Source organism: Eutrema salsugineum, unplaced genomic scaffold (assembly GCF_000478725.1).
Source record: "Eutrema salsugineum unplaced genomic scaffold, Eutsalg1_0 scaffold_3, whole genome shotgun sequence".
NCBI classification, from domain to species: domain Eukaryota; kingdom Viridiplantae; phylum Streptophyta; class Magnoliopsida; order Brassicales; family Brassicaceae; genus Eutrema; species Eutrema salsugineum.
In genome coordinates, this window is record NW_006256756.1 from 1 (window position 1) to 123643 (window position 123643).

Sequence of the window (123643 nt, forward strand, 5' to 3'; positions counted from 1 at the left end):
AACTCCTAAACCCTAAACCCTAAACCCTAAACCCTAAACCCTAAACCCTAAACCCTAGACCCTAAACCCTAAACCCTAAACCCTAAACCCTAAACCCTAAACCCTAAACCCTAAACCCTAGACCCTAAGCCTTAGAACCAGGTATGTAAAATATTAAAAAGTAACCCGAAATTAGAGATTTAAAACGTTAAACCATATTAAAATTTTTAAAACCCTTAGACCATAAAGAAAATGATTCTCGTCGCTCTATTTTTAAAGTACCTCATTACATTCTACCTCTAGATTAATAAAAACTAACCACATTCCTAAACCCTGAACCCTAAACCCTAAACCCTAAACCCTAAACCCTAAACCCTAAACCCTAAACCCTAAACCCTAAACCCTAAACCCTAAACCCTAAACCCTAAACCCTAAACCCTAAACCCTAAACCCTAAACCCTAAACCCTAAACCCTAAACCCTAAACCCTAAACCCTAAACCCTAAACCCTAAACCCTAAACCCTAAACCCTAAACCCTAAACCCTAAACCCTAAACCCTAAGCCCTAAACCCTAAACCGCCAATACTAACTAATTTAAATATATTCTATACCTTAAACCTTAAATCTTTTCCCTAAACACTAAACTTTGTATAACTAAACTTATTTTGAATGTTATTAGGTTTGTTAATACTTTTTAACCAATAATTTTAAAGAACTGTATATTCATCATTAATTACTTGGATAACTTTGATGAGATCTCAATTTTTTGAATAATTGAGGAAAAGAAGAAACTTAAACCTTTGCATTCTGGTTTCTTTATCCATATAGGATGTATTTATGTAATAAATCATGATAACTAAATTTTTCAAAAATACCTCAAAATCAGTGAACTAACCCCTATAAAAATTCAATTTTATAACTAAATAAAAACTAATTCTCCTCATTTTATTTCTAAAAGACCTAACATCATTCTAACACTAGTTTTATATTAACTAAACTAGTTTCAAATGTTATTTTTTAAAGCAATTATTTTTTATCAATTATTTTCTTTTTTAAACTCTAGAATCATCATGATTAATCCTGATTTACATGGATTATCAAAGACAAATAGGAATCCAAACCTCTGCCTACAAGTTCCCAAATTTATGTAGAATGTATTATGTATTAGGACAAGCTAACTAACATATTTAAAAATATCTCGAACTTAATGAATTAATCCTTATAAAAAATTAATAATTTTAATAAATACAATAAATTAAGAAAACAATCCTCATCTCTCTATACAGTACCTCATTACATTCTATCTCCAAATTAGTATAAACTAACGTAACCACAATCAATACCTTAAGCCCTACGCCCTAACTCTAAACCCTAAGCCTTAACCTTAAACCCTAAATCCTTAAATTTATATATTTTATGAATGATATTTGGCATCTTAATCCTAAACTCTTAACCATAATCTAGCTTTAAATTAATATAAACTAACTTAACCATATTCCATACCTTAAGTTTTTAGCCTTAACCCTAAGCTATAAGTCTTAACCCTACGCTCTAACCCTAACACTAGATTAATATTAATTAAACAAGTTTTGAAAGTTATTTGCAACTTTATTCTTTTTTATCAATTAATTTTAAAAAACTTTATACACATCATGGGTAACTCTGATTTGCATAGATAATCAAAGACAAATAGAAATCCGAACCTGTGTAGTCTAGTTTTCAAATTTATGTAGAATATATTTATTCTTGTTTTTCTTCTATGCATCTTAATATGTTTTTGTTGTTTTCTAAATAAATGAAGTTTCTTAAGAATTGATCTGGACCAAAAAAATTGAAGAGAATCTAAAATCTGAAGGTGATTAAGAAAAATATTTGGATATTATTGTATCTATGCATCTTAATATGTTTTTGATAGCACGGCAACAGGTTTGTTTGATTGCTTACCGGTTATCATCGCATGGGCTGTATATCAAATTTTAGTTAAGTTTTTGAGATATGTTGCCTTTTCATGCAGATTTTGTTTTTCCAGCTTATCATGAAATTACTTTTATGTTGCGTATTTGACCAGATCAGAAGGTGATTAAGAAAAATATTTGGATATTGTTGTATCTATGCATCTTAATATTGTTTGTTTGATTGCTTACTGATTATCATCGTCTGGGCTGTATATCAAGTTTTAGTTAAGTTTTTTTAGATATGTTGTCTTTTCATGCAGAATTTGTTTTTCCAGCTTATCATGAAATTACTTTTGAAATATGTTCCGTATTTGACCCCGTTAAAGGCTGTTAGTTAATGTCTGTTAGTTAATGTCTGAGGGTGGCCATGATCTAAGCAGCTTATCTCTGTGGCAAGGGGCATCATGCGTCATTGATGGTGTGATGTACACACTTGAGTTGTACTATGGGGCGACAATTGTCGTGTATGATCGAAAGAAAGCAACTTGGAAATTTGTGAAAGGCCTTGATGGTTTGTCTGATCGCATCTATCACAAGCCTGTAATGGCCATTCTTGTTGGGAATATGGTGATTCTATCCGGTCCAATCTTGATGGTGAGAGGTATGTCTCTTGCATCACGATCGGTTTAAAATCACATGAGGACGGTGCAATCTTGGGGCAGATCATGACAGTGGAACTTGTTCCGGCAACCAGCAACATGACTTCTATTGACCTCTGTTGAAACCTAAAATTCTGATTCCAGATGGTTATAGGTATGTGAGATACAAGACAAAATTATACGTAAACACAGAGATTAGGCTTTTTGGAGTTTTGACCCATTTTGCTTTTCATGAACTTGCGGGTTAAAGCCGCTTGTGTGAAGATCTGAAGTCATTCTTAAAACTGTAAAAATAACTCCCTCTAGCTTTGCTTTTAGTTCCTATTCTTATGAACTTTACGAGTAGTTTTAAACTAGAGTAGGCTATTTTTTGTAGACAGCACAATATAAATGTGTTGAGTTTCATAATAGAAGATGCTGATCCAAAATGTGAGTAATTCAATTCTGGTCCATTTTTTTGAGTCGTTCCACTGCAGTTTATTGGTCTAGAAGTTTTTTTGGTGACTTCATTTCTTTCTTTGAAATACTACAACATACATTCGGATCGAGGTCATACAATTCAGTATCCAACCCTCCTCTTCTTGTTGTGCATTTCCTGGATGTAAAATTGATAAGTTCCTTAGGTATGGCTGCTCCACAACTTTTTAAAGCTGCAACCAAATCAGGGAATAGATTTCTGCTGTCCTCATTCACAAACAAAATGGCACTGCCCTGCTCCCCCATCCTAGAGGCCCTGCCAATTACATGTATGTACTCCTTGATGGTATTAGGCATGTCAAACACTATTACCTGCCTTACCACCAACAGGCCAACTCTCGGCCTAGAGAGCAATGATGACATCTGCAGCCTCCAGTGTAAGCAAATTGTCTTGATACAAGAAGTCCCAGAAAACTACATTATACCAGCTCTTCTTACACTATTTTATACTCCCACAATATACAACATACAATAGATTTCCAAAACTTCACTAACTCGTAATTGGTTGATGATCTAATAGTGATAAATGGCCAGATAGAGTCATGCTTCCTGCTGCATGGAATATATCCCAAAGATGGACAGTTTTGATCATCTCTGGTAGAAAACCTCGTCAAACGATTTTGAGTGTGAGTAGCTGCTCGCCATTTGCATCATATTCATCTCTTTTATACAAACCCACCGACCAATACATGGTTTTGGATTGCTTCTCTCTCCCCCCCCCACCCCACCCCCCGAAAGAATACACTTTCTGAGCTGATAATTGTCAACTTGACGGCTGCTTCTTCCTTGGCTCATGTAGTAGAATTGGCTCACACGACAGCAATCGGAAAGTTGTCTGTGTTTTTAGATTGTTTCTGGGCAGCTTTGACGGCCACCACTCTTGCAGCATTGGCTGCCCTATTGGCGGCTGTAACCGCTCTGTTAACTCTCTCATCAACCTTGTCTACATCATAAGCCTTCTCGGCTGCTCTCCGTGCCTCCTGTGAATACAAATGGTTTTTTTTTGTTCAATACAAATGTATTTGCAAGAAGCAAAAGACTTGGTCTTTTTATTATAATATCCAGAGACAAACCTGGACTGCATTTAGCACTTTGGAATGGTTGACTGCAACAGGAGATACAGGACAGGTTGTATTTTGTGTGCTTGGAATGTCGAGGATCCCATTTTGCCAATGGCCCGACTGTGTCTCTCCATTTCTGAATGTATACATTCCCAGCCCTTGCCGCCTACCTTCATGCCAAGCTCCCTCATAACGGTGACCATTTGCAAAACCATAGACCCCGAATCCATGCATCTTGTCAGCAAAGTATTCTCCTGCGTATACGTCCCCGTTCCTAGTTAAACAAGCAACATGGAATCAGATATATACTCTAATATCTAATTCATTTTCATGATTATAACTTGCAACAAAGTTATAATGAATGACATTGTAAACAAAAGGGAAACCACCACCAGGACACACAATCAATAAGTACAACCTGATAATAATCAGGGGGATACAACTCAATAACCTAGATAGCAGTGACTCGAAGATAAGATCAAAGTCCGAGCAAGTTTGACGACAAAAGAATGGCTTCTTAGATAGAGCTAGGGCAAACAATTTGATGATGTCCTTGAAACAAAGCATAAATTGTTTCTCTATTCCGAGGAGGAAGAAGTTACCTGAAATGGTAATGACCAAGACCATGCTTGACGCCCCACTTGAATTCCCCAACATAGCGACTTCCGTCCTCGCATGTGTGAACTCCGCAACCGTGACTCTGACCGCTGGACCACTCGCCGGAGAACATGTCTCCGGTGTAGAATCTGTAAACCCCATAACCGTGGCGAAGACCCTGCCTGTACTGGCCCCTGAAACGGCTGCCTCTGGCCCAGGTCTCAACACCAAAACCATCGTACTTGCCGTCAACCCAGTCACCTTCATACCTGCCGCTCATGTAATAGTAATAGACGCCGCTACCAGAGCACTTGCCCTTGTGAAACTCTCCCTCGTAGACGTCTCCGTTGCTGAAGACCTGGACCCAACACCCGGAGCTTCCCCTCTTGTCAGATTTAGCACGAGAGCCGATGGACCAGAAAACGGGCAAAGGGGTCCTAGACGGGGAGGTGAAGGAGCGCGTGAGGAACAGGCGGATGGAAGGGAGGCGAGGGAGGGCGAGATTCAGGGAGAAGAGAAGGGCGGCGGAGAAAACAAAGGCGGAGAGGAAATCGACGAGGACGGATCGAGTTGGGTGGGAGAGGAGGAAGTAAGATAGAGGGAGGAGAAAGCAAAAGAGAGGGAAGCGGCGGAGAGAGCGGGAGAGAGAGGATTTGAGCAAGAGAAAATGAGAAGAGGATGGCGAAGAGGAAGAAGGGGAGAGAGTAGGAGAGAACCGGTGAGTAAGGAGAGGGCGCTTGTAAGGGGCGACCGAGGAAGAGAGATCGCGGTGGTGGTGATGATGATGATGGTGAGAGACGATCTGAGGGAAGAAAAGAAGAGGGGGAGAAGGGTTGAAATCGGAAGAGACGCCGCTGCTTTCTTTTCCGATCTGAGCTTCCGATTTCTTCTGATGCATTACATAAATGGAGATCCCGCTGCTGATCGATTTCAGGGCTGGCTCGTCGAGGAAGATGATAGATAAGTGGGATCGAAGAGAAAATTTCTTCTTTTTTTTTGTTTTTAATTATGAAAAGAGAACCACAATAAAAGTCCCCCTCCCTCCTTCGCCCCCAAGTTTAGTTTTTCTTTTCTTTTTATTTACTATTTTAATAGTATCAAAATTAGTCCCATTTTTTCTAAATTTGATTGATACTCTTTTGCTCTTCGATCCTAATTCCTAACTATAGACTATTGCTATTCAGATTGAAATATTGGATGATGTCAAACCCCAAAGCTGTTCAGATTATATGAAACCCTTGTTTCCTTTTGCGGTAAAGCTTATTTATGACACTCGATCCTCTGCAATTAATAAGTGACAAACATGCCAAAAAAACTTAGATAAAAAAATTTATAACAAATCAAAATGACGACGTCTAATTAGGGATTTCAAACTTAATTTATCAAAACATCGTTGTTCTGATCCACTCTGCATCATCTTAGTCAACAACAACTGACTTTGAAACTAATGTTATCTGTGAATTTTATAGAATCGACCATATTTCTTTGATTCATGTAGTAATTTCAAATTTTTCTTAAGTTCACGTAGTTTTTATATTGCCTCATAGGTTGTGTATAAATAATCAGCAAACCTTAACCAAAATAAATGATTAAAAAAATTGAACATTTTTTTTTTCCATTATCCATCTAGTACAATCACATTTGGCCCGTCGTATTAGTGATCCATGGACCACCATCGGCAAGCTCGTTATGATCGAATTGGGAAAAGATAACGCCTCTTGCTCGAGCTCCTTTCGCAAGACTATCCGCCTGGACATTTAGATCCCTTGGAATATGAGATAAAGTGCTGATAGAAGACCGTCCTAGGATTGTCACACACTTGGTTCGGTGGAGGTTGATAGATCCTTGGATCCAGTCCGATTCGGTGAAAGAGATGCTAAGGCGTGAGTTGTGGCTCGAAAATCCTTAGGCCCAAATTCAAAGAAGAGGTTGGAAACGAGGGGATGGACAAAACGATCAAGGGGGTTGCGATATCGGATGTTAGGGTGTGAGACAAGTCCCGAAATTCCCTAAGCCCCTAATACGACTACAACTCTCTCTCACACTTTGGATTCGAAGGCTGCGTCAAGCAGGGTGAAACTACTTGATAAACCGAAGATCGATCAATGGCTAACCACCAAAATATCGACAAAGTTCATAAAGAACAAAAGAGAAAACTCAAAGAGAAATTTTATTAAAAAGATAAGTGATCATAGATCCAAGTACATTGTCGCCTTTATATAGAGGCTAAAAGGAAGACCATAGATCTTAACGGAAATTAAAAGACATTAATGAAAACTAAACGAGACTAGATGCGTTGAATATCGATTGGATTTCCGGATGACCCTTCGCGTCCTCTCGCTAGACCTTTAAGCTTCCTTGACCGTTATACTTGGCCGCGAATCGAACCATGGTCGTGAAATGGGCGTGCATTAACCTCGTTAAAACCCCATTCGGAAAACCCAGTGGGACAAAACCGAATGTAAGGAAAAAGAGTATTAACACAACACCCCAACCAGGTTAGTTCGGACCAGAGTACCTGAGAACGGTCATGACTTTGTTCACGGGTGTTGGGTCGTCAGCTCGGCCTTGGTTCCTTAGCTCAGTAAAGACTTGTTGGATGGCCCCCATAAGCTTCTTTGTACGCGACCTGGTCATGGGTCCAACTGGTATGGCCAGGACATCGGGCTGGTCGGTATCTTGGTCTTGTACCCTTCCCTGAACCTCGACTTCGCTCAGCTCGGTCACCTCGGCCATTTGATCTTGCGTTCCGGGCTGAACCTCGATTTGTTCCTCGTACTTAGCTCCCATCTCGGCCATGATTCTATCAAGTGCACTCTAAGAAGCTATCTTGAAGGAAACGAAAGGTATCTAGCTCTGCATTAAAGGACGACCAGTCAGCTGGAACCTCAGTCATACGCACCAGATCCAAACAATCGGATTGAAAGTGGACCGAAAAGATCCGTCTCTCTCTCAAGCAAGACATAGCCCAGAGGAGGCAATCCATCTCGGCATGGAGGGCCGAGAGGCTTATACGGCATCCCTAAAGTCCAAAAAGTTCAAATCCTCCGCCATCCACAAAGCTCCAACCGAGGCCGCTAACCTGTCCGTGATTGATCCACGAGGCGTCAATCCGGCATATTGGGATTTGCGGTACCTCGGGTATCGCAATGGTGTCCGGTGGAAGGCCTACTTCCTCAACTTGAGCGTCGTCTCTGTCCTCAGGTTGGTTTGCAACTCTCCAACTTTCTGCTTCCAGTTTTGCATGTATCCATGTATCCTCCGGGAAAATTTTTTTCCCTTTGAAGATCTTCTCGTTCCTTGCTTTCCAAATAAACCATAGGATCCAAGGATAAATATCCATTATAGGATCCGTCATGCCTAGCTCTTTTGTTTTTCAAAAGAGGAAGCTCATATTTTGATAAATAGAAGTACTCGGGAAAACACCCGGAAGGGACGAAAAGTCTGATAACGCCCAGACTTGTAATGTCGGGAGACATAAGAACAGTAGATGGTTTATGGTTTCCTCGGGATCCCCACAGCGGGGACAGCGTCTGTCGGAACCCAAATGTCGGTGTGTGAGGTTCTGGCATGTCGCCACGCACCCAGATAAAGATTGCCACATAAAGTGTTTCATCTTCCCAGGTGAACGAACTCTCCAAACATGTCGTTGTAAGGCTGTGATGCTTGGTTCCCTAAACGCTCCAGCTTCTCGTTCAATCTTCGTTCTCCTAATTAGATCATATCCCGACTTGACTGAGTACAGTCCCAATTTGGAATGATTCCAGGCATTTTCATCCAAGGTCCGTGTTTGGCTAGGTCTCAGCCCGAGGATAAGGGGAATATCCTCAGGATGGAAAAATTCTCTAAGCAAGGGAACATCCCACTGTTTGGTGTCTCGGCGGATGAAAGAGTATACCAGGATTCCCGGCTCTTGGAATCCGATATGCGGGGCCGGTCTAGGCGGCCGAGCTCTAAGGTCAGGAATCCACGGTTCGCTCCACACTCTCGTATTTAGGCCCGATCCAATTGTCTTCCTCAGTCCCATCCTCAAAAACAGTTTTGCGGCCATTATACTCCTCCACCCATAGGATGGTGAGTAAACGTTCCGGTCTTCCAGGGATCGGACCGGTTAAAATATCTGCCTCTTAAGACCCGTGCCAAGAGTGATGAGAGGTATTGGATAAGGCGCCATAGCTGTTTTGCTAGAAGGGCTAGGTTAAAGTCTTGTAAGTCTCGGAATCCGAGGCCTCCCATATCCTGAGGGGCACATATCTTATCCCAAGCAATCCAGTGTATTCCGCTACTATTCTGTTTTGAGCTCCACCAGAAATTGGCAATGGCACTCCGCAATTTGTCTGTCACTCCTTGGGGCAATAGAAAACATGACATGACGTACGTAGGGACGGCTTGTGCAACGGATTCGATTTGAATTTCTTTTCCACCTTTAGAAAGAAGTCTTGCAGACCAATTATTGACCTGATTGCTCAGACGGTCATGAACATAGGAGAAGACTTTATTCTTTGATCCACAGATCTGCTTTGGGAGGCCGAGGTACATCCCCATGCCGCCCTCTGATGATATTCCTATAGCATTTTTGATGCCTTGCTTTAAAAGCGGATCCACTCTATTTCCGAACATAATGGAGGATTTTCCCAAATTAAGTTGTTGTCCCGAGGCCCCTCCATATGTATCAATAATCCTGAAAATCTCGGCTCCCTGCTGAATTTCCGCTCTACAGAAGAAGAGGCTATCATCAACAAAGAGAATATGTGAAACCGGTGGACTTGCTTGTGCTACTTTCAGCCCATAAATGTGATTTTCCTCCTATGCACCTTTTAGTAGCGAGATGAGAGCCTCAGTACAAAGGATAAATAGGAAAGGAGATAGGGGATCTCCTTGGCGTAATCCTCTGGATGGGATGATCTTTCCTTTCGATTCTCCATTTATAAGGATTTGATATGAGACCGAGGAGATACAGAACTTTAGGAGTCTGACCCATCTCTCTGAAAATCCTAGCTTGATCATAAGGGCTTCAAGGAAACTCCATTCTACCCGGTCATAAGCTTTGCTCATGTCTGTCTTGATGGCCATGAAGTTTTCTCGACAAACGGAGTTGGTACGGAGAGCGTGAAAGTTTTCTTGTGCCAGCAGAATGTTGTCTGTAATAAGACGTCTACCCATGAAGGCCGATTGAGTTCTGAAATTAAATTTGGCAAAGTCTTCTTTAGTCTCTTACATAAAAGCTTAGATATAATTTTATAGCTTACGTTGCACAGGCTAATCGGACGAAATTCGTCATCGCGCTGGGCTTTTCTTTTTTAGGGATAAGACATATGTTAGTTTGATTAAGTCTAGGATCGAAGGATCCCGAAGCGAAGAAATCTCTGACCAGTTTAACTATATCGTGGCGAAAGTCAAGCCAGAATTTTTGGTAAAATTTGCTTGTCATCCCATCGGGTCCGGGAGCTTTGTCTGAGTTGATATCGAATAGGGCTTCCTTAATCTCTGATTCTGAAGGATCCATAAGCAGAAGCTGATTAAAGGTATTTGTGACTTTCTCGGTAATATACCGGAGTGCATTTTCTGGATCTATAGGCTGTGACAAAGTGAAAAGGTCTTGGAAGTATTTGGACGCCGCCCGTTCAATACCTTTCGCATTCTCCACCAAATTTCTATTATTATCTTTTAAGGAGATAATGCGGTTCCGACTTCTCCTTTGTTTGGTTAGAGCATGGAAAAATTTGGTATTCTTATCCCCATCCTTGTGCCACCGCTCCCGACTCTTTTGTTGCCAATAGATTTCTTCCTCTCGAAGTGCTGCACAGAGTTTTCTCCTGATCTCTTCTATTTCTTCTGTAGTGGTGTTCTCATTGTCTTGCGCTACATCTAGTTGATTCTTTAATTCCTCAATCATCTTCTCGGAATTAGTTGGAAGAGATTTTTTCCAAATGGAGATGCTTTTACGACAGTTTGCTACTTTTTGGTGGAAATCTCGAAGTGAGAACCATCAAAAGGGCCCCATCCAGAAATGATTGCATCTTTGAAGCCCGGCTTTCCAACCCATCTTTTATCAAACCTAAACGATTTTTTCCTTCGTTGGTTATCCACTCGTATCATAACTAGAAGCGGACGGTGGTCTGAACCCCATAATTTCAGATACTCCACAGAGGTGTGGGGAAATCTTGATTGACATTCTTCATTACCCAGATCTCTATCAAGCCGACACTTAACTTTACCGGAACGCCTTTTTCTAACCCATGAGAATGAGTTTCCTTTATACGGAAACTCTAGCATGCCACAATTGTCCAACATGGTTCGAAATGGGATAAAAGAATACTCAGATCTTCTTCGCCCTCCCCGTTTTTCGTGGTTACCCGTAATGTCATTAAAATCTCCTATCATAAACTATGCATCTTTTCTAGTAAGGTTCATCCGGGTGAGACGTTCCCATACAATCTCTCGGTTTTTTACAACCGGATCTCCGTAGACGAACGTCATAAAGATTTTGTGTCCGTCTAGAGTGGTTTTTACATCTATCAAATGCTTATCCGAATATAGAATAGAAACCAAAGGTTCATCCATATAAAAAAGTGTTAATCCTCCACTTTGGCCTCTCGGCTCAACCGTAAGAACATGGTCATATCCAAAGTAAACTTGCATGTTTTGCAGAAAGTAACGATTATTTTTTGTCTCCGACAAAAATAGAAACTTTGGTTGGAAACATTTGTGAAGTTCTTCTAAATGATCTTTTATCAGATCAGAACCGGCTCCGTGACAATTCCATCCAATCACATTCATATTTTGTTGGTTCCCGAATGATAGATCTTTGAATCTCTAAATCGGCAATAAATTTAGCACTAGGCTAGAAATCTTCTGAAAAAACTTGTGTTATATGAAGATGTCTTAGAGAAACTCGCTTTAAGCGGAAGGAGGTTTAGTTTTTCAAAGTTCGCGGCTTAGTCCTGAGATGAGCACACAGTGAGAAGCATGAGAGGGAGGCCAGATCTGAGAGGAGAAGCGAAGAGACAACAAAATCTGAAGAAACATGGGTTTCGCAGATCGGATCTATCAGAAATCGGATCCAGATCTTGAAAGTAAGGAGGTGCAACACAGATATCACTGGGTTGTCTGTTCAAGACTGTCATGGAGCCAAGAATCGAAAATGAGGAGGAGGAAAAAACGGATCCGACAAGATCGAAAACCGATACGACGGAGAAATAACAGAGAGCGCTGCCGATGAGCGCCGCCGTAGAACTCTAGGCGTCCAAAGGAGCCGTCGGAAATCCTGCATCTGGGATTGTTGTTGCAATCTTTAAGCTTCATAAAAGTGCTTCCCAAAAGGGAGAGGTCTTCAATCTTGTTTGGTGAGGATCTTCAGTCTTGGCGGAGAACTTTCGGTATAGATTTTTCACTTCGATATAGTTTCATATAATGATAATTCCATCTTGGTCTCTCTTGTTATTACTGTTTTGGGTGTTACTTTTTCATTCAGTTTTTGGTTTTCGTGTCTGAGAGAAAAGGAGCTTGGGAACTGTCACAGAGAAAGCTGGAAAGAAGGAACTAGGAGCTTAGCACAATGCTAGAAGTGAAGGTGGAAACAGCAACGTCTTGCTTCCCTAAAAAGGGAGAGGTCTTCGGTCTTGGACAAAGGAAAGGGTCGACATGGTCAAAGGTGAAATGCAGAAGCTTGGGAGGGCCATTTCTTTAAGATGTAAGATTTTTGGTGTGGGAACAGACCAGAGCATAGCTTAGAGCTAGAATTTTGGTGAGATCTTTGAGGAGCAATGGAATTATGGTTACAGGGACATCAGCGAGCTTCAAAGGAGCTGAGAAGAGGAGTTTCCGGCGAGATTAGAGGCAGGAGCCATGGCGGAATCCGGTCAGGGGAGGAGAAGAGAAGGAGGCGGTAGTTATTTCTGGTAAAAATGAAGGGTTTTGGTTTGCAAAAAGTAGATCTGAGGCATTTTTAGTAATTTTTGGTTTTCGTGTCTATTCAAAAAATTGAACATATTTAAACTGATTCATTATTTTTATTTTCTTAATTAAAATCAAGTTCAAATAGAATAAAAAGTGATTTCAAAATCTATATTTAATTAAATTATGAATATATATATATATAATATTATCGAAATCAATCGTATTAGTATTTGTAATTTACATTAGATACTATTATTTATAGATTAAACATCATAAACCATATATATGTGTATGAAATTCCAAATTGAATTACGTTAATAACATTCAACCATATATAATAGATTTAAATATTTAATGTATTGCATACACTATAATTCTAATCAATAAATATATTTTTTTAAATATATATATATATATATATATGATCACCAAGTATATATCATATATGTAACACGCTAAGAAAATGAATCTACATAATATAAGCAGTTGAATTTCATTAGGTTATGAGAGAGTTTGTAACAATTACAAAACAGATTAACAGATTGTTGTTCCTTACCCCACCAAAAAAAAAAAAAAAAAAAAGAGAAAACCTATATAACACAGAAAACTCCTCAATTCATCTTGTATTTTTTATGAATGCGCTAGCTGGTGAATGAGTATCATTAGAGTACTAGAGAAACAAATGTGGATTCTATATTTTTCTAACACCCCCCAACACAAAAGAAAACAAAAAAAATACTAGGTTCACATCAATTTGCGATAACTCAAGTTTGGTGAATAATTCATTCCTTATATAAACTGATGTAGGTTAAATTGTTGTGTGTACGAATTAGAGAGAGAGAGAGAGAGAAAGGGCACATAAGATAGCGTGAGTCTCCTACTCCTAACAATTCGATAACTGAAAACATGCCTCTCTGCAATATCTCCTCCGGCAATCTCGCCTTGGCCGTTGCTCTGCTTTTTGCCGGCGCCCTATATATCTGCTTCTCCTCGCGTTTGATTATCGATCCTATCTCCGATCTCCAACACAATGTGGTAACGTTGATTCGTAATATACATACATATATATTAGAATATAGAGTAGAAAATATATAATATACAGGAGATGATATTAATAGTGAAGTGGTGATAGAGAACGATAACGTTTCCGGTGGACGAGCTAGAGGCGGCGCTGAACAGGGCGGCAGCGGGAAACAACAAGACGGTGATAATAGCGATGGTGAACAAAGCGTACGTGGAGGAGGTTGGAGGAAGGACGATGCTGGATCTGTTCCTGGAGAGTTTCTGGGAAGGAGAGGATACTCTGCCGCTGCTGGACCATCTGATGGTGGTGGCAGCAGATCAGACGGCCTATGATCGCTGCAAATTCAGGAGGCTCCATTGCTACAAGATGGAGACGGAGGGGATTGACTTGGAGGGAGAGAAAGTGTACATGTCGGACGATTTCATTGAGATATGTGGCGGAGGACTCGATTGCTCCTAGACGTGCTCCGCCGTGGCTACCATCTCCTTTTCACGGTTTACTTAGTTGTTGTCGATTTTGGAACATAAAATATATAACACAGTTAATTTAGTATATATATGCATACATAATTTAGTACGTGGTATTAAATTTTGTCAGGACACGGACGTGATGTGGCTAAGGAGCCCTTTCTCCCGGCTAAGCAACAATGGGAGCTTGGATATGCAGATAAGCGTGGACAGTGCCGGCGTGGGAGGACACTTGATCAACACGGGCTTCTACCACGTCCGTTCTAACAACAAGACCATCTCCCTCTTCCAGAAATGGTACGACATGAGGCTCAACTCGACAGGCCTCAAGGAACAAGACGTCCTCAAGAAGCTCCTCGACTCAGGCCACTTGCACAAGCTCGGCATAACCGTTGGCTTCCTCAACACCACCCATTTCAGCGGTTTCTGCCAAGACAGTCCTGACATGGGCGCTGTCACCACCGTCCACGCCAACTGCTGCCGCCACATCGCTGCCAAGGTCTTTGATCTCACCCTTGTTCTTCGTGACTGGAAACGCTACAAAGCCTCACATGTCAAAACCAAGTGGAGCCCTCATGTTAAGTGTTGGGGTTCATGGAATGACACCCACTATACCCCCAAGCTCTGACCTCTTCTCGTTAAAATATACACACACAGCCGCATTAATGGTTTTTTGTAAATTTCTTATCAAAGATTAATCCTAGCTAGCTAGAGGAGCGTTGCAATTCTCTTGTGACATGACAACTAATTACAAGCCAGTGGTCCCGACTGTTTTGAGATGCAGATATGTTCCTACCAATAAACAATTTCTAGTGTAATTTTCGGAATTCAAGAAAATTAATACAACTGTTGAAGAAACTCATTAGGCTTTATCCTGATCGAAGAAATCGAGATTTTAGTACGTTGTGCGAGCCGGCAAGGAAAAGAAATAGAAAATCCATTACACACGAAACTGGAAATGGAGGAGCGTATGTTTTGATTCAGAAACATGAAAACAGAAAGGTCTCGATCGATATATCTAAGAAAGAAAGCGGAAGCAACAAAGCCATGAACAACAACAATGGAGAGACATGTTCTGATTCATATCAAAGGCAAAAAAACAAACACACACGATAGAAATAGAATCATTCGTAAATCCAAGGATGAAGGCTGCTCTGCCAGTTCACAGGTCCATCTGGGAACCATAGCGCAGATTCCTTGTTGGCACTCTCCACAGAGTCACTCCCATGGATCACGTTCCTGCAGCAATAATCACATTTTTCATTCTACTAGTTTAACTGCCCAACTCAATACAATTTGACAATTATATATATTTTAAAAAAAAAAACAAAAGGATGGCTCTTACCTGCCAATGTCAATTGCAAAATCCCCACGGATGGTTCCCGGTTCAGAAGCTGCAGGGTTAGTTGCTCCAATGATCTTCCTCCCAGTCAAAACAACATTTTTCCCCTCCCAGATCATGGCAACGACTGGGCCAGAGATTATGTAATCAACAAGACCACTGAAGAAGGGCTTGGCAGACAAGTCTTGGTAGTGTTTCTCAGCAAAAGGACGGTCCACAGTGATCAGCTTAAGACCTGCACATGCCAGCAACCAAGCCAATTATCATCAACTACTCAGCCACTCTCAAGTCCGTAATGTAACTTAGACAGAAGAGAATATTACGAAATATGATCCTTTCGATGACTAAACAGATCTAGAGAAAGTTAGATCAGCTACTCAAAGTTACATCAGCTACTCTAAGTTACATCAGCAACTCTGAGTTACGATGATTATGCAGCTATTAACATGAAGTATAAAACATAAATCTAACTAAAATTATTAGATTTACCTTTCAAAGTGAAACCCTTCTTTTCGAACCTGCAGATGATTTCACCGACCTGAAATACCAAAAATATGGAATCATAGTCAAGTCCACAATCCTCGAGATGGAGCATAGAGGGAAGACATAATCACGAAACTGTGATGAAAAACTTAACACCTCTCATTCTAATTACTTTTTCATATTGAAAAAACATGAAAAATGAAAAGGTTGTCTTATTCAAAAGACTCCCTCGATACGAGAAAAAACCAGAAACAGGAAGGATAATAGAAACGTACAAGACCCCTCTGGACGCCATCGGGCTTGATCATTATGAAAGTTTGTTCCATTGTCGATCCTTTTGTCGTCGGCGATATCGAAGCTCTATCGAAGAGAGGACGGGTTTATATAGCAACCCTAAATGCCCGACAATAAGCGCTCATTTTTTAGACGATGGGCCGATGGGCCTTTTCTCTCTACAACTTCATTAATCATTTTTTTTTTGTCGGCCTTCATTAATCATATATTCAATGGCTTCTATTATCCTTTTCACAAAATGGAACTAGTCTCAGTTGAAACTAGAAGATGGTATGCAGAGAATTATCGAACAAAATACCAAATAGTTAGGCAAGTTCTGCAAATTTTTGCGTTCATTTTGAAAATGGCCAGGTAAACAAGTCAAGATGATGCATAGTGATAACATGTATTATTTATACAGCTCATGTTTCAACAAAAGATCAATTAGTTGATATTCTAACTAAAACACTCGAGTTTCAACAGTTTGATAGTTTAGTGTCCAAATTGGACATTTTAAATGTTTATTCTCCAACTTAAAGGGATGTAATGAGCTATAGTTTGGCCTAGTTTTATTTCGTATATATATTGTATGCTTGGTTGGCACGATGCTTATAGAACAAAGAATAAAGTCACTTAATCTTCAATGGTGCTTATAGAAACAATTAATCCCTCTTAGAGACACGATGCAATAAGGCTGGTCATTTAGAAGTCTATCTTCCTGAAAAAGTTTATATCAGCATGAGACACAATACAAATCAGGGAATTGATGTTTCAAATCTCAGGATATTGTGGTTGTTAACTAATAAACATAGTTTAATCTTAATGTAGAATTAATGGAAATATAGAATTATATATTGTACATAACATACATCACTTGATATTTCTTAATTTCTAACGTTTTATGTTATTTATGGATGAGTACTTTCACTGCATCTTCTGATCATTCAAGTTACTCTAGGCAATGCTAGCTGTACTTGTCAGTTGGTTCCTGATCAAGTTCATAAGCTAAGTGACTATGTTACATCCTCCAGAACCCGCTAGTGATCTGCTAATTAACTAGGATCCTTAAAAATTCCCGGATACGATTTCAGCCTTGATTAGGTAGGAATCAATTACCTTAAAAGGCCTAAATCCATGGGTGGGCATCATCTTCAAAGTAGAGTGATTTGAAATTATAACATATAGAACGATGGTTATAACACTAAAACGCCATTGCAATAGGAGTTTGCATTTAAGATGATTCTTATATATGTAATGGAAGTTGTTTTAAGATGATTCTTATGTAATGTATTGTCGCTGGAAAAAAAAAAAGGTGACCGAAGCTTTAAGATGAATCTTATGTAATGGAAGTTGTTTCACAGATGATTCTTTAGAAGACGTAGAATGATGACGGAGAATCGGGAGGGATGTTTTACTGTGAAATGGTAAAAGAGATAATATATGGTTTGAATTTAGTATTTTTGGACAATATTGGAAAAAGAAAAAAAAAAAAAAATTTCAGAGTCTCATAGATAGTCATTGTAGGTGTTTTTGAAATACAGAGAGCATTAATCCGAGGGAAGGAAGTCTAGTGGTAAGGTTAATTATGTTGGTGTTGTTTCGCCTTTTAGGTGGCGGAGATGTGGGCTCAGGTGAACGCTGGCGTTTGTTACCACAAGTGGTCTCCTCAGTGGTGATGAGGTGAGGAAAGTTAAGCTTAGCCTTGGAGCCACGCAACTTGAAAGCTGCGCGGTCATAAGCGAGAGCAGCCTCCTCAGGGGTCTGGAAGGTGCCCAACCACATTCTGGCTCCGTTCTTGTTTGGATCTCTGATCTCAGCCGCGTATTTTCCCCATGGTCTTCTCCTTACTCCTTTGTAATTCGACCCTCTCCTTGTCCTTGTCCTTGTCCTTGGTGGCGGCGGCACAGACGAATACGATGATGAATCTCCTTTATCTCCGGCAGCTGTCAGATCGAGGAGGTCATCCTCCTCCAGCAATTGCCGACGAATCCAATCCAGAACTGCCGAGTCGTTCTCCTCCTCCCATCTCAGCGCTCCCTCCATTATTTTCCTCACTCACTCTGCTTCGATCGATGTCTTGTTGTTCTGGATCTATCTCAGCTTTACACGGACAATATTATATATAAAGGGGATACACCCTCCTTAATTTATAGGGATCATATATTATAATAATGTACACTATCTGCTGTTGCTTGGAAATGCCCGAATTCATCACGTTTTACTCAATGTTCAGTCTTCCATATTTTTTAAATTCGCTTATGTATGATGATTAGTTTTCTCCCTATAAACTAGTGTATCCGAAAGAAAGCTGACAAATTTTAGCCTGAGTTGTTTAAACTTTTGAGTGTATAATAATAATAATAAAAGGTTATTGTTATTCTATCGCTTTCTCGGTAGCTGCTTTCTTTATCTTTTCTTTCAGTTTCAGCCATAGATCATCGATTGCTTGACTTAGATGATTCCTGGGCTCACTGATTTCTATTGGGCCCTTTGTTTGGCCCAATACCTATCTTTAACTGGATTCTCTTATTACCCCGGGTTGGATAGATCCGACTGATCGTTGATTTCATTTCATCGTCTCGAGTCGATCTCAACAATTCCAATATTCCATCTTCCATGGGAGGCCACGAAGGTTTCTCCTCTGCCACATGGTTCTCTCATTTGTGTGCTTCAGCTCGCCGGTTTAAATCCTTGGCTCCTCCGTCCTCGCAGACTGCCGTTCGCTCCACGTCCGGCGATTCTCTGGTTCGTCGTCTCGGCCTCTTCGATCTCTTACTGTTGGGCGTCGGCGCTTCCATCGGCGCCGGTGTTTTCGTCGTTACCGGAACCGTAGCTCGCGATGCTGGACCCGGTCAGTTCCTTTTTCATAATTTCCTTTTCCATCGATTCGTTCAGAATTAATTGCTGCAATTACTGACTTACCCTGTGTGTATGTGTGTGTGTGTGTGTGTGTAGGAGTGACGATCAGCTTCTTGCTAGCTGGAGCATCGTGTGTGTTGAACGCTCTATGTTACGCAGAGCTTGCATCTCGTTTCCCTGCTGTTGTTGGGGGAGCTTACATGTACTCGTATTCAGCATTCAACGAGATGACGGCTTTTCTCGTTTTCGTTCAACTCATGCTTGATTATCATATTGGGGCGGCGAGTATCTCACGTAGCTTGGCAAGCTATGCCGTAGCTCTCCTTGAGCTTTTTCCAGCTCTCAAGGGCAGTATTCCTCTCTGGATGGGAAGCGGCAAAGACTTGTTAGGAGGGATTCTCTCTTTAAATATTCTGGCTCCCATTCTACTTGCGCTCTTGACCCTTGTTCTTTGCCAGGGTGTGCGGGAATCTTCCGCTGTCAACTCCGTTATGACTGCTACCAAGGTCATGATCGTTCTCGTTGTGATCTGCGCCGGAGCTTTTGATATTGATGTAGCAAATTGGTCTCCTTTCGCTCCTAATGGTTTTAAGGCAGTACTGACTGGAGCTACTGTTGTCTTCTTTTCATATGTTGGATTTGACGCAGTTGCTAATTCTGCTGAAGAATCCAAGAACCCTCAGGTCTCTGCACATGTATATATATATATATATATATATATAGTATACATTATCATGTATTTACTTTTCTTACACAGTGTCTTATACCTGTTTACTTCCATCCCATTGTGTAATGTTCAGCGCGATCTGCCAATCGGAATTATGGGGAGCCTTCTGGTATGTATCTCGCTGTATATTGGCGTATGTTTAGTGCTCACTGGGATGGTCCCTTTTAGTCTCCTCAGCGAAGATGCTCCTTTAGCTGAAGCCTTTTCATCAAAGGGTATGAAGTTCGTCTCAATCTTAATCAGTATTGGTGCTGTTGCTGGACTCACAACTACTCTGCTTGTTGGTCTTTATGTTCAGGTGATCCCTTTTGTAATATCTTTGATTCCCAGTCACCTGTTCTCATGCAAACCAATGTAGAGTATCTCTGAATGCTCAGATGATATTTTTTTCACTAACAGTCCAGGTTGTATCTGGGACTTGGAAGGGATGGTCTATTGCCTTCGATCTTTTCCAGAATACACCCAACTCTTCATACACCTCTTCATTCTCAAATCTGGTGTGGCATTGTTGCTGGCGTTTTAGCTGGCTTATTTAATGTACATAGTCTTTCCCATATTCTGTCAGTTGGTACATTGGTACGTCAAGGTCTTCCATTTTTTTTTTTTTTTTTGTAATATCCTTTTGGTTTTCTGATGGATGCTTATCCCATCCAGTTTTAACATTATTTTTGGTGTCCCGTTTTTTCAGACTGGGTATTCAGTTGTTGCGGCTTGTCTTGTGGCTCTGAGATTGAACGATAAGAAAGAAAGAGAGTCGTCAAATGGATGGACATCAAATTGGCAGGAAGGCGTCATTTGCCTTGTTATAATCGCGTGCAGTGGTTTTGGTGCTGGCGTATTTTACCGTTTCAGTGCTTCAATTATGTTTCTTCTCCTCTCAGTTGGTGTAGCAGTTATCGCTTCAGGAGTTCTCCATTATCGCCAAGTAAGTGGCCTTAAGCATAAGCATATAAATCCTCTTCTTAAGTACAGAGCGCCAAAATAATTGAATGCTGGAGATTAAGTAATTTTGAAAAGTTAAATACCAACAAGTCTTTCAGTGGTACAGCACAAAGAGAGACCACAAGTTGCATGTTCTGGCACTTGGGAACTCCACTGGTGATACTTTGAAAGTATATGACAATTGATTCAACTTTGGCATTCTTGGTTTAGAGAAGTTTGCTAACAGCAATTAGAAATGACACGACGATGCAGTTGAAATATACCCTCATGGTTTTTAGCAATTCTCCATGTTAACCCCCTCAGCTTTTCGCTTCCAGGCTTATGCTCAGTCTCTGGGATCTGGGTTTTGCTGTCCTGGTGTACCCATCGTGCCATGCGTTTGCATTTTCTTCAACATCTTCTTATTTGCTCAGGTACACGCTAAGAGCTAACATTGTATTAATCCCATATACCATATATATACATTTTTACTCTGAGATTGTACTACTTTGCAGTTGCATTATGAAGCATGGATAAGATTTGTTGTTGTGAGTGTGCTTGCAACTGCCTTTTATGCCTTGTATGGACAGTACCATGCAGATACAAGCACGTTGGTTTATCAGAGGGCACCTGAAACTGAAAGCGACTCTTGGTAAACACTGACAATGTTTGAGTAAATAGTGAGTTACGGCGTTGTTGTGGGAGACATCAACATCCGGTGTAAGGATTCAGATATTGTAAATGAAATTTCTAATAGAAAAGGATGCTCGGGAATGTTAAACTATACTTGAAGGAAGGAATGAATGAAGATGACTTTTGTGCTTTCTATCCTTTATGTATCTTCTTCACTAAAGACTAAAATTGTCATTGTCAGGTTTTAACATTGATAAGTTTTTCTTTTTTCATCTTTACTCCTAAGCTTGGCCGCTCTCAGTTTTTCCCTGAAAATGGCAAGGTAATAAATTGCTCAATGAAGATCAATGTGTCAAATGTCTGTTGTTTATTTGAACGATGACAAGGAATAGGCATTGTTTTTTATCCAGGCTCCACCTTCTGAAGTTCAGGACAACATCTCTTTCGTAATGAATAATGTCTCAGCAGCAAACATTGAATCTAAAGGGAAAGAATTCGCTGAAATTTTGTCTAATCGATACAATCCTTGGTTTGCACAGTTTATGGTCATGTAAAAGTATTTTAGTCGTGCTTTATGTATGCAAGTGATAGAATATTCATTGAGCTCATCAAGAATCCAAGATATGAGTTTTGAGAACAAGGGTTCATAAGGTGTGCACCAGAAATTTAGAAACTGTTTAAATCGGTGGCCAGTTCTTGTGGTGGTCTGAAGCCAGTGGACATGGATATTTTGGGCTCCACTTAGCTATGTATATATGTGTAAATGTCTGCATTTGGCAATAAGATGATGTTCAATATGAAGATCACAAAGATAGAATGTGTAAATCATGTTTGTTTAATTTATCTTTGCTTTTCAGCTACTGGATGTCCATTTCAACCAAAATTTATCCTCAATTCGAATACATAATGTTAATGCAATAAAAAAAAACAAAAATTGTTCTCACAATGCAAATGCGTCGATGCAAAATGATACAAAATGAAATGCCTAAATGCTCCTCCCGGAGATCACAAAATGAAATGTTTCCTATAAGCTTTGAAGTTAGAAAACGGAGAAACAAAAGAAAAGAAAAAAAACATGAATAAAGACAAAGTTGACCAGCCTTATTGGTAAAACAAATTAGAGCTTACCCCATCAGTTGTATGGAGAACACGGAGGCAGGGCTATGAATCCACTGGCTAGAACTGGCCACACAGCCCCTATGCTTACTCAGATTTCCTATTCTCGCGTCAACAAGCCAGTACATTCATTAGTCATTACCATCGATGCTAACCAACTAATTCATATGCATCATTGGATGATCAACAGATTCAAAAGTCTAAACGTAAGAATGAAAACTCACTCATGGCCTAGCCGCTCTCTTGTCTGAGCTTCAACCTGCACAGTCACAAGAAACCAGAAAGACCAAACACCACCAAAGGCAAAATGACATGCTGCTATTGCAGGATGTTCCCGGAAGAAGAGAGTCCCTTACAGACCAAAAAAGGAACTAAAAATCCCAAACAGGGATATGTTTTATTCTATTCATGTGCATTTTCAGTGTCTTTAAGTTTCCATCAACTATAGTATAAGACTGCACTAAGAGAAGTTAACCCGTATGCCTTCCAAATTCAAGGCGTACCAGAGTTACCGCATTTACAACAAGGAAGGTGAAGACAAACAAAGACATGCATTGTTCAGTAACAATACTGTTCCTGTGCCAACTTCTTCCTGCCTCTCCGCTCACTAATTTATGTTTCACATTGAAACCTTTGAACTGGCGAAAAATTTACCGCCTTTTCTCCACATTCCGATGCCCTCGAGATCTGCTGACAGCAAAGATCTCGTATCCGGTCTCCACTTGAGCTCTTTCAGCATAGAGAAGAGGGAAGCAAGTTCTGGAGTTACTTCGTTGTCTTTTATCTTACTACACGAAACAACGATTAGTCTTTGAAGATCCTTCCACGAAAGAAGTACTGATTCTAGACCTCCTGTCGTCAGCAATGAGCAATGTTCAAGAGAAAGTAGCTTCACACTCCTGACAAAGACACACATTATCATCAGAAATAACTTTATAACAGACCAGTTATTGAACTACCCAAAAAAAAAAAGAAGAAGAAGAAGGGAGGGGGGTTGTTTCCCTACCTACAGATTGAGGCAAAGGCAAACAAATCATCCTGGAAACCCCAGCAGTTACGCAGCACGATATGCCGAACATCCCCACAGACCAGAAACAAAGACTTGGTGCTCTTCTTATCCCTGAGCTGACACCGTTCTAAGTGCAACTCCTCGAGCATAGGACAAACTCCCAGGTGCTCATCGAGTCCAGGATTAGAATCGATAGCCTTGCAAGACTGAAGCCTCAAAGTCTTCAAATTCGCACAGAAAGAGAGAGCAGCCAACCAGCCACCATCCATCCTATGGTCTTGAAAAGTCAAATCCTCGAGCATTTGGCAGCACTGCCCAATAGCTTTGATCCCATCATAACTTCCTTCACAAGCACATAGCTCGAGTTTCACCAGCCTCTTGCAACCTTGTGCTAGAATGGTTAACCCAATGTCCGATACCACGCAAGTAGAAAAACCATCTCTCCTTGCACACAGTTTCATTACCTGCAAGTTTACACATCCTGGAACGCCCTTCAAGGACAGATCTCCGCAACAATGGAGCTCCAGCTCCTGCAATGTCTGACACGTGTCAGCTAGGCTGGCCAGCCCATATTCGCTCGCACCAAGCACCGCAATTCTCCTCAAATTGGGATACTTGTGGGCGATTAACTCATAAATCCCATCAGGCGGCAACAAATCACCGACAGTTTTGCCAGAAGACCACCAGTCATGGGTACTAGTACTGATAGGAAGAGAGGAGAAGGGACTGAAGGTGTTGAAGAAGACACCCGAGTATGGCGGCGTGAGGCGGAGACAGGAACGGACGATGTCGATTTCGGTGAGATGAGGGAAGCGTGCGAAAAGCCGACCAGACTCGAGAAAGTGCCAGTCCAGGAGATTAAGAGAACGAACCAGGCGGCCGTGAAGATACAACCAGCGCTTGCAGACGAGTGAAGTGGAGGTGTGTTGAGAAATGGGAAGTTTGGAGAAGACGCAGAGGAGAAGCTGATCAGAGAGGAGGGAGCTTAAATCGGAATCGGAGTCGGAGTCGGAATCGGGACGGTGGTGGTTGTGCATGTTGAGAAGAACATCGAGAGAGAGATTAGGGGAATTATGACATTTCTAGGGTTTCTTCTCACCTTTTTTTTTTATTGACATCCAAAATTTAACCACTTTTTACCATTTACTCTTAACAGATTTTGGCTTTTGCCGTTGCCCTCATCTTCTCCTAAAAAGACATTACACCAACAGAAAAACTTCGGTATTATCAAGCCAAGGATGACTGTGTTTCGATTTTTTTTTTCAGTTGTTTGTGTATTTTTCTTTCTTTTTTGGTCATTTCTGCATTTAGTTTTTTTTTTTTTTTTTTTGTCAATTCTGCATTTAATTAAGAACATTCACTTTCGACGTTCTAGTAAATACTTCCCTTTTTTTAACCAAAAAAAAAAATACTTGCCTTTTTAAGACAATTGTTTATACTACTTGTCTTGATAGCTTCAATGTGAACAAAGGTATCATATTTCTTTTTTAGGATGTTATTGTTAGATTGAGGTGCACCCACCAAAAAATGAACTGTTAGCCTTAGAAAGAGAGAGTAATGAGAATAAAAAATGGCTTCAAACTATTTTTTTGTGTGTAAAATTGGCTTCAAACTTTTTTTTTGTGTGAAACAATTGGCTTCAAACGCAGCTCTTAGCCTTTGAGCTTCCTTCTTCTCACGGTTGCGCAAATTGAACCATTGGCTAATTTTATCTCTGCAACAAAGAGGCATTCAAATTACCATAAGTTAGGTATCTCAAGTATTAATTCGGTAGAAATCTTAACATTTAAAAAAAAAAAAAAGAATCTTAAAAGTATTTTCACCACGGTAAACAAGAACTAGAGACTGGGAGTGAATAAGTCAAACAAACAGGCCAACTAACTTATGGTAATTAGTCTCCAGGCCTGGGCTCAGTAAGCCTGTTTGATTGATTGACTTATTTACTAACAGCATCTCCAGTAAAACGGATTATCTCATGAGCCCAGGCCCAAGACCAGATCACGCACGTGCGTTGCTTTCCTGTCACGTGTCTACGGTAAAACCCCAGAAGCGGCTTCGCCTTGCTCCGCAACCTCGATGATCTTCTTCATCTTCTACAAATCAATTTGTAAAGCTTCTGATTAAGGTTTCAAGGCTTCATTCTTTACTTCTGATCTCCCCTAGTTTTTCCCTAAGTTTTCATACATCACTTTGCTGGATACAAGACATCAGACATGATGAACCTCGTAAGGAGATCCCTCGGAAGCATATCTAAATCGAAACTGGCTTCGACCCTCCCGTTTTCCTCCGCTTCACAACCTTCTGGAATCCGAAAATCGGTTTGTCTCTTTCTCTCTAGTAGGATTTCATTCCTTTTCCCACTCGGGGATTTCAATTTTTTCTTCAGCACCGTAACGAGAATCGCTAATCGATTCTTATACATAGTCATGATATCTTGTTCACAAACCCAAAAAAACAAAAAACAAAAAAGGAATTTGACTTGCATAATTTATCCTCTAATCCTGCTCGAGTTAGCACAAGTTTCCAGTATCTGTATATGAAACGCACTTTGGTCTGAGGTTGCTTTTTTCTCAATTCTATTTATCGGATGAATGATTTTCTACTCCTGCTTGAGCTCTCTCTAGTGAAAAATAAATACCTTCTTCTCGGGAACAGTCACACAATTGCTTTTGTTCATTTCTTTGCAATACCCCTATTCACACTCTGTGGTTTCTCATGACGAGAAAAGAGAATATAGTTCTTGTTTCTCTTACAAGGCTTTAGTTGTTAAGCATCCTGTTTTCTCCCTTCCGATGCAGTTGATAACCGTTTTACAAAGAGGAGCATCAAGGCAAGCCATTACTGATTCGGGTCTCATGAGTGTGGTAAGATGTTAGCTTCATTGCTGCTTACGCCCTTTTGGGCTTAGCTCTTAGTTTAATATATCTCTCATTGTTTTTGCTTTGCAGGACTCAAATGGTGCTAAGGGTCAGCGAAAATAATGTGTTATGAAACTTCAAATCCTAGGGTTGTCTAGTGGTTGTTCTGACAGTGGATCTGTTTGCAGGACTATTGTTTGGCTTCCGAAATCAACAAGGAAGAATGTGTATGGAATCTCGTCCAAAGAACATCAAGTCGTCTTCCATTTCTAGATCTTTTGCATCAACAAGTTCTAAAGAACCTGGTGTACAGCGGAATAAGGTGTTAATAAAAATATGCTTCTGACCTCCAACTTTTATTTTTTGCTGTTGTTGTTCCATCTCTGTACCTTTCTTTGTTCGCCGTTTATCACAATGAGAGGCATCAAAAGCGATATACATCATCTAATTCCAGTATAATTAGTAGTAAATCGATATGTTTTGCTTATGACACTGATGCTGCTTTGTGGATTCTCTTAAAAATGTCATACAGGCTAAGAAAGAGGTGACTACTGTGGAAGACCCTTTTGATTCTCCTACGTACCATATCCCGGAGAAGCCGGTGACCTTTACAGAAGGTGCTTCCTACAGTCTTGTTATTCTGGCTGGGCTTGGGGTCGCTGGAGCTGCTGGGTACGGAGTGTTTAAAGAGCTCATATTTCAACCAAAAGAGTGAGGGTTCAGAACTCTTTATGTATAGATGATTTGTCTGATATGACACTTGGAGTGGAATAATCTAAAGATACTACTGTTTTGTATTGTAGGTACAAGGTCTTTGACAAAGCCTTGAAGAGAATTCAAGATGACAGTCAGGTAATAAGAAACTTAACTCCATAGATTGGATCATAGGTGGTGTTAAGTCAAAAGAAATCTGTGAGTAATTTGACATGTAAACTAGGTGAGGGTTAGGATTGGATCCCCCATCACAGGATACGGACAAGAAACCAGGAACCGAGCTGCTCGTCAACGTATACCCAACAGAGTATTTACAGATGAAGACGGAGTAGAGCATGTTGAGGTAACTCATTGATTGTTAGCAAAAAAATCAATTCTAAAATAAAATTACTCAAAAAAAAAAGATATTGAAAATGCTTTCAGGTAAACTTCTTCATCCGTGGGCCTCAAGGAGCCGGGAAAGTGTACACGGAGATGTTTAGAGACAAGACAGACAAGGAATGGAAATACACGTACCTGATCGTTGAGATTTTAACTCCTTCCCCAGCCAAACTGATGCTGGAGTCTTATTTGCCCGCCTAGACTCGTATCTTTTTCTTCTTCTTTTTTCGGTTCACCTTGATTCCGGAGCGGCTGGATTGTTTTTAGTTGTGTTGTTAGACGAAACAAAGAGAGTGTGTATTGGAAATATTTTCCTCCATGAACAAGTCGCTGGTTCACTTTCAGTAGCCATTTTCGAATACGTTCAGTGGGCTTCAAACATCTCCCTTTTTCCTAAGCCCAAGCCCATTAAAAACGCAAATACAACTGTACATGTCTTCTTCTTGTATGATATTCAGCCCACCCCACCGCAGCAGCAACAACACATGGCGCTCTCGCTGCTCTCAGCATCTCCTCCACTCAGGCTCCGTCGCAGTATTCGACGGACAAGCTGTTCGCTCTTCGCCGCACAGCGAGCCAAGCGGAACCTGCTAGAGCTGATCTCCGACCAGGATCGAGGCCTGAGAACCCAGAAAGACGCCGCTAGGCGAGATGCAATCGTGAATGCCATCGAATCCATGGCGGTTATCGGGCGCAGCTCCGTCACCACAGGCGACTCGCTCTCTGCCACGTGGCGACTGCTGTGGACGACGGAGAAGGAACAGCTCTTCATCATTGAGAAGGCGGGGTTGTTCGGCACGCGCGCTGGAGACGTTCTGCAGGTGATCGATGTGAAGAGACGGATGCTCAGCAACGTCATCACTTTCCCGCCCGACGGGGTTTTCTTCGTTCGCTCTGACATCGACATTGCTTCTCCGCAGAGAGTCAATTTCAGGTTAGATTCCTCCCTCTCCTCTCGTCTCTCGAACAAGCAGAGAAGCTTATCATCACCATCAGGGTGTTTTGATGGATATCAGATTCAGTAGTGCGGTGTTGAGAGGAAGCAATTGGGAGATCCCGCTGCCACCATTTGGTCAGGGCTGGTGAGTTCTTCTGGTTCAAACAAGCTATTCGTAGCTTCTTCTTCTTCGAGAGAGTTGAGTTTGGTTTGAATCTGATTGCGCAGGTTTGAAACTGTGTATATGGATGGCGAGATCAGAGTGGCCAAGGACATCAGAGGAGACTACTTAGTCGTTGATCGTGCTCCTTTTAACTGGAGAGAATGATTCCCTCTTTGTATAATTAAAAACCGACCTTTGTTTGTTGTATTATAAACACCATTTTTCCATCTCTCCCCTTCTCTCTCTCCCCTAAATAGAAATCCTAAGAAAGGAGTGATCGCAGGAAAAAAGAGGAATCTGAAGGGATCATTCAAAGTGTGATCCTTGAGTTTATTTAGGGTTTTTGTCTGGTGTTTGTTACAAACACACCACCCACATTTCCTTTTTCGTTCAGAATTTTTATGATTAAAAGGCCACTAATCAATCGATCCTTTGTGTGTTCTGAAACTGTGACAAAATTGACAAACATGTCGTTGGCCACCGGAAGGGCAGAGAAACAAAAGGAGATAGCCCCAAGTACAAGGCGTGTTGCGAATCAGGGAAAGGCGACAGTTCTTGCTCTCGGTAAGGCCTTCCCCAGCAATGTTGTCTCTCAAGAGAATCTCGTGGAGGAGTATCTCCGCGAAATCAAATGCGATGACCTCTCTATCAAACACAAGCTGCAACACTTGTGTATATTCATCATCTTTCTTTTCACAAACTTTCTCTCTCACCGCCTATCTATCTATATATATATATATGTATAAGCATACATATCTATGTGGTGTTAGGTAAAACTACAACTGTCAAGACACGCTACACGGTCATGTCCAGGGAGACGCTGCACAAATACCCTGAGCTAGCAACCGAGGGTTCCCCAACCATCAAACAGAGGCTCGAGATTGCAAACGAGGCGGTTGTGCAAATGGCATATGAAGCCAGCCTGGCTTGCATCAAGGAATGGGGAAGGCCAGTGGAAGATATCACTCATCTTATCTATGTTTCCTCCAGTGAGTTCCGTTTGCCCGGAGGTGACCTTTACCTCTCGGCACAGCTGGGCCTTCGCCACGAGGTGCAGAGAGTGATGCTGTATTTTCTGGGATGCTACGGAGGCGTGACTGGCCTGCGCCTGGCCAAGGACATTGCTGAGAACAACCGAGGTAGCCGGGTGCTGCTCACCACCTCTGAGACTATGGTTCTGGGGTTCCGTCCGCCCAACAAAGCTCGCCCTTACGACTTAGTCGGGGCTGCTCTCTTTGGAGACGGAGCAGCTGCCCTCATCATCGGAGCAGACCCTACAGAGTCAGAATCTCCCTTCATTGAGCTTCACTGTGCTATGCAGAAGTTCCTGCCTGGAACACAGGGGGTGATCGACGGGCGGCTGTCAGAGGAGGGCATAAGCTTCAAGCTAGCAAGAGACCTCCCTCAGAGGATCGAAGACAACGTAGAGGACTTCTGCAAGAAGCTGGTGGCAGAGGCTGGCTCTGGCTCTGGTTCATTGGAGTTGAATGACCTGTTCTGGGCAGTTCATCCCGGTGGACCAGCCATCCTGAACGGGCTGGAGACGAAACTGAAGCTGAAGCCGGGGAAGCTGGAGTGCAGCAGACAGGCGTTGATGGATTATGGGAACGCTAGCAGCAACACCATTTTCTACATAATGGACAAAGTAAGGGATGAGCTTGGTAAGAAAGGCAGAGGAGGAGAAGAGTGGGGTCTGGGCTTAGCTTTCGGACCGGGAATCACCTTCGAGGGCTTCCTCATGAGGAGCCTCTAAGTGTCTATGAACCGCGACCACAAAATAAGTAAACTTTGGCGTTCCACTAGAAACAAATAAGATAACATCATCTCTCATGCATAATTCTAGGGTAAGAATCGGCACATTAACTATACGGCCAGTTCATGAACACATGTATCATGTATAGTTGCGTTAGTTTGTTCTTTAATGGTACTCATAAACATACATCACTGTCCAATGATACTGTGACACCGAGACATTCTCTCATAACTCCTTTCTCTCCTTCTGCGGAGAATACAAAATTCAATTAAAATCGATATGCTTAAATGTTTTAATTTATGCTTGAATGTTCAAGTTATGTTTTAACTAAATAAAACAAGTTGGTATGTAATTAAACTCATCGGTCATGTACATTGGCCATATGAAAAAAATATGAGACTTTTTATATAAACTCATCGGCCATGTACATTGGTCATTATGGCCGATGAAGAAAACCAGACACTTCCCAAAAAGCTCTTTACTGCTTTCTAGAGAAGTTATTATTTTTTTTTTTAAGCTTTCTTCTCAGTATGCTTACATTTGCTGACTGCGGTTTAGTTCCTAATTAGCTAAAAAAGATATGATTCATTGACCTTAATTAGATATAGTCTGATGGTAAAAGTTCTTGATTGAGTTTTGTAAAAGTTCTTGTTTTCTCTTGTTTCTCTTGTTTGAGTCAGTTCATGTTTTATATGTGTTGGTGTTTCAAATGCTTGAATGTTTGCTTATGATCATAAGAAAAAGTTTAGCATATGGTTCTTATCCGATCTTTGATATTGGTATTGAATATTTTTGGGTTTTGTTTTTTTGTATCTCAGAGATAAGACTGGCTGAGCTGAGTTAATTGTCTATGATTCTCTCTAAGTAAATAAATGAACTCCACATGTCTGTAATCCACGATACTCAATGAGCTTGGTGTTGTTGACCTCTTAAATTCATGGCTGTTAATTACTCAGTCTATGAGAATATGGATGAAGATGTGGCTTCTGGTTCTTGGCTTCCGGTTCTTTGTTGTTATGCGTGCTTTCAGTGGGATATATCTTTCCTTCCTAGCAGTTATTCTAACTCTGATATACAACTCTCTATGTTTTGCAGCTCTTGACAAAGTTTCCCAAAGATTTGCAGTCTTCGAAGAGAGTAGAGATTGTTCAAACTGAATGTCGTTTCAAGGAAGCATAGAGTTTATGGAATAATGCTCAGTGTCATGGAAAAATGTATTTCTCAGAGATCTTTTATATATATAGTCTCACTTTTTGTTTTAATTTTTGGTCGAGATTGATGTTTTGGCCGAGTTTTTAATTTTTGGCCGAAGAATGCCAGTGTATGGTTGATGTTTTAATTTTTGGCCGAACATGTATGCTCAGTGTATATTCGATGTTCATCAACTATGGTGTTTAAATGGTTCGTTATGTTGACCAAATCCATCAGCCATATATGGCCAGTGCTATTCTCCATAAATTTCAAAAACGAATTTTTTTAAAAAACCCCACTTGGATTCTAATCATTGGAAAAGCACAAAATTAAAAACACTAAATAAAGCTCTTATAACAAACTTTATCAAAATTTATGCTTAAAAAATAAAAACACTAAATAAAGTTCTTAAAACAAACTTTATCAAAATTTATGCTTAAAAATTTAGTTAGAACCCATGAGTAGTTCTAACCATTGGAGATGGTTAGTTCTCTACATTATTATTATTTTTTTCATCTCGAACTTTTTACTTAAGCTTGCCTTCAAGGCTTTGATCTTTTCCATATTCTTTGCTGCCACAAGCATGTCATCGACATATAGTAAGAGATAAACCATATCATCAATACATGATCCCTTAGTGTAAACACATGGATCCCTAGCGCTCCTTTGAAACTCCATTGACTTCATGAATTCATCAAACTTCTGATTCCATTGTCTAGGTGACTGTTTCAAACCATATAGAGATTTCTTAAGAAGACAGACCTTGTCTTCGTTTCCCTTCTCTATAAAACCCTCTGGCTGACTCATGTAAATGACTTCATCAAGTGTACCATGTAAGAAAGCAGTCTTCACGTCTAGTTGCTCCAATTCCAGATCAAAATTAACCACAACTGACAACATGATTCTAATAGAAACATGCTTAACCACCGGAGCAAATATTTCGTTGTAATCCACTCCTTCAACCTGTGTAAATCCCTTAGCTACAAGTCTTGCTTTGTATCTAGGTTCTTCAACACCTGGAATGCCCTCCTTGTACTTGAAGATCCACTTACACCCAACTAATTTTTGCTTTCTCGGCTTAGAGACAATCTCAAAAGTTTCATTTTTATCCAGAGATTGTTTTTCTTCTTCCATAGCCTGCTTCCACTTCTTCCAGTCTTTACTTTGTCTAGCTTCTGCGACTGACTTTGGTTCATTTAACTCTATGCTTTCAGCGCTAGTTAAAGCATAAGCTAAATAATCAGCATCCTCAAACCTCGATGGTGGTTTGATAGTTCTTCGCTCTCTGTCTCTTGCCAGCAAATAATCATCAAGAGACTCTTCTTCATCCTGATTTTCTTGTTCTTCCTCAGATTCCTGCTCCTCTTCTGATTCTGAATGTTCCGAAGTAGCTCCACCTTGACCAGCAGAATCTGTATTTCCTGAAACCTCTCCACCTTGACCAGTGGACTCTTGAACCGAACCATTTGGAGTAGGTCCTTGGATCAATCCAGCTTTGAAAGTAACTTTCTTCTTCTTTGTAGATTTTGTTACTTCATTCTGATCTCGGTCCTTATACAAATTTTCCTCATCAAAGACTACATTCCTGCTGTTAGTACATTTTCCATCCTCCGGAATCCAAACCCTGTAACCTTTAGTACCCTGTGGATATCCTAAGAAAATCCCTTTAACAGCTCTTGGACTCATCTTGTCTTGTATTACATGAACATATGCAACACAACCAAATCGTCTGAGATGACTGTAATCAACCTTTGATCCTGACCAAACCTCTTCAGGAATCTTGAACTTCAGTGATGCATTTGGTGATCTGTTTATGAGATAAACTGCAGTAGAAGCTGCCTCAGCCCAAAATTTCTTTTCCATTCCTGTTTCTGCTAACATACACCTGATCTTCTCAGCTATTGTCCGATTCATCCTCTCAGATACTCCATTTTGCTGTGGAGTATAAGTGCAAGTTCGATGTCTTTTAATCCCTGAATCCTGACATAGCTTATCCATCTGATTGTTGCAGAACTCTAATCCATTATCAGTTCGCAGACGCTTTATCTTCTTACTCTTCTGATTTTCCACTAGTGCTTTCCACTCTGAAAAATTTTCAAACACTTCGTCCTTACTCCTTAGGAATCTGATCCAAACCTTCCTTGAGTAATCATCAATGAAAGTAAGAAAGTATCTACACCCTGTCATGCTTGGCTTGTTTGACACTGAGCCCCAAAGATCACTGTGAATGTATTCCAAAATACATGTAGTAGTGTGTTGGCCAACTGGAAAACTCTGCTTGTGAGACTTACCAAAACACACACTTTTCACAGAAATCTAAAGTGTGGACTTCCTTTGAGTCTAGATAACCTCCTTTGACCAGAAGATTCATGTTCTTAAGACTCATATGTCCTAGCCTTGAATGCCATCTGTTCGTTAGATTTACCTCCGTCCTGACCACAGATGCTTCTCCTCTCACAACTGTTCCCTGCAAATAGTACAGCCCGTTCTCATATTTTCCTGAAATCACTTTCTGGCCCTTCTTGTAGAAAGTAACTATGAAGTCCTTCCCTTCATACTTGCACCCGTTCTTCTCTAGCTGGCCATAAGAGATGAGATTTTTGCTCATGGTTGGCATGTATCTCACATCAGTTAATATCACGGTAGCTCCTTCTGAGTTTATGATCTTGATTTTCCCAATGCCTTTGACTTCGCTGTGAGTGTTGTTACCCATCATCACCTTTCCGCCATCAACTTCTTTGAAGTCATACAAGACATCTCTATCAGGTGTAATGTGGAAAGTACACCCAGAATCCATGACCCATTCATCCATAGTGTCTTGGACGCTTGCTGTTAAGATCATAGGTTCCTCTCTTTCATGTACTACATTTGCAGAGTCTTGTTTCCCATACTTTCTTTCAGGGCACTCTTTCTTGTAGTGTCCTTCTTTCCCACATATCCAACATTCTCTAGCTTTTGGTTGATTCTTTGGTCTAGACTTCGACCTTGAATCTCTGCTCTTGGATCTACCTTTACTCTGACCTGTAGTCCTCTTTTCAGACCTCCCTCTACTTGCAACCAAAGCATCTGCACTTGACTTTGGTTTTCCTAGAAGTCCACTCTCTTTTAGCTCGATTTCCTTGGCATATGCTGAAGCGGTAACTTCATTCATAGTAAGTGTCTCTTTCCCGTTGCCGTATTTGAGAGTATGAACTAGTGAATCAAACTGCTTAGGTAAGCTAGACAACACCTGAATTGCCTGATCTTCATCACTTATAGTTATACTCAAGCTCTCCAAATCGTCCACCAGTCTAAGAAACACGTCAAGATTCTCCTCTATGCTTTTGTGCTCTTCCATCTTAAAACTGGCAAATCTCTGCTTCAGATAAATGCGATTTGGTAAGGTCTTTGTCTGGTAATCCTTTTCTAGAGCTTTCCACACACCTAGAGCTGTTGTTTGCTTCATAACCTTCCGCAAGACCAGATTACTAAGGCTGGAACATATCAAGTTCTTTGCCTTTTTGTCTGTCTCCTTCTTCTTTGGATCAACCGGAGATGGAGTTGCCTTAGCATCTGTCTCATCTTCTTTTCCTTTTCCTTTGTCAGATGCTGCGCTAGTTTCTTCCTCACTAATTGCAGAATCTAACCCTAGATTTTCAAGAGCCATAAGCATCTTGAATTTCCACATACCAAAATCTCCTTTACCATCAAACTTCTCCACCTTAATTTTACCAAAAGATGGTTCCATGATTCAGACTTTGTAGATGTTATCACTTGATTGAATAACTTGGACTTTCCCGAAACAACACCAATCGCAGATCAGAAACTGAAACCGTATCCTCCGCTTAAACCTGGTGCTCTGATACCACTTGTGAGGTTTTAATATTGATTTCAACCTCTAGTCTTAGCTCTTAACCTGAACTACTTAGATCAATTAACCTTGATACTTAGTTTGTTTGTTGTTTTCAAGCAAGACACAAGAAAATTTGGTAACCCAGTTCCCTTTCGGTACGTCTGGGGAGAGACGGTACTCTCAACGGTCCACTATAATCGATCAAGTGTTTACAATAATGAGTTTGTTACTTCACCGTTAAACTCACGTATCTCTCTTCTTTCCTTTGTTTCAGGTACCACAAAGAAGAAAGACCAGAAACTAATTCACCTCAGTTTCAACCACAGATGCCTTAACCCAGAAGATGAAGACGAAAGCCTGAAAAAACCCTTAACCGTGTATCTCTGTTTCTCTTCTCCTTCTCTCGTTAATTATCTCTGCTCTCTCTCAAAGTCTGCAACTCCAAAAAAGTTTTATATATAGCTTTGAGTAATCATGTGGGCCTTATACCCTAGCCCAACATCAGTTTCTCTTGCACACTCTTGTAAACACACGTATGGGCTTGAGTCCAAAAGAATAGAAGCTTTGCCCAGATAATGTGTAGTTGACCATTATCTTCTCCTTTGGTTTTATCGACAAACTCCACAAACATACATAACATATTGGCACTAGAGGCTTTTTTTAGGGAATCCTACTAATACCATCCACAATAGTGAACCTCATAAAGGGGTTCATAACTATTATTTTAATAAAAAGAATTAATTATATTAAAATTCGAAACCCATGAGATTTTTCACCTATAATGGTGAATTTATGAAGGGTTTTAAAAATAAGAAGCAAAGAAAAGTACAGGAGGAGAGAGAGCATCGAAGTTTTTTTTCTTTTCTAGATGCAGCGAATTAGAAATTGACACATCAGTTATGAACCCCTTCTAAAAGTGAGTCTAAAAACTCTTAAATAACAACCGATTTTAAGTATACTGGACTTTTTTCATTTTTTTAAATAAAAAAACATATGAACTTCACCTTAAAACCCCTCGTGAACCCCCCAATACAGATGCTCTAATTATGAAAAGTTATGTTAAAAATTGTCACATTTAAATAGGCTGTCAACAAAACATTGAACAGCTAGCTATTAAGCAGTGCATTGAAAGAAGGGACCTAGGCTACATGTGTATATATATATATGTATATGGTTAACTAGTCAAGTATGACGTCCCCACCTCTCCATTGCTACAAATAAAAAAGTACACAAAAAAAAATCATTTTAAGAAAGAGAAGAACATCTCAACAACGCAATATCTTAAAATTTTGATAATTAAAGCAATATTATACACAACACAGCTTTGGGATGAGCCAGCGCGTTCCAAGCTGGCACATCGATGGTACTCCGCCGGTCACCGTCCGCTCCACAAAAGCGGCAAATATCCCCATGTATGTACCATTTTTACTTACTATATATATAATATGTTTGGTCTATATATATGACTCTATATATATCTTGTGCAGGCTAGACTACGAGGTAGCCGAGCTGACGTGGGAGAATGGGCAATTGGGGTTGCACGGCTTAGGTCCACCACGAGTGCCGGCTCATTCAAAGTACTCTACTGGAGCCGGTGGAACGTTGGAGTCCATAGTGGACCAAGCTACTCGCTTCCCTAACCCTAAGCCCACCGATGATCTCGTGCCATGGTTCCACCACCGCTCTTCCAGGGCGGCCATGGACGCGCTTGTGCCAGAGCAGCAGAGCCAGCACGTGGGCTCGTGTAGCGATGGTCATCACATGGCTGGTAAGAAACGAGCCAGAGTGGCTCCCGAGTGGAGCGCGAGCGGGAGCCAGCGCCTGACCATGGACACTTACGGTTTCACCTCAACATCGCTGGATGATAACTCCAGCTCCGGAGGGAAGCCTTGCACCAAAACCACCACCATCGACGATCATGACTCCGTCTGCCACAGCCGTCCACAGGCAATATTTCCTTATTTTTACACGGCTCAACTCCATCTAGTTAATTTTCTATCATATCACTTACTTTTGTGTTATTTTTCATATGAAACCCTTTTCTATTTATTATTATAACCGCGCGTAGATGGAGGAAGAAGAAGGAGAGAAGCAAGGGGGAGGAAAATCATCGGTTTCAACCAAGAGAAGCAGAGCCGCTGCTATTCATAACCAATCCGAACGTGTAATTCATATTCACCCTTTTTTACTCTCTCTCTCTCTCTCTCTCTCTCTCTCTCTCTCTCTCTCTCTCTCTCTCTCTCTCTCTCTCTCTCTCTCTCTCTCTCTCTCTCTCTCTCTCTCTCTCTCTCTCTCTCTCTCTCTCTCTCTCTCTCTCTTTTTTTTTAAAAAAAGAGTTTTATGGTACTATTCGTCTACTTTAATTTTCATGATATTCATTAGACATGCGCTATCTCTTGATATTAAAACTACCCTACGATTGATTTAACTGCAGAAGAGGAGAGATAAGATCAATCAAAGGATGAAGACTTTGCAGAAATTGGTTCCTAATTCAAGCAAGGTACCTCGTTTTTTACATGCATCGTAAAATGTCGCTAAAATTTTTACTATCATTTTCTCGGTCAACCACTAAATTTATAGTATTACGAACAAAACAAAAATAGAAGTTATATAGTTGATTAATTAGTAGTATGAAAATAGCTCATAAAAGAAAAGGGTGGTGGACCAAAGGGAAGTGAATGAACCTAAAGAAATGGACCTCATACGATGGTCTTACTCCACACAATTGTGCTCAATCTCTTATTTGGTTGTCCCCTAAAAACTTATTTTACATCTCTTTATTACTTGGTCCGGTTGGTCCATTAATACACCCTTAATTATTATATGCCGTCTGGCTGTCGACTCAACAAATTCAACCATGACAATCAATATTTACATGTGTATAATGTATTGTGCACGTATACACATGCTTGGCTATATATGTTCATCGATCATCCTTTGAGTTGAGTTGCTTGGTTTAAATTAGACGGATAAAGCGTCGATGTTGGATGAAGTGATAGAGTACTTGAAGCAACTCCAAGCACAAGTGAGCATGATGAGCAGAATGAACATGCCTTCCATGATGCTTCCTATGGCCATGCAGCAACATCAGCAACAACAATTTCAGTTGTCTCTCATGTCCAATCCCATGGGTTTAGGGATTGGCATGGGGATGCCCGGTCTCGGTCTCCTCGACCTTAATTCCATGAACCGAGTTGCTGCTGCTGCTGCAACGCCTCCTAATATCCATGCCAACATGATGCCAAACCCATTTGTGCCCATTACTTCTCCATCGTGGGATGCCTCCTCTTCCAACGACACTCGATTTCAGTCTCCTCTCATCCCCGATCCTATGGCAGCCTTTCTTGCATGTTCCTCGCAGGTTATACAACTCTTATATGTATTTTTTACTTTTATGCTTCATTTTATCAAAATCTAATTAAGCATTACCATATTTATTTATTCGAATTACAGCCTACGACGATGGAATCATATAGCAGGATGGCTGCATTATATCAGCAAATGCAGCAACAGCTTCCTCCTCCTTCGAATCAAAAATGATTATTTCAACACATCCATATTACGTCTAAATATGTGTTACTCACCATACATTTTACATCTTATTTTATATGTACAGGCTACACAGGAATCATGATATATATATATATATGTAGTTTTTTTCTTTTCTTGTGATAACACCTTATCTTCTACATGTATACCACATCATTTAATATTTAATTTTGATAATTATTAGATTAAAATTTTGATTTATATATTAACTAACATTAATTTAGTATTAACATATCAAATTATGTAAGGGATTTGAAAACTCATTTCTCATATTCTACTATATCCTATATCATAAAACTAAAAATTTTATGAATAGAAATTAGGTGAATAGATGTTATATAACCAAAAAGAATAATAGACAAAATATGTATTATTAATCATATAAAAGAAAATTGATTTTCTTTTTAAATACAAAACATATATGTTTCTTTATATTAGATAACAAGATTTATCTGGTATTCAGATATAGTTCGAAATGAAAGATTCAAATAAATATTGTTATATCTAAATAGTAATTAACCATCGATCTTGAAGTGATTAACTATAGCTTCACATTATTTAATCAATTTGAGATAAGATACTAGACTCTATATCTAAAACTAATTATTTGTTTTACCCAACACGAATAATGAATTATTGGACGAATCAAAGTTTTTTGTGAATAAAATTATTATTAGAAAAATAAGAATTAGATGTAATTAGATGTCGTCCACGAAGAATTAATGATCATGTTTGAGTGAATTTGTAACCTCACACTAACTCCATTTTTCTATGTGTGGTTTCAATAACGTACAGTAGATAATCTTTCGTTTTCAAGAATTTAATTATGTCACTAAAGAATCACTGAAAATCCAAAATGGAGGAGACACAACGACATATGCTTTGTCTGCAAAATTCAACAATATTTGAAGATAATGTTAGTATGCTATTTCAAGGAACCAAAAAAAAAGGAAAGCGAATATTTTATTTGTAAAAAGGTGTTGTAAATGATTGGGTTTCAGCAAGTCAACTTGGCCCTGACTATCACCACACGTTTGTAAACAAAATCTACTAATTATTAATAACCAAAAGTGACTCAAAAATCAAGAGAAAAATACCAAGTTAAGTAGTAATCAATCGTCATGACCACAAACCCTAGATTCCATTTGTCCTTTTTACTGTAAGCAGACGTACAATAATTATTCACTAATTTCTTTTATGTTAATTTAAAATGCTGTGGGAACACGACATCATGCAAAAGAAAGAAAAAAATGCTATGGGACCAAATTTTTTGAATATAGATCAAAATGCTCTATGTTCCGTTATTTTTAAACACATATTTTCTTTTTAAAACATTTATCTTATTTCTTATATAATCGAAAATTAATAAAAAGTACAAAGATAATAAAATACAAGTTTTGAAAAATAATTAGAAAACCTAAAATGAGCGAGAGCTCTGAAAAGCACCAGAAAAAATCCTGAAAATAATCGTTAGCCACCACCAATTATCATAGAATAATAGAATTTCACATGAAATCTATGATAATTGTTCATGACGTCGGGTTTTCGATTCCAACGTGGAAACTGACAGTGGGTGATTAGTTTTAATGAAAGTGAACACATCTCTACCAAAATACATGATAATCACCACCCATGTGAATGTGATGAGGAAATCACGATTTAAAAACAGTTTAGGAATCGCTTTATCCATTACAAGGAAGAGAACATAAGCCTTGATGTAACACCTGACCTTGGAGAAAGCACCACTCTCATTGCCAGAGAACTTAAAAACACATATATTTAAAAAATCATGAAAACTAACTTTTCTTCTTTTCTGAATAAAAAATAGTACTAATACTTAATTAAAATCAATTTCACTAATACAAATAGAATCATACCAGTATTAAATAAGTACTCATTATTCGTAGAAATAGAACTTATAAAGTCATAAAATGAAACAAATAAAATATTTTAAAACATCTATTAAAAACGGAGAGAATATTACTTTGGTCATCTCTAAAATTGTAGAAAGGACAAAATCAAATCAAATCGAATCAGATTACTCCATAGACCGACACCAGTTGGTTTGATAGTTAAGTATGCTATACTCCCAGTCCCACCAAATATGAAAAGCCCCAACTAAACGGTGGTTACGACTAGCGATATAACAAAAGTTAAGAATTTATATGTATGGTATTTTAATCCATTTACACAAACATAATATGAAATGTTTCAATTTGAATTTTTTAATATCTATGAGATCAATCATTTACAAATATTTTGAATCGTTCAGATTATTATCTGATATTAAAATCTAAACGACTGTACCGTTATTTTATAAGTGTACTGTATATGCAACATATATGACGCAAACAATTGCCATGTCCATATTTTTAGATGATTGGATATGTATTTTATTTATCAAAATGAATTCTAGTAATTTCGTAGATTAATTTGATTGTGGATAATGACACTGATAATGACTTAGGGCGTGTGAAATGCTAGAAATCCATTTGAGTTTCTTATCTATTTTTATAATATTATATAAATTGGGTTAAAAAACCTATATAAAAGATTTTCATTTTTTAAAGGTTTAATGGTAGAAACCCATAAGATTTTTGTAAAAAAGAATTTAATTTTTCTAATAGAGAGAGAAGAAAAACAACGATCCTGTAAATTGTTGACACTTGTAAGAAACTCATATAAAAAACGTTTCTTAAGTTTTTTAATTAAGAGACGTTTTTTAATTAGGAGACGTTTTTTAGTTCAATCTATTTTTTTAATGTTTTATTACAAAAAATATTTAAGAAACTGGATTAAAGACCCCTTTGCACATTATTTTAGGAACTGAAAGAGAGAAAAAGTCAAATCTCTAATAACACTCACGAGTGGTGGCCATTTGTAACAGAATTATCAAAGGAGGGATCATCTCGCTGAGCCAACGGGCTGACCGAGAGAATAGGCTCAGTTAAAGCCCATTCTCAGTTTCAAAATAGCCCCCCCACCGGATTAGATTTCAACCTAGTCTACATCGAGATCGAGACAATAATTCAGTAGAAACGCATATTAATTTATCAAGTCATGTTGACTACAGACAAAATCAACTTATTAAATATAGTAAAATCTCTATAAATTAATAATGTTAGTTTATGATATTTTATTAATTTATCGTGATATTAATTTATAGAGAAAAATTGCTTTCTACATATAATTTTCTAAAAATTTATTTAAAATAATATTATATTTTAAAATTTTAACAAATCTCATAATATAAATTATGATTAAAAATCATAATTATCACAATAAAATATTTTTTCACTATATTGGATTATCCATATAAAAATATTTTTTTCACTATATTGGATTTTTTTCACTATATTTTTTTCACTATCACAATGGCTACTATCAGTCTTATTGATGATAAAATTGAAGATAACACTACAATACATTTACAAATATTGACATGTAAGAAAATCAATTATCACATTAAAAAATCATCATAAATTTTAAATGTATATAATAAAACAACAATAAGAGCTACTGATGTAATAATTAGAGAGATGAGAACCAATGATATTTCAACTTTAACTAAAAACAAATACATTAGTTATATTTTAGAATATTAAATTTACATATATTTGTATAAAATTATATAATTATTAATTTATGTTTTTGTTGGAACCATGAATTTACGTAAGAGTTTCAAACAAAATTATTATTTTATTATCTTATCGATGGATTTTTATATTGGCCCGACTTGGACCAACAAAATTTATTAATTTATAGTGATTATTAATTTATCGAATATTAGTTTATAGATGTTTTACTGTACTATATATATATATATATATTCTAAGCTGCATGGAATTGTACGATTGTTTAGCTTCAAATAAATAGACTGAATTCCATGATACAAATTCGATTCGAGTATACTATAACGTGTTAGCTAATGTGGTTTTAAAAGCAGAAAACGTGGAAAAATGAGAAGCACAAAGTTAGTAAAATAGAAGGAACAAAAGGGAGGTGGCACATTCGCCGATCATACATTTACATAAGGGCTTAACTTTAATTCCTCATTTCATCCAAACAGTGGGAATCAAATGAAGAAGAAGAAGGTCTCGTCACACTCATAATACTTTATCTTCCTCTCCCAAAGTATTCCTGATTAAGAGCTAGTGATATTAACAATTTCATGTCAAGATAAATTAAGTTTTCTGGATCCACCTTAAACTTCACAACAGATATATTGTACATACCTCGATAATGTGTCATCAAGCATTAGTTTACTTGTGCAAAATCTCCACATCATCTCTCCAGTAAGCATTTGATTCAATAACTCTCCCAAAGCTTCCTGATAATCTGCTCTCTAATGTCCCAGTATTGACATTTTTATATGGCTCTGCTTTTTTCTCTTCAACCAGTGCATTTTCTTACTTGGGTTGGGTGTAGACCAAGCATATGCTTTAGACGACCAACCAAACTCGTTGAGTCATCAAACTACGTACAAAACAAATTAACCGTTTCAGAGCTGAACTGCATATACCATAAGATGCCATTGAATGCCAACTAGAATTACTTACCCTGTAGTTTTTTTACATCAACAACACCATGCAAATCTGGTATAAGTTGCCGAAGCCTATCTTCACAATAACAATTTGAGTCATGGAGGTAAGCTTCCCAGCCTCGAATCACAATATAACAAATTAGGGTTATCATCAGCAGCTTGCAATTTCCAGAGTTTGTGCGCCACCTTCATTTTCAGCAGAAAATAAGGTCAATGGTTAAAAAGAAAAAAAAAGGAAGCTTTTCTCCATCTCAATCAGAGTTGCAAACTATCTATCCAAGACTTCATGTCAGTCTACATACTAAATATGCAACAAGATAGTTCTGTAAAGCAACACGTACATAAAACACATCTCCATCCTAAGATGAAATGATACTTGGGATGATTTTTGGAAGCAAGTTGTGCAGCTGTTTTCCACACGGATCACTAGAACTAGTAATGCATGTGAGCTCATTCTCCAGAACAGAGTAAGCTTCAGAAAATGCCTGCAAAATAAATCATCTTGACTTTCATAAAATTTCTTCATAATCGTATGTTGTAAATAAAAGCATTCATAGATGCAAATAGGATCCAACTTGCCTTAATACATTGATGTATACGGAAGCAGTTTCTCCCGACATTATTTGTTGGAAAAAGAGGGTCATCGATGTGTATCGGATCAATACTATAAGCAGGCAACCAAAAACTTGAGAATAACATAACGTGTAATAGTTAATATATCACTTGTACTTTGACAGAGCTACGATAATTACCTATAACCCCTCTCCCGATTCCTATAGACACCACTTCCTTGCACTGAAACACGCATCTGGCGAGGATCAAACACATTACTGCAAAACAAGTAAAAAGAGAAGTCCACTAAACCAACAATCGTCATCAATATTCCCTCTTGCGCTAGATATATATCACTGATTAACAAATTTATAAAGAGAAGCAGTAATCATCTTCACCGACCCAAAAAAGTAAAGAAAATCCATTAGAAGCCGCCCAAGGTTCTGCAGAATACTCTTTTTTAATTAGTAAGAACTGCATGACTGTAACAAGGAACCCCACACAAAGATAGCTACTATGTTACAAAATAGGCAAACAAATAAACTAAGTACTTGGTTGATAGAGCGCCCCAGATGATGCTCATGCTGAAGAAAGCGTGTAATCAGTAATACCTGCAATAATCATAGTTGAAGATTTACAAACAGATATTTGAACATGTTTTAGGGGATTAAATTAAAAAATGTGGCTGAATATTTCTGTTCAAGAACATTGCATCGGTACAAATCAAATTAGACAAACACCATTTACTATTTACCAGGATCCGCATTACATATACAGAAGTGACCACCTGAATCCTAAAGAAATGAGCATTTTACTTAAGTAAACGAATACCGCTCACCAGGCAATAAGAGCTTAATCCACCAGAGTATGATTGATCCAGGGTACGATCAGCCAAAAACTGCTTTAACACTAAAGCAAGTGGCGTGGCAGCTGGAAATTGCTCTGTCAGATCTTTGACCTGCGGAAAAGAACTTCTTACAATGAGCAAAAAAGAAGGAAAAAAACTTACAGAGATACACACACATGAAGAGAGTATAATGTAAGGAAAAAAAAAATATCGTTCTGTGAAAAAGAGAATAAAATATATACCAGTTGTGTGGTTTGAAGACCCGTATGGGATGGAGTTTTGAAACTGATGTCAAGACGGACAGATTTTGCATTTGCCAAGTTTCCAGTGAATGTCGGCAAAGAGTTTGCTGCTACAGAGTCTTCAAATCCAACCATTTCCGTGTTACTATTGCTGTCCTGGTCAACGGTGATACAGTCTGGGCCCTCTTTTGGTGACTGTATACTGCATATAAGATCACAAGGGACTTCCACAACAAGCATGATTATTGGTATCTGCGCAAGCATAAACAAATCATATTAAAGAAAGCATGATGAGTAACTAACGACTGTGAACAAAGAACAACACTATAAACGAGGCATTACAGCTGTATTTTCAACTGTCTTCAGGGAGTCCGTTTTTACCCACTCTTGATTGGCGAGATATCTGGCTGCATGCTGAATAACAAAACACGAGAGCTTATATGATTCAATAATGTAACCAGTGAACTGTCAGATATAGGAACTGTTACTTAACAAACAGAACAACAGTTTCAAAAAAGGAATTAAAGGAAGAAGAAATAGAGTAGAGTGCAGGCTCAACCATGATTCAGAAATTTAGTATTTTACAAGGTTTCCACAATACCAAAGAAATCCCAGTTCCTCATATGTAACACGATGTGAGCAACCAGCATATTAAGAAAGATATGTCCATATATGAAAAGATTAGACTAGCGCCTAATAGAAAAACATAAAAGCGTAAATATGATTAATAAAGTAAAGCAATTGTAAAAGTTAAGAACATAATCATGATTGTTAACAACCACACACCTCAAGAGTAGGGAAACATTAATTTCAAGAACAAGATTCTACAAACTCAAGGACATTCAACATTTGCAACATGACTTCCGCACTAAGCATACCTGAAGGCAAGTCTCCTTTATACCATTGCGACCCTCCAAAATTCCTGCCTCTTTGATAGGTTCCTGAGACAGATATTATGTATCAGATCTTCCCGTTCAAAAGTAATGCATAAGAGGAATGTTTTAGGGTTTACTCACCAAATTTCTCACTGGAGGAAGACAAACCACAAGGTCCACATCACTAGAAGGGAGGGACAAACCAGTTGCAGATGAACCAAATATATTCGTCCTAGACCTGGGCCACAGAACTTGGAGAGATCTAGTAACCCGCTTGATTGCCCAGTTGATATAAGGTTTACGGGCCATATTCTCTGCAGCAACCTTTAGGAGTAGTATATGACTTAAAGGATTCGAATAGATGCCATCCCAGGAAATATAAATAGAAAAATTCAAGACGTTCATATAGACCTTTGCAAACTAAAGGCAGTTACTGAAGCATATGGGAGAAAAAAAGTATTATGATTACCTGCTTGCAGAAAGAATCTATATCGTCATTAAGAAGACCGTGGATCAATGATAGAGATTGCCCTTGGGTAGGACAGTTCAACAACTCCGGTGGTTGCAAAGGGAAGGCCACATCAGGCTGTAAAAGAGCATTACAGACAATGAACACAACTTAGACAGAGTATAGTTGTACATAGACGTCAAAAGTGTTGCTTACATGCTCCTGATCTCGGCCTAGTTGCGACATTGCAATAAGGTGATCTTGCAGGAGGGCCCCAGGTAGAGGTTGAATGATCGGCCTGACTGCAAGGGTTTTGTTTCTCCAGGGCAAAACAACCTCCGCTCCGCAAGGTTCTTCCCAGTTTACACCATCATGAAACCAGCCTCTCATACCCCAATGTCTTGGGCTTGAACTTCCAGACCTCACAGTTGGAAAACCTCGTCGTGCTCTGGAGTTGCTCACAGGAGAAGGTGGTGGTGGACGAGGAGCACGTGGAACACATAGTACTACAGGTGATGGTGGCCGCTTTATACGAGGATGCTCGCGCCTTGTAGGTGGAACATTTGGGCTTTTAGTATCATAACTACGCTTGTATTCAGATTTTGACATATTTGGGATGATGATAGGGCGCAAAATGGGATAAGGAAGTGAATCTCCTGAGTTTCCTTCAACATCCCCTGATAAAGTAGCCAAAGTTCCAGAGACTTCCTCTTCACCTGCAGCTTCACTTGTTGTTGGGGGAGCTTGCAGTACTTTAGTAGCTATTTCATTACTTGGCAAAACATAACCAAGAGGCTGATTTGCCGGGCCTAATGGATCAAAAGGGGAACAGAACGAAGCTGAAGTTGGAGAAGCTAGTCCATTTGTGCTGTAAGAAGACGAAAACGCAACCATGTCATCAACAGACCTCTTCATTTCAGCTTCATGCCAAGCCCATGAGCTATCATCAGAGCTAAGGGACGGAGGCCGAGAAAATCCAGTCCCTAGATGATCGGAAGGATTCCAATACATAACTCCACCACCGAAATATTGATTATAGTCTACTCCAGAAACAGTGTGCATCTCAAAATCTTCCTCCAACATCCAGTTAGTCTCGCATTCATTCCCTAGCTCGGGCTTATTTTTCTGTTCAGGAATGTCCACGAGAATTCCAGAATCATAATTGCAAGCGAATGCTGTTGTCAAGCCGCAATTGCTATGAACCATGGGAGGCCAATCTAGACTCATGGGCATGGGTCGAGAAAGAACTTGTTTGTGTGTACCTTCAATGGAAGGATTTCTAGCATGATGCACAGTTGACACAAAAGGTTGGCGTACATATGCATGCAAATTCTGACCAACATCAAGATGAAGTCTGTCAGTGGCAGTCGGAAGGTGAGAATTAACATGTGGAAAGTACATAGGAGCTACGGCAGGCCACTCATAAGAAACAAACTCTGAACTGCTAGAGGCAATACCATAACCTGCTGCTTCTCTTCTTTGATGGTGAATCCGCTGGGATTCCCCTTCCTCCAAAGTTCTGGGTCGTCCATTTGACATTGTCAATATGTCTTTACGTTCACCAGGACAGCAAGATTTTTGAGAGCTCACGTCCTCACAGCTTGAAATACCTACAGGATCCGCAGAAGTCAAAACGGATGAAATCGCATACATTTCAGCTTTTTCGTGCAATTCTTCCTCTCCAGGATTCTCACATACAAGGGCACCATTCACAGATGCACCTGTACCAGAGCCATTCCTATCACAGCTAACTGAACCACACTCTCCAATACTCCGAGCATCTATAGTTTCCTGAGGAAGCTGATTGGCAGAAGTACAACTTGAATCACTTTCGGGATCGATGGATAAACTATTCACTACGGATTTATTCACTTCCCCGGTGTTTTCCAAAGTTGTACACTTCTTATTCTTTTCTCTCCGTTTCTTTTTAGTTCTTCCTTTCCTGGCAACCAACCCTGGGACAACTTCCTGATAAAATATATTCAGTTCAAAACAATCTGATTACCATTTAGCCAAAATATGAGGAAGGAAAATATTCACCATATTTGATGCAAAGGCCTCAGAACAATTGACCATTGTTGATGATGTAGGAACTTGCTTGCATTCTACCGCATCTTTGTTTTTATTAAAGTCCAACTTGGCCTGATCTTTCTGGAGATAAGTTCAGAGATCAAAATTCAAGTTCCCACAAAAATGTTAATGAAAATAAAATAACCTGCGGATGGAGAGAAAATATATACCTTTATGCTTTTCCCGGACAAATTTACGGTTTTATCAGACTTTGCATCTGGGGTTGGCTTTTTCATGTTCCTTATTTTTCCTTTGTGTTTACGGCTGGTCGAAGCAAGCCTCTGCTTGGAAGATGAACTTGAGGAACACTTCTGAGTATCTTCTTCAAGAAGCTCAAGTTTAACAGAATCAACAGAGATTAGCATAAGAAAACCCCGTAATTTTCTTAATATGCAATCGACTAAGGTTGTGAGAGAACCCAATGAGCTGAAGAATACACTTTGCACTGAAACTAAGCCATTTTGACATAAGATGAGGAATGAAGCATATTCTTGAAGCAAGTATAAGCCACTTAAATTACTGACTATTCTATTAGGTCTCCTTGATAAAGAGGTCTGTTCCAATATCATGTCACAGAATGAAACTGCGGAAGTTTCTATACGCCCTTCCCTTGCAGTACCCCCACTAAAATTGAAGAGCCACATATCTCCTTGCGGTGCTTCATTTGCTTCTCTAAGAATCTCGTATATCTGAGTTTGTAGTGACAACAGAAATTTAGATTAAAAACAAAAAAAAGACAAAAACAGCAGATACACACTTATATAACATGTAGTGGAACATAGTGGCAGAGGTCACACCAGAATGACAGGAGACGTCCTGGATGCAATTTCACAATAAAACAAAAGCAACCTGAACCTAGAAGGAATTTAATATTGACAAGTACTAAGCATTCACGATTTCAAAGAAGAAGCCGTAATTAGTCTATATACTTCAAGGCATAGAATTATGTGGTTGGCTCGAAATGCTACTCAATGGTAATGCATATAGGAAGCTAGAGGTTTTTTTGGCATACCACAGATTTGGCCGACTTCCCCAACAAGCAAGTCCAGATTTTCTTGTGTGTTTGGGGATCAAGATGCACCCACCAATCAGCGCAGGCCTTGGTCCTCCAGTATGCATTTGCAGCCGCAGCAGCAGCGTTCAATTTCTCTTTCAATTTCATTCCTCTTTTCTTCCCGCTAATGGTGTTCAGCCAAGCTAATCTCAGGCTTACCTCTAACCTATTTGCGATGAAGGCTTCCATGGTGTAATAGCCTTTGGCTTTGAGCCACTCCAATTCTACCCAAGCGGAGCCCAAATCAGTCTCTTCCCCTCTCAGAAACGCCCCATTCGATAAAGCATCCATAGTCTCCACGAAGCGATCCACATTCGTGAGAAATTCCTCTGCCATGACGACCGAGTCGAGGGCATCGACGGAGCGAGAGCAATCTCGAGTCGTTTCCCATTGCCTAGAACAAAAGAGGCGAGTGGAGTCGAAAATCCGAAGCTCTGAGACGTTGGACTCGGCAACCCTGGAGATAAGGCCACGGGATTTTTTAAAGCAGAGACTGGGGAGATCGAGGGAAGGGAGGTCTGGGAGGATGATGAAAGAGCCACGGCCTTTAGTGCGGATATAGCCGAGCATCTGGAGCAGAATTTGGACGAACTTAGGATCAACGAAGGTGAGGTGAGAGAGACGCTGGTGAAGGCTGAGAGAAGAGAACCAACGGAGGATCGCGGACCTCGGATTAGGTATGGAGGAGGAGGAAGAAGAAGAAGAATGGGAGTGGTAAAGAGAGATGTGAGATGTGAGGGAATCGATAAGCTGATTCTGAGCCATGGACGAGCCAGAGTTCGAAAGTTTGGAAGGGGGATGATGGCGTTTTTCCATCTTCTCTATATTATTATTATTTGCCAAAGGAAGAAGACGACTGTGTCTGATTTCAAAGCGACTTCCTCGCTCGCCGGAGCTACGAACCGGTTAATGGAACCGGTCTTACTTGTTTGTTAGTTGTTGTTAAAGTGACGGTTTCATTTAAAATGGGCCTTCTAGTGTCGAGAAGACTTTGGTAGAGTTTTTTCATTACAGCCACAAAATAAAGAGCAAAATGGAAATATGTAATGGGCCGGAATGATTAATAAGAAGAAGCCCATCTGGGTTCAACGTTCTTCTTCTTTTATGTAGCTTGAAAAGCAGAGCAAGATTTGAAGATAAGCGCTATGGAACATGGAGCTGTCAAATCAATTTGAAACCCTTGATTCAAATTGCTCTGCCTGCTTATGCCACATGTCTTACAAACCTTAGGGTTTTAAGTACAAATGTGTATACATAGAATTATTATGCGACCGATTGTAAACCTTAATTGAATTATATATATATGAATGTAAAAGAGAAATGTTCAAACAACATCTTCATCTCTTGTACCAAAGTTATATTTTTGCTTTCAGTTCTTAGACAAGTTGGATTATTCATTCGTCAATGTGTTTTCTGTGACAAAGATTTAATGATGTGTGTTTATATAACTAATTGTGATTAAATGAGTTGGACGATTTTTAGAAGAATCATCCTGCAAGTTGCAATGAAATATTGATAACTAGTAGTATATAATAAAAGTGCATGCATATTGTCTCCGAGAATCGAGAAGACACGCATCGAGTTTAAATGTGTGGTCGGATCTCGGATGGAATATAAGTTTGTGCAGCTTATTAGTATTTGCTTAGAGAGTTAAACAAGGATCTTGTTGGCCACGAGAGCTTCATCTCCCTTTTCTTCTTCTCCGCGCGCTGCCTACCTGCCGCACCCTTTGGGTCAACACTTATAAATAACCTGCACTTCACGTGTAACTCTCTCCAATACGCGTCGTGCGTGTATTATAGATAGTATAGATATTGTGTTTCATAACGTAGATCCTCTGTTCCATAAATGAATAAATAAGAACTAGAATGGTTGATTTAAGATTATAAATTGTTGGAAAACTCGAATCCGGTCAACTGCCTAGCTTGAACAAAAATATAATAATCATGTTAAGAAATATTAATTCTATACAGTTTTTATTATATATATATATATATATATATAGAGTAGCTGCTTGCTTACCGGCCTTCTTATAACCTTCCTTCGAAGTATAGCTAGCACAACTGATCTTAAATCCAGCTCATCCATAGATATATATCTATTCACGTGCCATGCAGATATTATGCATATATATATATATATATATATATATATACCAAGACACACAGGGACATGTAATTATTATACCAATTATCCCTACAAGCTAAGCTCACATATAGAACAGATCCCTGAGTTCCCATGGCAGCTAACAACAAACTGATACTCGTGTTACTCTCCCTGCTTCCTCACATCATCATCTTCTTGGCAACCGCCACAACAGCAAAACACTACGACACCAAGGCCCACGTGGAGTCGTTGTGCCGGACTACCTTGTACCCGAACCTGTGTGTTCGGTCGCTATCACGTTACGTGCGCTCACGAGCGATGCAAAATCCACGGGACCTGGCCCGATTCGCGCTCAAAGCGAGCCTGTACAGAGCCAAGTACACAAAGGCGTTCTTGTTGAAAGAGGTGAAGAACCTGGAGACGCTGAGGCCCCAATACTACGCGTTGGTTCACGAATGCTTGACTCAGATCAGAGACAGCGTGAACCAGCTGAGCCTAGCCATAGCGGAGCTGGACAGGGTGAACAGGAGAGGCGGAAAGAGCCAAGGAGATTTGGACTGGCACATAAACAACCTGCAGACTTGGACAAGCACAGCTCTCACAGACGCCGAGACTTGCGTGAGTCAATTCCCCGGGCGGAGGATGAGCAAATTGAAGGCTACCATTAAAGGGAAGGTGAAGAATGTTGAGGAAACCACAAGCAATGCTCTCGCCTTCATCGACCACTACGCCGCTGCTAGGTACAGAGCCAGACGCCCCTGACCACATGTACACTCCCATTTATTGCAACCTTGTGTTTTGATCACATATACATCTTGCTTTAATCTGTTGTTTTTACTTCTTGATCTCGAAATTACTTAATTAATTATACGGATGTTCTCGATCTGTTTAGTTAACAAATAATATATCTATGTATGTGTTGACCAGTTGTGTAAATTTTAAAGTTCATACCTCTATATGTTTAATAATTAAAAGGACAGCAATGAAAGTTGGTGTATGTAAAAGGGACAGAATTTTAGTTTATTTAAAATTTATTATCTATCCACAATGGTAACATAGCCCGTCTAGCTCAGTTGGTAGAGCGCAAAGCTCTTAACCTTGTGGTCGTGGGTTCGAGCCCCACGGTGGGCGATAATATTTTTAATTTAGAAATATTTTAAATGGGCTTTATAATGATGGATCTAAGAAGACCCATATACAAATTTATGTTTTAATTAACCCGACCCGGTTACTAGTATGTGGATCATTCCATAGCTCTACAAACAAACACCGCCATTAACGGCTCCGTTGCTTCATCTTCTCACCGTCGCTACCGTCGATCACTCGATCCTCTCCACCGGTTTAGTTTTCGAATTCGGAAGATGGATTCAGTCCTTCCAGTGGCCATCGCATCTGTTATTCTCGGTGCGTTGATTGCCGTCATCTTCTTCGGTACCTACTTCCGGAAGCGGACATCGGAGGTGCAGTCCATGGCCAAAGCGGAGCCTCAGGATCCGATCCGAAATCCCAAATCGAATCCCAAGAAGAATCATCCCAAATCTCACGCCTCCGACAAGGTACCTTTTACTGACATTTGCGAACGAACCCGAGTTTAGGGATTTGGATGAGTTGACTTCCACGCCGCATTTCTTCGGCTTTTCTCGTGTTTTTTTTTTTTAATTCCCCGGCCGGTGGAATGCAGAATCAGAACAAGCGGCATCATCCTCTAGACTTGAACACGTTGAAAGGCCACGGTGATTCTGTTACTGGACTCTGTTTCTCATCTGATGGAAGAAGCTTGGCTACAGGTTATTTCCTTTTTGGTTTTTGGGGATTCTATCTCTGCACCTCTTATTAGGCAGCTAAACCTGTTTGAATGCAGAAATAACACCACTGTGAAATAGGGTCTTCCTTTTTTTTGTTTTTTGAATTTTCACTTTGATGATATTTCTTCTTGTTTCTGTGGATAGCTTGCGGTGATGGAGTGATCAGGGTGTTCAAGCTAGATGATGCCTCAAGCAAAAGCTTCAAGTATATATTTTGAGTACACGATGTTAGCGGGTGAAAGTTTATTGTTCAAGACCATTCTCATTGCCTAACTCTTTTTTTTTTTTCCTTCATCTGTCTCCAGATTTTTAAGGATAAATCTTCCTGCTGGAGGGCATCCAACTGCTGTGGCATTTGGTGATGATGCCTCCTCTATTGTTGTGGCTTGTCATAACATGTCGGGTTCATCTTTGTACATGTACGGTGAAGAAAAGCAAAAGGAACCTCAGGCGAAGCTTCCTCTTCCCGGGATCAAATGGGAGCGCCATAATATTCATGATAAGCGAGCAGTCCTTACCATTTCTGGAGCAACTGCAACGTACGGTACTGCTGATGGAAGTGCTGTCATTGCCTCTTGTTCCGAAGGTATTAAGCATTCGATTGATTTTTTTGTTTTCCTCATTTGAGCAGCCTTTTTTTAAATTCATCTTCGACTGGAAGGGCATAGATATTGTTCTACTATGTGTCACACTCGGAGCTATGCTTAACTGGCTGCAGAATCTCTAGTTTTGAATTTTTAATTATAAACTGCTAGAGGTTGTGGCCTTGGACTGCTATGACTATTCAAATGTACAAATATATCTTCCTGTATTGCGGTGCAAGTGTGCTGCTTTGGGTGGAATTTCCTCCTCTATTCGTTAAACCGTGTTCTTCCCCAGGGACTGATATCATACTTTGGCATGGGAAAACTGGGAGGAATTTGGGACATGTTGATACAAACCAGTTGAAGAATCACATGGCAGCTGTATCACCAAATGGACGGTTTTTGGCAGCTGCAGCATTTACTGCAGATGTGAAGGTGGTTTTTTTTCTTTTTATATATATAAGCTAAACCATTATTTCATCAATGATTGTATGTGTGACTTAGTAAGTGCTTTGCAGGTGTGGGAAATTGTGTATCTGAAAGATGGTTCTGTCAAGGAGGTTTCAAGAGTTATGCAACTCAAAGGCCACAAGGTATCCGTTCACTACCTATAGCATGCTTCATTTCATCTCCCCTGCGTACTGTAGACTCTCTCTTTTTCTCATTTTTCTTGCATAATTTTCATATTTAAACCTATTGCTATGCTATCCAGAGTGCAGTGACTTGGTTATGCTTTTCTCCAAACTCGGAGAGAATCATTACCGCTTCAAAAGATGGTTCAATACGACTCTGGAACATCAATGGTTAGTATCTGCATAATTTAGGTGCCACATGTAAACAGATTCCTCATAGCATTAGGGTTTTGCAAGAACCTTGGCTTGGCGTTTATGATTAGATGGAATGATTCTCATTTATCAAACAAAAAATCTGAAAGCGTTGTGTGATTGCTTTGAAGTCCGGTATCATCTTGATGAGGATCCAAAGACATTGAAGGTGTTCCCGATTCCACTATGCGACTCAGGGGGCAATCCGTTGCACTATGATCGGCTCAGTTTGTGCCCGGAAGGAAAGATATTGGCAGCAAGCCATGGTTCTACATTGCAGTGGATATGTGCAGAAACTGGAAATGTATTGGACACAGCTGAGAAAGCCCACGAAGGTGATTTCACCCTAGAAAAATAGGCTGTTCAAAAATATCGAGGTACATGGTCATCGCTGTAATAAAAAATCTAACACTCTTGAATGAATGCAACTATGTGTAGGGGATATCACATGCATTTCGTGGGCACCCAAGGCTATCACAGTGGGTATGTGTCTGAACGAAGTCGCAGTTGTTTGTGATATTTGTCATCTGAATTGTTGGAGTTTGTGTTGTTTTGGTTCAGGGGAGAGACAGGCCATGGTTTTAGCGACAGCAGGCGTTGACAAAAGAGTGAAGCTGTGGGAAGCTCCAAAGTCGCAATCGATGTAGACTTTTTGTATACAAAAAGAGAGTCCTCCTTCATCACATGAGGGATATTTAACGGCACAACTACAAGAGATACACAGAGAGAATCCTAGTCTTTATGTTTTTTTTTTTTGATGAGTCCTTCGTAAAACAAATGAGGAATTCTAGTGAAAAACTAGCGGAAAGAATGATATGTGAGGTTCAAGTTTCTTCTTGTCTGTCACCGCAACTGTTTTGAAATTTTGAATTTTCCTTATAATTCTGTCTTCACACTTGACCTCTTCCAGATTTCTTTCTATTTATAACAATAACTTAAGGTTTTTATGGGCATATAAACAAAAATGGGCCATTAACATGTAAAGCCCACGTAAGTCCAAGATATAAATAACCCTGACGCCTAAAAAAGCCCCGTTAGCAGAATTTAGGGTTCCTCTTTGTCATCTTCGGCAGTCAGCATCCAAAGGAAAAAAATTCAGGGAGCTTCAAGAATCTAGCACCATGGGTCGTATGCACAGTCGAGGGTTTGTTCTTCTTCCCCTTCCTCTTACTTTTCCTCTTCCTCTTCCTCTTCCTCTTCCTCTTCCTCTTCCTCTTCCTCGTCGTTACGTGGATTGCGTATTCTAACGTTTGTTCATATCGTTTTTTTTTTGTGTGTGTAGAAAGGGTATTTCAGCTTCTGCGTTGCCGTACAAGAGAACGCCTCCGAGCTGGGTCAAGATTACCTCTCAGGATGTAAGATCCTTTACTTATTTTTTTGTAATCACTTTCGGAACTGACTATTCCAGTTCTAGTGTGGCCAATTTGTTCCATTTTCATTAGTTTAATTTGCCATGAGAACCGTACAAGTCCGATGTAGCTTTTTGGTTGAATGATCACAGGTTGCTGAATCAATCTGCAAATTTGCCAAAAAGGGATTGACCCCTTCACAGATTGGTGTTATTCTCCGTGACTCTCACGGAATTCCTCAGGTCAAGAGTGTTACAGGAAACAAGATCTTGAGGGTACTCAAAGCCCATGGTGTGTGTGTTTACAATTTGCGACCTTGTCTATCTTTTTCTACTATGTCATTTGTCTTATTTTGGTGTCACATTACTTGCAAGGCCTTGCTCCGGAGATCCCTGAGGATCTTTACCACCTTATTAAGAAGGCTGTGGCCATCCGTAAGCATCTAGAGAGGAACAGGAAGGACAAGGATTCCAAGTTTAGGCTCATCTTGGTCGAGAGCAGGATTCACCGCCTCGCTCGCTATTACAAGAAGACAAAGAAGCTCCCTCCCGTCTGGAAGTAGTGAGTACCTGTCTCCTATCCTCATTCATTACATCTTGCTTTCAGTATCCTATCATCAACTGGACTGTGCAAACAAGTTGTGTCTGTATATACGGCTAGTTTTGTTTGGAACGTCTTATAAACTATCCTTTCCTAATGCACTTCTCCAATACTGTCGTCTCGATTCTGTTGACCCTTTTGCATGAAAGTAATTGTATTTGTCTTAACCTGTTCCCAACACTGATTTGCTGTATTTACACTCTTGGTGTGCAGCGAATCCACAACCGCGAGCACCCTTGTGGCTTAAGCCGGAGTAGGATCAGCTTTTGGGAGGAGGAAGACTCTACAAGTCTGTTGCTTCCCTTTTGTTTTGATGATTATCTGAACTTTACTCTCTTTTGTGTCAAGATTTGACATTTGCTGGCCTCCTCCTTTTGAATCTTTTAATGCTCCTTAATTTTAAGAGTATTATGAAATCACCCCACTGAATCCTTGTGCATGGTATGCCCCTTGCTTTTAAGAGAATCATATGATCATGATATTGCCATTGGAACCATGTGCATTTTGAACCATTTTCTAGTATCTACTAATATAATGAGTTGAGCGATAAGAAGTATATGGGAGTGTGACAAAGAATGTAATCTCGAATTTATGGTTCTTATGGGAGTATAAATCGTTGCGTAAAAAACATATACGGAGAAGACAAAGAGTATGAGCCGGCCAAAGAACCAACAAAAGGAGCAAGTAAGTAAGTGTTAAAAACGTGAAACGATCACAAGAATCTCGAATCAAAAAAAAAAAAAAAAAAGAGAGGGCTTACACAAGCTACAACATTGAGATGAAGGGGGATGGTCAATCAGCTTGTAGCTTTCTTTCCGCCATTGTAGTAACCCAAATACCATCTGGCAAACTTCTTAAGACCGGACTGGAGATCGGTGGTGGGTTTGTAACCGAGCTCTCTCTGCGCGGAACTGATGTTAGCATGAGTGAACTGGACATCGCCGTTCCTGGGCAGCTTCATGATGTTCCTCTTGGCCTTGACCTTGAGGAGCCTCTCGAGAATGGTGACGAGATCAGTGACGGGGACAGGGGAGGTGTTGCCGAGATTGAAAACCCTCAACTGAGCGGGGCGGCGCTTCTTACCGCCACTCCCGGTGCTCTTTTCGGCTGTGTCGAGAGCCCCCAAGCAGCCCTTGACAATGTCATCAATGTAGGTGAAGTCCCTAGCGACGGTTCCGTGGTTGGCGCCCTCGAAGATGGAGATGGGTTTCCCCTTGAGAATGTCTCTGGTGAAGAAGAAGTAGGCCATGTCGGGTCTTCCCCAAGGACCGTAGACGGTGAAAAAGCGCAATCCGGTGAGAGAGAGGCCATAGATGTGGTTGTAAGTGTGAGCAATCTCTTCACCGGCCTTCTTGGTAGCAGCGTAGAGACTAGCCGGTTGGTCAGTGGCGTCTTTCTCGGAGAAAGGGACTTTGGTGTTCAACCCGTAGACGGAGCTAGAGGAAGCCCAGACGATGGCCGGTTGGGGATTGGCGGATTTACAGACCTCGAGGAGGTTGACGAAGCCAGCGATGTTGCTGTGGACGTAGGAGCTGGGGTTTTCCATGGCGTACCTGACGCCGGCCTGAGCGGCCAAATGCATAACGTGGGTGAAAGGGACGACCTCGAAGAGCTTCTTGAGGAGAGCCGCGTCGTTGATGTCTCCTTGAACGACGAAGACGCCGCTCCTCTCCAAAAGGGCTTGCCTTGCTCTCTTGAGCGACGGATCGTAGTAATCGTTGAAGTTGTCGAGACCCAGAACGCCGTCTCCGCGTCTTTTGAGGGCGGCCGAGACGTGGGTGCCGACGAAACCGGCGGCGCCGGTGACGAGAACGGAGATACCGTGGCGGGTACGGACACGGGCGGAGGATCTGACCCGTTTCTCCCAGGCGGGTCCACCCCAGGTGTAGGCGTAGGTGCGGAGCGAGCGGCGAGAGGGATCGGAGGAGACGGGGTTGGAGGAGGGAGATCGGTAGAAGAAGATGAAGATCAATCCGACGAAGACGAGCGACCAGAAGGCGAGCTTGGCCACGGAGGATTGCCACCGCGTACGGTGGAAGTAGGGCGATTTATCCATCTTGAACTTGCCCGGCGTCGAAGGAATGTCATCGAGATGCGACATTTGCTTCATCTCTCTGCAGCCTATATTTTTTATATATTTATAAGAGATTCGATTGATTCGGGTTGTTTACCTCTCTCTCTCTCTAGATCTCTGCCTATCTAATCCCCAAATGAATTGAATTGAATTTGAATTGAATCGAATTTGAATTGAATGATCTCGATCTCTCTCTCTCTCTCTCTCTCTCTCTCTCTCTCTCAAAGGGAAGGGAAGTGTGGAAGGGGCGATAATGGCGTCCCGAGAATCTTCAGGTTTCTTGGAGGCGATGATGATTGGGTTTGTTTGGTGCGAGTTTATAGGCCCTCCGATTTCGATGCCAAGATCAAGAATTTCAAGATTTTGTTTTTCTATTTTTGGGCTTTTTTTTCCCTTCTTCTTTTAATCTCTTGAGAAACACATTTATGTATATGTCGTTGTTTTTCACACACGCAGAAGATAGATGAGATGGTGGTCAAAGAGGAAGAGATAAATAGTCAAAGCAACTCTCTCAAGTCTCATCTAATCCTAACTATACATGAATTACTTCACTCTCTCCTTTACATTTATTGAAGTTTCTAGAGCGATTAACTTTACTTAGTTATCTTCTTAATTTAGATTGCTTTTCGAATCAATGATGCTTTGATCACTCTCCAGGAAAATTTAATATGTGAAAGATGTCTTTTTTTTTCCTCTTCTCGAAATGGTTACAGCTAGCATTACTGTTATTCCTAATAATATCTATCTGACCGTAAAAGATAACAAATTTTCGAATCATTAATCAATATAATTGGTTCATCAAATTCGATGCACTTTATAGTATCCATATATGTTTGCCCGCATCTATAAAATACAAAATTACGCACACAAATACATGTTGGTGCAACCCAAGATCGTCACGTGGAACTCTAACGATAGATAATTTTTTTACTATATTTCTAAAAAGGTATGAATAATTTAAAACTTAATAATACACAAGAACAAAAGAGTAATTAATCTTTAAGCTCAGTTAGGCTCAGTTTCATTCAAATATTCAGTTTAATTTTCCATTTTTATTGTTTTATTTATAGACTAGTGAGTGAGTTACGTGTGAAAAAAGACACTTAATAAACACAAAGGTCGAAAATGGTCTTGGCAAATACGTAATAGCTTAGCAAAGGTCCTTGACGGCTGCAACAACTGCTTCGACGGTGAGTCCAAATTTCTTGTAGAGCACATCGGGCAGTGCACTTACTCCAAAACTGTCCACACCGTATCGGTGGCCTGTCCTGTTTTAATGCTCACTCTCGCTGAAATCTCTGATGGCAACACACTTTCTTTGTACTCGACTTTGTTATTCAACTAGATACATTCATTTCATAATCCATTCCATATAAATTCTTTCCCGATCAAATGAATGAGCATATTGATGCACTATATAGATTTAAGATAATTAAATAGCTTTTTGTTCTTATTCTGATTGCTACATTTATAATATACTACATATATGAAATTTCTATTCTAGATAAAATTGATTAGAGTTTAATTAGAGTCCTTTATGGTGTTGTGATCTTCTGATAAATAAACCTTTTAAATTAGAAATTCATTTAGTGGTTAATTAATTTGTAATAAGGACGATTTTATTCTTCTCTCTTTATCGTTTCCGTAGCTACAATTGTATCAGGAATCGGAGAAACACTTGGTCCTTTGGAAATTCTTATACCAAACGAAAAACATTGCAGTATATATATATATATAGTATGTAGAAACTGCACTCAATTCATACAATTTATAAATTTACACTCAGACAGGTATTTTCTGTATATATTGTATTTTTTTTTGGCTAAGCATTTGAATTTCATTCAAAATGAGAAAGTTTGTGAAAATTACAAAAGGATTGAGCAAATAGAAGAAGCCTTGGCAAAAAAGAATAAAAAACAAGGTCAATCCTTGATAAGACTATACATAACTTCATAAACCAGTTTACTCATAAGCGAGGCATGATTGCATTAGGTCTCTAAAAGCTTTACTTTTCCTCTTGCCGTGGATCGCATCTCGGACAAGTCGGTCGATTCTTTTGAAGATAGCATTTGGCGTTGATGAGACATTCTATATATATATATATATATATTGTTGGTCGGAAAACTTGCAAACTATCAAAGCCCTAACCCGTATTACCTCCATATAAAGGAATGCATCAAAACCATTATTCAACAACAAATATATATATATATATATCATATGATATAACAATATAAAGCCACACCTCATGAATTAATTAATTGTCTTATACAATAGCCATACAATCGTCGATCGAAATCCTTATTGAACCATATTGCGTCTATATGTATATATAATATATAAGCATGAGCAGCATGAAAACAGAGTTAGGTTTGGGAGTTGTGGCAATAAAAAAGGCAAGAGGGATCAGACATAGGAGCTCCAAGCTGAGCGTGAGGCTGAAGAAGCTTCACCTGCCGTTTCAAGAACTTGGTATAACGGATGGCTTCGTCGAGCATAGAGGCTGTGTCCATCTTTGCACCGCCTGGCACCATCCTCTTCAATATTCGGATCTTCTCGCTTATTCTTTCTCGACGCCGACGAGCCACCACCGTCTGAGGGTCGTCGCTTACCCTTACGTTACGGCGGTTCGGCTTAGGGACGGTGGCTGGATCAATGTCCACTGGCTGCATGGCAGCGATCGTGTACTGCATCTCCTTCATCGCATCTATCTCTTCCTCCTCCTCTTCTTCTTCATCTTCTTCCTTTTCTTCTACTCCTCCTCCGTGACCGGAGAAAAGTGTCGGCGGGGACTGGATGTGACTTAGGGTTTCAGGAGGTGGGTCTATGATGAAATGATGAGGATCGTTGAGAAAGGAGTATTCTTGTGTGAATAGATCGTTAGGTTTGTTCCAATTCATGAGGAGATGATGAGCCTGAGGTTGAGGCTCCATCATGACTATTGGGGCTATGGCTGGATCTGCTTTTGAGCCAGACATTTTAAGTTTTTGGACAAGAGACGCGTAGACCTTTCTTTATATACATAACAATTTCTTCTATTTTCATCTCTTCTTATTTCATAATTTAAATATATTTGCGAAAATTAGCCTCTCTGTATTTACTGTCTTCCTTGCCTCGATCAATTAATTAACTTCATCTTTCAAGCACCATGTCAATGTACGATATATTGTGTATCCGTCGCACTATTATATGAATGAAGTACAATGGGTGAAGTATACATTATCCAGGTAAAATGTGCTTGGACTAATCAAAAGAACATTTGTAAAAAGCTTTTTTTTTTTTTATCACAACCAAAAGATTAGTGTTTTTACATCATATATAAAACTATTGTGTTTCAGTTTCCACAATGCGTATTCAACTTTTTGTAGGGTCGTGTATGCAAGAATTTCAAACTTGCTTCATATTGAGATGTCTGGTGTCTACTAAAGTTCAAACTTGCTTCATCTTGGGTTTAATTGTGTTCTATATATTGAGCTCTAAGTGGTTTGTGTCCTGTGGTCTGTATATTGCGAACTAAAAGCATATAGTTATTTTGTGTGTTCTAGACAATAAAAAAAAATTAGTAAGTATTTCCAACTTCCGAGTAGTTGTTCAAGTATTTTGATTCACCAATATCCTAACATCACCCTAATCTAAGACTACTACCGGCTAAAAATCTTTATCTCGTAGAAGTTAACAAATAACTTTATACACTTTGAGATATATCAAGTGAACGGATTATTATCAAAACCTTGTACATGGAAAAAATAAATATTATCAAATCGAGTGTTTCAAAAAATTAAGACAAAATAATTAGTGTAACTAGCATTGAGATAATACAAAAGTTGTCAGATCTAGCAAAATAACTTTTTACATATATCTATCATGAGTAGTTTATCCTAATTTTACTATAAAAAACTAATATGTTAACCAACAAATTAATTCTAAGTTTTGTTCAATACTATTAATTAGACAAATTTTTATATTAAATTATGATTTGAGAGTATTTCCTATAACTTAGTTGAAGTGTTGTCTCAAATTATGAGTTCGACAAAAACTTGCCCAAAAATCCGTACGTGTTGGCAAAGGAAATTAAGGAAAATATAATCAGATCATTAAAGTGAAGTGTTGCTGCAAATTTATATATTTCCGTTTAAAGACTCAATATATTTCTACCTTATGTGCAAACTTATTCCATGGACTAATTTGTGCTTGTTTATATAAACCTTGTTGTAACCATTTAAATTTGTATACGTACGTACGGAGCAATACATGAAACCACATATAAAGCAAAATCCTATAGACCACAAAAGATAGAAGAAATAGTGTGTGGTCAAAATCATGGTTACTCAAAAAACAAGATCAAGAACAAGGGATTTAATTTAGGGTTTTTCCTAAGGACGAAGAAGGAGAGAGACTTTACGAAATTAGGGCAAAAAGGAGCATTGCACTTTAGTAAGGATATCATTGCCATATGGAAGCATAAGTCGCTCTTGTAATAGTTACTCAACACATGTCACCATTTTTAGTGCTCATTATTTTGACCTAATTTTCTCCTCCCTCTCTCTCTCTCCCCTCTTTTGACAAGTCCTATACACCAAAATAGGCAACTTAACATCATTGTTCTTTTCTTTCTTGTCTTTCTTCTAAAGCCCACGGTTTCTTCAGCATTTTCTTATAACCCCTTTCAACGGTCTTGATTTGATCTTAGGAAATATGAGCTGTATACGATAAATGACTTGTCCAACGTTTTTTTTTTAATGATATATGATGTCGATTTCTAGTTCGGAGTTTTTTTTTTTTTTTGACAATTTACGCGATCTCTCCTCCATAACTCATTAAACGGAGTGGGGACGACTTCTTCGACATTAAGGTAATTGTCGATGATTTAATTCTTATTGGATAGTAAACATATAATCATCACTAAAATATATCACTAATTGGTCTTGAGATGCCGTGTACATGTCGTTTTCCACACGAAATTTCTATATTTACATTCATGTGATAGGTATGAAATCGATTAATTGATCTGGTAAGATAAGAATATAAATGGAGATACCTCACCTCATTGCCGGCTTAATGCGTTGAAGAAAAATTAGACCCGTTTCATGCAATGTTCATACTTGCCAAAAATTCATCATCAACTATATACACTATATATGCAACATCAATTACAATCTCTTTACTTTCGTCCTTTTAATTAGCTATATAACACTTACAATTGGAGTAATTCTTACAATGAGAGACAACAAAATGGTGACATTTTGGTCTATGGTGTCAACAGAAGTTAGAAAAATAAAAACAGATGGAATAGTAGCCAAAAAAAAAAAAAAAAAAATTATTCAACATCTAACATTTTTTTAGGAGGGTAGTTAAGAACTCACATAAACAATTATACTGACATCAGATATATGGAGGCTTCACCCTAAAAGTACCTTCAAATGTAATGTTGATGTGTGCCGTGGTCCTCTGAGTCATTACAGAGTGGTATAGCTAGCTAGGATCATAAAGGATAAAATGGGAAATGTGAGGTGGTTTAGAGCCAAATTTTACCATGTTCTACACTCGGCTATATATGGTTTGTGTCAACAAGTTGGGTTCTGAAAATGTATCCTTTGAAAGTGGCTCCAACGTTCTGATACATGCGATTAAAGAACTAGCATCCTGACCGAGACTAAAGACCTTCACAAGTTAGATATTGGGCAAAGGTTGTGAAGCTAACTTTTTGGATTTCTAGGGAGAGCGGAAATCAATGTGATGATCTTATACCAAAAAAGTATCTTATATATGCTCTATTTACTCTGATGTAATAGACTGATGTACTCTTCCTTAGTGTGTAAAGAGAGAAACAATTACGTCTTCTGAATATTTAAGTTAAATGACTTGAAATACTGCATGTTTGGGGGGGGGGGGGAATTCATGTCAAAAATTAAAGTAAAAATTAATTTAATAGTGACTTTTCATAGTCATAAATAGATGTAACAAGTGATTATCTATCCTACTTGACTCTTATATATCCGTAAATCATAATAATATATTTATAAAATATTGATGTAGACACGAGGAAGCACAAATGCAAACACACTCAATGAGACACATTCAATGGTTTTGATGCGGAAGAGGTGAAAGTGTGAATGATGGACACTTCACAAAATTGAAATGAATATGAGATATGTACTCGATTATCTAATCCAATGGACAAGGACGCAAGGAAGTTGAGACTCAAAATAGCTTCTGACCATTAAGGGGAAACCACACTAAACAAGAGAAGATCAGAGATAAAATTTGATTTCACAACACAAGCTAGTTTTTGCAAAGCAAATGAAAAGTGTTTGTATTAAGATACTTGGTGAATAGCGAAGAAAACAAAATGAGCTTTAAATAGCTAGAGCTTATGGACAAGGCCTCCAACGGCCTAACACAATAAAACCTAGAGAAAATCAAGTGAAATTCCACAGAAAATCAAATGACGTGATAGGTGGAGAATATATCATGATACAAATTGTGGTGTTGATGACGATGGCCTTTTTTTGTGTGTGTTGAATGCGGAGCCTTTAGACATGAAGCAGAGCCAAGACTCATATTTTCATCAACCAACCCACCATGGACAACAATCTCATCGAGCCACATTCACTTTGCCTCAGTTCTTTTCGGATGTTTCTCTTTTGCTTCCTCCAGTCCAATACGTATGTTGTGCGGGAAAGTTTATAAATTCCACTTTCTACTTGCAGTACACAATTTTAAATCGATAGAGAACACAAACATCATTTATGTTTTAAAACCTTGACGTGAACACAATCGCCGCAGATTCTCTTCGGAGATCATTCACTAACCTTATGGGATTTTTTTTTTTTTTTTTTGGCTTCAAAGGAATTATTTTGCTCTGTTCTGCCTATAAATCTTTCGGGTTTGATGTAAATTTGGAGTACTCCTTTTAGTTTTTTATTATAAAATTAACATCAAAAAAAAAAGAAACATAATTTATGTTGACTTGTCAAAAGAAGGAACAAAATGATGTTTTCATACATGTAGAATGTTCCAAAATCACATCCTAAAATACAATCAAGATTCTTTCAACATGCGACATCGCGTAACAATCTTCCTGAACTCATCCAAGCTTAGCTGAAACCCAAAATACATAAAAAAAAAAATTTGATAATATGTTTAGCATCAATTAAATTAAGTTTCTTCTAATTACAAAATAAACGTTTTTTTAAAAAAAAAAGGGTTCAACAAAGTACCCACCTTTCCGTCTTTATCCATGTCAAAGCAACGAATCATGTCTTGTAATTCCTCGTCAGTCCATGTGAAATCATGCACCGTGGCCATTTTCGTCACATCTCTCAGAGTAATGAAACCTTTTCCTGCTTCTGCATTAATTTACAAAAATCGATCCAGTATATATATATATAGATAGCATAAAGGCAATACATACATATATAAATATCTGACAGATATTACCATCAAAATGATAGAAGTAAATGACGAATTCATCTTCTGTCATCTGCATCTTGCTCATCATCAACTCCTACATATCATCACAACAACAACACCAATGCATCTTGCTTAGTGAAAACAAGCACCCTCCTCCCTCCACCAGTAATATTTGATTTCATAAAAACAAAACAAACCGGTTTGTTCTTATTCCAGCTTGTTGCCTCTTGATGGCTTCTCCTTTTCTTGGCAGGGGAATTACGAGAGCCTCCTGCTGCTGCTGCTTCAGAGTCCTGTAGAGAAAGCGCTATTGCCTGCAGCAGTCAAAAAAATTGGAACAAAATACAAAAATGTTCATTTTTCTCAATAGCTTTCAAGTTACAGACTAATGTCAGTTCCAATACCTTCTTTAGGTCATCATCCTCTCTAATGCGGCCTGATCTATTCAAAGATAGGACTCTCTTCTTGCTCTTCAACTCAAAGTAACAACAACAGTGTTAAGAAAGAACAATCCAAAATTTCATAGATGAGAATGCAGGGCCTTAATCTATTTAAGAGAAACAAGCAAAAAGATTTTTACCTTTGTTTTACGGGAAACAGAGCTTGAATTCCCCTCGTCTTCTTCATCATATTCACTATCTTCGAATTCTTCTTCCTCGTCACCAGCAGCCTCGCCCGGTCTATAATCATCGTCTTCTTCATCGGAATTTGGTTTTCCTCTGCGTTTTCTCGAACCCATAATTGCCCTGGCGGCTTTAGAGATGCCCAGAGCTTCCAATCTCGCTTTGTTCTCCGCGATCCTTGAGAACCTCTGCTTCTCATATTCCGACACCTTTCCCTTCGGTTCGTATTTAACTCTCTCCTCCGACTCCGACTCCGACTCCGACTCCGATCCCTCGCCGCCGGACATCGATTTTATCCCTTGAAAATCGAATTTCTTTTCTAGGGATTTGCAGACTTGATGGTTGATTTTGCCGCCTCGAGTCTCCTCTACTACTTGGACGATCGTTTAAGTTAGGCTTTTAACTTGGCCCATAATAAGATTTCGTTTCAAAAAGCCCAATTAAGTCTTCACATTATTTTGTTAAGCCCTTAGACCATCCATACAGATGAAGAAAGTTTCCACCTTTCAGTTGTTATTATTACGAAAAAAAGAGAGCGAAAGAGAAAGAGCGCAATGCAAATGGTGTGAAACGTGTCATTGGCTATATTATACGGCCCTACACCAACTTTCTCCTTTTTCTTTGTTTTTTTTTTTGTTAAGAAAATTTCTTATTTTCTCGTCAATGTTTGTTTCTCTCATATCAACCAAAGGAAAATAAAAATAAAAATATACACTAGTGGGGATGGAAATACCGCGTTGTTTCTAAGCTGACTTGACTTTTAAATGGATAAAGCAAGACAAAAAGAGAAACACAGAAGATAAAAGATAAGAATCAAAACATGTAACTGATTTTCAAGGATATATGTGGAATTAGATTAAAAAAAGTTGCAGTGAATTAAGCATATACGTCTTAACTATTTCAGCTATATATAAAGACAAACTTAGAAATTGAGATAAACATATTTGATCTAAAACTTGATAAATGATTCCATTATGACGGTCATACGTTGAATCTTGAATTTGAGTATATCTTGTTTACTGAAATTAATAGAACAATCACTTGTGTAAAGTACTAAAGTGAGAGGTTGAGGAGAAGATATGGTGGGCAAGTTTGGCATCTACAAAAGGTAAGATAGAGATTGAAAGATGGTGAAAATTGAATCAAAAGCTTGTCTCATTACTTAGATTAAGTTATTGATAAATAAACAAAGTAAAAAAAGAATTTTGCAATAATAAAAAAAAAACATATTCATATTTAGCTTTTGTTATGCACACAAAAACACATCCATCAATTTCAGTGACCCTTGCTCCTACCTTATTAGTATATATAACTATTACTTTTGTGTTAGTGAACCACACACTTTTCACATTATCGATTATTCTCTAGATACTCTTTGTGTCAAATTAAATGTTTCCAAATTTTACATATCTTCAAAAGTACGTTTTGTATTAGTAAAATTATCATTGTAGACTTTGTTATGGTTTTTAATCTGAGTATGTTTTTACGTGACGTTAATTATTTTAAATAATTAAACAATTGCTGGGATCATATACATATTGACAATTGCCAACGTTTAGAAATTAATTGTTGGGATCATATACATATAAACACATCTCATAACTTAGCGATATTTGTAGCAAACATGACTTTGCACTTATAAATAAATAATTGACAACTTTAAATAAATTATGAACAAAAAGGTGGGAAGATGGAAGTTATACAAATGTTAGTTAAAGTCTGATCATAGCAAAATCAAAATCTTCCTAACTCATCGGAGAGTCTTCTTCGAGACAAAAGTACTTGCTGTGTCTAAAAGATAAAAAAACATATAATTAATTAAAGGACAACAAAACATAAAAGTTGCGTATTTTATCATCATTTTACTTTTTATAGGCAAAAAAAAAAAAAAAAAAACTTTTATAAGCAATGAACCGCCAAATATCATATATTTCCTGATTCCATTTCACACATATTGTTCTTAAGTTAAAAGATTAAACACAAGGAAAGAACATAAAAAAAAAAGGAGAGAAAGGTTGATAGCTTTATAATTTTTTTAGCCCTCCGTATTAAAAAAAGATGTTCCACATCTCTTCAAGGACAGCCAATAAATTTGAAACAATACAGAAAATAATTAATATTCATTTACGCAAATGCAAAAAATCGATAAACTGACTAAATTTTAAATCTTCCTTAAAATAGAATATATGTGTAGTATATGTGCCATCTAAAAATGCACAAAATAAATTCTTTTTAAAAAAGGTTATATGTGATTGAAAAAATACACACACACACGTAAACACAAGTAAATTTTGTTGTAAAACAGAGGAAAAAAAGGTTTTTTTTTATTGATCTCTAGAACTCATATTTATATAACTTTGAGTCAAAGTTGCAGTCATAAAACAACAGTCTATGGAGACGAGACATGTAGGAGGACAAACAAATAGGATTGAGAAGTTTGAGCTTGTTACTTCGCCAGTTATGCGAAGGAAAACACAAAGTATTAATTTCTTAATTTTATTTTTCTATTTGAGAATGGTTTTGACCGTAAACTCAAAAAAGAAAATGCAAACTATTATATCAGATTTACAAATTGTCGTATCGTATATCTATCTATACAGGAAGTGAGTGTAATCCACGTGGAGGCTGAAACTTCCTAATGCCATATAAATGATATAATAATGATTTCCTAATAACGAACTATATAATATTGAATGTTTTATATACGAAGTGTTAAGTAGTTATTATGAGATTCGATCTTAGTGAGTGATATACATCAATGATCAAAACCTCGTAGTTCCTTAAGTAATAGATTTGCGAGACCTCGTCTGGACCAGCCAACATTTACTCACTGGCCAATTTTTAATCAACGGTTAGCATTTTAACCTACGAAATGTGATGATAACCACCAAAACCTACCTAGTCTTTAAACTTAGTGGAGCCGAGCGCGCGTGACGATGGCTTCGTTGTGTTCTTCCACGCTGGCACTGATGCAGGTTTTGGTCTTACGCGATGCTTTGATCGTCCATTTTATTGATCATCTCGCACAGAGAAACGACACATGTGTGCCGTACACGTGTAGATTGACCACCGATCACGACCCTTCTTCTACTTGAAAACACGGCTTATCTGTCAACTATTCAATTAACTGTCTCCAACCAACGTTTATTGCACAAGAGACAATACCTTAACCTTAGGGCTTCTTGTCGTTTCTCACTACTGCAATTTTCTTATAATTCTCGTATTTCTCCGTTTAATCATCTCTTCTCATTTCTAGAACAGTGGAACGGTATTTACTTTGATTATTTAGCCAAAGAGTTATAGAAACATGTACATTTCGTTTGTTTTTATAGAAGATGTTCTGGTGTTGTGTTGAAGTGGAAACAATAAATAATGTTTATACAAATATTTTTTGTTATTGCAAGTTTGGGTTATCTCGGTTTTCTTTTCCCAATGATACTGTTTTCCAGGACCTTCATTTATAAGAATTTTGATTTATTTGTTTGATTAAGAATTGAGGATAGACATACTGTTGTTTTTTCATGAATATTGTGATTTTTTTTTTTCAAGACCAGAAGCGTTTTGGTTTCAATGTTAAAATTCACAATGTCTAAAGATACTTGAAAAAAGGTTATCCGAAAATCAGACAAACAAAGTTTAGCAAATATATGGTTGAAGCTTTTGATGAAGCCAAAGATTTAGACCGCTTTGAGAATGTATCCTAGTGTTGCTTTCTGCCAAGTTTATGGATCTTGGCAAAAGGAATGAACTATTTGTGATTTTGGATGGGTTCTTTACGATGGTAATGGTATTCGATCGGTTTCTTAGGTTTAGAAGCTCTATAAGATGTTTTTGTGTCATGTTTATATTCATGCTATGCTCGGTGGTACTCGAATTTGATTGTTTAAAATTGTTGAAGATGTTAGAAAATCAAGAGGATTGACCAATGTTTTCATCCTTGTTGGATGAGTTTTCTTATCTCAGAAGTCATTTTTTTTCGTTGATTCCTCTATGTTTCTTACAAACAAATTACACAAAAATACGAGATCAATTTTTTCACACGTTTGTAATTCAATTATGGACTATTTTTTTTTTCAGGATGAATCTGATCTTTATTTAGCTATTAGCAAATAAGATGTAACGTCAAAACATATATTTCCTTTGTGTTATAACAGATAATATTTTAGGAAAATAAATAATGTTAAATTATATGATGTTTTCAATTTTCAATACCAAATTAAATTATGTTAAGAGTAAATAATGTTTTCCTTTAAAAACGAACAATTATGTATTTTTTAATATGTACAGTATGTAAAAACTTTAGTTAGTATTTATTGTAAAACGGAGAAAATATATACTATCATCCGAACTGACATCTAGAGAAATGTAATTAATGTGTAAAGCAATGGCTGCATTATGTAATGCGTATGTATGGACCATTTAAAAGAAAAAGTAAACCTTTGTTTCCTTTCATCGGATAAAAAAGCTAGAAACGGCGCACACAAAAATGAAAAATGTATTGTGGACCAAATAATTTTTAACAATATGTATAATATGTATTAGGAAAACCCATGTGACATCATGGAGACATATGTTTATATATAAAAGAGACCCTCACAAAGACACAAACCACAACAAACTCTAAGCATTATATAATCATTTAATCACAATAATGAGCAGTAGCTTTCTGCCTCGCATCAAAATCATCACCCATTTATTTTTAATCACTCTGTCACCACCAAAAAGAAAGGAAAAAAAAAAAACTTATTGAGCTAACCAAGCATTCTATCATGACGACAAAAAACTAATGAATCCCCACAATGGCATTGGATTTGTCATATATAAGTGTTTAATAAATAATTACTCAGACAATTAATTACTCAGAAATTTTTATATACTCTGTGAACGTATAAAAAATGCCAAATTAAAATAAATCGCACTGAGACCGAGCAAAAGTATGTGAAAATATGTCATTCGGTAATAAATTTAACAATTAAGAATATACTATTTTTAAATAATAATCATATAAAAAAAAAGAAAGAAGAAAGAAGAAGCAGGTTGTGAGAAATATCTCCGGCGGAGTCAGGAGCGACATCTCCAGGCGGAAACTCCGACGAGTTCAGTCCTTTGCCAACAGAGAAGAAGAGAGTTATGTTTCTTCTCGACGTGAAAGCCTCTCACCGGCGTCCGTTGAACCAAACACTCTGCCTGAGACTCGGTGAAGTTGCTGTGCGTCACCGGCGAGAACCCCATCTGCAGGAGCATGGCTTGCCACGTCATCATCGGTCTCTCGATCGGGCGGCTACGATTCGAGACCAGCTTCTCAATCTCGGGCTGTATGAGAAACCTCTCGATCTTCTGCAGAGCGTCGAGGTTGGCGTTGACGGCGTCGAGTGATTCGAGGAGGGCGGCGTGGGAGTGCAGGGAGTGGAGGAGCTGCTGCGGGAAGGGCAGATCCGTCCTCTCGCATCCTCTGTCGGAGCAGACGATGATGGTCGGAGAGAGGTGCTTGACGAAACGGAGGAGAAGAGGGAGGTGCGAAGGCATGTCAGAGAAGGATGCGGCGGAGAGATTGACGGCGACGGCTTCTTTGTCGGAGGAGTGGGGCCAGGAGACAGAGGCGAGGAGGTCAAAGCTAAGAACTTGGATGTCGAGGGAGATGTTGATCTCGGAGGCCAAGTGCTTGAGGTTGTCCTGAGTGAAGCCGAGTTCGAGCTGGTCGTCGTGGGAGGCCGGAGAAGCGAAGACGGTGATTTTGAGGGAGAGGGGAGGACCTTTGTTGTTATTGTCGCGGAGGACGAGCTCCTGCATGAGGGAGGCCCATTGGCCACCGTAGCCGATGTCGAAATCGACGATGTGGAGGCGATAAAATCCTTGGAAGGACTCGAGGAGGGCTTGATTGGAGGTGAAGTTGGTGAACTGGAGAACGGGAGAGATCTCGGAGAAGGATTTGTAGGCGGCGATCTTGAAGATGAGGGAGTAAGGGTTTAAGGTTTGTGAGGCGTTGTTGTTGTTGTTGTTGTTGTGGAGGAGGAGATTGTGGAGAGCCTCTTTGAAGTAGAAAGCTGCTCTCTCGAAAGGCTTATTTCCTCCTACGGGAGAAGAGAGCTGTTGATTGAGCCGCGCCAATATCCCCTGAGCCAGACACGTGTCGCCGCCGCTCTCTATCACCTCCGCCGCCTTGAGCAGCTGTTCGGTTATCACCCCCTGTTTGCTCACGGGAGGGCCTTGGTTGAGCCGCTTCGCCGGAGGAGGATGCTGGCCGTAGAAGATGGCCGGGCTCTGAGTGAAATGAGCCTGGCTCTGGTGGATTAGGAGCGGGGGAGGAGGCGGCGGCGGCTTCTCCTCCTCGGAAAACAACGAGTGGTCTAAGCCGAACCCGGTATCGACGAGACCGAAGCCGAGGGACGTGTAATCGGCGGAATGGTGGTGAAAGGCGGGAGACTGGGAGGAGGAGGAGGAACAAGTCTGGAGAATGTTGTTCAATTCGAGGGACGGATCTTCTTGGGAATCTCCTCCCATGATGAGCCTGAGGATGCTCTGGTCCTGGTCCTGGTCGCCCGGAAGCGCTTGTTCCCAATCCCCGGGCAGTCCCATCCGACCGCATTGCTCATCGGTGGTGGCGTCGCCGGAGATGGCGGCCCCGACGGCGCTGTGACCGCCGTGAGAAGAAGACACCGTGGAGGAGGAGGTAGTGAGGGGGCTGAGAACAGAGGTGGGCTCCGAGGAGAAGGGAAGAAGAAGAAGCTCCTCCTCTTTTTCGTAAAAAGAAGAAGAGAAATAAGAAATCACTTTCCCTTGAAACTCTTCAAAGGGTAAGGGCATTGCACACTTTTGTACAAACTCTACACAAATCTAATAATCTCTCTCAAACTCTTCTCTTCTTCTTCTTCTTCTTCTTCTTCTTTGAGTTGTTGTTGTTGAAGCTGTGTGGTATATACGATTGGGATGGATGCGTGCAAGAAATTAAAGTGGCAAAGTGCGCTTCATCTTCTCTCTCTCTCTCTTTTTTTTTTTTTTTTGACAACCTCTCTCTCTCTCTTCTTTTCCGTTTAACAACTATTATCAGCTTCTCTCTCTTTCTGACAATGTTAAGCTTAACAATCTCTACTTTCTTAATCTCTGTGTCTTGCATTCCACCCCCACTCTTTCACAACGCGCGTGTCTCACCAACTCCTTTTACTGCTAATTTTTAAAAAATCATATACACATTGAATTTGGAAAGAGTGACTTCTACCTTTTTTATGTATATATTCATTTTGCCTTTTGTGAAATTTCACTTCTACAAATAGCACTCGTCTTCAAAGTTGGCCTAAACACTGTCTTGATGACTAATTTCTTTTTCGATCAATAATGTTAATGAGAAATTAACGTAACAGAGTTTTTCTAATCTTGATCGTTGGGTTAAAGAAAGGGTTCTTGCGTAATTTCACTTTAAACATTGTCTGAACCATACTGGTTTTCGAAGTGGGGGCTTAGATACTGTTCTTTAGACAAAGCAACGCGTGGCTACGACTTTAGACCACCACGTTTCTTTTTATTTTTTTTTTTCTTTTTGGCAAGTGTTGCCACGGATGATTTTCCTTAATGAGTTAGTTTTTTTAATAAAAACCATGACCAAAATTTCCATATTTTGATGTTGTCCTTTTTATTTTTATGTCATACATTGGAGTTTATTTTGTTTTCTTATACTTTTCCTTTATGATTAAAACTTTGTGGCTTACAAACTATATTTGGAATTTTTATTTTTTATTTTATCTCAAAGGTGCTGTTGTTTTTTTCCCTTTGCGTGATCTCTGTCCTCAATTGGAGGTTTTAGCGCCGGGGCAAGCTTTTGGATAATTTATCAAATGAAACCAATCAAATCAGCCAATCCATTGTTGAAGCTAAACCACACATCCGATTGCTTACATTTGTTTTTTTTTTTGTGTGTGCTACGGACATTAATTTAGATTCATAAATATAAATCAAGTGGTGAATGTATATCTTGGAATTACATTAAAATATCTGTTTGATTTTGTTGTTTTACGAAATGAATGCTCGTTCCAAACATTCATATAATGGCTATAAAGAGAATTATATCTATATCTATTACCCAATATCTATGAAACATTCATGTACTGGTTAAAAAGAGAATTATATATTTACGTGTATATATATAGTCTACTTAATGTGGTCTATCTTTATTTAGGGGGAAAAAGTGATTGAAAATCTGTGAAATATGTTTCTTATGTGACAAGTTAAATGCACGAGAGATCGAGAGAGAAAGGGGGAAATAGTCCTTTATTGAGCAGACAATGGATGAATGCAGCAAGTCACCAATCACCATATATCTACCAAAAATGAATAATGCAATCAGAAACAACCAAAAAACGAAGTGGGTGGTTTGATCTCGAAGACAAAGTCGGACCAATCTTGTAATGAATAGCGACTATATGTTGCTTATGTTTCATTGTTGTGTAAATGAAAAAAAAAAAATTAGCATTTAGTTTCATATGCAAAAGACTTAGTTAATACGAATCATATTGTATCAGACTCTAAATATTTGGTATATGCAAATTTTAGCAAAATATTGTTTGGCACCATATATATGATACGATAGCCACTTGTTTAATACCACAAACTGTTTGATGATGATTAATTTACTTTGTAACAATAAGAAAATGTTCACTTTTTTTGAAATATATACTATAGGAAATAAACCTGAAGTTATCTCCATGTTCCCATGTGATTTGCTAACTACTACTTCTCACACTTTTCTGATCTCTTATATGATTATTGTTATAGATCTCGAAATCATCTCGTGATTATACTTCCTTCCCTATAAACCCTTCAAAATATCAATGTGTTATGCACAATAGTGTGAATAACTGAGTTTTAGGTACATCGATCAACCAAAGGATGTACATAATACATCGGCACATTTTCAAGTTTGCATAGACAGTGGATGTACAATGATACGTATTAACTTGCTTATTCTATGAAATATTTATCAAATTGGATATATTGGACTATGTATGTATACGTATATGATACATGAATATATGGGTTTGCTTCGTGGGGATGAAGTAAGTGGTGAAAACATGTTCTTTTCTCTTGTCTCAAGGCACCCTTCACCACAAGCAACCACCCAACCCCACTCAATCCCACCATAGTTCTGATAATTAAATATTACATTTATGCACCCTTTAATCATTTTTAAAAATGAGAAAAAGATTTCAGCTTGTTGATCCTCCTAAAATTCGGGTTTGTATGAAAAGAATAATGATATTTGCCATCATTAGAGGGGGGAACAAAGTCAGCTAAATAGATTAACCCTGTCAAACAATTATTTTTATAAAGGATGACGTGTTAGAGTTTGTATGCATGTAACTATATAAATGATTGCTTCGTTCATTTTGTATTACATTTTAGGATAATGATTAGATTACACGAAAGTTGATCAATTATTACTAGGAGATCACATGTGACTGATGGGAGTTTTGTTCTATCGGCTATCGCATTAGACCCAAAGTAATACTAATAATTATGATTAAATAAATCAGCCAAGATCGGCGGAAAGGCATTAACAATTACCACAACAGAAAGTTGGTAAGGACATTTTTCCTCCCTAACTATTCTATTCCTTATTTTTTTTTTTTAAAGTATGTTTTCATTTCGACAAAAAAGGATTGTTTTCATATTTTCTAATCATTCATCCATACCCTTAATCTAATCTGAATTCACATTTTATTATGGCAATACTTTTGTGATCGAATGTTGACAATACTTTGTAATCGAATGATGAGAATACTTTGTGATCGAATGTTGACAATACTTTGTGATCGAGTAATTACTCTAATACTATCATATCTTATTGTCATTCTAATTGTAATTTTCCAAAATAAATAAAAACAAATTAAATTTTAATAGGTAAGTTTCATAACTTAAAAAGAAAAACAATTATATTTTATTAAGCTGAATGTTTTAAAATTACTAATTCGTTTGATCGTTATGTCAACTTAATCAATAATATTTGAAGACTTTAAAAATTTTATGCTTTTTTATTTAAAAAAAAGCCCAAATTACAAACCCTTTATAAATATTTATACTCCAGCAAATGGGAAAATTATTAGGCCCAATGAGCCGGACCAGCATCAGAGCGGAGGTAGAATCCTACCTAACAGTTGCATCCAAAAACTTCAAAGGCGATAATGAAATAAACATCCCATCGGAGATGGACTTTAGTTTTATTTGGGAAATTGCAATCTCTCTCGATATGAAAGAATAGACTGACTATTTCCCTCCTAAAAAGTTTATCCTCTTTGGATTTATTGACTTTCGTCGATTTAGATGTTTAAATCAAAGTAAATCGCATTAAATCAAGAGAAGCATCATGAATAAGCAAGAATATGGTGGATTACAACAAATAAATAGAAAGAAGATAACAATTTTGGTTGAAAGATCAACAGACGAATCCCTGAGGAAGAGTCTTGCCGCAAGAGTTGAGAAGCAAAGTGAGAGCAACAGGAATCTTGACCGGAGCGACTCCGACAAGGCTGGTTTTAAGGGCGGTGCAAAGACAGACGGCGGCTTCAAAATCAGCCAAACCTTTGACGAGTGAGCAACACTCTTGGCTTGGCGGTGTACCGATGACCTCATAAACCAGACCTAACCAGCTCCCACACACTCCAAACTTGACCGTGTCTCTCGGACATTTCATGGAGGCTTGTTTTGTGGGAGCTGGAGGGCACTCCTTGGCGGCTTGACACAAGGATCCCAATGTTATGTTGAGGAGTAGCAAGACGACAACCAATCGCCAAGCTTTTGAGATTGCCATTTTTAGTTTTCTTTTGAAGCTATAATCTATAGCTATGGGATACCAAAGAAGCAAGAAGAAGAGAGGCCTTTAGTTTGCTATCTTTCTTTCTTTGTTATAGGAGCATTTAAATAATATCATCGTTTTTTTAATTTGTGGCTCCAATTGTTTGTGTTATCGCTCGTCTGGTATACGTTTTTGCCTTCTTATCGAAATTTAAAAATCATGCAAATGTTTTCCGACCCGGCCCTCATAAAAATTAAAATACGATCGTTGTTTATTTATTCGAAAACGACATAGTGAAATTAGATGTATATCTGTTGGATCATCACACGAAGAGTCTCTAAAAATCCTTGGAGGAAAAGTTTAATTTGTTTCCTTCTTTTAATTAAACCCTCTTGGGCCTTGGAGAAGAAGTTAAGGATAAACAATAAAAGACCTAGCTCTCTCTGTAATGTATATAATATGAATTATATTCGAGAAACCCACCCAGTGGGAAACACGAAGCTTTCTAAATTTTCTGACAAAAGAAGAAGAAAGGACTTAAAATGGGGTTGATAAGAAGCTACTTCTCCTTCATCTTCGGAACCATGTGCGGGATTTACATAGCGCAGAGCTACAACGTCCCAAACGTTGAAAAGGTGGCTCAAGCTGGCTATTCCATGGCCAAGCAGATGGAAGAGAGATACCGCAAGCCAAAGACCAATCCCACACAACAAGACTAACATAACATATCTCACTCACTTTCTTCCTAAATCTCCCCCCTTTAGGGGTTTGTATGATGAATCTTTTTTTTTTTTGGTTTAATAGTTCCAAACAAGTTTCTCTGTATATTCTTAATCAAACTGATTTGCTTCCAATCGTAACAATGACTTTTGAGATCTTACTACTACACACTCTAACTGGGCAGGCTTCTAACCAATCTTAAAGAAATATTGCACATAATCACCCTCCCCCGTCCCGGTGCTACAGCTACTACTGATTTTACAGCTTCAATGAAGGAACCCCCAAAGAAAAGAACATAAGAAATTCTGGTGTTTTAAAAAAAAAGCTTTGCAAGATTTTTTAATGGTGATTAAAATGATGATGATGATGATGAAGCCTAACCCCATATCGTTCCTTATTTATGTCCGGTTCAAGATGTAGCCAATCACGCAGCCGAGTAGACCCACCAGCAGCATCAGTACCAACGAATGACCACCTGACTGCTTCAAGCTTGATTCTTTCCTCAGCATTTCCTGAATACACAACATTATCTATATTATTCCTTTCCTTTATTAAGAGATTAAACAAAAAGATCGCTTAGTGCAGCAAACCCTTACCAGTTCCTCTCGGAGCTTCTGACTTTGTTGTATAGCACTAGTCTTCTCCTCCGTCAATTTGTAAATCATGGACCATGCCTGAGCAGACACAGTGATGTTAGAGATAGACAACTCAGAAGCCACAGGATACATATATATATGTAGAATTTAAAAGACAAGACTGCGAGCATTACCTCGCAAGATTTCTCATTTGTTTCTTCTAGCGTTCTTGACACCTGAAACAAGAACATAACACATTAGTTTTCTTAACTATCTCTCTCTCTCTCTCTCTCTGGGGGTTACAAAGCAAGCAGATCATCCCACGTCATCTATTAGGGAGCCAGTCTCGTTGACAGAAATCCTTGGAGAGTTGCCTTCTTCAGATCCTTCTGGGACAGGTGAAGGAGGATTAGCAGGGATATAAACAACCCGCAATTTGAAATCCTCAATCACTCGACCCTTCTCCTTGTGGAACTGCACAAACAATTGATGTAAAGAAGAGAAGAGAAAAGACCTGAGAGTGGAATCTAATCTTGATGAGAAAGAAAGCATTGAGTCTGTCAAACCATTTCAGCGAGAACGTCTTTGGAAGTTGTGCCGTCTGAGACAACAACACTCTGGACAAGGAACTTGTCTTTGCATTGCATATCCAGAGGTGCCTCTTTCTGGGCTTGCATCGTCACTGAAACCAGACACAATTCATCCATAATAATAATAATAATAATAATAATAATAATAATAATAATAATAATAATAATAATAATAAAAAAAAAAATGGAGCCAAGCAAGCAAGAACGTACTATAGATAATTAAGTTGCCTTTCTATCATCAGGAAATAAATCGATGGAGCAAGCGATACTATATGCTGAACAGAGAGTTTCTCGATTCAATTAGAATTTTTTTTAAAAAAGAAACAAGCTAACCTGTAACATTGCAGGAATCCCCGGGCAAGACAACGCCGGTGTTTGGACGGACACAGTATTTCCGAGGATTCGTTGTTTTAACCTGTTATGTTGTGTTTAAATTGAAAACCCAAACAAAAAATTTAATAATTAAGAATAAACATCATCAACAGATCAAGTGCAATCGAACAAAAAACCTTTCTTTTCTTACCTTAAATGCGACGACTTTATCTGTCTTGTTGGTCAATTGCATCGAACACGAGCTTTGCTTCTTCAACTCAACTTCACCAATTGAAACAACCGGTTCAAACAAAATCAATCGTCAAATCAAAAATACCAAATTCGATCCACAGAGACTATAGAATCATCAACCAGATATGGAGAGCCAACCGGTATTGAAATTCAAAATCATTTTGATTCCTCGTAAACTCATTCGCATGGATCATTATTAAAAACAAAAATTAGAAGAAAAACTTACAAGGGAACTTAAGCTCTGTAGGATGGATATTGACGAGATCTCCGGTCGTCATGATTCTAGATCGAATTCGAATCCCAGACAAAAGTTGATTCTAGGGTTTACTGACAATCCAATAAATTTCGATTTGATCAGAGAGAGAATAAAATTTGAACCCAGAAAAAATGGTAAATAGCGTTTTTATAGTATCAAAAAATGCCACAAAAAAACACACATGAGCTTTGACGGTCACCAATTGACTGTGATTTTTGTTTTGCGTAAACGACCGTTACGTTAGCTACTTAAAAAACCTTAGCTCGTTGTTCCGCTCCCACGTCATTATATGCTCAAGATGACGGAAATAACCCCGACCTCTCTCAAAAGACCCGCCTGGATATCGAAGGGTACCTCTGGTAATTCCTCGTAGTCGGTCCTCGATTTTAATTATATATTAAATGTGCACCGCTATTATTTAAAGACTCTTTTAAAGTCAAAACTAGATTCTAACTCCGTGCATCCGTACGGGAATATTTTTTATTGTTTAACGAATTTTGTAATATAATTTGTGTTTTTGATTTTAGATATAATTATTTTTATAAATATATTTTTTAATAAGTGAAAATATTGATTTTTGTATTTAGATATATTTCTATAGGATTAAAATTAATTATAATTATAAAAATATAATATTAAACCGTCCGCTAATATTAATTCAAAATGAACTATTATAAAAATATAATTCTAACTTTTCCGTTCATATTACCGTATAATATAAATATTTGTTAAAAGTTTGAGATGTATTAAAAATATTATTTAGCATTATAGTTTTCTAAAATTTAATCAACAAAGGAATGTACAACTGGTTTTTCAAACCACATTATAGAGTGTATGCAATAATTTTTAATTTTTTCTGTTTTTATTTTGTATGAAAAATATATTTTCGATATACATGTATAATTCAAAATTAGTGATTTTAGTTACTAAAATATTTTTAACCCAATTTTTATATATATTTTTAGTTCTATAAATTTTAAAAATATATTTTTAATATTTAAATTATATATTTGAATTTTACCTATTATTTTATTATTAATTTGTAAATAAATTATAATCGTAAATATATTATATAAGCAACATAAATATCATATCATTTACATCATTATAAATGTTTTATATTTCAAATATGACCATTATTTTTCATATGTGAATTATTTTTTTTTCAAAAATTCTAGATATTTTGATAAAAAATTTTAATAGTATAAAAATTATTTAAATTAGAATCTTTAAATCAAATCTAAATTAATATCTGATTTATTATTTTTAATCAAATCAAATCAAATCTAAATTACCTATATTTAAGGAACTCTAAAAATATTTAAATTAATAACTAATTTTCGAAATTAAATATAAATAATTATTAAAATTAGTTTTAAATACTTAAAAAAAATTAGGGGTGTTTGGAAGCAAGTACTAAATGTGCTTCTGTTTTAATATAATACTAGATTCTAACCCTGTGCATCCGCACGGGAATATTTTTTATTGTTTAACAAATTTTGTAATATAATTTGTGTTTTTGAGTTTATATATAATTATTTTTATAAATATATTTTTTAATAAGCGAAAATATTGATTTTTGTGTTTAGATATATTTTTATAATATTAAAATTAATTATGATTCTAAAAATATAATTTTAACCCGTCCGCTAATATTAATTCCAAATGAACTATTATAAAAATATAATTCTAATTTTTCCGTTCATATTACCGTATAATATAAATATTTGTTAAAAGTTTGAGATGTATTAACAGTATTATTTAGCATTATAATTTTCTAAAATATAATCAACGAAAAGAGTGTACAACTGGTTTTTCAAACCACATTATAGTGTATGCAATAATTTTTAATTTTATATGTTTTAATTTTGTATGAAAAATATATTTTCGATATACATGTATAATTTCAAATTAGTGATATTTGTTACCAAAATATTTTTAACCCGGGTTTTTATATATATTTTTAGTTCTATGAATTTTAAAAAATATATTTTTAATATTTAAATTATACATTTGAATTTTACCTATTATTTTATTATTAATTTGTAAATAAATCATAATCGTAAATATATTATATAAACAACATAAACATCATATCATTTATATCATTATAAATATTTTATATTTTAAATATGACCATTATTTTTCATATGTGAATTTTTTTTCTTCAAAAATTCTAGATATTTTTGATAAAAATATAGAAATTATTTAAATTAGAATCTTTAAATCAAATCTAAATTAATATCTGATTTATTATTTTAATCAATCAAATCAAATCTAAATTACCTATATTTAAGGAACTCTAAAAATATTTAAATTAATAAATAATTTTCGAAATTAAATATAAATAATTATTAAAATTATTTTTAAATACTTAAAAAAAATTAGGGTGTTTGGAAGCAAGTACTAAATGTGCTTCTGTTTTAATATAATACTAGATTTTAACCCCGTGCATCCGCACGGGAATGTTTTATATTTTATTTCTAATATAAGTTGCATTTATCTTTTTTATTTAAATATAATTTATTTTTGTTATTTATTTTTTTTAATCAAAAAATTGTTATCATATTTTAATTTTAAACAGTAAAATTTGTTTATTAGTAGAATAAGAATATACATCAATTAAGTATACATTGATCTAATGTTAATTATAAACTTTGTTATTATATGAATTTAGATTTACACATAAACAATCTATATATCTATGAATTTGCTAATCCATCCGTTTAGTTGTCTTAAATCATTTTAATATCTTACATGTTTTGACAAACTAACCCGTATAAGACTATAATTATAATTGTATAACCTTATAAATATTTACTAATATGGAATATTTGGACCAATTCATTATGAAAAAATATAATAAGATATTTATTTATTATTAGTGCTATTAAAAAATGTATCTATATATATATAAACGGGCTAACCTGTTAGTTTAATTGTCTCAAATCATCTTAATATCTTACATGTTTTAATAAATTAACTCATGGACCTTAAATATATATATATATAACTCTAATCAGCTCGATCATATTATTATATAATATAAATATTTATTAATCTCAAATATTTGATATTTTAGACCGAGTGTTTATGATAAAATACGATAAAATATTTATTTACTATGCATTTTTATAAAAATATTATTTAAATTTTAAATTTTAAATTAAATCTTTTCTGTATTTAAGAAATTCTAAAGTATTAAATTTTTTATCTAAATTTTCGTAATAAAATTTAATTATAATTTTTTTTTGAATTTTTTGAATTTAAATTAAATTGAATGCAAATTTTTGTAACTAAATTTAATTAAATTTCTAATAATTTTAAATTTAAGTTAAAAATGACCTAGATTTTAGGAATCTAAGAATATCTAAATTAATAACTAATTTTCGGAAATTAAATATAACAATAACATAAAATATTATAAAAAAAACTTTAGAAGTGTTTGGATGCAAAAACTAAATGTATTGTTTTAATAGAATAGATAGATAATTTCTCTTACCTGTAACGTGCCAGTTCCATCAGCTTTTTGGACAAAAACAAAAACTCAGTCGCTCATTTATCCTCTAAAGATTGGATCTATGGTTTTGGGCTGAGCACAATAAATGTGTTTCGTAAAGCCCAACGATAAAGCCCAATGGGCACCATAGCCAGTCAGCTCCGTCTTCGCATTTTTTCTTTGATAAACTTGGAATATGAAATCATCATCATAAAGAAGCTAGAACAAAAATCATAAATTTATGTCGAAGCTAGCAGCTGCCAACTTTCTAATGCTTTTGATAGTAATAAAGATATTGGATACACACGGCTTAATATAAAGCAATTGAAGAAGTTACCTTTCCAAGGGAAAGTTAGGAGTACAATATTAGTTCCGAAATTTCTAACAAGAAAATTCTCCTGATCGATTATCATCATAGATAATTTGAGCTAAAGATTTAAGATCTTAATTGGGAAGGTGATCAGAGATGAAAAACCATAATTAAACCCCAAACAAAAAAAAAAGGAAAAAAAAAAAAAACTTGGCTAGCTAGTTATGGGTCACACCAACATTGGCAGCTGATGAGCCGTAGAACCCTTCTCTTCCCAGCATCACATCCTCTCCTTCCTTGAAATCAAAAATCATGAAAATTTACAATAAACATATGTAAACATATGATAACTAATTAAACATATGTACAAAGCTAAGGATGGTAACCTGCTGGCGCACGTTAGCCTTCTTGGTGGGAGGATGATCAGGCATGAGACCAAAGTGGATGTGAGGGAAATGAGCCCACTGTGTGACAAACCAAAAGTGTACATTTAAGTTAAAACCTCAACACCTTTAGCTAAAATTGGTTTGACTTGAACTAAACTTCTATAGCTTTTAGGTCTACTACTTATCTTATTACATTATGTTCACATTTTAAACCACCGATAGAAAAGGGTTTTGTTATAGACATATATCTTATTAAAAAAAACAAACCAAAATCATTAAATATCTGCTTGGGGCCTTTGTCGTAAGTAACCTATAGACTGGAGGATCCTCCTAAGGCTATTTTAAATATTTTTTGCTGGACAAGACTTATATCTTGTGGATTATTACGTACGGTAACAATTTTGCTTATTGTTTTTAATTTATTTTTCCCCTAAAGCAACGGAAGAATCATCAATATCTACGACTGCCAATTTATCTTAGTATATATCAATTCTCATACATTTCACTAACGTCTAATTTCTAAGTTTATATATGTATAATATAATATACCAAGATTAGTAATAAAAGTAAAAGATAGAGGATTTAAACAAAGAAAAAGAAGAAAAATAAAAAAGGGAAATGTACATTTTTGGCAGCAGCACTGAAGGCCTCTCTGTGGCTGATATCAGGGTTGCCTGCCTTTATACGTTGGATCTCCTCCCTGACAAATGTTTTTATCAAAGTCTGTCACATCCAATTTAATTATGTGTAAATGATTAATTAGGGAACTTATCCATAATAAGCAAAGGAAATAAATACTTGATAAATCGGTTGTAAGCAGATGGTACTCTTTGTCGCTTCTCGGGGGCTGCTTTTCCACAAACAAACAAACAGAATAAATTCAATTTTTTAAATTAAGTAAACACTTTTTCAAAAACAAAAAGGTTTTTTTTTTAAAAGAAAATGGATTTTGTGTCTCCCCAAAAAATCTAAAAATTCACAAATAATAATATCCCCCTCTCTTTCTCTATTTTCTCTCTCTCCCTCTCCCTCTCACTTTGCTCGTTATCATCATCACTTCATCATTATCTTTCTTACGATCTACCCCCAAAAAAATATATATCAATTGGCATCTATAGGTCTAGCTAGATTTCCGGGGGATAAAGATATGAGTTACTACATTTTCATTTCTCCAAAGAAACTGTTTTCTGTATTAAAACAATAAAAAAAAAAACAAAATGCGAGAATTCTCACACACCCAGGAAACAGAAAATTAAAGTAAGTCTCACAAGTTTGGGGGGGGGGTTCTCTACTGTATCTATGAAAGGGAGATGGAATGTGAAAAGAAGCTCAATAGGAAAATGAATGAATGGGTAGGGTTTTTGACAATCAGGTTTTTTTTTTTTGGTTGGAGATGCTGAAGTAAAGGTGTAAAAGATGGAATGTTACGTCTGTTGGCTGGTGGTGGCCGAGGCATTAATTCCTGCGGGTCAACTCTTCCGTTGCGAGTGGCCATAACCAAAGACTCGTTGGAGTGGTGAGCTGCTGCCTGATGGCTCATCATCATGTTCATGTTTATATTCTGCCCTCCGTTTCGCATCTCCTCCTAACAGCAACAACAAAATAACTAAGAGAGAAATAATTGACAAAAAATGACAAATCAAACTAACTTCTTTCAATGTTTCTCCAAGAAACCCTAATTAGCCATTGCCATTGTGGATTGTTTTGTATTCAACAAGAACCAAGTCGTAGAAGTTAAATCTAACATATGATGCTAACCCACTATTTAAACTTTTTTTGGGTTGAGCTTCATAAATTTGTGTGTCTAGAGGATCACTGATAAAAACCCTAGATGTTACCCTATTTTTAATGATGAAAATGCAAATAAACAAGAAAACCCTAATTTTCTTTGATGAATACAAGTGATGTACCAAGAGATTGCAAGGAGGAGGAGGAGGTAAAAAGGAATGGCCAAGATTGGAAACGGGGGGAAGAAGAAGGGCTCGCATGTTCACAGTCACCGACAAAAGGTTTGAACAGTGGCCGCATCTCACCGTCACCGTCTTGAACAAACTACTCGGAGGAACACTCACCTGCCAATATCCGTATCACACATATTAATTCATTCATGTGTGAGATCCTAGCTAGGAACTTTGGATATATGGATACAAATAGACGATATAAGAATCCAAATTTACAGCGAGGACGGTGTCACAGAAGCTGCAATGGACGTAACCGAGCTGGTCTAAAGATGAGATGTGGTCCGGTGGATAAGCTGGATCTGAGGAGGACGACATGGACATGCTCGACATAGACTCTTTTTTATTTTTCTTTTTCCTTTTTAAAAAGAGAGAAAAAAATACGAGTAAGAGGAGGGTTTGATTTGATTGAAAAGATATGACTGATCGATCAGATAGAAGTGCAGATTGTGCTTTCCCCCACACCTTTTGACAATTGTGTTAGTGTTGTGGTGATGAGCAGTACCTTATATATGTTAAGTAGTTCTCCAGAAGTTGAAGTCCAGAGAGAGAGAGAGAGGAGAGTAGAGAAAGAACGGTGGAGAATATAGAGGAAGATGTGGTAGAGAGAGAGAGAGAGAGAGAGAGAGAGAGATTTCTATTTATGTAAATATAAAGAGACACTGTACCTAAACAAATTGGCAACATGTGATGAGGAGACCATTGTAGAGATAAGCTACATACCTGCATTCTCATTTACTACCCCTTTGAACCGGTATTTTCTTTTGTTCCAATCCATCATTTTCTTCTACTAAACCGGATAGAAATATGTTGTGACTTTTTATCAGATCAAATTCTCCCAAAAAGGAAAATAAAATAGATAAAATTGTTAACGTCGTGGTGTTTGAGATACTTTGCTATATTTAATTTATGATCAAGTTGTATCTCTGGTCGGTACGAAATATAAAATTAATTTAAAGTTTTTAAAATACAAGATTCATGCCAGCATCAAACATATACAACATGTTCACCTTTTCTAATCAACTTCTATAAACAAAACTTCAATCTGGATTAGTGTCATGACACTTGGAAGATCTCACCAATAGCATTTGGATGAGAGTCGTGACACAGATATACAAAAGAATATAGAGAGAGTATACATATATATATATATATATATATATATGTATACTAAACAAATAAGGGCGATGGAATTGACGAGGATATTATCATATTATGAGTGTTATTAGAATGTCTTACATCAGAAGTGAAGATAAATTTAAGTTTAAGTTAAATTAAATTCGTAATTCTAAATAAAAAAGTGGTTAGGCATTTTGTTACATGGTTTGCACTAGAGTAAATACAATTGGTGCTATCGTGTCAACGCAAAATCTTTGGCCGATGAAGTAGAAAGGAGTCAAGATGTTTTGTTTTTACATGCACAATTGCAGTGAATCCAAGTGCACAGTGTGGAAAGCTATAACATATTGAGGTCACTATACATGTTTGAATGAAAAGAAAAGAAGATAATGTAAAATAAACGAACATCCGAAGTGAAATCTAAACTGGTTACGGTTTGAATTGAATTGGAAGAACATATAGTTTTTTTAAGAGAATGACGCAAAGTTCGATGAAGTGGGAGAGAGAAGGAGAGGAAAGGGACTTGTGCATGGAAGTGATTAAGCAAAGGCTCATTCATCAGTTGTTTTCACACTTAATAACATTTCTGCCACACCACTCTTTCCCTCGATCCTCGTCAATTCCATGCTCTTTTTTTTACTCTCTCTATATTCCTATGTATATCATTTTGTCATCATTATTTCAATTTACCCCCAAGTGTGTCGTTTCACTAAATTCCATATATAATGCAGGACCACCAATTTTGTGGTAATTATTCCGATTTTCGTGGTTATTACTAGCTAGGTCATAGTAAAACTATAAACATAGAAAATCGATTATGGCAGTCCGATTACCCAATGCATGAAGTATTCTGAAACCAAATAGATTATGGCAATCCATTTACCCAATAAAGTAGATACGTAAAATATGATACCTATAAGTCAAATACTATCACATATGTAGTTTAAATAAACATGATAAAATTAATTATGTGCAATATTAGAAAGTATAGTTTATGGTTTATTATGGTTAAATTAAATGTCTGGTTATGTTAAACAACTGTATAATCAATGTACAGATACAATTATGTATCAGAATAAGAAAATAGATTTTCTACAACAAACTTTCTCTCTCTCATCTCTCTTATTCTCTCTTTATGCAACTTAAGTAATTTTATCGAGTTTGTTTTTGTTTTATAAGTAATACTACTATCAAATAAAAAAAAGAACATGAGTGCAGAGAAAGACAGAACATTAAAATCGAGGACGACACAAGGCGTCGAAGTTGACTAATTATAAATGTAAAAATCGCAAATCATGCAACGGAAGTTAAAGCAAAAAAGCTCAATAAAGAAGAAGCGTATTTAAGAACATATACTGTTTTATTTCGGATTTGACCATTCATATCTCAATCTACCTTACACACATACACACACATATTTATCTATATATGTTTAATTATGTACAGAGCTAGGCATGTATAGTTGTCAGCGACGACGCGCGACAGAGATCTCTTTTTAATTTCTTGCTTTATTGTAAGACACATTCCATTGTCTTTTTAAAAATAAAAATAAAAATAAAAATTTCTATCTGATGCTCTTTCCAAACAAATTGTTAGAAAATCATTTATTATAAAAAAATATTTTTTTTTCTTTCCACCGCCTGAACAGGTGAGAGAGAGAGAGAACTGTCATTTCTCGCACAAACACTTTGGAAAACAATCAACATCTGAGTATATATGCAATGCACGTGTATATGTCTCTCTTCCTCTCTAACTCTTTTCATTAACATTCCCGTTTCTAGCCACTTCTTCGCCGTGCCACGGTGCTTTCTCATTTTACCAGGCATCGATATCTTTCCAAGACCTCTAACAAAATATAACTATACATTTTACACAGCGAAGTAACAATTTTCTATTTTGTTCAGGTATACCAAATTTATATAATCAACTTATACGCTTTTTTTGTGTGTGTCAAAATGTCAAGTTATCAACAAATAAATTTTACGTTTTATGTGGATGAAATGTAAATCAGCATGTATAATATTGTAGCACATGGGCAAATATATTAAACGTGGGCCAAAATGAAGAGAGATTGTTCCGCGAGACAGTGAAAGCTTTGTGAATCAAACGAAATCATAACACAAGAATTACTCTATTTTCCTCATAAGGTACGTACGCCTTCCAATCCATTCTCCACAACATATAGAAAGTATTCCATATGATCAATAAAAACGTTTGTAATCATATATCATCACTCCTCACATTGTGGAACCAGAAAAGATGAGCCTAAGGACGAACATAGGTTCTAACTCAAAATTGAATAGCAATGAATAAATTAGTTTAAATTTTAATATAGTTTGAATATGTGTGCATTAAACACTTAAGCATCACTTCTAATACAAAACTATATATAAGAAATAATTTGAAATTTTTTCTTTGAAATTTTAAACGAAGGATGAAAGTTTTTTTTTCTTTTAAATGAAACAAAGGGAGTAGTTTAGAATTTGAATAAATGAAAGCGGTAATGCTTGATTAAACTTGCTGGCATCAAAAAAAAAAAAGATAGTCATTATTGACCGGATGTCTCGCAAAGTCATAGTATTACACTATTATTTAACTTATGATAGGCAGAGCGCTAGTTAATTCTGCGATGCATTCACGTGCTCTCCCGTTTAACTAATAGATTTTATCACGTGCGTTTACACAAAAATTTTTAATTTATATTTCTAATATAATTTTTTTAATAAAATTTATTTGATATTAATTTTTTTTAATTCAAAAATTTTGTTATCATGTTTTAACTTTGAATAATATAGATTTATATATTAGTAGAATAAGAATATGAGTTAATTAAGTATATATTGATCTATAATATTAATTATGAACTTTATTATTATGTAAATTTAGATTTACACTTAAACAATTTATACATCTATGAATTAGCTAACTCATCTGTTTAATTATCTCAAATCATCTTTTAATATCTTACATGTTTTGATAAACTAACCCGTATAAATTTGTTATTATAAATCTATAACTTTAATTTGCTCTATCATATTATTGTAAAATATAAATATTTATTAATATTAAATATTTGATGTTTTAGACGGATTGATTATGATAAACATTACAATAAGATATTTGTTTACCATTTGTGCTATTATAAAAATATTATTTAAATTCAAATTTTTAAATTAAATCTAACCTATATTTAAAGTATTCTAAAGTAATTAAAATTATTATCTAATTTTTGTAATAAAATTGATTAATATTTTTTTGAATTTGAAATTAAATTGAATATAAATTTTCGTAATTAAATTTAATTAATAAAAATTCGAATAATTTAAAATTTAAATTAAATATAACCTATAGTTAAGGAAATCTAACAATATCTAATTAGTAACCAATTTTCGAAATTAATTATTATATAAAATAAAATGTTATAAAAAAAATTTAGGTGTGTTTGGAAACAGACACTAAAAGTGCTTCTGTTTTAATAGAATATATGCTTCTCAAATTTATAGATCGTCAAAATAAAAAAGATTTCATTCCTTTTATCTCAAAAGAATTCTGTTAAACAAAACTAATAAATTGATTGTTTCTATTGATGAATTAATGATAATTCATACGAATGAGTTTGCTGGAAAAAAAAAAGTGATAGAAAAATACAAGAAAACTGGAAATCCGAGAACTCGGAACCCAATTTGTTAAAAACATTCACAGTTTCCTTGGGTGTCTCATTTTTGCTAACGATTCCAAATCAAAGATAGATTCATTCAAGCTGCTAAGAGCTTATTTTAGAGTTATAAAACAAAGATAAAAATATAAATAACAAAATAGCTCATAAAAGAGTTTTATTCAAGTGCTTAAAAAAAAGAAACCAAAGTTACTTAAGAGACAGTTAAGTTTAAAGATTGTGTGGATTGATATTATATAAAACAGGGAGAAGAGTCAAAATTGTTTTCTCATATGTCATTACACACATATATATAGGAACTATATACTTAAAAATCCTAGATACATGGCTAATGGACTTGATCGTGTTCTTTTGGGCTTATGTTCTAATAACTTTCATCAAATAGTTAATCAAATGAATGAATTTGACAAGTTTATTGGATTAGTAGACCAAAAGAAAAAAAGGCATTTGTGTAAAATATGGGCTCTCTAATAGAAAAAAAAAATGGAAATGAGTGTATTAGAGACACTCTGAAATTTGGGTAACGTAAACTGACGAGCTTCCTGGATATATGTTATGACGTGAAACCCGGCCCAATGGATCCGGACCCGAGTTTCGAAACACAAAGTGGTAAGCGCCGTGTCGTCTCGACCAAGGTAAGTCCACATCACTACCAACCGTCCGAGTCAAATACGTTTTCACGCCTCCTCCCGAGTTCCTCTCACTGTACCACAGCAGCGGCTGCGTTTCCGACGGTGCCGTTCATGTCTTGAAAAACTGACGCCCCGAGTGGACATGATGTACAAATATGGATGATGGTTTTTATTTCAACATGATGATATAAATTTAAAAATTAGTTTTAGTTTTAATAGTAAAGATTTATTGTGTTGTTGTTTTTGTTCCATTGAGAGGTACAAATTTAATGAAGGATCATAAAAAAGTGGCGCCTATAATATACACCTCCCATATAAACTGTAATAAATGAAATAATGTAGAAAAATATTGATTAACAAATATCAATACAGAAATCAAGTAGAAAGGGGCGGGTAAACACAGATCAATCCGCAATCACAAGAAAATTAAGCTCAGATCAAAAGGAAATTGGGCAGTACTAGCTTCAGAGATAGAGAGAGAGAATGTGTGTGTTACAAGTAACATACAGCTCCGACAATCCTCCTAATGTATAGAGAAAAGGCAGAAAGTTAATCAGATACCTAAAAGAGCGATCCCTAGATCAGGTCTGGAAACTATCAGTCTCGGCCGGTAATGATATGTTGATGTCAGTGGCCGAGTGTCTCGGGTTGTCCTGTCCGTTACTCCACTGGCTTGAGATACCGCCGAATGAAGATGGCGTTGGCGTCTGCTCTCTCTCTGATGAGAAAACAGAAGCCGGAGGAGGAGGAGGAGGAGGAGGAGGAGGAGGCAATGGCTCGACTTTATGCTTCCTTGGTTTCTGATGTTCTTGTTGATCACTCGTTACAAAACTGCCAACAACCACCTGTTTTTAATAAGAAACAGCAATTACTTACTGAGACTTTTTGATACGATGATTTCAAAGAATAACAACAACCCTCAAACAAACAAAATGTGGTTGGATTCAGGTGGAGGAGGGTCACCTGAATCGGAGTGGCAGCAATGAGAAGGCCAGCCACGCCGCCACCCACAACTCGACCATCAGGACCCGCCAGAGAGACGCTCATGCCACCAGACCGACCTCTTGAACCTTCTTGATTCTCTGTTTCCATGAAAGAACCAGATAGCGACAGAATCTCAAACCGACCCTGCCAGCCAGCCACACACACACACATATAAGTCTCTCTCTGCTTTCTCTGATAAAACATGAAATGGATTTGTGAGAGAGAGAGACAAACCTCGTAGGTGAGAGTGCCACCGCATGAGTCAGGCTGGCGAAGGGTGACGTTTGATATCACTCCATTTGCTGATAAAATACAAATAGCTCTCGGTCCTTGTTGTGAAAACGATATTACTCTCATCGTTATATCCTTCATTATAGTATTATATTATGTGATCACCACCCCCACAAGGCCACAACAAAAACAACAGAAATAAAAACCAAAGCATCATCATACAACTAATAATGCATACAAAGTGGAATCTAATTTAAGGCCTTTCTTCTTTCTTCATACATACCTCCCCAGTGTTCACTGTTATTATGTGTGGCGTGAAATTTGATCCATAGCTTTCACCTGCAGCACGATCGATGAACAAAGTTACTATTTTCCTAATTCAAGGCTCACGAAGAAAGCTTTTGGCAGTTGGGAAGAACAAGTTTGCAAGGAAGCAAAGAATGTGTCAAATTGAGCCACAAAAAAAAAAAAAACTTGGATGTACAGTAATTTCTATATTATTATTAAGGAACATTGCATTTCTATATACAGCTCAATAAATCTTCTATAACTCTTTGGGCAAAAGATTGCAAAGTTTTCACATTAAATAAACACGAAAAAGAGCTAACCTTTGTACAAATACAGAAACTGAATCAGATGAGGATATAATGTGTAGAAATGATAGGAACGCTAGCTAGCTTTGTAATATAGTTAAAGTAATGTGCGTGTGTGTGACAAAAAATTGAAGAGTTACCAGAAGTAAGGAACCCGATCCTCTTATGCATCTTCATATCGAAACCATTAAGCTTGCCTCTTCCTCGTTTCTTGACAAGAGGAGATGATGAAGAAGAAATTTGGATGGGCAAAGGAGTACCATTAGCTTCATATTTACGAGGTCTGCCCCTCTTCTTCTTCTTCCCTGAAACTGCTGCCATTGGGGCGTCAATGGGAGCCGGAAGGAACTGGTGGTTAGGGCTCTCTGATGAAGGCCTCGGGGCCATGTGATACGCTGATGGAGCTTCTGCTCCTATAACAGTCACATCAGAGCTAATTCTGTCGCTTGTTTCCATTTCAAATTATTCTGAGAGAAACTACAAAAAAAAATCTCAAAGAAGCCAAAAGTTATAGTCAGTACAAAGGTAATAATGGCTTCAAGACGTATATAAAGTTCAGCTGTCTCAAAATACTAGTTTCAAGTAATCACAACAAGACATTTTTTCAAACGTGATGCGAAGAAGAAAACAAATAAAAACTTATCACTGCCTAGCAGCATAAGGACTACACTGGACTTATTTGTTCTTATTTATTAGAACGAGCATAAGCTAATTTTGAAGTATAAAGTTTCTCTAGCACTACGAAATGGAAATCTCACTCATCTCTGCAAGTTTAATTTAATAAAAATATAAATATATGTAAAAATTAATAATCCATAAAGTAAAAAAATATATATCTATATAGAATCAGAGTCTGAAAAATAACCTCTAAAAGGAGATTAGAGGCAAAAATCAGAAGCAATGAGATCTCACTAAAGGTAGACAAGAAACTTACAAAGAAACAAAGAAACAGAACAAGAGACTTGCAAGTTCAGCTCATTCAAGTTCCTCTATCAGTTTCCACATTCTCAGCTGCCGTGTAATTGTAAATGGAGATTTCGATTCGACAGCTTTCGTCTAAAACAGAACAACAAGACTTCTCCTGCTCAGATGGCCCCAAAGCTCTCCCCCGGCAAATAAAAAATCTCAACGGAATTTCCGGGAAAGATTTTAAAATGATCCAAAAGAGAATACTAACTAATAGTCGGAAATTCAAAGCCGTCAATTTCCCGGCCGTCCCCAGTCCACAGACGAAAGCAGAAAGAAAAAAAAAAAAAACAAGAGCGTAAAAAAAATATTTACGTCAAAGATGATGAGAGAGATTGGGTTGTCTTTCAGAATTTCAAGAGATAACAGAAAGTAAATATCCCATAAAAAAAAAAGAATACAATTATCCTGTCGTTAAGACCGACAGTGAATTTTGTTTAATAAAATAATTTCACGTCCGGACTGGAAATTTTCAAACGTGTAAAAGAAAATAATGTCCCGTTTGCGTAAGTTTTAGTCCTTTCTTCTTGACATTAATACCTTTTATATCCCAGATAAATAACAGCTATGCCCTTGACCAATCCCTTTTTACGTGCATATATTCGGTAATTAAACTTTCAATTATTTTTTGTTTCTTTTTCAATTTGGTGCTAATGTTACTTGATTTAGATTTTATTACACAAACTCGTTGTAGTTTTTTCCATACTAGAAGTCTGGAACATAACAAGCCTACAAGGCTACAACAACAATTGTTGGTGGATCGAGAGAAGGAAAATGAAGGAATGCGATTGGTAGGTGAAATGTAATAAAGTGACTGGCTGTCAGAATAACAAGCCGTTTGACTTTGTACAGTAGTCCTGCTGCCTTCTGTCTCCTTTTGACTCGTGTGACTCTCTTTTTTATTGGCACCATAGAGTAATATTTTTCTTTTATATGAAAATGTGTAACTCTTTCTCAGTTTTCTCACAGCCATCTATATATCCAGGATATAAAATCTACCCCGTTAGATCAAAAAAACAAAAAAAATCTATCCCATTATATTGCATATATTCCATAAAATCCCAATATTTTAAACTATACTTATTAGATTAGATATATTCGTGAGATTATGATTGGAAGCACGTGTCTGTTATGAATTTTTTATCAACAAATTCAATAAATTTCTGAAAAGAGAAAAAACAAAATCAAATAAGGTCAAAGTCCTATATTGCTTTTACTTGCGGGGAAAATATTGATTTAATCAACTTTAAGTAACATTTTGTGTGTTAAATAAAGATTTTTCCGTGGGACAAAAGAAAAAAAAAAAGAGTTTTCCGTATCTCATTAGGATCACGGCACATGAGAAAGCTTTTGGATCATCATTACGTGTCAACATACTCCTGATTCCCATCCGAAATTTCGAGGTTTTCTTCTTTATTCATTATTTTAATATATACTCTCCCTTTCATTTGAAATGATATTTAAAAATCTATATACATATATTTAAAAATTGTTTCTGTGATTGTTTTAAATTAAAATATCAATTACATATATCTAAACATAATTTAATCAATAACAAAACAAATTATGAGTTACAAACAGTTACAAATTTCTTTTTAAAAAATAATTAGTTTTCAACTGAAAATTAAAAATATCACCTAATTTGAAGTAAAATAAATTTTAAAACATCATTTATTGTCAAACAGATAGAGTAATTAGCAAGACAATAAAAAAATTAACGCTTATGATTTTTTATTTCACAAAAAAAAAGGAGGAACGCATGAATTAGGATGTCACCATTTAAGCCAATAGGTTGGGAGGTTGGGCCTTAGTATCCTCGGGCCTCGGTCACCTACATTGCACTTGGCACTCTGAATTACGAATTTTCATTATACGACCCAACTAAGATTTCTGTTTTCAATTGGGAGTATTAAAAAACCATCAACTAATTTTTTTCATAACCAAATTACAAACCTGTGATCGTTAATAAATAAACCCTTCAAAAAAGGTTGGCCGAGATTGGTATTAAAATACTATACACAAGTAAACCGGCTCCATACATTTGATAATCCTACACGGTTTCCGTTTAACGTAATTACGTAACACAGTATTTTGATTTGTTTGCAGGCTTCCGAGCTGATTGAGTATTTTCATTTCAGATTTTCATCTAGTCTAGCATTTTTAGCTTCATCACTAGTTTCCTTTTTCTCCGTTTAGTGCCTTTCCGTCTCGGACAACAGTGCAAGTGCCTAAACACCACCGGAAGTATCATTTGTTTTGTTGTCCAACTGGTTTAGGTATCCAAGTCTCTTTATATCTCTCTCCATGCTTCATCTCTATCCTCCATCGACTCTCAGGTACTTATTTTGTGCTTGAAAATTAATAACTCACTAGATTTTACTCCGTGCATCCGCACGGAAAATTTTTTTAATCAAAATTTATAATATTATTTATGTTTTCTTTATATATATAATTTTTTTAATAAATAACAAAGATTTATTTTTGTGTTTAGATATAATTTATTTTTTAATTTTTCTACTATATTATGACCATGATCATAAAAACATAATTCTAACCCGATCATTCTATTAATCGAAAAACAACCATTATTATAAAAATATATTTTTAACTCATTCATTCTATTAATCCGAAAAAACTGTTGTTACTAATTCTAACCCGTCCGTCATATTACTATATAATATAATTATTTACTAATTTTGAATTAATATTTATCTTAATATCTTGCATGTTTTGAATATAAAACTGCAATTATAAAAAAAAAACCTAATCCACCCCATCAAATTACTATATAATATTAATATTTATTAGTTTTCAATATGTGAAATTTTATTCTGATTGAATATGATTAAAAATACAACAAAGTATTTTCTTAATCATATTTGTTTTTCTAAAAATATTATTTAAAATTTTAAATGTTAAATTAAATCTGACCTATAATTATAGAAGTATAAAATAATTTAAATTAATATCATTTTTTAGAATTAAATTTAATTACAAAATAGTTTAAATTTTAAATTAAATATGACCTATATTTAAGGAAATCTTTAGTTATCTAAATTCATATCTAATTTTTGGATTTTTTTATATAAAAAAGAAAATATGTTTTTAAATAATATTACAATAATTTAAGATAATTTAAAAACTGTTTATCAAAATATTTTAAAAATTTTTGGAGGTGTTTGGAAACAAATACTAAAAGTGCTTCTGTTTTAAAATAATAGATGTTTAATTTCATAATTATCAATTAAGTTGTTGTTTCTTTAAAAAGATGAATAAAAAGCTCTTTAAAAAAAATTCACAATTATGCTGTTGTTTCTCTCTCTGTTTTTATGTATTCTCTTGTAAGTTCACAGCTATGTAAGCTCAAAATAATGTCTCCATTGAAGGAGAATCAGAAGAAACGAAAAAAATTGTTAAAAATTCAAATACTAGTTATCATATATATTATAAGCGAAGTAAAAATTTCATTTAAAGCTCTCTCATTTAATTTTAGGGTGGCTAATTACCCTTTACCCCTTCTTAAATTAGTTTAAATTATTTTTTATAAAAATTTATATTAAAAAAACGAAAATAATGGTTTAAATTAAGTTAACAAACCATTATCATACCGTATATCATATCATATATATTATAAGCAAAGTAAAAATTTCGTTTAAAGCTCTCTCATTCAATCTCAGAGTGGCTAATTATCCTTTACCCCTTCCTTAAATTTGATTAATTTTTTTTTATAGAAAAATTGTTTAAATCTAAAATCTAAAATCATAGTTAAAAATATAAGTTGTAATATTGAAAAAAAAAATCTAAATTCACGATTTAATCTGAAACTTAATTAGATTATATCATTAAAAACATATAATTTAATTTAATAAAAATTCAGACGCACATACAATATGTATCTTCTTTTTTATGCCTCTGCACATGCAATATTATCCAACTTATACTTAACCAACTCTATTAATTGAACAGCTGTATTTAGTTTTTCCCAAAAAAAACTCTACTACAGCTGATCTTGATATATACACGGAAGAAAAAAAATAATATATATACTTCTTTTAGATTTGCATCTATCTTCAAAATATTACCTTAATAGACGCCTCGCTGATACCATATAAATAGTTCTCTGATCAAAGGTCTTCTGGTATTCTGTTTTCATCACAACGTCTTATTTTTTGGAAGTAAACATCAGATCACGAGAAGATGAAAAACATTGAGAGGTGGAAAAATCGTCACTATTGAGATTCTTTATATTGATGAAGTGGTGAGTTTATATTTGATAATCCTGTACATACAATCATTGCGATACCGTTCTCACTGATGATAGTAGATTTGGTAAAGAGGTTTAAGGGTCGCCTTAAAGAGGACGTGCGATTGTGCTTAGTATTTTGTGGTTAAGAATTACACCACTGGCTACAATACAACCCTCTCTCTTTCAAGATTTGTTTCTATCCCATTATTGTCATCAACCTTTGTGATTAATTTCCTAAGGATCTCTCTTTAAAATATTTGAAAGAGTTTTCAAGAATTTTAAAGGGTGAATTCGATAAAAGTATATTGACGCTAAAGGCAAATCCACTAAGAAGCTGGACGTGGTTTTGCGTGACATATCATAAGTTTTTTTCCTTTCCATGTGTATATTGGGTTATTATTGTCTATTTGACTATTTATATGTTTTTTAACCATGCAGTGATCTCCGTTTGACTTGTACCTTATGGGGAGATTTTTGTGACCACGTGAAAGAATATGTTGCAGACAATATTTCATCGGTGATCATTTGTCAAGATGGTTTGCCTCTATCCTATAAGCCAACGGTTTCTTGGAATGACAATTTTTTTTGAGAAAAATGAAAGAAAGACAATCAATGGGATTATATATATGCCTTTGAGGTATTCTTAGCTCTTTTGGTTTGATTATTTCAAAAAGATGTTCTAGAATCTTCTATTGCTTGATATATTCGTTGGAAAAGAAACTATTCATATAAATGAGCTCATGAAATCTGTGTAACTATGGCAAAAATTGTTAGTGTTAAATATTCACAATCTTAGCTGCTTAATTAACAAAAAAGAAATATGCAATTAGTTGTTCATTCTTAATGCAGAATTATTTAAGCTACCAATAATTGCTTCCACGGGAAGAGTGTCCCTAAATTAGTTTTGTTACTCTCCTATGGGATCTACGAACTCTTTGGTGAGATTGGGGAGATGAAAAGATACGCAATTCACTTTGACCAAAACGGGCGTCCGAATGTAATTTATAAGTTTAAGCCTTATCACTGTTAAGATATTAAGAAAGTGGGAATCAACATGCCCTATCAATAAAAGTTGGAAAAAGAGGAATAATTTTCATTTAATTGAACAGAAGGTATGGTTTTAGCCTCTTTCATTATAAAGCATTGGGCCAGTGTTTATTCATATTATTTCGGTTTTAAATTATTTGAGGTTCTGATGCAGGAGAATACTATTCAAGGCATAGTTCATGGGTCTCTGCTACCAATGTTTGGAAGTTGTTTAACTGAAGGAAACATTATATAAATTCTGAATTTTGGCGTACATTCTACCAGTAGTTGCTATCAGATCTCCGATCATAGATATATTACTCTCTTCACTGAGAGAGCCAGGGTATCTTTTTCTGTTGTAGAATTAAGCACAATTCCATGTGAGAAATTCAGTTTTAGGGCTTTTGGTTTTTGCACAAATGCAACTGACCATGTAGCTGGATTATACAGTAAATCTCTAATGTCTTGTGTTTGTTTAATATATATTATATATATACATACATGTATATGTACTGACTTTTCGTCTTTTATGAAAAAATATATGATGGGTACGTACAACAAACATGAACACAAGAATTATGTGCTTATCCAAAAACGGCTGGTCGTTGGCAAAGTTGTTTGACTGTGGTCTCCAAGATGTATGTTTAGTGCCTCTATAAGGTTTTTTTCGTAGTTATGTTTAGTATATTGGCAGATATATGTCAACGTACGAATGAGTTTAATATGCAGTTTTGGGTCCTAGGTTTTCTAATGGGTTTGAGACACAAGTAATGCTCCTAGGAGACCAAGCAGAACAGTTTGAAGATAAGCTTCACTGTGCAATTAAAGATAGCATCGTTATTGTCATCACATGTCATATGATCACTACGTTGTTGTCTTCTCCTACGATGAAGTTCTACTTTAGTCATGACTTTGCGTGCGTCAAAGCCTTTAAGAAAAGGTTTTTATAGTCACTTTCATTTCTATTTTTCAGTCTATATAGACGATATTTTAATAATGGTGACGCTTTTGATTTTATTTTCGTGAAGCCTCAAGTTCGATGGAAAGTGTACTGTTGCATTAGGTCTCGAGGTTTAAGAATCTTCGGGTAGAATCTTCGGGTAATGATATTGGCACTTATTAGATATTTTATTTTCTGGAGACTTTAAGATGTTCTTGCTGTGGTTCCAGCCTCCTGTTGAGTGAATCTCGAAAGATGAAGCTAGAGTTTTCATATGTTACTGATGTTTGCTTCGTAGTGTTCTTACGATTCCTGGTTTTTCTCTTTGATCAATGCGAGTGCATTGATTGTTTTGTTTTGATTTGTTTTTTTTTCTTCTGGGGTTAGTTTTCAAAATTTGTAAGGCTTCAACATATTTATACTTTGAACCTTATTTATAAAGTATTAATAATTATCTGCAGTTGTATTTACTTACATCTTTGTTTAAAAAATGATTAATCTTGAATCATCTTACATTTATACACATATATGCTCCATTTTTTTAAAACTTGATTTGGTTATACTGAGAATTGTTATACGTTAGTATTTAAGGGACTCGTGCATGCCTTGAGTTTTGTTTCTTCATCTTAGTCACTTAGTGAGCATTTTATCCATTTAGTGTAATCATAGCCAGATCTAAAAATTTGGAAGCCATCAACAATTTAAGAAAAATATTAATATTTTTTTTTGTTTTTTGCAATTTAGGAACCAAACTATTCATGTATAACCTTAAAAAAATTGGAAGTTAGATGCCAATATTTCATCTGAATGTCTTCAGACCTGCTCTGAGTGTAATAAGTCTTCTATGATTGTTTTTTACACAAGTGATGAACATGAATATCTAAATTCGGATAGTATCGATACATCAGACACAAGTAAGTAAGAATAATGATATGGTTTATACTCAATAATATCTTAACATTAATTATTAGAGTATATAGATTGCCAAATCATTTTCTAAAGTTGAAGATTGATGCACCTATCATACTACTTAGAAATATTGATATTAGATGTGGTTTTTGTAATAGAATGAGTTTATTGGTAACCAAATTGTCTAAACTTGTAATTGTTTATACATGTGATGAACATGAGTATCTAAGTTCGGATAATACTGGTACTTCAGACACAAATAAGAATAATAATTTTGTTTATAATCAATAATATCTTAACATTAATTATTAGAGTATCTGGGTTGCCATAAAGGTGAAGATTAATGCACCTATCATGCTACTTAGAATATCAAAGTTATTTTTTATTTTTTAAACTGAATTATAAAAAATAAGTTAATTCATATATGAGGTCTTTTTAATAGGAAAAGAGAGAGTGTAGGATCATTGAAACATATGTATTGTATCGTAAATTAGAATTTTGTTACCATATTTATATAATGATTACATTTTCTCGCACATCTTTTATATATACATTTTCTCATATATTATAATTTGTTTACCTAAAATAATTTTGGTCCACAAAATTTTCTATATCTCAATCAATTAATGCATAAAGTTTAGATATATAATATTTTATAAATATTTAAGTAAAATATTCTATAATTTTTTACAAATTAAGGTTCATTTATGTAAAATATTTTGTAAAATACTTTGTAATATCTTACAAATTAAAGTTCATATATGTAAATGATTACTCAAATAATAATATAGATATGAATATACATTTCAAACTTTATAAATAATTATATATGTCATTAATGTTTAGAAAGCTTTCCGTCTGCGCAAAGCGCAGGCTACCTACCTAGTTTGGTAGTACAACGACATATAGTTTCTTTAAATGGTTTACTTCAAGATAACAGCTACTATATCATTCAAATTTTATGTATAAAGTTTTAAGGATTTCAAAGCTTAATCAATAGCTGCACTAGTTGTAAAAACGATTTTTTTTGGGGTTTGAATAATTTAACATTCGATTAAAAAAAAAATGTTGGATCTATATCCATCTAGAGATTTTAAACATCAATTTCTTCTCTATCTAGCTCGAATATGATGTTGTTATTAAAACAAACAAAAACTATGTAGTTTTACCATTAGATGCCGAACATATGTACTTTGTTTTATAATAACAATCAAGAAATTAAGACCATGTTTATCAATGGTTTCTGTTGGGTTTTTTTAGGTTTATCACAATTAAATAAGTTTTTTTTAATGGAAAAAGTGGTTTAAAAAAGTAAGATCGTTTCTTATTTAAGGATCAGAAGGATCCGTTTCTACTGTATACGTGGCTTACTGTTATTGGATCTCTGAAAGGGAAAAAAAATTTTGGTCTGGAAATGTTTTTCTTCGCGATCATTGAAAAAAAAAATTCTTCCACTTCTCCAATGGCTGATTTTTGGGTTCAGTCGAAATCTTCGAATTCTCCGGCGGAGAACTCGCATCACCGGCGCCTGCATGTCGTCCAATCGCACCATCGGCGGAGATTCTGCTATCGATGGTTTCAGGAGAAATTCAGAAGATGATTTCGACTTCTTCGACGCCGTGGGGTTTCCGACTGTAACCGGAAGCTATGGGGTCGCTTGTGCAGGTACGCAATCTAAAATTCGAAGTTTTTTTTCTTTTGGGATTATGGGTTTTTTTCAGGGTTTTACTAAATCACTCGCCATGACTTTCCTCTCCGAGATTGGAGACAAAACGTTCTTCGCTGCAGCTGTAAGTTCTCTCTCTACTCATCTTCTTCGCAATGTTTGAACTTTTAAGTCTTTTCAGGTAAAGTCAATGACTTTAATGGCGAGTAAAGTAATCTAGATGAATTTCTGAGAATTTGAAACGAAGCTCAGATCTGTTGACTTGTTTCAAACAAGAACAATTGTTTAAAGTTTTATTGGTAGATGGAACTTTGTCACTGGTTTGCTTGATTCGAAATTTAACAGTCCACATGAGCTTCTTGAGTAGCTGTTTATCTCCATTAGTGTTGAAAGGCTAAGCTTTTCTGTTGTAATACTCTGTGGCTAATTGTTAAACGTTACTTTGTAACCAGATTTTGGCGATGCGGTATCCTAGGAGACTTGTATTGGCTGGTTGCTGGTTTTGGTTTTGGTTTTTGCTGGTTACATTGAGCTCCTTATCGACATGAATGCTTGTCATGTCGATATGGTTGTGTTTGTGATCAATGCACATTGTCTTTCTTTCATCTCTCTCTTTTGTTTTCTTTATTGCATCTCCTTCTTCTCATTGTACTTAAACGAGTATTTGGCTACTCTTTTTGCATCTCCTCTGCTCAAAGTTCAAGCTATAATCAACTTCAGAAATATCATTGCTCTTCTTCTTATTGTTCAAGCTATAATCAACTTCAGAAATATCATTGCTCTTCTTCTTCTTAAAAGACTTTTTCAATATGTTAAAAAAAAATAATAATAATAAAGAAACTCAGATGAGTTTCTTTAATGTATATCAAAAAAAACTTATGTTTCTTGTTTGGTTTCTACTCTTAATTTTATTACTATAATAATCAAGTAGAAATCTAAGTGGGTTTTTTTGATAATCATGCTCTAACAAATCAAAGTGATGTGTTTCGTTTACGGAAGCAAAACTATATATTTTCATATACCAAGGGTCAATTTCATCAACGATTTTTAGTAGAAGGATTTTTTAATTAAAAATTAGGTTACGCGAAACTGCTGGTACTTAAATGATTTTTTCATTGAATTTGTGTAAGTATTTATGTATAATCAATTAAACTATATGAAGGGGACATGTCTGTCATAAGTGTAATGTCGACGTCTTGCGCGAGAGATGAGAGTTGCGGTGCAAATCCGATAGAATTTATTAACGCAACTTGTGTAAGCTGATTTTAAGTTACTCGGCTGCACGGTTAGTACAAAATAAATTAAGAGAGAGAGAGATCTAACTTATATAATTAAGGTCTGCAGCTAACATAGTTAGACCGGAGAAGATGGTCGGAGTTTGACTTCCGTCAAATACTTAGAGAAAAACTCACGGGCAAGCGCGTTGAGATCACCGCCCTGGTCCATTAATGGATCGTCCAGGCCGAACAATGTGCTAAAATTCACCGACTCTGTTGAGACCTCAATATCATCTTTTGGCTGTTGTTGTTGCTGTTGGGACATACCATGAGCGACGTGTAACAAGGAGGAAGACACGACGTTGTTGATTTTGTTATTGTCGACAGAAGCAACGAGTGGTGCATTAGATGAAGAGACTGCTTCTGTCGGTGAACTCTTTTGAGGGTTCGGAGGAGGAAGGCCTTGAAGGGTTGAGAGCTGAGTTTGGACCATGGCTAGCTCCGCCTCTAGATTCATCACCTGTTCACATGTGCGTCGACGTTTTAATATCTTATAACTCTGAACATTCACACACGCGTATTCTTTTTCATATTATTGCATTAGTCTTTATAATTATATAGCATCACTTCAGATCTTTCTTTTTTGGTTTTGTTGACATTTCACTTTAGTTTTTGTTCCTTCTTTTTTTGCTAGAAGGTTGCTAGTTAAATTGTTAGCTAATCCACGGTATATATATTATACCCAACTCAAATGTTTGGACTACGGGTTGATAAGGACGCATGGAATTTACTATACTGAATAATGATTTATACCGTCAAATATGGGTTTATTTGTGATATAAGAAAATTTTAAACTTTTATGCTCAACCCATGATAATGAAATAAAACAATTCGGAAAGTAAAATGGGCAAAGATTGACAATTTGACTTTCTTTTAACTCCGGGTTTCGACATACGAGCCCTTGGGACACACATTCGCTTGTTTTTAATTTGTTAGTTAATTATTTGGTAATAAAGTTTTACACTTACGAACCAATTGAAAATCAAAATTTAGTATATGCAGATAATTAACTAACAATGGGTTCATCGAGTCATATTTAATGTCATGTTTATTTAGTCATAATATGTGGATATATAATGTCATGTTTATCTAGTCATAATTAATATGTGGATATATAATGTCATAAGTATGTTTAACCTAACGTTACAATTTACAAGATTAAATTATTTTAGACTGAACTATATATACACACATATACACGCATATATCACGCATGCATGCCCTCCAAATCTTTGAATAAATTAGATAATCAGAAAATATACATGAAAACATTGGGTTAAGCCTAGAATACCTGGTGTTGAAGGGCGAAGATGTGACCAACGCATCCGTAGACAGGATCGCTAAGCCTAGCCAAAGCCTCATAAGAAAGCGTGACGACGGCATCAAGTCTCCGGCTGGCCGGAATCATGAAGAGGAGCTTGGAGGCGTTGCTGGCCCCGAAAACCTTGTGCACCGCCGCGAAATGAGCCGTCCCTTCCTCCGAGTCAAAGTAGGGAGCGAATATGCATTCCGCTACGCATTTCCGCCGTAAAAATTTGCATGCGCCGCACGGACTTGCACCGCCGATGGTGCTTCCGCTCATCTTTTTCGTCGAAACGTAATATTCTGTTTGGTGAGGCATATGGTGAAGCAGTGTCGTCGTCGACCCAATTATATAGCTAAACAGAGAGAGAGAAGAGAGAGGATAGTTTAGATTATGAATTCATTGTTTTTTTTTTGTTGGTGCATAGAGGATCGTGTCAGGCAAGAAAATCATGTCTCGCTTTTGGTGGTGGGTCATTAATAATCATTACATTTTCTACAATTTCATCTTCTTTTTTCGATGTGCATATATATATATATATATTTTTTTTTTTTTTTTTGTTTTCTTTGTTTGACTGCCAATAATTTCTCTTGATGTAGTTAAATCACACCAAAAATCTAAGTTAGTTATAAAGATAGTTGAAAATTTTTATACTCGAATCATAAAATCAATGAAAGGCAGCATATGTCATAAGGTTTTACAAAACAACGCATTATATATATAGTACTGTTGTACATGAAGACTAGTCAAATTTTAGAGAAAATTTGTTTACCACTAGCTCTATATCCCATAATATAACTATCACATTAGGACTAAAAAGTAGGGAATAAATTGGATTTAGGCACTTAGTGAGTAATATGACAATCAGAAGGTAGACGATCTTTAATTGGATTAAAATTTGGATGAGACGTTAGTTAACGAAGGTAACGAGAAAGAATGTAAAGGCTAAAGGATGTAAGACGACGAAAGAAATAATGAAATGGCTATATTAAGCTTGGAAGCAACGGCAAAGAGGGCTGATGTGTGTAATAATAATTATACAAAGGACAAAGAGAAAAGCTTTGCGTGAAGCAAACACAGTACTGATCAATTCTTTTGTTGACGTATCTACTCTCCCCAACCGAACCGCCGCATGTTTCCTTTTTCACCCACACGTGCGACCACTCACCACACGTGCGCATTCTTCTTAATTATTGATAACAATTGTTTTTCTAATATCCTAGGCTATAAGTAAATAAAATATAGAAGAAGGAAAAAAAAAAATGAAATGTAAAGCAGTGCGAGACAAAACATCATTTGATGCTTTAAGAGAGAATAGAGATCTATTGCTTCTTCTTTCTACAAATCGTATTGTCAGAGGCTGACATTGACACTCTTCACTGTTTGCAAGTACAACCTCAGTCAGTCACTGGTCATGTTTCTGTTTGACAAGTTGCTCACTGACCCCATATATATATATATATTTGTGATGTTTTCTTTTCTTCTTCCTAACCAAAATTCAGTTTTGGGTCTTTTCTTGGGCTTTGAAAACGTTATAAGCATGGGCCTTTTTAATGCCTTGTCTTTTAAGGTTTTAAAAATCTTTTAATCAGCGACTGTTAAAATGATTTTAGTGACTACAAAATGTAAAATACAGTGTAGTTGTCAAATTTTTGTGTAATGGAATTGGACTATTATTACAAGGGAGATAAAAGAAGCGTACGCAAGCGGTGAGGAAAAGAGTAGATTGAGGGCGTGATACGAGGACACGTGTCGCGTAGAGAGAGTGTATGTCAATGTTGCTTGTTCACAGTACAAGGATTAGACAAGAGGCGGACGGCACGGTGACGCTCTCTGTTTACAACTGTTACCGTTTTATCTTCATTCTTCTTCCTTTTTTTTTTTTTTTTTTGGTTTTGTTGTCCTTTGTATATTATTTATATCGCTCTTACTTTTCATTTTTTTATTTTTCTTTTTCGTTACCTTTCCTCTATCTTCGATTTTTTTATTTTTTTTGTCGTCCTATCTTGGATTTATTTAAATTAGATCGGAGTGTGATGTATAAAATTAATTTAAAAAAAAACAATTGGAGCGTTACTACATCATATATCAGCAAAGTGGAACCCACGCGCGAAGGATTGCGTCAGCAAAGTTGCACTGAGTCGAGCGGTTACGTTCATAAAGTCATTATTCAGACAGACGTGGCGAACGAACATACGTGCCAGTCCGACGTGAAGGGAAGAAGAAATACGAGGATGGGCTTCAAGCTTGGTTCGCAACAAGAACAACTTAGCTTAATCAGGATGTAAATTTCTTTTGTGTTTTCTAAGGCTGAAAAAACAAGCATAAATCGGTTGTAGGAAACGTTTATTTTTTTCTTTGAGTATAATTTAATATCATATTCAAAAAAAAAAAAACATACGTGCCAGTCTTCCCGGTTATTGCAAGTCGACTAACCGGTTCTGCTGAACCAACCAAAACTTTGATATTTTAATCGGTATACGAACTTTTTATTTGTAATCAATCGCCTTAGCGGAAGTGGGAGAGAATATAGCTGGACTCAGTTTTGCTACAATTGGCGATTAGACCGTCGTAATCGTCAGACATGATGAGATAATACACGCACACATTCGTGTGGTGTATTTGATATTATTCAAAAGTCATTTATATTTGATTCGGAAATGATTGGTGATGATATTACACAATCTTCTAAATTTAGAAGTTTTACAAACATATGGAATTCTTAAGTGTAATGGGATTTTCCCATTTTGCTTCCTAATCGAATATTGTGCATCCAAAAAAGGGAATATTGAGTAACCAAAATATATAGATTGCGTACATCAACTTTATCCCGTTAACTGTTTTTTTTTCTAATAAAAGGTTGAGATTTGCTCCCCAAAACAAAAGAAAGGTTGATCATATCTTCATTGCCGGCCGGATCGTATCTATCTGTTTCGCATACGCAACCAATGTATATGTACTTAATTAGAGAATGGCTCAACTTTGCAACATACTGGTTACTAGCTAGTACTGTTTTTTTTGGGTCCTTTTCTTTAGCGAATACTGTTATCTTAACTCAAATTTCATAATATGTATAACTATAAACGATAAAAAATAATTAATAATGTAAAAAAAATTGTTTTATTTTAAGAATCTGATGGAAAAATTCATTAAAACTTTTTGGACACGTTACGAAATGTTAATAAAACAGTCTTTTAACGAAACATCAAAAACTTAATACTTAATGCATTGCGTCGAGCCGTTACATTTTTAGTTTTAAATAAAATAAAGTTGTTGTATCAAAATCATAGCCAAAAAAAATCCATAAATTAAATTTATTTTAAGCTATTTTATTAAAATATCGCAAATAATCAAATCTACGTGTGTAGAAAATCAATCAGATAATTAGTTTCCTGGAGATCATGATTGGTATCTTTTGTTTTTCCTTAGTTTCAACTTTCAAGCTCATTTTCTATAAAACTATTACTTTGTAAAACCAATTTCTAGCTAATTTGTATGAGATTAATAATTGAGCGTGAATACATTACCTAAAAATAAAGGAAGGGAATAACAATGAAGAAGTTGAGAGATATGGAATGTTTCGCTTCACGCAAAGAGCTTAACACGAGACAAGTACGCTCCATCGCGTGGCTTTGAAGGATTTTTCTCTTCTATTGACCGTCTTTTTTTTTGTAATAAACACAACTAATAATAATAGATTTTTTTATGACAACATTAATTTTCTTATTTTGTTTTTCGAACATTAATTTTCTTATCTACTACTGTAAATAGTAGTACTAGTATTAATGTATTAATGGGGGGAATAAAAATACTTGCAGTTAGCACCAAACCAAACCCTAGTTTTGTTTACGTCCGATCTCCTCCTCCTCCCCTTTTCTTCTCTCCCTAAACGTTTCCTTTTTGTTCTTCTTTTTGGTAATCACGAACCAAAAACATCATAATCTCGATGAATTAACTCCATATATCGCAAGACCCTAATCACGAAATAGCTAGTGAGGACCTTATCTTTATTAAAAAAATAAAATAAAAAATAGGTGAGTGATTAGAGAGGATGAGCAGTAGTAGTGGAAACCCTAATAGCAGCAGCGGTGGAGGTGGAGGAGGACCGTGCGGCGCGTGCAAGTTCCTGAGACGGAAGTGCGTCGCCGGCTGCATATTCGCGCCCTATTTCGACTCGGAGCAAGGAGCGGCGCACTTCGCGGCGGTTCACAAGGTGTTCGGAGCGAGCAACGTCTCAAAACTCCTCCACCATGTTCCTGAGCATAAACGACCAGACGCCGTCGTTTCAATCTGTTTCGAGGCTCAGGCTCGTCTCCGAGACCCTATTTACGGCTGCATCTCTCACATCGTCTCTCTTCAGCAACAGGTATATTCAATTCTTCCATTATTACATTAATTTATTACTTACTTTTTATTACAAGTCTGATGGGAAATCGCAACAGTCTTAAGTCGATCTACTGTCTTTATGTCGTGACGTTGATCAATTCTTTTATCATTTTTTCCTAATGTATTAGCATGTTTTAATTTTAATCTATTTTTAAGAAAAAATGTTTTTAATTTTTAACACGAAACTTATTCTTCCAAGAACAAATTTGGTCTTCCTTTTTATTTATTTTTGCTCTATTTTCTGCTTGTGGTTTCTGTCCAAGCCTCATGCAAAGTACTCTCTCATCTGCAATCAGCATCGCCAGAGACGAAAAATGTCTTGTGTTTTAATTCCGATGTGTTTTCATTCTTGCATATGTTTTTTTTTTATATAAAAATATTTTTGATAAAATGTTAGAGATGATCGGCATAAAAATCAAATCAACTCTGAAAAATAAAATAAAATTTTCTTGGTTCTAGTTAAATTTCACAATCGAGTTCATAGCCTTTTGCCTTTTGGGTAAAGTTATGTCTTTATATTAAATGACGTGCCTGTGAGTCTATAAATCTGTGATATATATAGACCAAGTTGGACTTTGTTTATATCTGCATACAATTTTAGTAATCGTAGTTTATTAAGAAAGGATATGGATAATTGTAAGCGTGTGTGTTTCACATGATCCAATGCGTTACATAACAGATGAAGGCCTCTCTCTCTTTTCTTTTCCTCCTGCTTAAATTATCAAATATCATTGAGCATTTGCATTAGTAATTTTGTTTAATGTTTACAAAGTTGCTTTCTAAGTTAATCCAAGCCATTGATTGAGATGACCCCCAAATCTTCCTCTGTTCGCAACAACCACGTTGTTTTACACTAATTCCCAAGCATCCTTTTTGTTTATTATATATATATATATATATATATCAATGGCAATATACATATATGTATACATACTCCAATATATACACGTACGTATGCAATTGCAATCTATGATATGATGTTTGTAAAGGATAATTTCAATGGTACAAGCAAGCATTTGTTTATACAATATTGTGTTTTTCTGGTATTATATAAGATTGTTTGATTCCGCGTATATATTTCTAAATTGGTGGTATTGATTGATCAATTACTCCTGTCGTATGTTTTTGGCATTCGTGAATCAACAATTGCTCGAGAATTCGGAAACTCTTCCAATAATTGATTATTGCTGGAACTATATTTATTTTTAGATTCTTACCTCTCTCCAATATTTATCTTGGCATTATGGTCACTTTTAGTAATAAGCATATAAATCTTTATTTATATGATGATATATAGTATAATTCGTCATAAAAAAAGAACAGGTGGTGAGTTTGCAAACAGAGCTTTCATATGTACAAGCACACTTAGCAACTCTAGAGATGCCACAACCACCGCCAGCTCCGGTGACGTCTTCAGGATCTCCGCCGCCTCTTTCCATATCGGACCTCCCCACAATATCACCGTCTGTGTACGACCTCTCCTCCATTTTGGAGCCGATGACCACCACGTGGGCCATGCAGCAACAACCTCGACCGTCGGATCATCACTTCGACGTCCCCTTGTCGTCAAATATGGGCGGAGGAGGCGGTGAGCTGCAAGCTCTGGCGCGTGAGTTTCTTCACGGTGGGCAAATGCCAGCTCATCAGCAACCGCTGGGGACTAGTGGTGGTTCTTCCTCAACAGTGATAAAACGAGAATGAAGCTTTAATAATGAGATCTATAGTTAGCCATATATATGTTTCTCCTTGTTATATATATATATATATATATTTATGCTTGGTCGAATTCGTATTTAAATTGTTGGCTAGAATGTTAATATAAGAAGAAATGTGATTTTCAATCGATTGGAGGATCTTTTTGTTTTTTTTTTTGTTTTTTTTTTGGTTAGGTATATAGTTTTCTCGAATAGGCAACAGTTTTTTGTTCTGGTAAAGACTTCATACAGATAAGAAGCGTACAGAAAAATGACAAATACAGTCCGGATATCATGCTTAGTCAGAATTCGGAAAAAAAAAGACATGCATGTTGTTTTGGCCAGGATAAAACAGTGTGCAGAGTAATCTCCTATTAAAAGAATAGCAATGCTTGCAAATTAGGGTTGATGAAACGACGTTTTACGATTCGTATATAAGAATATAAGATAAGATAGTACTGATCTGGAATAGAGCGTGCGTCTTAAAAATGTAGATAGAAAATGTAGTATGTTTTGGGGTTATAGATTAATAAAAGATGAAACCTAATCAAGATCAGAAAAACGAAGAGAATCGCTAAAGTTAATTGTTGGATAAATAAAAGTTAAATTTAAGCTTGCTCAAGAAGATTCTAGTCTTCATCGACAAGAAGATAATTTATGATGGATTTATCGCACGTTTTCCTCTGTGAAGCGTTAATTATAAGATGAATCGAAGAAAAGGATTCATCGTCAACGGAAAGAAACTCCGGACACAGGACGCTTTGACGCAACTCTCCGGGTTCGAAGACTTTTACTTTCTCACCAAAACATTTCTGTCTTTAAAAAACATATTTAAAAACTAAAAACTAATCAAATAAACAGTTTCGTCGAGTGTTTAACCCACTATCAAAACAAGAAGAGCAATTTTCTAGTAACAAATTCTGTTAACAAATAATAAATTTTTTTTTTTTGGTATTTTTGAGGCTTGGTTAATTTTCCAGAAATGTAACCACAAAATACTCGCACGATACAAAAACTATACAAGTGGGACTCACTAAGAGTAATTAACCCCTGGTTGTCTCGTTTGGAGATTCTTGTGGCCTTCTGCTATAACTTGAATCCACTTGCTCAAAGTATATCCTCTATGGAAGACTCGCGAGGAATCAAGGATGAAAATTCTCCATCGTCGTCCTCGAGTGGCCTATAGTCTTTACCTCTCCAAATCACGACTTGCTCCTTGTCAAACGTCACCAGGATGCAAGGGACCAGATCCTTGGACACATGTAAACTCAGATGATGTTAGTGTTTGTTTTCAAAAAGAAACCCTGAAGCAGCAAAGCGAAAGAAAAGGGAAAGAAACATCTCACCCTAAGCTTTGCTCCAATTTTCTTGTAATCCTTCTTCTCTAGCCCCAAGCAATCAATCCGTACCAATTCACTTACGAGGAAAGCGTCTCTCACCATTGGAACAAGACTACCATAATAGCCATTCTTGGCTGAAACAAGAAAAGAGTTGAGGCAAATTAAAGAGACTTTTTAAGGATATCAGCATTTTAGAATTTAAAGAAAAAAACATGGAAAGGGTATAGACCGAGTTTTGTGAGGGCAGGAACGGCAAGCCCTTTCTTTCTCATTGCTTTGGTCTCTTCGATGCTTAGACCATCGATAGTTGTTTTAATCAGCCTAGGATACACAGGTTCATGGGGTTTCCATAACATCAAAGGGATCTTGGGCCTTTTCTTGGGATCGTAGTTGCGACCTCTATATAACACAAGGGTACCACAATGTTTAGAAACCACTTGTCCATACGTTTTATCCTGCAACAGCGCCGCAAAAGTAACCGTGCTAGGAGTCATTCCCCAATTAGCTAAAGACTTATATAGTAGATAGATTTATCCCTAGTTAGTTTCAAACAAAAGAAAAGACGATGATGATGATGATACCTCAAGGTGGAAGATAACGTTCTTCATATCAAGAGTCGGGACTCCAAGACATTTGACCCGAACAGCTTCAGAGTGTTTCCAGTGATTATAGATATCATTGAGCATGTTGTGAGTCAAACCATCTCGCCCTACAAAGGCAATCACACTTATTAACATATACAAGATAATCATGGAAACTAGAAAGAAAGAGAGTCCATTTAAGCATTAAAACATTACCGAGATTGATTTGTCTTTTGGTTTTGTTCCTCTGACACAGCTCTACCAAGAACTTTCTTTCAGCTTCAGTGAGCGATGGCCCCTGTATCTTCTCCCTCATTTTCCTCCTTTTCTCCTCCAGCTTCGGATCCTCAATTCCATCCACCGACTCCACCTTTGGGTCCACCGCCGGCGCACACACTCCGGTCCATTCTCGGTCCAACCGATCTGGACCGAACGGTGAGTACTTGGGTTCTCTCAATCCAATCGGCCTCACACTGGAACTACTCTCCGTGTAACTGAATCGGAAATCGAACGGAAGATCCGAGTGCACCTTCTTCACACCTTCCAGAGACGATGGTGGACGGTATTGCGGCTTCGGTTTCTTCTTCCCCTTCTCCTTCTCAGGGTTTTCAGATAAAGGCGGTGGTGGCTGAAAGTTGTATCGGTCTCGGAGTCGTGACGAAGGGGAGACTGTTTCGGCGGAAGAAGCGCCATGAAGGCGACGCGTGAGGAGGAGGGCGAAGGAAGATGAGATGGATGATGAGTTATGGCGGGAGACACGAACCAGTAACATCAGATTCGTGATTTGGGCTTCAGTCGGAAGAAGCTCCGGCGAGGGTTTGAAATGCGACTAGTCAAGTCTCCTCCTTTGATTTTTCCCCCACAAAATATAATGGGTCGTAAACGGGCTTGAGATTCTATATCTATATCCAAGGGTCCAATTAGAGAGGCTATTATTATCTAGGCCCAGTTTGAAAGTGCTCAAAAAACGCGGGCACCTAGGCGATCGGCGGTGCCGCGAGTTGGACCAAGTCGGTCTAACTAATCAGTTATCAATATACCGGCCACCTAAACCGAGTAATCGAACTTATACCGATTATAACAGATTTCTATTATTAATTATATACTATTAATCAAGAGATACCACTTTTGAGCAGCCCATTTGCTGATGACGTTTGCGAGCAAGTGTGACTATTTATAGATACTTTAGTTACCTTCCTTCTTGTGGCCAGCCGATGTGGGATCTTACAAATGTAACATTTTATTTTGGTAACATAGATTGTATGAGAAAGAAATGTTAAAAGTCCAGCCCAGTTATAACGTTTTATGAGCAAAACCCAGTAATTAATCCAGTAAAGCAACACGTTATGAAGTAAAAAACCAAAAAAATAACAAAAACATCAAACTCGCAACATCTAATCAAATTGTATCATTATATATTTGAAATATATATTATTATATATGTATATATAAATATATATAAATTTATATAAATATATTTAAAAATAGTTAAAAACTAATCTCTAATTAATCTCTGATTAATTTTTGATTTTCTTTTCTATGCGCTAAGTCCAACCGAGCGTCTGATTAGCGCCTAGCGCAATTTTGATCATGACATAAGTATATAGTTGATAACAAAAACGTCATTTTATAGGAATTAAGTGAATCACTAAAGGGTTGAGCTAAGCAATATATAATTGATGATGACATACATACGAGTTAAAATGTCATAATTTGTAAGAGAAACATTGGAATAGAGCCTTACAAGACAATTTATCAACATTGGAAAACTTTAAAGCTATAACTAGAGAGAGTTTTTCTAGTTAAATTTTTGATTTCTTGAATTCGAATTCAAGTAAACAAAATTTCTTCTTCTTCTTACTACTATATGCATATTAAGTATACATACATGCGTATATATAATATATCACAAAAGTAGAAACAATTAGATATCGCAAGTGGCCACTCTTTTCCTTCCAAGATACCATACGAACTAATATCTCTAACAAAATTAATTAAAGAAAACTATATCACTTATACAATTTCACATGTGTGGTCTTACTCGGATTAAATTAAATCAGACAATTATCTGCGTTTCATCCACCACGAGTTATTCTTATTCTCTCTATTAATAGAGGAGAGATTGTCATCTTCTCATCACACAATAGCCAAACTTATTATACACAATATTACACATATGGAAAGGTCTAAATGTTCATGTCCTCGTCATCATCTTCTTGTTCTAGTGATTCTTCTTCTTGATGTTCTTTGGATATCACCAGGATATGCTTCAGCCGCAGACGAACATGTAAATAAAAGACATAAATATACATGCATATTTCCCTCATTTATAGCTTTGTTGTCATAGAACTGAACAAACGTTATGCTGCAAAGGAGAATCACTAATGTACTCTTGTGAAACTCTTCTAAAGGATTTCTATATCATTTATTTGGGAGATCAACCGGATGATGGAGACGAAGCTATCAAGACACACATAAATCTTCTCTCGTCTTTAAATATAAGGTATGGCATGCATATCAAATAAACATAACCTGAGATAGATCAAAGCGATCAACATTACATCGAGTATATGTATTAATCAACTTGGTTCCTTCATAATCAAATTTATGTTTATTGTCCTAGTTGATCAATTTCATTGATTGAAAATTAAGTTATTATAATTCTTGAGAAACAGCCAAGAAGAAGCACAAGAAAGAAAGGTGTATAGTTACACTAAAGCCTTCAACGCTTTTGCTGCCAAGCTTTCTCCAGAGGAAGCTAAGAAGATGATGGGTATGTATTGTAGTACTTCCTAATTAACCATCATCATATCATATATAGTAATCTTTCTTCTACGTACATGTCATTATTAAATCTATCATTTGTTCTTCGATATCACAAAATAACTTCCATGCACTAGACAGACTAGAGTGAGAGCCATAAATCAGGTAACAACTTAAAAACTGATACATGCAGAGATGGAAGAGGTTCTTGGTGTATTCAGAAATCGGTATCGCCAACTTCACACCACAAAATCATGGGATTTCGTTGGACTTCCTCTGACAGCCAAAAGACATCTAAAAGCAGAGAGAGATGTTATTATTGGCGTTCTTGATACAGGTTTATATGTTACATAATTATGCAAACTATATTTAATTGTTGTGCAATAGTTAAGCTTGATGTTAATTCCTTCTTTACGCGCGCTTCTTAATATGTATGTATATTGTATACTATGATGATAATCAGGAATAACGCCAGACTCAGAGAGTTTCCAGGACCATGGTCTAGGCCCTCCCCCGGCAAAATGGAAAGGCTCGTGTGGTCCTTATAAAAATTTCACCGGATGCAACAAGTATATACTATCAATTCCTACTTATACACTCATTTTTAAAATAAATATTTGATCAAGATTCTTTTAAAATTCTTGATCCTATTCAAACAAATAAGATTTCTTAAACCACTGTTAAAGCCTAAAGGATATTAAAAAAAAAGGAGTTGGCTGATCGATTTGAATAGTTTAGGGGAGTTAATGAAAATAATGCGTAAACATAAGGGTCCTTTATGTGAATTTGAACAGTAAAATAATCGGGGCAAAGTATTTCAAGCACGACGGCAACGTGCCTAACGGCGAAATCCGATCACCAATTGATATCGACGGCCATGGGACGCACACGTCATCAACCGTAGCCGGTGTTCTAGTGGCAAACGCGAGCCTCTATGGCATAGCAAGCGGTACCGCACGCGGCGCGGTTCCGTCGGCGAGGGTGGCGATGTACAAGGTGTGCTGGGCGAGATCCGGGTGCGCCGACATGGACATCCTCGCCGGATTCGAAGCGGCGATCCACGACGGGGTAGACATTATATCCATATCAATCGGCGGTCCAATCGCGGATTATTCTTCGGATTCGATATCCGTTGGGTCGTTTCACGCGGTGAGGAAAGGGATCCTAACGGTGGCGTCGGCAGGGAACGACGGACCGTTATCGGGGACAGTAACGAACCACGAGCCGTGGATATTGACGGTGGCGGCAAGCGGCATCGATCGGACGTTCAAGAGCGAGATAGATCTCGGCAACGGGAAATCCTTTTCTGTAAGCATCTTTTTTGTCTCCTCTTATTAATTTCCTAATCATAGAAAGAAAATTGAAATCAAAAGTTGAGCCTGAAAATGGATGATTAGGGGATGGGAATAAGCATGTTTAAGCCAAAAGCCAAAAGTTACCCGCTTGTAAGTGGGGTTGATGCTGCTAAGACCACAGACGACAAGTACTTGGCCAGGTACATACATGACCATGATCCTCCTCCTATGATATATGTATGTTTTGTTTGTTGACTTTGATGATGATGATGATGATGATGCAAAACAAATAAAAAAAGGTACTGCTTCTCTGATTCTTTGGACGGAAAGAAAGTGAAGGGGAAGGTAATGGTGTGTCGAATGGGAGGAGGTGGTGTGGAGTCGACTATTAAAAGATATGGAGGTGCTGGTGCCATCCTCGTCTCTGATCAATATCTTGATAACGCTCAGATTTTCATGGCTCCAGCCACCTCTGTTAATTCCTCCATTGGCGAGACCATTTACCGCTATATCAACTCTACAAGGTTTCTTCTTGGATAGTAATGTCTTTTCTTTTCTTTATAGCTTGCCATACCAAGAAACAACCCTCTAGAAATATGTATGTGTTTTGTTGCAGATCACCATCGGCTGTGATTCAGCAAACCAGGCAAGTTACAATCCCTGCTCCATTTGTTGCTTCTTTTTCATCAAGAGGTCCCAATCCAGGATCAACACGCCTTCTCAAGGTATGTCTCATCACTGTCATTTTGATTTATATATGAGGAGAAATGCGCATCTTTTCTTATTTTTTTCTGTGGATTGTAGCCTGATATTGCTGCACCCGGGATTGATATATTGGCCGCCTTCACTCTCAAGAGATCACTGACTGGTTTAGACGGTGACACCCAATTCTCAAAGTTCACCATCCTCTCTGGTACCTCAATGGCCTGCCCTCATGCTGCTGGTGTAGCCGCTTATGTCAAGTCTTTCCATCCCGATTGGACTCCCGCTGCAATCAAGTCCGCCATCATTACCTCAGGTTTGGTTTATCCCCGCTTCTCTTCATGTATTTCTCTGCTTTCGCTCTCAAAAACAGAAAGTCCTTAAAACATTCATATATATATATATGTCTTGTTTGGCAGCAAAACCGATAAGCGCAAGAGTGAACAAGGACGCAGAGTTCGCCTATGGAGGAGGCCAAGTGAACCCAAGACGAGCTGCTAGCCCTGGCTTAGTCTACGACATGGACGACATCTCCTATGTCCAGTTCCTATGCGGCGAAGGCTACAACGCAACCACTCTGGCTCCATTGGTGGGGTCTCGGTCCGTGAACTGCTCCTCCATTGTCCCTGGACTCGGCCATGATTCTCTAAACTACCCAACCATTCAGCTGACGTTGAGATCTGCCAAAACGTCGACCATGGCTGTGTTCAGGCGGAGAGTCACCAACGTGGGAGCACCATCGTCGGTCTACAACGCCACCGTTAGGGCACCCAAGGGTGTTGAAATCACGGTGGAGCCAATGAGTTTGTCGTTCTCAAAGGCCTCACAGAAGAGGAGCTTCAAAGTCGTGGTCAAGGCCAAGCTAATGAAGCCTGGGAAGATTGTGTCGGGCTTGCTCGTGTGGAAGAGCCAACGTCACTCTGTCCGAAGCCCCATTGTCATCTACAGTCCTTCGTTGAATTGAATTTGATATCTTCTTGAAAATCCATTAACTTATTGTCAAGTGTAAACCTCTCCACTACTTTAGCTCCTTTGTACCGTATGACCATCATTATCCCTATTGTTGGTCAATATGTTTGATTGGTGTGTGAATTTCGTATGGAAATCAATAAAGAAAGGGATAATAGAAAAAGGTTTAAAAACAAAGGGAATAAAGGAAAACTATGGAGTAATGTATTGTTTAGTGAGTTTATTTTGAAATATTGATTTATAAGTAAGTTTGGTGATGCCCTCTGCCCCTCTTATGAAATAATAAAGCATTCTTGTCGAGATCATCAACTTACTGTTTTCCACCATTTCTATTCACACATGATATAAACTTCTTGCATGTATTTTAATTCACATGAGACGTAGAAAAGCTAAGAAGCTAAGCTAACAACAGTTAGTCACAGAAATGACTTCAAACTCAACTCCCACATACAGTTTATCCTTGACCAAATATGGCTCAACCATTTTCTCTAGGGGCATGAAATCCGCAAATCCCAGTTCTGTGTCAAGCCAGCCCCAACCTACAAAACAAAAACAAAGTTAAATAACCATCACAAAACTTTTAAGAAAATTGGGAACTTGCAAAATACATATTTTCTCAAAAGAAAAAGAAAAAGAGATATACCTTTTCTCTCAACATGATCCCGGTTCACTTGATCCAATACACGAAGCTTAAATTTGGCAAAAGTTTTTGTCTTTGGCGCATTGTTGATGAACCCTCGTCCCAATATATACACAGAAAATGATTTGCCTTTTCCCCACTTAAACCCTCTTGGATGAACTTCAATCCTCCTGATCAAACACAGTGTCAATAAGTAATGATGCAGTTTCATTGTAAGTTTTGTAAAAAGTGTTTTTGAATTGGGAAAACAAAAAATAGTAAGAATTGATCACCATTTCCGGTTTCCAACAACAAATTCATTGGACTGATGGAACTTTTCAGGGTCGAAAGACGAGAACTTGGTCATCATCCAAGTGACTTTGTGATTGAGAGGCTTCTCAATTAGGCTAAAACATTCCGCTGTTGCGGGTTCACCAGGTTCAAACCCATAAAGCTTGGCACCAAACATACAACAATCTCCAATAATGTATCCTTTTTTCTCAAGATCAGCAAGAGATATCGAACTCAGAGTCCCAACTCTTTGCGGTATTGATGATGTACCAAAGCTCCTTTTTCCTGCACAAGTAAAAGCAGCAACATCCACAACAGATATACACACAGCTATATATCTCTATATGTCTGTATAGAGAAAGATTGATAGAGAAAGACCACTAGTGTGCCAAAATGGCCTTCTCTGACAGATGACAAAGACCTCAAAGTCGATCTTAACATCTATTGAAGCTTGATTCTCTAAGAAGATGGAGACATGACCATTTCCATTCTTATTCCCATTTGGGTACACAACGAGTTTCCTGCTTCAAACCAAGTCAAGAAACATGGAAAAAAATAGTTGAGCTTAAATATAAGTGGTTTAGTTTTATTGTGTATGTTAAAAAGCATTAGAAGATTTGAAAGAAAGAAAAAAAAGCTTACCATTTGTGACCCCCGAGATCGAAAACAGAGGATTCGACCATTTCGATCTTATGCTTCTTGAATAAAGAGAAGTTGTCTATCTTGAACAAGTGAGTTGTTCTGTTATATGATTTGAACGAACTCACCATTTCTGTGAACAGCAAAAAAAAAACAAGTTAAAAAGGGATAAAATTTGAAACTGATGATAAAGAGACTCTGAAGTTATTAGTTATTTCGTACGTTCGATTGGTATTGGTCGTGACATTGTAACAAGCTTGTAAATGATATGAAAGTGATTCTTTTTTAAATGGAGACTACGAGATGTGTTGAAGCAGCAAGTATAAAGCTGAATATATAGAAATCACTGCACAAGAGCCAAGCAAATGTTATTCCCATGCCTCTGTTTTGGCCCCACCATTTATATGTAGATAGATTCGAGATTGGCAAGAATTATACAGTATATCGCATCTTTCGGGAATATAACTAGTTTATTATAACCGACCCTCATCTTGAAACTATGTAACAAGGATTCCAAAATTCTTATACGTGTGCTTAGAATGATGGGGGCGTTAAAAATGAATTTTGATCATGCACTGCAAAACTCATCAAACGAACCGGCTCACATACAAAAGATCCAGACTAATTATAGCTTGAAACATGTTGATTTGGGTTTTTTGCTGTACAAAATATATTTGGAACCTTAAAGTCAATATGATTCTTTTTTTCTTCACTTGAACCCTCCCAAATAAAAGGCAAAAGGCAACTCAATTTTTTTTGTAATTACCGAAGAACACATGTTTTCAAATTCATCTGGCGACATAGCATTCTTCATCTCTACCAAATGATCACTCAAGATGTAGGATTGTCACAGGAGGTACCCAACGACGCACCATGCTTCTTTATGATCTTAACCGACTCAAGAAGAACCTCCTGTTGTGTTGCGTAAAGCTCATTTTTCCCCTGAGACAAATGACCAGTATAAAGTTACTAACCTTGTCCAGATTTTATTGCATAGCTCACTAGTAGTAGTAACCATTCCAAAAACAAGAAAAATGTTACAAAGGCTAAAGAGAGAAAGAGATAATACCATGTGTTTGAGATTGCATCCAATGGTGAGTTCAGCAAAAGATTTTTCCACTCGGGATAAGTAACAATAGGGAGCTTCTTTCCCTAGGAAAACTCTTGTGTTTGACCTCAACGTTTCTTTGATTTCATCTGATATCTGAGGAATCTTATCCAAATCATCGATCTGCAGTGGGATCTTGGATGCCATAGCTCGCCATTGAGCGCGTGACTTATTCACAATCACCTGTATATGTTATCATACATTATGGTCAATCTGATTTTTGTCCATGAAAATGTATAGGTAACAAATGAGATAATCAAATGGTTGAAACATGAAGATAAGTGATGCGAAATAAATAAACTGACCTGACTGGAAAACAATGAATTAGGTACCAAAACCGGAAATTTTTCAGCGTTCAACAACGATGTTGTTGTAAGTCCCATCTCAACAACTTGACCCTCTACGGATCCAGCCTGAAATATGGGAACAAGTAAGACACTATATCTATCTTGAGGAAATATATGAATGGGAATTTGCCAATGGGAAACTTAACAAAAGAAGGGAGCAAAGAGCATGTAACACAAAAGATTTCACATTCCACTAACTTTGATCGTATCTCCCATGGAGAAAGGTTTTGAGAATTGCATGGACAGACCACTCAGCACATTACCAAGGATATCTCTCGCAGCAAAAGCAGTGGCCACTCCTGATGAAAGAAATTGAAAAATGATGAGTAATGAAATAAATATTACACAATCAGTAAGAAATCCACAGAATTGAAATAAAATAAAAACCTCCAACTCCACCAACGGTCAAGATAGATTGAACAGCTACCCCACATGCTTCTGCTGAAGCCATCAAACCGATTGCAAAAAGACCAACTGATGATACTTTGTCCAAAGTCAAAATCTTCTCCCTGTCTGGACCAACAAAACTCTTAGCAGACAACATTCGGGTAATGACATTGGTTTTCCACCGATGAAGGAACCACACCAAGGAGAGGATGACCGCCCCCTTTAACGCCGGAGAAATGTACTGAACCGCTACGGTTGTTGGGGCCACCATCGCGGCACTGCAGCATATCACAATCATCAAACATAATTTTTGCATGTTCTTCATATGCATTGTTTTTTAAAATTTAAAGAAAGTTGTTAAAGGCAACTAACATTTGTGCAAAAGCCATGAAGGTCACTAAGTAACGTGTTGGGTCCTCCAAAGCACCCCAAAAGCTTTTCTCATATGGAACATCTTCTTCTGTCAAGCCTTCGCGAAGCAAAAGAGACAGCCCGGTACAGCGCA

At 36.9% G+C, this 123643-nt stretch overlaps 27 protein-coding genes, 1 non-coding gene and 1 pseudogene across 38 annotated transcripts in view; 12 read left to right on the forward strand and 17 right to left on the reverse strand.

Moving 5' to 3' along the window:
* Positions 1 to 3038: 3038 nt before the first annotated feature.
* On the reverse strand, positions 3039 to 5690 carry LOC18015033 (radial spoke head 10 homolog B). The gene is made up of 3 exons (XM_006396127.2): positions 4674 to 5690; positions 4084 to 4345; positions 3039 to 3990 (listed from the first exon to the last, which is right to left on the reverse strand). The coding sequence occupies exons 1-3, from the start codon at positions 5564 to 5566 to the stop codon at positions 3820 to 3822; spliced, it is 1326 nt and encodes a 441-aa protein (XP_006396190.1). The 5' UTR covers positions 5567 to 5690; the 3' UTR covers positions 3039 to 3819.
* A 5880-nt stretch (positions 5691 to 11570) lies between these two features.
* Positions 11571 to 14819, forward strand: LOC18014945 (annotated as a pseudogene).
* Positions 14820 to 14978: 159 nt separating this feature from the next.
* Positions 14979 to 16300, reverse strand: LOC18015069 (nucleoside diphosphate kinase 1). Its single transcript, XM_006396130.2, has 4 exons — positions 16159 to 16300; positions 15890 to 15938; positions 15404 to 15635; positions 14979 to 15297 (listed from the first exon to the last, which is right to left on the reverse strand). The coding sequence occupies exons 1-4, from the start codon at positions 16207 to 16209 to the stop codon at positions 15183 to 15185; spliced, it is 447 nt and encodes a 148-aa protein (XP_006396193.1). The 5' UTR covers positions 16210 to 16300; the 3' UTR covers positions 14979 to 15182.
* Positions 16301 to 17605: 1305 nt separating this feature from the next.
* On the reverse strand, positions 17606 to 18363 carry LOC18014668 (ethylene-responsive transcription factor 13). The gene has a single exon (XM_006396131.2). It carries the CDS (start codon positions 18197 to 18199, stop codon positions 17672 to 17674), a length of 528 nt encoding a protein of 175 aa, XP_006396194.2. The 5' UTR covers positions 18200 to 18363; the 3' UTR covers positions 17606 to 17671.
* A 367-nt stretch (positions 18364 to 18730) lies between these two features.
* On the forward strand, positions 18731 to 21574 carry LOC18014666 (cationic amino acid transporter 9, chloroplastic). 2 transcript variants are annotated; one of them, XM_006396134.2, is made up of 7 exons: positions 18731 to 19007; positions 19112 to 19698; positions 19816 to 20040; positions 20142 to 20318; positions 20431 to 20667; positions 21002 to 21097; positions 21179 to 21574. In XM_006396134.2, exons 1-7 carry the CDS (start codon positions 18773 to 18775, stop codon positions 21317 to 21319), a joined length of 1698 nt encoding a protein of 565 aa, XP_006396197.1. In that variant the 5' UTR covers positions 18731 to 18772; the 3' UTR covers positions 21320 to 21574. The 2 variants fall into 2 exon arrangements, with proteins under 2 accessions (XP_006396197.1, XP_024010008.1); XM_024154240.1 differs by having other exon boundaries at positions 18773 to 19007; positions 21254 to 21574.
* Positions 21575 to 21724: 150 nt separating this feature from the next.
* On the reverse strand, positions 21725 to 24527 carry LOC18014667 (F-box protein At5g07670). The gene is made up of 4 exons (XM_024154241.1): positions 23419 to 24527; positions 22637 to 23311; positions 22425 to 22512; positions 21725 to 22063 (listed from the first exon to the last, which is right to left on the reverse strand). Exons 1-2 carry the CDS (start codon positions 24456 to 24458, stop codon positions 23032 to 23034), a joined length of 1320 nt encoding a protein of 439 aa, XP_024010009.1. The 5' UTR covers positions 24459 to 24527; the 3' UTR covers positions 21725 to 22063; positions 22425 to 22512; positions 22637 to 23031.
* Positions 24528 to 25488: 961 nt separating this feature from the next.
* On the forward strand, positions 25489 to 27792 carry LOC18014876 (probable mitochondrial import inner membrane translocase subunit TIM21). The gene is made up of 8 exons (XM_006396136.2): positions 25489 to 25739; positions 26220 to 26285; positions 26370 to 26388; positions 26468 to 26601; positions 26812 to 26990; positions 27083 to 27131; positions 27217 to 27336; positions 27417 to 27792. Exons 1-8 carry the CDS (start codon positions 25635 to 25637, stop codon positions 27573 to 27575), a joined length of 831 nt encoding a protein of 276 aa, XP_006396199.1. The 5' UTR covers positions 25489 to 25634; the 3' UTR covers positions 27576 to 27792.
* Positions 27793 to 27811: 19 nt separating this feature from the next.
* Positions 27812 to 28764, forward strand: LOC112085182 (probable plastid-lipid-associated protein 11, chloroplastic). The gene is made up of 3 exons (XM_024154242.1): positions 27812 to 28308; positions 28391 to 28456; positions 28540 to 28764. The coding sequence occupies exons 1-3, from the start codon at positions 27860 to 27862 to the stop codon at positions 28637 to 28639; spliced, it is 615 nt and encodes a 204-aa protein (XP_024010010.1). The 5' UTR covers positions 27812 to 27859; the 3' UTR covers positions 28640 to 28764.
* Positions 28757 to 30465, forward strand: LOC18014727 (type III polyketide synthase C). 2 transcript variants are annotated; one of them, XM_006396139.2, is made up of 2 exons: positions 28757 to 29146; positions 29245 to 30465. In XM_006396139.2, exons 1-2 carry the CDS (start codon positions 28876 to 28878, stop codon positions 30225 to 30227), a joined length of 1254 nt encoding a protein of 417 aa, XP_006396202.2. In that variant the 5' UTR covers positions 28757 to 28875; the 3' UTR covers positions 30228 to 30465. The 2 variants fall into 2 exon arrangements, with proteins under 2 accessions (XP_006396202.2, XP_006396201.1); XM_006396138.2 differs by having other exon boundaries at positions 28880 to 29038.
* Positions 30466 to 36447: 5982 nt separating this feature from the next.
* Positions 36448 to 38910, forward strand: LOC18014728 (transcription factor UNE10). Its single transcript, XM_006396140.2, has 6 exons — positions 36448 to 36662; positions 36738 to 37197; positions 37319 to 37414; positions 37685 to 37750; positions 38216 to 38611; positions 38704 to 38910. The coding sequence occupies exons 1-6, from the start codon at positions 36580 to 36582 to the stop codon at positions 38788 to 38790; spliced, it is 1188 nt and encodes a 395-aa protein (XP_006396203.1). The 5' UTR covers positions 36448 to 36579; the 3' UTR covers positions 38791 to 38910.
* Positions 38911 to 42656: 3746 nt separating this feature from the next.
* Positions 42657 to 50316, reverse strand: LOC18015150. Of its 3 annotated transcripts, none has more exons than XM_006396142.2 (18): positions 49389 to 50316; positions 48547 to 49065; positions 48347 to 48457; positions 46523 to 48274; positions 46328 to 46444; positions 46000 to 46182; positions 45862 to 45924; positions 45326 to 45397; positions 44984 to 45235; positions 44733 to 44852; positions 44446 to 44505; positions 44297 to 44337; positions 44095 to 44172; positions 43922 to 44006; positions 43684 to 43827; positions 43359 to 43528; positions 43035 to 43275; positions 42657 to 42939 (listed from the first exon to the last, which is right to left on the reverse strand). In XM_006396142.2, the coding sequence occupies exons 1-15, from the start codon at positions 50244 to 50246 to the stop codon at positions 43702 to 43704; spliced, it is 4437 nt and encodes a 1478-aa protein (XP_006396205.1). In that variant the 5' UTR covers positions 50247 to 50316; the 3' UTR covers positions 42657 to 42939; positions 43035 to 43275; positions 43359 to 43528; positions 43684 to 43701. The 3 variants fall into 3 exon arrangements, with proteins under 3 accessions (XP_006396205.1, XP_024009831.1, XP_024009832.1); XM_024154063.1 differs by having other exon boundaries at positions 42686 to 42950; positions 49389 to 50246; XM_024154064.1 differs by lacking the exons at positions 42657 to 42939; positions 43035 to 43275; positions 43359 to 43528; positions 44297 to 44337 and having other exon boundaries at positions 43686 to 43827.
* Positions 50317 to 51611: 1295 nt separating this feature from the next.
* Positions 51612 to 52298, forward strand: LOC18015158 (21 kDa protein). Its single transcript, XM_006396143.2, has one exon. The coding sequence runs from the start codon at positions 51669 to 51671 to the stop codon at positions 52296 to 52298; it is 630 nt and encodes a 209-aa protein (XP_006396206.1). The 5' UTR covers positions 51612 to 51668.
* Positions 52299 to 52594: 296 nt separating this feature from the next.
* Positions 52595 to 52667, forward strand: TRNAK-CUU. Its single transcript has one exon. It is a non-coding gene; the product is annotated as a tRNA-Lys (tRNA).
* A 122-nt stretch (positions 52668 to 52789) lies between these two features.
* Positions 52790 to 55662, forward strand: LOC18014328 (transducin beta-like protein 2). Its single transcript, XM_006396144.2, has 10 exons — positions 52790 to 53092; positions 53218 to 53323; positions 53486 to 53546; positions 53647 to 53927; positions 54221 to 54360; positions 54444 to 54518; positions 54638 to 54728; positions 54881 to 55084; positions 55188 to 55232; positions 55311 to 55662. Exons 1-10 carry the CDS (start codon positions 52898 to 52900, stop codon positions 55394 to 55396), a joined length of 1284 nt encoding a protein of 427 aa, XP_006396207.1. The 5' UTR covers positions 52790 to 52897; the 3' UTR covers positions 55397 to 55662.
* A 123-nt stretch (positions 55663 to 55785) lies between these two features.
* Positions 55786 to 57137, forward strand: LOC18014329 (40S ribosomal protein S13-2). The gene is made up of 5 exons (XM_006396145.2): positions 55786 to 55893; positions 56032 to 56104; positions 56251 to 56389; positions 56473 to 56659; positions 56912 to 57137. The coding sequence occupies exons 1-5, from the start codon at positions 55871 to 55873 to the stop codon at positions 56943 to 56945; spliced, it is 456 nt and encodes a 151-aa protein (XP_006396208.1). The 5' UTR covers positions 55786 to 55870; the 3' UTR covers positions 56946 to 57137.
* Positions 57138 to 57276: 139 nt separating this feature from the next.
* Positions 57277 to 59157, reverse strand: LOC18015066 (UDP-glucuronate 4-epimerase 3). The gene has a single exon (XM_006396146.2). It carries the CDS (start codon positions 58806 to 58808, stop codon positions 57495 to 57497), a length of 1314 nt encoding a protein of 437 aa, XP_006396209.1. The 5' UTR covers positions 58809 to 59157; the 3' UTR covers positions 57277 to 57494.
* Positions 59158 to 61023: 1866 nt separating this feature from the next.
* Positions 61024 to 61738, reverse strand: LOC18015067 (transcription factor IND). Its single transcript, XM_006396147.2, has one exon. It carries the CDS (start codon positions 61706 to 61708, stop codon positions 61139 to 61141), a length of 570 nt encoding a protein of 189 aa, XP_006396210.2. The 5' UTR covers positions 61709 to 61738; the 3' UTR covers positions 61024 to 61138.
* Positions 61739 to 65717: 3979 nt separating this feature from the next.
* On the reverse strand, positions 65718 to 67164 carry LOC18015068 (caltractin). 2 transcript variants are annotated; one of them, XM_006396148.2, is made up of 6 exons: positions 66766 to 67164; positions 66590 to 66655; positions 66383 to 66499; positions 66213 to 66279; positions 65997 to 66121; positions 65718 to 65873 (listed from the first exon to the last, which is right to left on the reverse strand). In XM_006396148.2, the coding sequence occupies exons 1-6, from the start codon at positions 67093 to 67095 to the stop codon at positions 65814 to 65816; spliced, it is 765 nt and encodes a 254-aa protein (XP_006396211.1). In that variant the 5' UTR covers positions 67096 to 67164; the 3' UTR covers positions 65718 to 65813. The 2 variants fall into 2 exon arrangements, with proteins under 2 accessions (XP_006396211.1, XP_006396212.1); XM_006396149.2 differs by having other exon boundaries at positions 66590 to 66661.
* A 4526-nt stretch (positions 67165 to 71690) lies between these two features.
* On the reverse strand, positions 71691 to 73727 carry LOC18014935 (scarecrow-like protein 6). The gene has a single exon (XM_006396150.2). It carries the CDS (start codon positions 73610 to 73612, stop codon positions 71870 to 71872), a length of 1743 nt encoding a protein of 580 aa, XP_006396213.1. The 5' UTR covers positions 73613 to 73727; the 3' UTR covers positions 71691 to 71869.
* A 3395-nt stretch (positions 73728 to 77122) lies between these two features.
* On the reverse strand, positions 77123 to 77693 carry LOC18014936 (putative lipid-binding protein At4g00165). The gene has a single exon (XM_006396151.2). It carries the CDS (start codon positions 77604 to 77606, stop codon positions 77232 to 77234), a length of 375 nt encoding a protein of 124 aa, XP_006396214.1. The 5' UTR covers positions 77607 to 77693; the 3' UTR covers positions 77123 to 77231.
* Positions 77694 to 77997: 304 nt separating this feature from the next.
* On the reverse strand, positions 77998 to 80414 carry LOC18015144 (vesicle-associated protein 1-3). 2 transcript variants are annotated; one of them, XM_024154091.1, is made up of 9 exons: positions 80267 to 80414; positions 80000 to 80070; positions 79810 to 79891; positions 79453 to 79568; positions 79211 to 79360; positions 79081 to 79122; positions 78908 to 78985; positions 78693 to 78823; positions 77998 to 78575 (listed from the first exon to the last, which is right to left on the reverse strand). In XM_024154091.1, the coding sequence occupies exons 1-8, from the start codon at positions 80316 to 80318 to the stop codon at positions 78710 to 78712; spliced, it is 705 nt and encodes a 234-aa protein (XP_024009859.1). In that variant the 5' UTR covers positions 80319 to 80414; the 3' UTR covers positions 77998 to 78575; positions 78693 to 78709. The 2 variants fall into 2 exon arrangements, with proteins under 2 accessions (XP_024009859.1, XP_006396216.1); XM_006396153.2 differs by having other exon boundaries at positions 78365 to 78823.
* A 3676-nt stretch (positions 80415 to 84090) lies between these two features.
* Positions 84091 to 87064, reverse strand: LOC18015145 (axial regulator YABBY 3). Of its 4 annotated transcripts, none has more exons than XM_024154088.1 (8): positions 86955 to 87064; positions 86669 to 86807; positions 86402 to 86563; positions 85920 to 86076; positions 85290 to 85341; positions 85116 to 85191; positions 84492 to 84569; positions 84091 to 84401 (listed from the first exon to the last, which is right to left on the reverse strand). In XM_024154088.1, exons 2-8 carry the CDS (start codon positions 86780 to 86782, stop codon positions 84324 to 84326), a joined length of 717 nt encoding a protein of 238 aa, XP_024009856.1. In that variant the 5' UTR covers positions 86783 to 86807; positions 86955 to 87064; the 3' UTR covers positions 84091 to 84323. The 4 variants fall into 4 exon arrangements, with proteins under 4 accessions (XP_024009856.1, XP_024009857.1, XP_024009855.1 ...); XM_024154089.1 differs by having other exon boundaries at positions 86915 to 87049; XM_024154087.1 differs by having other exon boundaries at positions 86669 to 87056.
* Positions 87065 to 92205: 5141 nt separating this feature from the next.
* LOC18014932 (AT-hook motif nuclear-localized protein 7) lies at positions 92206 to 94961 on the reverse strand. 2 transcript variants are annotated; one of them, XM_024154276.1, is made up of 6 exons: positions 94619 to 94961; positions 93825 to 94175; positions 93375 to 93430; positions 93095 to 93226; positions 92840 to 93004; positions 92206 to 92721 (listed from the first exon to the last, which is right to left on the reverse strand). In XM_024154276.1, the coding sequence occupies exons 2-6, from the start codon at positions 94138 to 94140 to the stop codon at positions 92458 to 92460; spliced, it is 933 nt and encodes a 310-aa protein (XP_024010044.1). In that variant the 5' UTR covers positions 94141 to 94175; positions 94619 to 94961; the 3' UTR covers positions 92206 to 92457. The 2 variants fall into 2 exon arrangements, with proteins under 2 accessions (XP_024010044.1, XP_006396218.1); XM_006396155.2 differs by having other exon boundaries at positions 93825 to 94161; positions 94619 to 94959.
* A 9740-nt stretch (positions 94962 to 104701) lies between these two features.
* On the reverse strand, positions 104702 to 106355 carry LOC18014934 (LOB domain-containing protein 31). The gene is made up of 2 exons (XM_006396157.2): positions 106006 to 106355; positions 104702 to 105174 (listed from the first exon to the last, which is right to left on the reverse strand). The coding sequence occupies exons 1-2, from the start codon at positions 106333 to 106335 to the stop codon at positions 104791 to 104793; spliced, it is 714 nt and encodes a 237-aa protein (XP_006396220.1). The 5' UTR covers positions 106336 to 106355; the 3' UTR covers positions 104702 to 104790.
* A 3462-nt stretch (positions 106356 to 109817) lies between these two features.
* LOC18014907 (LOB domain-containing protein 30) lies at positions 109818 to 112218 on the forward strand. Its single transcript, XM_006396158.2, has 2 exons — positions 109818 to 110383; positions 111727 to 112218. Exons 1-2 carry the CDS (start codon positions 110069 to 110071, stop codon positions 112102 to 112104), a joined length of 693 nt encoding a protein of 230 aa, XP_006396221.1. The 5' UTR covers positions 109818 to 110068; the 3' UTR covers positions 112105 to 112218.
* Positions 112219 to 113020: 802 nt separating this feature from the next.
* Positions 113021 to 115150, reverse strand: LOC18014908 (CRS2-associated factor 1, mitochondrial). The gene is made up of 5 exons (XM_006396159.2): positions 114235 to 115150; positions 114019 to 114146; positions 113667 to 113892; positions 113444 to 113571; positions 113021 to 113348 (listed from the first exon to the last, which is right to left on the reverse strand). The coding sequence occupies exons 1-5, from the start codon at positions 114788 to 114790 to the stop codon at positions 113205 to 113207; spliced, it is 1182 nt and encodes a 393-aa protein (XP_006396222.1). The 5' UTR covers positions 114791 to 115150; the 3' UTR covers positions 113021 to 113204.
* A 1014-nt stretch (positions 115151 to 116164) lies between these two features.
* LOC18014909 (subtilisin-like protease SBT4.14) lies at positions 116165 to 119924 on the forward strand. The gene is made up of 11 exons (XM_006396160.2): positions 116165 to 116305; positions 116430 to 116521; positions 116694 to 116791; positions 116975 to 117118; positions 117245 to 117350; positions 117576 to 118089; positions 118179 to 118276; positions 118376 to 118600; positions 118693 to 118801; positions 118881 to 119094; positions 119198 to 119924. Exons 1-11 carry the CDS (start codon positions 116195 to 116197, stop codon positions 119740 to 119742), a joined length of 2256 nt encoding a protein of 751 aa, XP_006396223.1. The 5' UTR covers positions 116165 to 116194; the 3' UTR covers positions 119743 to 119924.
* Positions 119925 to 120005: 81 nt separating this feature from the next.
* On the reverse strand, positions 120006 to 121585 carry LOC18014963. Its single transcript, XM_006396161.2, has 6 exons — positions 121519 to 121585; positions 121300 to 121429; positions 121036 to 121178; positions 120660 to 120942; positions 120391 to 120557; positions 120006 to 120286 (listed from the first exon to the last, which is right to left on the reverse strand). The coding sequence occupies exons 1-6, from the start codon at positions 121541 to 121543 to the stop codon at positions 120150 to 120152; spliced, it is 885 nt and encodes a 294-aa protein (XP_006396224.1). The 5' UTR covers positions 121544 to 121585; the 3' UTR covers positions 120006 to 120149.
* A 262-nt stretch (positions 121586 to 121847) lies between these two features.
* LOC18014964 (mechanosensitive ion channel protein 1, mitochondrial) overlaps positions 121848 to 123643 on the reverse strand; it is a 2758-nt gene continuing 962 nt past the window's right edge. Inside the window, exons 3-8 of the mRNA XM_006396162.2 lie at positions 123511 to 123643; positions 123139 to 123416; positions 122950 to 123050; positions 122710 to 122817; positions 122366 to 122587; positions 121848 to 122238 (exon numbers count right to left, since the gene is read on the reverse strand). The exon at positions 123511 to 123643 is cut by the window's right edge and continues 32 nt beyond it. Coding sequence (XP_006396225.2) covers positions 122128 to 122238; positions 122366 to 122587; positions 122710 to 122817; positions 122950 to 123050; positions 123139 to 123416; positions 123511 to 123643 — 953 coding nt within the window. The 3' untranslated portion in view covers positions 121848 to 122127. The remainder of the gene's footprint in view (positions 122239 to 122365; positions 122588 to 122709; positions 122818 to 122949; positions 123051 to 123138; positions 123417 to 123510) is intronic.

Coding starts and splice junctions, on each gene's coding strand:
- LOC18014728 (XM_006396140.2), top strand. CDS start 36,580: ATGAGCCAGCGCGTTCCAAGCTGGCACATCGATGGTACTCCGCCGGTC. Junction 36,663..36,737: donor AAAGCGGCAAATATCCCCAT/GTATGTACCATT, acceptor TATCTTGTGCAG/GCTAGACTACGAGGTAGCCG. Junction 37,751..38,215: donor TGGTTCCTAATTCAAGCAAG/GTACCTCGTTTT, acceptor GGTTTAAATTAG/ACGGATAAAGCGTCGATGTT.
- LOC18014907 (XM_006396158.2), top strand. CDS start 110,069: ATGAGCAGTAGTAGTGGAAACCCTAATAGCAGCAGCGGTGGAGGTGGA. Junction 110,384..111,726: donor TCGTCTCTCTTCAGCAACAG/GTATATTCAATT, acceptor AAAAAAGAACAG/GTGGTGAGTTTGCAAACAGA.
- LOC18015144 (XM_024154091.1), bottom strand. CDS start 80,318: ATGACGACCGGAGATCTCGTCAATATCCATCCTACAGAGCTTAAGTTC. Junction 78,986..79,080: donor CAAATGAGAAATCTTGCGAG/GTAATGCTCGCA, acceptor GTGTCTGCTCAG/GCATGGTCCATGATTTACAA. Junction 78,824..78,907: donor AGAAGCTCCGAGAGGAACTG/GTAAGGGTTTGC, acceptor TTGTGTATTCAG/GAAATGCTGAGGAAAGAATC.
- LOC18014727 (XM_006396139.2), top strand. CDS start 28,876: ATGATTAAAAGGCCACTAATCAATCGATCCTTTGTGTGTTCTGAAACT. Junction 29,147..29,244: donor ACACAAGCTGCAACACTTGT/GTATATTCATCA, acceptor ATGTGGTGTTAG/GTAAAACTACAACTGTCAAG.
- LOC18015145 (XM_024154088.1), bottom strand. CDS start 86,782: ATGTCGAGCATGTCCATGTCGTCCTCCTCAGATCCAGCTTATCCACCG. Junction 86,564..86,668: donor TCTGTGACACCGTCCTCGCT/GTAAATTTGGAT, acceptor GGATATTGGCAG/GTGAGTGTTCCTCCGAGTAG. Junction 84,570..85,115: donor TCAGTGCTGCTGCCAAAAAT/GTACATTTCCCT, acceptor TTTGTCACACAG/TGGGCTCATTTCCCTCACAT.
- LOC18014963 (XM_006396161.2), bottom strand. CDS start 121,543: ATGTCACGACCAATACCAATCGAAC. Junction 121,430..121,518: donor ACGACCAATACCAATCGAAC/GTACGAAATAAC, acceptor TGCTGTTCACAG/AAATGGTGAGTTCGTTCAAA. Junction 120,287..120,390: donor GGATCATGTTGAGAGAAAAG/GTATATCTCTTT, acceptor TTTGTTTTGTAG/GTTGGGGCTGGCTTGACACA.
- LOC18014668 (XM_006396131.2), bottom strand. CDS start 18,199: ATGGAGGGAGCGCTGAGATGGGAGGAGGAGAACGACTCGGCAGTTCTG.
- LOC18014932 (XM_024154276.1), bottom strand. CDS start 94,140: ATGGAAACAAGCGACAGAATTAGCTCTGATGTGACTGTTATAGGAGCA. Junction 93,431..93,824: donor GATCGGGTTCCTTACTTCTG/GTAACTCTTCAA, acceptor ATCGTGCTGCAG/GTGAAAGCTATGGATCAAAT. Junction 92,722..92,839: donor TTGCTGCCACTCCGATTCAG/GTGACCCTCCTC, acceptor TATTAAAAACAG/GTGGTTGTTGGCAGTTTTGT.
- LOC18015068 (XM_006396149.2), bottom strand. CDS start 67,095: ATGTCCGGCGGCGAGGGATCGGAGTCGGAGTCGGAGTCGGAGTCGGAG. Junction 66,122..66,212: donor TTACTTCTATCATTTTGATG/GTAATATCTGTC, acceptor AAATTAATGCAG/AAGCAGGAAAAGGTTTCATT. Junction 65,874..65,996: donor ACATGGATAAAGACGGAAAG/GTGGGTACTTTG, acceptor TTTGGGTTTCAG/CTAAGCTTGGATGAGTTCAG.
- LOC112085182 (XM_024154242.1), top strand. CDS start 27,860: ATGGCGCTCTCGCTGCTCTCAGCATCTCCTCCACTCAGGCTCCGTCGC. Junction 28,309..28,390: donor CCGCAGAGAGTCAATTTCAG/GTTAGATTCCTC, acceptor GATGGATATCAG/ATTCAGTAGTGCGGTGTTGA. Junction 28,457..28,539: donor CCACCATTTGGTCAGGGCTG/GTGAGTTCTTCT, acceptor CTGATTGCGCAG/GTTTGAAACTGTGTATATGG.
- LOC18014876 (XM_006396136.2), top strand. CDS start 25,635: ATGATGAACCTCGTAAGGAGATCCCTCGGAAGCATATCTAAATCGAAA. Junction 25,740..26,219: donor CTTCTGGAATCCGAAAATCG/GTTTGTCTCTTT, acceptor CTTCCGATGCAG/TTGATAACCGTTTTACAAAG. Junction 27,132..27,216: donor GAATTCAAGATGACAGTCAG/GTAATAAGAAAC, acceptor CATGTAAACTAG/GTGAGGGTTAGGATTGGATC.
- LOC18015033 (XM_006396127.2), bottom strand. CDS start 5,566: ATGCATCAGAAGAAATCGGAAGCTCAGATCGGAAAAGAAAGCAGCGGC. Junction 4,346..4,673: donor CTTGGTCATTACCATTTCAG/GTAACTTCTTCC, acceptor TTGTTTAACTAG/GAACGGGGACGTATACGCAG. Junction 3,991..4,083: donor AAGTGCTAAATGCAGTCCAG/GTTTGTCTCTGG, acceptor TTGTATTCACAG/GAGGCACGGAGAGCAGCCGA.
- LOC18015069 (XM_006396130.2), bottom strand. CDS start 16,209: ATGGAACAAACTTTCATAATGATCAAGCCCGATGGCGTCCAGAGGGGT. Junction 15,636..15,889: donor GAAGGGTTTCACTTTGAAAG/GTAAATCTAATA, acceptor TGGCATGTGCAG/GTCTTAAGCTGATCACTGTG. Junction 15,298..15,403: donor TTTGCAATTGACATTGGCAG/GTAAGAGCCATC, acceptor TTATTGCTGCAG/GAACGTGATCCATGGGAGTG.
- LOC18014909 (XM_006396160.2), top strand. CDS start 116,195: ATGGAAAGGTCTAAATGTTCATGTCCTCGTCATCATCTTCTTGTTCTA. Junction 116,522..116,693: donor CTCTCGTCTTTAAATATAAG/GTATGGCATGCA, acceptor CTTGAGAAACAG/CCAAGAAGAAGCACAAGAAA. Junction 116,792..116,974: donor GGAAGCTAAGAAGATGATGG/GTATGTATTGTA, acceptor TGATACATGCAG/AGATGGAAGAGGTTCTTGGT.
- LOC18014667 (XM_024154241.1), bottom strand. CDS start 24,458: ATGCACAACCACCACCGTCCCGATTCCGACTCCGACTCCGATTCCGAT. Junction 23,312..23,418: donor GCCTTTGCCTCAATCTGTAG/GTAGGGAAACAA, acceptor TGTCTTTGTCAG/GAGTGTGAAGCTACTTTCTC.
- LOC18015066 (XM_006396146.2), bottom strand. CDS start 58,808: ATGAAGCAAATGTCGCATCTCGATGACATTCCTTCGACGCCGGGCAAG.
- LOC18014936 (XM_006396151.2), bottom strand. CDS start 77,606: ATGGCAATCTCAAAAGCTTGGCGATTGGTTGTCGTCTTGCTACTCCTC.
- LOC18015150 (XM_006396142.2), bottom strand. CDS start 50,246: ATGGAAAAACGCCATCATCCCCCTTCCAAACTTTCGAACTCTGGCTCG. Junction 45,925..45,999: donor TTCCTCCAGTGAGAAATTTG/GTGAGTAAACCC, acceptor TATCTGTCTCAG/GAACCTATCAAAGAGGCAGG. Junction 44,173..44,296: donor GATTTTCTTTACTTTTTTGG/GTCGGTGAAGAT, acceptor CTTGTTTTGCAG/TAATGTGTTTGATCCTCGCC.
- LOC18015158 (XM_006396143.2), top strand. CDS start 51,669: ATGGCAGCTAACAACAAACTGATACTCGTGTTACTCTCCCTGCTTCCT.
- LOC18015067 (XM_006396147.2), bottom strand. CDS start 61,708: ATGATGGAGCCTCAACCTCAGGCTCATCATCTCCTCATGAATTGGAAC.
- LOC18014935 (XM_006396150.2), bottom strand. CDS start 73,612: ATGCCCTTACCCTTTGAAGAGTTTCAAGGGAAAGTGATTTCTTATTTC.
- LOC18014328 (XM_006396144.2), top strand. CDS start 52,898: ATGGATTCAGTCCTTCCAGTGGCCATCGCATCTGTTATTCTCGGTGCG. Junction 53,547..53,646: donor GCCTCAAGCAAAAGCTTCAA/GTATATATTTTG, acceptor ATCTGTCTCCAG/ATTTTTAAGGATAAATCTTC. Junction 55,085..55,187: donor AGCTGAGAAAGCCCACGAAG/GTGATTTCACCC, acceptor AACTATGTGTAG/GGGATATCACATGCATTTCG.
- LOC18014908 (XM_006396159.2), bottom strand. CDS start 114,790: ATGTTACTGGTTCGTGTCTCCCGCCATAACTCATCATCCATCTCATCT. Junction 114,147..114,234: donor CAAAAGACAAATCAATCTCG/GTAATGTTTTAA, acceptor TTGCCTTTGTAG/GGCGAGATGGTTTGACTCAC. Junction 113,349..113,443: donor AAATTGGAGCAAAGCTTAGG/GTGAGATGTTTC, acceptor CATGTGTCCAAG/GATCTGGTCCCTTGCATCCT.
- LOC18014934 (XM_006396157.2), bottom strand. CDS start 106,335: ATGCCTCACCAAACAGAATATTACGTTTCGACGAAAAAGATGAGCGGA. Junction 105,175..106,005: donor TCTTCGCCCTTCAACACCAG/GTATTCTAGGCT, acceptor ACATGTGAACAG/GTGATGAATCTAGAGGCGGA.
- LOC18014666 (XM_006396134.2), top strand. CDS start 18,773: ATGGGAGGCCACGAAGGTTTCTCCTCTGCCACATGGTTCTCTCATTTG. Junction 19,699..19,815: donor AAGAATCCAAGAACCCTCAG/GTCTCTGCACAT, acceptor TGTAATGTTCAG/CGCGATCTGCCAATCGGAAT. Junction 20,668..21,001: donor GAGTTCTCCATTATCGCCAA/GTAAGTGGCCTT, acceptor TTTCGCTTCCAG/GCTTATGCTCAGTCTCTGGG.
- LOC18014329 (XM_006396145.2), top strand. CDS start 55,871: ATGGGTCGTATGCACAGTCGAGG. Junction 55,894..56,031: donor GGTCGTATGCACAGTCGAGG/GTTTGTTCTTCT, acceptor TTGTGTGTGTAG/AAAGGGTATTTCAGCTTCTG. Junction 56,660..56,911: donor CTCCCTCCCGTCTGGAAGTA/GTGAGTACCTGT, acceptor CTTGGTGTGCAG/CGAATCCACAACCGCGAGCA.